Source organism: Plecotus auritus (genome assembly GCF_963455305.1).
Source record: "Plecotus auritus genome assembly, chromosome: 6".
In the NCBI taxonomy this organism is placed as follows: Eukaryota; Metazoa; Chordata; class Mammalia; order Chiroptera; family Vespertilionidae; genus Plecotus; species Plecotus auritus.
Window position 1 is genome coordinate 40,402,876 of NC_137773.1, and position 112,786 is coordinate 40,515,661.

The window sequence follows — 112,786 nt, forward strand, 5'->3', positions numbered from 1 at the left end:
ACGGGGTGTGTCTGTGCCCTCACTGGGTCTGGGTGGTGGTTCAGGCTGAGCATCTGTTGGGGGGAAGGGAGAGTCTAACTGCAGACTCCCCCTGCAGAGCTGACGATTAGCAATTAACTGGGAGGAATCTCAGGGGTGAGGTTAATCGGGGAACAGAGGGAGGGCACCTAGGGTTCTAGGGACTTTGCCCTTGACCCAAGGGTATAAAGTGGAGGGTCCCAGCTTCTCTTTGGGTCTTTGGGACTTCCCTGAGCAGCTGAGCAGGAGCCGAAACACAGAATCCTAAGGTGAGCCCAGAGTCCCCTCGTCCCAACCTCATCTTCAACTCTTAGTAGAAACAGTTCATTACCCCAGTCCCCCTCTTTCTGCCCCCATAACATCTCAGTCCCAGCCCAGCCTGGCTCACTCCCAAAGTGAAAGGACTGTGCTCTTCCAGGACTGGGAAATCAGCTCAGCACACTCCCCCATCCCACAGCCAAGGCCCCTTGGGACAATGTTAGGGGTGGGAGTGAGGAGGTGTTGCTGAAGCAGCCTGGGGCACTTCCACCCCAACAGCCAAGAACTCTAGGGGCAGTTCGCAGGGGCAGCGGGGGGGGGGGGGGGGGGCGCTAAAACAAGCCTGGACTTCCCAGACTTGGGGACAGGGTGGGGGCCCTGCTTACCTAAACCAGTCCTGGTCTGAGCCTCATTCATGGGAGCAAGGTGGCGGGATTTGTTTCCTGTTGAGGAGGTGAGCAGTAGGAGAGGGGTGGTCTGCCGAGGCCAGTGGGCCCTCCCGAGTGCTTGCCCAGCTGGTCCCTTGATCCAGAACAGGTGTCCATGGTCCTCACTGCTCTCAAGACGGGCAAAACAGCTGTGCAGCCCATGCCCGGCCCCAGCCCACAGCTGCAGCCTCTGCACATGTTCCCTGGCCCCTCCAGCTGCAGGGTGTCCACAGCTTCTCCCTGCACATGGCCCTTGCACATGTGCCGTCCCCTTCTCCTCCTGGTAGTGCCTACTGACGGTTCCTCTCAGTGTGATCCCTCTTCCCTCCTCCAAGGGCCCACCCCACTGTGAGACTCTGGTGGCACCCATACCTGTCATTAGAACACTTGTTCCCATTGCCATTTTCTATCTATTTGAGGGATTATTTCATTGACAAATGTCTCCCCACCACCCTTTGAATTTCCTAGGGGCAGACATTGTGTCTGTATTTAGTCACCACTGTACCCCAGCATCTAGGATAGAGTCGATGCTCAATAAATACTTGCTGACTGACTGACTGAATGAATGAATGAATGAATGCCCGAATCTGTGCTGAGCACCTGAGTGTGCTTCCCTGGGCATGGGGGTAGGGGGGTAAGGGGGTAGAGGGGGGTATGTCTATGGGTGTGTGTTTGGGATCACACTTCATGAATGTTTGTGCAAGTGAGTGTGTGTGGGTGTGGGAGGTAGATGTGTGAGTGTGTGAGTGTCCAGGACATAGCAGTTGTCATTCGATGTTGTTGCAGACACCACTGCGTGTGCCCAGGATGATGTCCTACGGAGAGAGGCTGGGGGGCCCTGCTGTCTCTCCAATCCCGGTCCGCAGGGGGCCCATCATGCATGGGCCAGCCTTTGCCTATGTGCCCAGCCCTCAGGGTGAGTGTGTCCCCACTCCCGGGCCCTGCTTGCCCACAGTTGCCCACATCCCGGGTGAGACCTCCACCCCTCCACGCCACCTCCCTGCCCTCCCTGGGACCTGGGGCCTCTGGGAACTCCTGACCAGCCTCCCTTCCCAGTCCTGCACAGGATCCCAGGGACCACCGCCTATGCCTTCCCCAGCCTGGGCCCTGTGGCCCTCGCCGAGCACGGCTGCCCCTTTGGGGAGGTTCTGGAGCTCCATGACCCGCTGCCTGCCAAGCTGGCCCTGGAGGAGGAGCAGAAGCCAGGTGGGCTAAGTGGGGTGGCAGGAACACCAGCAGTCACTGCCCCAGCCCTCTGGCCGCTGTGCTCATGGTTGTCCCATCCCCAGAGCCCGGACTGGCCCAGAAGCTGCGCCAGGCTGGCGTGACACTCCTCAAGGTGCCACTGATGCTCACATTCCTCTACTTCTTTGTCTGCTCCCTGGACGTGCTCAGCTCAGCCTTCCAGCTGGCTGGAGGTAGGGCTAGGGGAGGGGCCTGGGGAAAGGCCCCTGAAGGGCCTCCAGCAATGGTGACTCATGCTCCCCAGGGAAGGTGGCTGGTGACATCTTCAAGGACAATGCCATCCTGTCCAACCCGGTGGCAGGGCTGGTGGTGGGCATCCTGGTGACCGTGCTGGTGCAGAGCTCCAGTACCTCCACCTCCATCATCGTCAGCATGGTCTCCTCTGGCTGTGAGTCGACCCACTAGGCCAGGGAGAGAGTGTGGGGAGCTGGGTGTGCTGCACAAGGGCGGGGGGAGGGGCCAGGCGTGGGAACAGGGCGCTGAGGGCTAAGGGCAGAGCTCTGGCAGCTCCCACTCTGTCCTCCAAGGCCTAGCCAGGAGCCTCAGTCTGGAGGGGTGCCCAGGAGCCTGAAAGGTAGCAAATGGGGGGCACAACCCCAGGAAGGCTCACCTCCAGAACATCACACAGTTCTTCATCCCATCAGCCAGGAAAACAGAAGCAGAGAAATGAGAGCCAGGGAAGCTGTGGGAGACAGATATATGGTTTATTGCAGGGAAGTGGTTGCAGGACGTTGGGAAGGGCAGGCTGGAGCTCAGCTGGGAGCCATGCGCATGCAGAGGTGGAATTTCTTCCTCCTCAGGGAAGCCTCCGTTGTGCGCTGAGGCCTTTTATCTCATTGGATGAGGGCCACCCAGATTAGTGAGGTTTATCTCCTTTGCTTAAGGTCAGCTGATGGTAGAGGTGAATCGCATCTGCAAAACCCCTTCACAGCAATGTTTAGATTAATGTTGGATTGAATAACTGGGTACCATAGCCTCGCCAAGCTGACACATGAAACTGACAGTCACACTCATATATACATGCCACGCCTAGTTGATTTGTAATGGCATGTACATATTTGCATACAGAACACATGCCCTCATATACACATGCCCCCACACATGTTCACATATGGGCACGTGCAGTGCATGTGCATGGTTTCACGTGCATTCACATTTATGTAAATATACAGCACATGCCCACATGTACCTGTGACACCGAGGCTGGGCGGAGTTAGCAGCATGGCAGGATGCCCACTAGTGGCCAGAACATGGGCAGTGGGTCTGGCAGGAGGTGCTGTGGGGACAGGAGCTGGGTGGACACGACCCTTTTAGTTACGAGGCCCCTTCTTCCCCCAGTGCTGGAGGTAAGCTCTGCCATCCCCATCATCATGGGCTCCAACATCGGCACCTCCGTCACCAACACCATTGTGGCCCTGATGCAGGCGGGGGACAGGACCGACTTCCGTAGGTGAGGGGGTAGAGTGGTGACGGGTCTGTGTTTGTGCGGGGAGGGTCGTCCCAGATGCCAGGAGCCCCAGAATGAGCAAATCCAGGCTCCGGCCTGCCTTGCAACGTGGCCTCCCTGCCCAGGGCCTTCGCGGGGGCCACTGTGCACGACTGCTTTAACTGGCTGTCAGTTCTGGTCCTGCTGCCCTTGGAGGTTGCCACTGGGTACCTGTACCATGTCACTCGACTCGTGGTGGCCTCCTTCAACATCCGCGGCGGCCAAGACGCCCCCGACCTGCTTAAGATCATTACGGAGCCCTTCACTAAGCTCATCATCCAGGTGGGGGCAGGGCTGGCCGGGGCGGAGGCTGGGTATCGTAAGGGCCCCTCACTCACTCCCCCTGCCCCCATCTTGCCCACAGCTGGACAAGTCTGTGATTACCAGCATTGCCATGGGCGATGAGTCCCTGAGGAACCACAGCCTCATCAGGATCTGGTGCCACCCAGACCCCATGAAGGTAAGTCCCAGGTCTGGCCCCAGGTGAGAAAACTCCCTTTTCAGACAGCTGACTGTTCATGTCATTATCTTTTTTAAATGCTCCAAGTAGACCTTACAGACCATTAGCCTAGAGAGGGAACGATGTGACACTTTGACCATGAGACTGTACCTATGGCAGATGTTGCTAATCTCTTCCAGTCTCATGCCAGCTTTAGGCAGCCATTACCAATCAATTAGAGTTGCCATGTAATCGATCTAGCCCAGTGGTTCTCAAAGTGTGGACCAGTGGCACCTGTACTACCTGGGAACCTGTTAGAGATGCAAAGGATTCAGCCCTTCCCCTCCACCTACTAAATCAGAAAAAATTCAGGGGTGGGGCCCAGCAGCCTAATTTCAACAATTTCTCTGGTCTGCTCCATGCTCAAGTTTAAGAACCACTGCTCTGGCTCAACCCTCTGGTTTCACAAATAGAGAAATAGGCTCCAATAAGCTAAGAAACTTGCTGGAGCTTGTCCTGCCATGTGAGAGCGCCGAGCCCAGGTCTCACCACCTAGGCCTCCTTCTTCTCCACTGGGGAATGGGGGTTTGGTGACTCAGCTCTGCGGATTTTGGGGGCACAGGTATGCGGGGAGAGGGCACGGCAAGAGTGCTATAAGGATCCCCAGGAAAGCAGGATAAACAGGATACTGGCCCAGGAGCAGGACAAGCGGGCCATGTACAGGCCTCACTGGAGACACAACAGCCCCTCGTGTCAACATCAGGGCTCCTCCCCTGGACACGCACACAGGCATGTGTCCGCTTGCCCTTCTGCACTATTTCTGCTGCTTCCTGGCTTCTACTGCCTGGGATGAAGATCTCTTTGGATGAGTTGGACACCCATGGACCGGCCACTACACCAGGCTAACAAGGAAGCAGCCATAAATGGGAAATGCTTCATCAAAAGCATAATCCTCAGTACCTGCTTCCCCTTGATTACATACAAGAAGTAACTCCACTTAGAACAAGATAGAAAGAAACTCAAAGCCCAAGCCTTTCCCCCTCATCATCTCCTCTTGCTACTTGAAGTCACAGAGCCTTTATCCCGGCATGAATAGAGAGCAACCTTTCCACGGGCCCTGCGAGGTTCCCTGGTCTGAATGGCACACAGCTCCAGCTCAGCCCTGCTGAGTCTCAGAGGCAGTTTGACATCAAAAAGCCCACGCAGGCAGCTTTTATGCTGCTTTGTGACCTCTCTAACAACCTCTACCTTCTCACCAGCTCGCAGGGGGCCCTCCCCAAGCTCTTCGACTCATCACAATCCTCTCTACTTCTTAGCAAAACCTGGAGGGAGAGGAATCACACACTTTGATCTTTACAATAAAATAAGCCAGCACTCTTCGCTGCTCTGAAACCCTGCATCCAGCAGGTCCCTTCCACTGAACGGAGCCCTCCCCATAACATCCTCACGCAGGGCGGGGGAGGTGGACAGGAGCATCCCACTTTCCACAAGAGGAACCTGAGGTTCATAGGCCTAAAGCAACCTGTGCGAGGTCTCTCGGCGGGGGCTGTGGTCACTGCTCCAGCTGCCACCTGCCTGAGCACTGGTTTCTCAGCCCAGCTCTCCCAGGAGACCCTTTAAGAGCAGTTTCCTTGGCTTGGAGAGTAAGTGGCAGGTGGGACGTGAGCTCCCTGTTCTCACTCTCTCCCTTACGCTCTCGGGAGGTGATGTGTATTAGCAGCTCCTCCTGCACTGAAGACTCGAGTTTTGCTTTGGCCACGGAGTCTCCCTGTGCTCCCTTCCAACCTGTCCCAGTTGCCTCCAGCTTTCACCAAGCTGGACCCGACTCGCCCAAACCAGTCTCCAGGAACCATGGCACCAAGGAGAGAATTGAGCGTCTGAGCTTGTCCAGATGGTGGGGGGCGGGGGGGAACCAGAAACAGGCAGTTGTAGTGTTTCAATACCTCTTGGCACTCTGGGGGCCTGACACTGTCCTGGGAATTACCTTCTTGTGTAGTCACACGTGGATTGTCAACCAGACCTGCCTAGTTCCAACAAGTGTTTTTTTTTTGAGGACTTGCAACCTGAGAAGCAGGGATTATTACATCCCTGTTTACAGGTGAGGAAACTGAGGCTCAGAGGGGTTTGTCCAAGTCCATGTGACTGAGGTAGGACTAAAATCCTGGTGGGATTTGGAGCCTGCGTCCCTGAATTTTCATCTTATAGCCTCTTCCAGATGCCAACCTGGTGTCCCACTATTCGTGCCCATTCCCCATTCTGCCCGTCATACCTAAAGGCACCAGGGGACCACTGCCACCCAGATAACCCTCCAGGGGTGATGTGCTGCTCTAAGGAATTCTCCTCTTCGCCACCAGATGGCGATGCTGGCATGGTGATCTCCCTCAGCTTTCAGAAACAAAGACACTCAGCTCCCCTTCCTAGAACGGAAACTGCTGGGCAGGCACACATCCTGGCGTTTCTCCCCAGGGAAAGGATTCTTGGATCCCAACATTCCTTTGTGAACTTAATCATCTCCTTCATTTCCCAGAGGTGCCTCCTTAATTTAGGATGGCTCTTCAGGCATTTAAATCCCAACTCTCTCTCCCAAGATTCCTCACAACTAGCTCCTGGGGAGAGGTGGGCCGCATAGCGGACCTCATGATGCAGAGGGGAAAATGGAGGCCCTGAGAGGTTATGTGTTTGGCTCAATGTCACACAGCTTGGAGTGGCTCAGCTGGGGTTTGAGCCCAGGGCTGTCTGAGTTCATCCATTCTGTTCTTCCCACAGAGTTCACCACCCCCACCATGTCCCCTTCCCACTCCACCACGCCCCGAGGCCAGGAGAGATGGCCACATCCTGGGGATATGCCCCAGACCAGGCATCCTCAAACTACGGCCCCGCGGCCACATGCGGCCCACCGAGGACATTTATCCGGCCCACCGGGTGCCGTTGCCTGTCCTGCTTAGCAGCTGACTCGTCCCAGGCCCGCAGTGCGCATAGGAATTTGTTCATAGTTTTTTTTTTAAACTATAGTCCGGCCCTCCAACCGTCTGAGGGACAGTGAACTGGCCCCCTGTTTAAAAAGTTTGAGGACCCCTGCCCCAGACCCTGGGCTTGCTAGCTCTTATCTAGGCTTCCACCTCCTCCCTCCTTCTCTTTACAGTCTCTGGACTCCCCCTGTGAGCGCAGCCAAGGCCACACAATCCTCAGCAGGAACCCCTGAGATCTTAGCCCTCACCCTTGTCCTAACTCAACACTGCAAGCCCCAACCGGACCCCAGAGAAGCTCTTCTCTTCCTCCAGCCTCCCAGGATCCCACAGGCCCTCCCCCACTCACCTCAGCAGTCATCTGTTTCCCAGGGCTCCAGGCTCCAGGCTGGGATTCCCAGGAAGGAAGATCCACAAAGTCCTCTCCACAAGGCCACGGTCCTCAGGCAGATATGCAGGAACCGTTGATCCTGACCTAGGAAGCACTCACACACACTCACACACACACTCTCACACTCACATACACATACTCTCACACACACACTCACACACTCTCACACACACACACTCACACACACACACACACACACTCACACACACTCACACTCACACACACTCACACACACACTGACACACACTCACACACACATACTCTCACACACTCACACACACACTCACACACACATACTCACACATACACACTCACACACACACACTCACACACACTCACACACACACTCACACACACACTCACACACACACTCACACACACACACACTCACACTCACACACACATACACACACACTCACACACACACACTCATACACACACTCTCACACTCACATACACATACTCTCACACACACACTCACACACTCTCACACACACACTCACACACTCTCACACACACACACTCATACACACACTCACACACACACACTCACACACACACTCTCACACTCACATACACATACTCTCACACACACACTCACACACACACTCACACACACTCACACACACACTCACACACACTCACACTCTCACACTCACATACACATACTCTCACACACACACTCACACACACACTCACACACACACACACTCACACACACTCACACACACTGACACACACTCACACACACACATACTCTCACACACTCACACACACACTCACACACACACACACACACTCACACACACTCACACACACTCACACACACACTCACACACACACTCACATACACACACTCACATACACACTCACACACACACTCTCACACACTCACACACACACACTCACACTCACACAGACACACTCACACACACTCACACACACTCACACACACACACACTCACACACACTCACACACACACTCACACAGACACACACACAATCACACACACACTCACATAGACACACTCTCACACACACACTCACACTCACATACACATACTCTCACACACACACACACACACACACACACACACTTACCCTTCCCATCCGATGGGTCCGGGAGTCAAGGGATTTGCCCTTATTTGAAGGTATTGTCATGAGCTAAGGCTTTAGGTGAGCGTTTCACACACATTTTCCCTTGTAACCTTTTAAACAGCTCTTTTATCGTCCTGCTTTAGAGAAAACAAACTCAGGGAGGTGGTATGACATGTCTAAGGTAGTTAATATAAGAATCAGGATTGGAACTCAGATCTGCCTAACAGCAAACACCAGGCTCTCTCCCTCACACCTGGCTCTCTCTCTCACACCTGGCTCTCTCTCACACACCTGGCTCTCCCTCTCACAACTGGCACTCTCACTCCTGGCTCTCTCTCTCACACCTGGCTCTCTCTCACACCTGGCTCTCTCTCACACACCTGGCTCTTTCACTTACACCTGGCTCTCTCCCTCACACCTGGCACTCTCTCTCACACCTGGCTCTCCCTCTCACGCCTGGCTCTCTCTCACACCTGGCTCTCTCTCATACCTGGCTCTCTCTCTCTCACACCTGGCTCTCTCTCACACCTGGCTCTCTCTCACACACCTGGCTCTGTCTCACACACCTGGCTCTCTCTCACACACCTGGCTCTCCCTCTCACACCTGGCTCTCTCTCACACCTGGCTCTCTCTCTCTCTCACACCTGGCTCTCTCGCTCACACCTGGTTCTCTCTCACACCTGGCTCTCTCTCACACCTGGCTCTCTCTCACAGCTGGCTCTCTCTCACACCTGGCTCTCTCTCTCACACCTGGCTCTCCCTCTCACGCCTGGCTCTCTCTCACACCTGGCTCTCTCTCACAACTGGCACTCTCTCACACCTGGCTCTCTCTCTCACACCTGGCTCTCTCTCACACACCTGGCTCTCTCTCACACCTGGCTCTCTCTCTCACCTGCATAGCAGTTCCTACCACTTGCTTGGATTTCTTAACTGAGCCCATCAGAGACTATTTCCTCCTGGTTCCTTGGCCTGCATTTGGGGCTGGGCTTGAGGGTACCCAACGGCTCTGGTGTGGCTAGCTGGCAACACAGTTTAGCATGTTGCCCCACACAAGGGAGCACATACCACTAACATAAACCCCGACCAAAAGCCAGGTGTCACGAATAGGTCTTATATTTATCATACATTTTTTAAATGACACGGTTTAGACTCAAGCCTAGTGGAGCTGTAACATCAAAGTGCCAGAACCCTGGCTGTGCCCCTACCCTCAGCACCACGGGAGGCCAGTGACTGTGGGATGCAGAGTTTCAGGGGGGAATGGAATTAGCACCCATATCAGCTCCGAAGACCAGAATGTGTTTGTGGGGAGAAGAGAGAAGTTGTGGCTCTTGCATTTTGCCTGGGGCCCTGGGAGTAATTGCCCCCTCCCGGCTCCATTCCCCTCTGTGAGATGGCAGGTTCCAGCCAGCCCAGCCCACTTTCTCCTTTCATGCTCAGGTCTGGGGGAAAGGGAAGGTGTAGCAAGTTGCATTAAAAAACAAAACAAAACAAAAGAAAAACTCCTGAGGCTACAAATTAGTGCTCCCTAGACCAGACCCGCCTTCACAGAATTGTACAGTATGTGTCTTCACAGAATTGTACAGTATGTCTTCACAGAATTGTACATAGCGGTTGTCAGCATTTACAAATTGGGAGGTTTAATTTAAAATTATAGAGCTGTGGCCTCTCGTCGAATGAGACCCTTCGCCATGCTAGGCTGTGTCCCTGGGTGGTGACAGTGGCCTGGAGCTGAGTGGCTACTACCCCTATAGGCCCAGCACATTGCCCCCACCACCACCAGCCTGAGCCCCTCACTTAGGCTACTTGCCTGGCCGGGGTCCTCTGAATTGAGGTGCCTCCTCAGGAACCCCCACACTTTACTGACAGTAACAAGGGGAGGAAAGCAATGTGGGGCCTGAATTCTGCCCAGCAGTGGTCCCCTGCCCCGCAACCTTCTCCAGATAAGGAATTGAGCAAGAGGAAAATAGAGCTTGGGTTAAGTGCCTCAGATGAGAGGCTGGAGCAAGGATGCCGGGGGAGAGGGGGCCCCAGGAGGGAATAAAACACGGGGAAAAGAGAGTTTTCAGAAGAGAACCATGGACAGCAGCATCATGCCAAGAAAAGGTGGCAGAAGCAAGGACAGGAAGCCACCAGATGAGGAGGCCCTGTGGGCCCAGAGAGAGCCAGTTCAGTGGATAATGGAGCAGAAATGCAGAGGGCTGACCGTGGCCAGATTCTTGCGTGGCAGGTATTTTCACCCCCATCTTTTTACCAGAGGAGACAGGCTCAGAAAGGGCAAGTAAACCCCCAAGAGCACATAGCCAGGAGACCCATTGCCGTCCTCCCATGCCCCATTGCTCCCTAATCTCCATCTTAGCCCCAACTCCAGGCTGCATTTTTCTAAAGTCCCTAAGTCACTCTCCTCTTAATCTAGGCTCCCACCCCCATGCCCAGGGCAGAGGCCAACATCAGCCAGACCCTCGGAAATGCCACCATGGAGAAATGTGAGTGAGTGCCTGCAGCATGGGAGAGGTCCGGCTGGCAGGGGCAGAGCCTGGCAGAGGTAGGGCTGTCCCCCAGGAAGGATGGCTGCCAACCAGCTCAGCTCCTGAGGTTTAAGGAGACTGGGGCCTTGGGCTCCAAGCCCAAGGGGGTGGCAAAGGTGGGGGGCTGGGAGCTGGATGGGGGGTCAGTTCTCAGCAGCTTGACACCCCTCCCAACAGGCAACCACATCTTCGTGGACACAGTGCTGCCTGACCTGGCGGTGGGGCTCATCCTGCTGGCTGGCTCCTTGGTGCTGCTGTGTACTTGCCTCATCCTCCTTGTCAAGACGCTCAACTCTCTGCTCAAGGGCCAGGTGGCCAAGGTCATTCAGAGCATTATCAACACTGGTGAGCACCAGGCGGTGGGTGAGCAGGCCCCAGAATGGGCCCTTCCAGATCCCGCTAACTCCTGCCTTGCTGTGCGATCTTGGTAAAGCCCTATCATATCTGAGCCTCCGTTTCCCCATGTGAACAAAGAAGAGGTTTACCTGGGTGGTTTCTGAGGCCCCTGAGATGCTGGCAGCTGGGGATCTGTGGCTGCCTCTGGCTATGGTTCCATTCCAGCAGGAGCTCTAAAAAGATTAACAGTGGCCTCTGCTTGACTGAATCAACAAATAATCATCTAGCCTTTACCATGGTCAAGCATGGTATAGTGTTGGGAGTAAAGAGGTGAGGCACACAGCCTAGAGCGGGAGATGGCAATGAAAACCAAATTATGGGGGAGGGGAGAATAAGCCAAGGAGAAAGCAAAACTGACAGCACAGTAGGGAATAGAAGAGGCTGCTTTGGTCAGCGGCCTCTGTGCACATGTGACATTTGAGCAAAGACCTAAATGAGAGGGAGTCAAGATGCGGATGGAGGGAACAGCAGTGCAAAGGCTTGAGGCAGGGACCAGTTGGGCAGGTTTGCGGCACAGAAAGGTAGCCAGCCGGCATCCTAGCATCCTGGCGGGAGCTCAATGAGGGAGGCGGAGAGGCAGGGAGAGGTCAGAGAGGTAAGGAGGAGCGGATCACAGGGCCACAGGCTGAGCTCAGAGCCTGGACTTCATTGAGAATAATGGGGGCAGTTGGGGGGTTGAGGACAGGGAAGTGACACCGTCTGATTTTTATTGGAAGCTTCATTCTGGCATAGGCAGAGGCTGCATGGCAAATACGGGAAAGGAGCTTGGAGGAGGGCGGAGGGTGGAACAAAGTCTGCCTGAGCACCGGGTCAGGAGGGCTTTCCGTGGGCAGCGATGTCCATCCTGAGCCTGAGGTGGACATTTAAGAGTGGGAGGGAGAGCCAGGCCGAGGGAACGAAAAGTGTGATAGAGCCAGGCTGAGAGGAGCCTTCAGCCCAAGATCAAAGGGCCAGAAGAGGCCCTCCCAGCTGAGCAGGGGACTGACAAAGGTCCCACTCGGAAACTGGCATCCAAGACCTCCTCCTCAAGGAGGGTTCCCCCTCCAGTCCCAACCCTCACCCTGACCCTGCTGGGATGGTTTCCCCCACAGACTTCCCCACCCCCTTCACCTGGGTCACCGGCTACTTTGCCATGGTGGTGGGTGCCGCCATGACATTCGTTGTCCAGAGCAGTTCTGTATTCACCTCGGCCATCACCCCACTCATCGGTGAGTGCTTATGCTGGGGGTAGGGGGACTGGGTGGCAGGGAAAGAGCTGAGGGGGGAGCTGGAAGACTACATCTTCCCCTCTTCCCCCCCCTCTAGGCCTGGGTGTGATCAGCATTGAGCGCGCCTACCCCCTCACGTTGGGCTCCAATATCGGCACCACCACCACAGCCATCCTGGCTGCCCTGGCCAGCCCCCGGGAGAAGCTGTCCAGTGCCTTCCAGGTGTGCCTGGGAGCATAGCCCTGCCAGAGAGAGGACCGTGCTGGGCCTGGGGTGTGGCGCTGACCCATGGTGGGACACTGAGTAACAAACTGTTGACTGCTAATAGGCCACCGGCTATGCCAGCGTCTGCGGCAACCATATGGGCAAAATAGAGCTGGTGCCACCCTCAGGACCTTGCTCTCTACCAGGAAGATGTGACTCAGAGTCACACCAGTAAACAGCGGGTGGGATGTGCACTCTGAGGGAGGGGTGCTGTAAGAGGGGGCCTGGCCAGTCTGGGGGATCAAGGATGAGCAGGGGGACACGGCAGAGGAGTGGCTGTTCTAGGAGAAGTAGTAACCACAAGCAGGGGCTCAGGTCAGGGTGGGGACCCATCAGGAGCCCAGAACTGCTGAGGCAGAAACTAGGAGAAATCGTTTATCTTCTGGATTTGGGCAGGATCTGCTGGGGGATTCCTAGGAGAAGGGTTCAAGGGGGAGATGTGGGGAGTTCAGGGCAGTGATTATTTGCCAACAGACCCAGAAGTGTTTCAGTATTTTACTGGGGGCACGTCGACCCTAGTGTGACTTTTCTGCTGCCCAGACCAGGCCGGGCCCCTATATCTGTTCCCACTGTCCTGGCTTGGGAGTGGGCCCGTGCCCACCTCAGCTCCTTTGCCCTCTTCTCTGCAGATCGCCCTCTGCCACTTCTTCTTCAACATCTCAGGCATCCTGCTGTGGTACCCAGTGCCCTGCACCCGCCTGCCCATCCGCATGGCCAAGGCCCTAGGCAAACGCACCGCCAAGTACCGCTGGTTTGCCGTCCTCTACCTCCTGCTGTGCTTTCTCTTGATGCCCTCGCTGGTGTTTGGCATCTCCATGGCAGGCTGGTGGGCCATGGTGGGTGTGGGTGCACCCTTCGCTGCCCTGCTGGCCTTCGTGGTGCTCATCAATGTCCTGCAGAGTCGCAGCCCCAGGCACCTGCCCAAGTGGCTGCAGACATGGGACTTCCTGCCCCGATGGATGCACTCCCTACAGCCCCTGGACCACCTCATCACCCGCGTCACCCTGTGCTGTGCCAAGCCCGAGCCCCGCTCACCCCCACTGCCCCCCAGGGTCTTCCTGGAGGAGCTGCCCCCTGCCACACCCTCTCCCCGCCTTGCCCTGCCTGCTCACCACAATGCTACCCGCCTCTAGGCTTCGGCCCAGACTGCCACCTGGGGCAGGGAAGGGCCTGTGTCTGGTGGCCGGGGTGGGAGGGCAGAGGGGTGTGTCTGTGTACATGCTCCTGTCCTTGTGCAGGCCCTCAGAAGTCCGGGCTGCGTGACTGAGTTGCTGTGTGAGCCTGTGTCAGCCTGCACGTGTCCCTCATGGAGCACCTGTGGGGGCTCTATGCAGGCTGCAGGGCCCTGTGACTTCCAGTCCTTTGCACATTGTTTGGAGGCTGGTGCTTGTGTACTTGTGTGCACAAAACTCCAAGGGGGCTGGGCAGGAATGAGGGTGGTCTGAGCCCCTGACTCCCAGCTGTTTGCTCATGCACAGGTGTCACTGGCTGAATTCTCACCCTCTCGCTTCCACCTCCCTTCCTCCATGCCATTCTCATCCCACGCAGCTTTCTGCATCACTGCTACAACCCCCTTTTCCAACACTGCCTGATTTTAAAAAAGAAAAAAGGAATTAAACTTTCACTATGCATTTGAAAATCTGTTCTCATTTTGGGGGAGGAGAGACCATAGCTAGGGGTTCAGCAGCACTATCTCCCCTCCCAAAGACAGCCTGCTGTGCCCTGGGAGAGCCAGCCAACAAGATCACCCCAACAATTTCCTGGCCCTGCTTTAATGAGTCCAATCCACAGCTCAGACTCCCTGAAAGCCCCCCAAGGTCTAGGGGCCACCCCCAAGGCCAATGTGGGCAGGGCTCTCTGCACCTCCATCCCCCAAACCACCAGGCTGACCTCTGGTTTCTCCTGGTCTCTGGACTCACCTACCTCACTGACTCCCTCCCTCCCTCTTTCTGGCATGAGATCAATTCTCCCCAAAGCAAGTGACATGTGGGGCTTATCAGGACCACTGTGGGAGCGGATCAGGAGGTTCGAAGTGCACAGGACAAGCCAGGATAACGGGGGGCAGGAATCAGCCACCCTCCCTCCTCCTACCTTTGTCCATCTTTGACAATAAGCCATGTCTCATTTAAACCTACCAACTTTTCAATTCTTCTCCCTCTGTAGCCTTTCCCCCACCCCAGCTGAGGCCTACAGGGGAGGGTCCGTGGGGAGAGGTGCCAAAGTTCCTCCCTCTAGTCCAGGGATATCTGTGGAGCCTTTGGACCCCAAGGGGACTGGAGGCTGTAGGGCCCAGACCTGGCTGTGATGATCTGGGACACATTCCTCCACCCCACCCTCTTTGAGGTATGTGGGGAAGATGCAAGAGACTGGGAGCCCCAGATACGCTCCCCAAGCTACCAGCCACACCCTGTCACCTATTCACAACCCCTGCCAGTGCTTCCTCTTGCCAAGTGGAACAGGCGAGAAGTCCACTGAGGTCCCACCTGGGGAGGGGTGTGGGATGGTGGGAGGAGACTCCCTTAGGGTTCATGCTGCAGGCTGTGGGGAAAGTTTTGTGGGAAAGGATGCTCAGGTCTGAGCTAGAGAGTTTGAGAAGGCTGCTGCCTGGGACTCTTGCTCAGCTTCGGTGTCCCTAGGACCCTAGGAGTCTCCAAGGCCCGGGCCCCTGACTCTGGCCTGGGGAGTCAGGTCAGAAGCCTCAGCAGGGCACTCAATGGGAGGGCACCCAATGGGAGTCATAATCCCCACTCCACCAGGTGGTGACCTTTCTGCGAGGACCTTCCAGGAAACGGTGCTCTTCAGCAACTCCTCCTGCCGCCCCCCCCCCCGTCCCCGCCCTCCACCCCACCCCCACCCCCACCCCCTGAACCGGAGGATGAGCCCGCCATTCCCAGGCCTGAGTTTATTTTGTCTCCGCTGCCACCTGGCTGTTCTGCTAGGTGCCCTGAGTGCGCAGCCAGTGGATCAGCTCGTGCACCTTCTTGTTGAGGATGCCCCCGTGCACGCCCCGCCGGCCCATGAGCAGGAGCAGCGCGCGCGGCGTGTGGCCCACGCAGATGGCGCGCCCATCCAGCCCCTTGGTGCGCGCGTCCAGCACGCCATCGCCCTCCGCCAGCAGGTGGTCTCTGATGACGCAGCAGCGGCGGCCTGCCACACTCAGGCCGGCCTGCAGGAAAGTGCACCGGTCCTGCCCCGTGAGCACACCCACCTCCTGCGGTGAGATGGCTGCCAGCAGTCCCCCGGGCCGCGATGCCCACACACAGCGATTGTCCGAGTGGCCCACGATGGCTACGTCGTCGATGCGCTGGTCCTGCAGCACCGCGCTGATGTAGGCTTTCCACTCGCCCATTCTGACTCAGAGTTGGTCCCTCGCCTTGCACTTCGGTGGGTTGCCAGGCTGCTCCTGTTAAAATGCTTGGGGCACTGTGACGGATGTGAGGGCGGGGTTATGACGCTAAGGCTGGTGGGATCACCGACCCGCTACCTCCCGCTGGAGAATGGGGGCGGGGTTGTATCTGTCACCTGGTGAAGTTCGAATTTAGCCTGAAGGAGGAGATTGCATGAGAGTCAAAATAATCCTTGAAAACCAATTTAGATGGCCCATCAAGCACAGTACACATGGGTTTAAAAACAAAAAGGTGCGCCTGGCAGGCGTGCCTCAGTGGTCCAGCGTTGATCTATGAACCAGGAGTTCAGGGTTTGATTCCTGGTCAGGGCACATGCCCCAGTGGGGGGCATTCAGGAGGCAGCGGATCAGTGATTCCCTCTCATCATTGATGTTTCTATCTCTCTCTCCCTCTCCCTCTCTGAAACCAATTAAAAAAATTTTTTTTTTAAAGATGCCACATCAGCCCTAACTGGTTTGGCTCAGTGGATAGAGCGGCGGCCTGAAGGGTCCCGGGTTTGATTGTGGTCAGGGGCACATCCCCAGAGTGGGGAGGTGTGCAGGAGGCAGCTGATCGATGTTTCTCTCTCATCGATGTTTCTGACTCTCTATCCCTCTCCCTTCCTCTCTGTAAAAAAAAAAAAAAAAAAAAAAAAAATCAAGAAAATATATCTTTTTTAAAAAATAAAAAGATGCCACATCTGGACAGTGGGACCTCTCTACCTGGTCCCCAGAACATGGTTCTCTAATGTTAGGAGCTCCAGAATTGCCTGGAAAGCTGTGATACAGACTGCTGGGTCCCAGTACAGAGTTTCTGATTCAGTAGTATGGCGTGTACCCTGAAACTGTGCATTTCTACAAATTCCCTGGCACCACCGCTGCTGCTGGTCCCAGGTTCGCACTCTGAGGCCCACTGCCCTAGCAGGGTTGGGTGGAAGTGAGGGACTCCACTCTGGTGGCCAGCCCTAAGGCTCCACACCAGTTTTAAGGTTAAGCATTTCTAACCCCGGTTCCCAACCCCGCCTGAACATGTCATCACCGGAGAACTTTTAAAACATACCACTGCCCATGCCCCACCCCTAGAGACATGGGATTTAATTGCTCTGCGGTGGATCTCGGGCATAGGTTCTGACGTACAGTCGAGGTTGAGAACTTCTCCGGAAATTTAAAATATTAATGTCTCATACGAGGAATAGAGCCACTCTGCACAGGACTCAGTACACCGGCTCAGTAAGCGTCAGCTGGACAAGAACCTAAATCTTGCCTAAGATCTCAATAGATCCTGTTCTCTAGGGGCTGTGGAGAAGCTGCGTCTCGGCATTTCCCAGCGGGACCCCCAAGAGCTGTGCCTCTCAAGCATTTCCAAAAGCACTTTATTGAGTGTTTACTCCGTGCCTGGAGCCGGACCCACGGCGCTGGGACACATCCTGTGGTCCAGGATCCGGTCCAGCCATCCTCCCATTCCAGAACCACCGAGGAGGAAAAGAGGAGTTCCTGGGCGGTCAGGAAGCCATGTGCTCCTGGATCCAAGCCAGGTAGTTGGCCACATCGGTGTACACACCCGGCTTGTTACGGTCGCCACAGCCTGAGCCCCAGCTGACGACGCCTCGCAGGATGAGCTGACGCTCTTTGTCTTCATCCTCACACACCAACGGACCCCCGGAGTCACCCTGGGTGGAGATACACAGCTCAGCGCCCTTGGCCTGGGGTCTGCACTTGACGGGGTGGGGGGAGGGCGCGAAGCGGGCCCAAAGGCTCACCTGGCACGCGTCGGTGCCACCCTCGGGGAAACCAGCGCAGAGCATGCCGGGGAAGAAGGCGGTGCCGTGCATATCCGGAGCGGAGCAGCGCTCGTGAGGGATCAGCGGCACCTGCGCCTCCTGCAGAAAGCTGGCATATTCCTCCGCCCCTGTGAGCGAAGAAAGTGTTCATCCCACCACTCCTGACTCGGCTCCCCGCCTGGACCGTGGAACTGGCTGCGCCAGGCTCTTCCAGATCCACTGATCACCTGCCTCCCTCGCAACAAGCCCGGGAGGGAGGCAGCTGCCGGTAACACATTTCAAAGACCAGAAAACAGGCCCGAGAGGAGCGGGAGGTGAATGGGCGGGGCGGAGCAGGACTTCCTCTTCCCAGCCAGCATCTCAGAACCTTAGCTACCCACCCTGTTCGAGCGCAGGGCCGGTGTCCTAGTTAGCCTTGCAGCCCAGTGCCCAGTGGGAACCAAGAGGAAGTGTGATTCTCCCTGTACTCCTCATGAGTTTGGGGGGCCCCCAACAGTGAATCCCAGGCCCTGGGAGGGGTGGCTGCAGAGACAAGGGCCCTGCACGTCCTCACAGCCCAGCAGGTCAGTGCCTCTTGTCCCTGGTGATACCAAAGCTGCGGGCTTTTCTTGCCTACCCCGGTGCCAGAGGTCTCCCTCCCGCCCCCAGCGGTTCTGCCTACCCTCGAATTGGTGGCCCCAGCCGGCTACCTCGCAGAGCGCGCCCTCGGGTTCGGTGGGGCGAGCGGCGCTGCTCGGCAGGCAAACGGGCCCCACGGAAGGCGACGGGCGCGCGCAGCTGCCGTCCTCGCTCTCCTGCAGGCGCAGCAACGCTAACCCGGGCGGGGAGGAGCGTGAGGCCCGTACGTCGGCCTCCGAGCCCTCCTCCCAATTCCCCCAATCCCCGCAGGGCGCCCCCACGCACCCAGGTCGTGCTGGTAGGTGATGGATGAGAAGGCCTCGTGCAGGTGGTAGGCGCGCACGGCCAGGGTCTGGCACTGCGCACAGCTCTGGTTGTGGCGGTCCTGGCCCAAAACCACAGTCAGCTCCTCGGGCGCCGGCCTGCGGGCAGGGTGGGAAGAGGATGCTCGTTCAGAGCCGGCCGCCGGCGGCCAGGAGGAGCCCCCTGCTCCTGAGCCCCTTCCTGGGTTTCAGCTTCCTCCTGGGGAGCTCTGGAGGGGGAAGTGGGGAGAGAGGGCATGGGTTCGGGTGTCGCGCGGGCCTGAGCCTACGCCGGGCAGGCGGTACTGGCCGGTTCTGCAGGCAGTGAGCTGCGGTCAGCACCCAGCAAGGGGCGATGAGGCTGCCGGCGCAGAAACTGTGGCCCCAGTACAGTGCGGCAATGTAGGGGTGCGCGCCGGGCAGAGCCACTAGGCCCCCGACGACGCGTTTCTGGGAGGACAGCCGTTTCCGGAGCCGCTGTCCGCAGTCGGCCAGGCCGGTCCCGAGCAAGGGAATCCGCTCCTCCGACGCCGCGTCCAAGAGCAAGAGGAGCTGCTCCGGCGTCACGTCCGAGGCTGTGGAGGAGCCCGGGCTGAGGACAGGGAAAGCCACGAGTGGCGAGAACGTAGCTCGCCCCGTGCCCTCTCTGTTTGGTCTTCCTGCCCCTTCCCAATTACCTGCGCCCTCTGATAGAGGCGGGGTCTGGGTTATGACCTGAAGCTCCTGCCTTACTGAAAGCGAGGGTAAGGGGAGCTCCTGGCGCCCAAGGGGTCCCCGTGGTGGATGCTGGGTCTGGGGCGCTGCTGGGGTTGGGGCTTGGCATCGTGCTAGGTCGCAATATTCCCAGATCAGCCGGTTGCCGCTCCACACGAAACACCACGGGTGGGTGTCATTGTCTGGGTTCCTGTAACCACAGGAGAGGGCCTTTTAGAGCTTGGGGAGCCCCAAAGGGCCCTGGAGAGGAGGGGAACGCCCTGCCCTGCTGACTCAGCGTACCGGCAGAAGGCATGGTGGCCCAGTCCCCGCTTCAGTGCTTGCTCTGCAGCCAGGTTCTGGTAAGTGGCCTCCGCCGACCACGGCTGACACCGCGCGCCTGAGATCGAGATCCCAGCAGTGCCTCGGTAGCCGAACCCACGGCCCTCATAGCAGTTGGCCTCTTTGTCTGGGGAGAGAGGAGGCTCCCTGCAGCCAGGGGCTGGTGTGGTCCCCCTCCCCTCCCCTCCCCGCCCTACCCCTACCCTACCCTCCCCTCCCCGCCCCTCCCCTTCCATTCTCACCCCTCCCCTTCCCTTCTCACCCCTCCCCTCCCCTTCCCTTCTCACCCCTCCCCTTCTTACCCCTCCCCTCCCGCCCCTCCTCTCCCCTCCCTTAACCTCCATTCCCCTCCCCTCCCCGCCCTTCCCCTCCCCTCCCCGCCCCACCCCTCCCCTCCCCTTCCCTTCTCACCCCTCCCCTCCCCTTCTTACCCCACCCCTCCCCTCCCCTACTCTGCCCTCCTCCCCCCCTCCCCCTCTCTCCCTCTCTGCGAGCCCTCCCCTTGTGGAGGCGGGCCTTCTGCCTCCAGCTAGACCAAACTCTCACCCAAGTCGCAGAAGCGTCCTGCGTAGCCCTTGGGACAACTGCACAGACGGTGACCCTCCGCCTCTAGGCAGCGGCCCCCGTGGAGGCATGGGTTGTTGCGGCAGACTGAGAGAAGGAGGCCCTGAGCCACCTCTGGGCCCAAAGACCCCATAGAGAGCTCTCCCCCTCCCAGAGGCACACCACCTGACCTTCTCCAGCTTCTCCTCCCTTCTCCCGACCTTTGACCTTGGGCTCTCCTCCCCACCGGTTCCCAACCGTTCACTCACCCTGGCTGGCCAGTGGCTTGCAGTGGGCTTGGGGACCTTGGCACTGGCACTTGGCCACACCTGCCGGCTCAAGCCTATGCCATGTTTCATTCTCATGGAAGAACTGGAGAAGCTGGGGCTCGAAGCACTTCTCTGGGGACAAAGTGGGGTGCTGGTCTCCGGACAGGCTGGGACCATGCCAGGTCTCTGAGGGTCCTGGGACCTCTTCAGGCAGAGGCTGCTCCTGTTCCCCAGCCCCCGCCCACCCCCACCCCAGCATCTCCTTACCTCTCTGGCAGTGCTTCCCCGTGAAGTGTTCTGGACAGATGCAGCGTGGGCCACCTGGCATGTTCACACAGGTGCCTCCCTGCTGGCAGGGGTTGTGTGTGCTGCAGTGGTCTGAGAGATGGACACAGTGGGAGGAAGAGGGGAACCCGAGTCAGACGATAGGAGCCAAGTCCTTACCTGAACCTACTTGTCTTGTCTTTTGGCCTTGTTTCCAGGCCTTCGTTTACCCCATGCAAAATGGGCTACCCCCTCCCAGAACTTCTCCCTCTGGAGGGAGGACCCAGAAACCCAGGTGTGTAGGGTCTGATGAGACTCAGAAAAGTAACGAGTGGGGAGGAGAGGGCCTGGGGCCACCCCAGAGGTTGTGTGTGGCACCTTGCACTTTCTGGGGCTTCAGGCAGTATGCCCATCGTTTGTCCTGGTCAAAGTTGGGGGTAGTAGCACACCTGGAGAAAGAGATAAGGCTCCCTGCTCTGCCCAGGGGGCTGGCCCACCCTCCCTATCACAGCCCCTCTCTCCAGCAGGGTTCCTTGGGTAGAAGCAGGGCAGAGTCCATCTCCCCAGGCCCCTGCTCCAACCCCTTCTGGGTCATCTTACCAGGGCCGGAGGCCAAGTTGGCCCCTGTGGGTGCACTTGTGATACAGCTGCCGTTGGTACTGGAAAGGGAAGTAGCAGGGCTCCCCGGTGACAGTGAGAACTGCAGAGAGAACACACTCTCTAATGACATTCCCTGTGCCAGTCTCCCAGGCACCACGCTCAGGGTCTAGGTGGAAAGAATAGACCCTCAAAAAGATCACTGTGCGTCCCTCCCGTGTGGCTCAGTTGAGCATAGACCCAGGAACCAGGTCACGGTTAGATTTCTGGTCAGGGCACATGCCCGGATTACAGGCTCAATCCCCAGCAGAGGGCCTGCAGGAGGCAGCCAACCAATGATTCTCTCTCATGATTGATATTTCTATCTCTCTCTCCCTCTCCCTTCCTCTCTCTGAAATCTGTGTGTTTTTTTTGTTTTGTTTTTAAATCGCTGTGCCTTCAAGCATCCTGCTTAAGAAGTTGGGTCCAAGAGTTAGACAGTTGGAGTGGTCTCAGACTCCAGGACCTACTAGGTGTATGACCTTGTGCAAGTCTGCAGCTGCCCCCGCCCCCTCTCTCACACACACACTTTATTTATTTATTTTTTAATATATATTTTATTGATTTTTTACAGAGAGGAAGGGAGAGGGATAGAAAGAGTTAGAAACATCGATGAGAGAGAAACATCGATCAGCTGCCTCCTGCACACCCCCTCCTGTGGATGTGCCCGCAACCAAGGTACATGCCCTTGACCGGAATCGAACCTGGGACCCTTCAGTCCGCAGGCCGACGCTCTACCCACTGAGCCAAACCGGTTAGGGCCACACACACACACTTTAGAAGAGTGCTTGCCACAAAGGAAGTGCTTTATCAATGCTTGTTGAATGTTGCCACAAAGGAAGTGCTTTATCAATGCTTGTTGAATGTTGAAGTCACTTGACCACTCTGAACCTCAGTTTCCTCATTTGTTAGATGGCAATAATAATGGTACAGTCAAAGCATTTTAGTTTTGCAAGATGAAGAGTTCTGGAGACAGGTGGTGGTGATGGTTGCACAATATGAATGTACTTAATACCACTGAATTGTACACTTAAAAATGGTTAAGATAGTAAATTTTATGTGTATTTTACAACAATAAAAAATGTAAATGATGATGTAGATATATTAGTACAGAAAGGTGTTCACAATTTTTTTTATTTATTTTTATTATTTTTTGATATATCTTTATTGATTTTAGAGAGGAAGGGAAAGGGAGAGATATAAACATCAATGATGAGAGAGAATCATTGATTGTCATGCCCTCCACTGGGGATTGAGCCCACAACCCTGGGCATGTGCCCTGACCAAGAATCGAACCATGACCTCCTGGTTCATAGGTCGATGCTCAACCACTGAGCCACGCTGGTCAGGCATTTTTATTATATTTTTAAATCCTTATCTGAGGACATGCTTAGAGAGAGGAAGAGAGAGGGAAGGAGAGAGAGAGAGAGAGAGAAACATTGATGTGAGAAACATCAATCAGTTGCTTTCCATATGCTTCCCAACTGGGGATTAAACCTGCAACCCAGGTATGTGCCTGTCCAGGAATCAAAAGGGCAACTTTTTGGTGCATGGAATGACACTCAACCAACTGAGCCACTCCATCTGGGAGGGTATTCTTATTTATTTTTTTTTTTAGGGTGTTCTTATTTAAATGAAGAATACCAAGTTACAAACAGCATGTTTGGTATGATTTTATTTTTGTACAAATACATTTATGCGTAAAAAAAATCTAGAAAGACATTCTCAAAATTTGCAAGAGTGATTTTTGTAGCTTGTGGCTTATGATGGACTTTTTTCTTCTTTTGTATTTTTGTACTTTCTGAAGTTTTGACAATAAAAAATATTGCTATTATAGTTTTTAAAAATAGTATAGCCAAGCCTTATCATTCACAGATTCTGTATTTGCAAATCTGCCTTCTTGCTAAAATTTATTTGTAAACCCCAAATCAGTTCTCAAGGGGCTTTCACAGTCATTCACAGACATGCACAGATGGTGAGAATTTGAATTATTGGAAGCCAGAAGTGCACATTCCCACCTGAGGTCAAACCAGGTGTGACACTGCTTCTTGCTTCAGCTCTCCTGTTGTAAGCAAGTGTCCTTTTCATAGTTGATTCAGTGCTACATGTTTCACATTCTGTGCTTTTGTTGATGAACACGGCCCCCACAGAGCTGAAGTGCTGTGTTCCAGTGTGCAAGTGGGCTATGCTGTGCCTCACGGAGAATACATGTATCTTAGGTAAGTTTCATCCAGGCATGAGTTAGTGCCATTGGCTGTGGGTTCAATGTTAATGAATCAACAATACATACTGAGCCAGGTGTTGTTGTTGTTGTTGTTGTTGTTGCTGTTTTTGTGTGTGCGTGTGTGTGTTTAATTCTTTATTGATTTCAGAGAGGAAGGGAGAAGGAGAGAGAGAGAGAAACATCAATGACGAGAGAGAATCATTGATTGGCTGCCTCCTGCATGCCCCCCACTGGGGATCGAGCCCGCAACCCAAGCATGTGCCCTTGGCCGGAATCGAACCTGAGACCCTTCAGTCCGCAGGCCGACGCTCTATCCACTGAGCAACACTGGCCAGGGCGACCCAGGTGTCTTTAAACAGAATCTCACATAAAACAAGGTTATATATTGACAGTTGGTGAGAACTTTGTGACCAGAGGCACACAGGAACCCAACTCTCTATTTCCTCTAGGACCAATGATTCGGTATGTGTGAATTCAGTGTTCACGGTGACTAACAAAACAAAAGAAGAATTGACTGAATCTATTTTAGAGGAACACTGTGAAGTTTAAATGAGATAGTGCCTGTAAAACACTTAGCACAGTCTGGCATGTAGTACCTGCTCAATAAGCATTAGCTGTTATTTTGTTGTTAAAGGCACAGTGGCACTTGCTGAAAACCAAACCAGCGACAGGACAGTAAAAGAAGAGAGAAGGGTCTGAGATGGACTTTTAAGAGGCAAATGGGATGAACAGAGAGAGGAGCACCCTAAGTAGGTGGTTAGGCAAGGGCAGATCACCTAGTTGGACTAGGCAAGAGGGTGCAGAGCAGTTGGATGGCTGTGCAGTGATGAGGAAAGGAGGCTGAGGCAGACAGGGCTGTATGTGCTAGTCCTCAGTGCCATGCTGAGGTGCTAGGCCTGACCCCACAGGCCAGGCTCACCAGGGCAGGGGCCATCAGTTCGCAACTCCAGGTGAGTATTTAGTGCCTGGAAGAATGGAGGCAATGGGGAGCTCTGGTTGAGTTTGAGGAGGGGGGAGATGGCAGACATCCCCACCTAAAAGAGAGCTTATTTAGAAAAGCTAATATATTTTAAGCACTGACCATGCACCTGACAGTGAGCTGAGTACTTTAACATGGATTTATGACTCATTTCTCCTTCCCAAGAACCCTAAAGTGTTCACTATAACCAGCCTGGTTTTACAGATGGGGAAACTGAAGTTTGGAGAGGCCGAGTCACTTGCTCAGAGGCATTTGGGCTCCAGACGCCTGCTTTTGAATCTTCCTCGCTTATCAAGGCCTCTGGCCTCTGTGTGGCATGACTGATGCCTGTGAGATGTATCGAGGAAAGGAAAAGAATGGGGGAGCATGAGGAAACAGAAACTGGCAGGTGCTGGCCTGGGCACTCAGAAACAGCCCTACACTCAAGGAGCATACAGCTAATAGCATTCTGGGCCCCCAATGCCCATCAGCATAGACTTGGCACACAGCAGGCACTCAGGTCTGAATGCCAGCCAGGTGACTCTGGGGACAAGAGTAACAGTTGTGCCCAGGATCCTGCCCCTGGTTCCAAGGGCCTGAGACAGACCCAATCACACTCATTCCCACCCAAAGGTCACTTAGGAGGCAGATCCAGGCTACTTACCCACTGTGTGTTCATCTGCTACGGGCTCAGACACCTTGAGGCCTTTCCAAGGTGGAGTCTACAGGAGGAAAGAAGAGGACAGGGAATTTTCCCAGAAAGTCATAGTCTGCCCCTGATCCCATGCTAGTCCCCAGCTTCTTCTCACCGCCCAGAGAAACAGAGCGTTCCTCACAAGACCCAGACCCCTTCTCCTCCTCCCTCCTCAAGGGCCATCTCCTCCAGAAATGCAGGTCATGCCCTCGTATCCACAGGCTCTGGTGTCTTTCTCCTCCTCTGGGCCTTCTGGCTGACCTCACCTTTCCACACAGGCCTTCGGTCACCTGGACCAAGAGGTCACAGGCAGAGGCCAAGCTTGTGACAGGGACCCCCAGGCCCAGCCCAGCACAATCCTCCTGGTTCCCACCGCCCTCACCAAAAGTGCTGATTCCAGGCTCACCAACAGGGACCCCAGGAGCAGCAGAGCCCTCATGGCGTCTGTCTGTTGGTCCACCCGCCTACGCAGGCAGGAGTCCAGATCAATAGAGTTGGCCAAAGGTCTCTGAGGCCTGGGAAGTGGAGATTCATTGAGCTGCCTGGTGGGGCACAGGCTGTTTGTGCAAAGCCAAAGGCAGGGAGCTGGCAGTGGGGGGATTGGGGTAGAACAAAGAAGACCTGATTTCCTTCTCTCTTTCCCAGATAGTGGTCCTGGAAGCAGGAAGAGAGACTTCTTGTGTTCTGGGGATGAAGAGGTTAAGGAGACCCAAGACAAGCTCCCTACTATAGGGATTGTACAGTCCATTGGGAAGTGTATTCCTTTTCTATTGCTGCTTATATGGAACCACAAACTTCACAACTTAAAACAGTATTCATTTATTCGTTCACAAATTCGTAGGTTGAAAGTCCAGAACTATGCAACTAGTTTTTTCTGCTCAGGGTCTCACAAAAGTGAGACCAAGGCTGAGTTCTCTGGAGGCTCTGGGGAAAAACCCACTTCCAAGCTATTCAGATTGTTGGCAGAATTCAGTTCCTTGCATTTGTCGGACTGAGGTCACTGTTTCTTTGCAGTCTGTAAGCCAGGGCCCACCCTTCGCTCCTAGAAGCTGCCTGAAATTCTGACCATAAGGTCCCCTCCACTTCCCAAGCCAGCAGCAAAGTCTCCCCGTGTTGACTCTCATAAGTTGAATCTCCTTTACCAGGAAGAATGCTGTTCCTCCTAAGGGCTCACCTGATTAGTATAATATCCCTATCTTAAAGTCAACTGATTTGGGACCTTAGTTACATTCGCAGCATTCTTCCACAGAAGCATCTAGATTAGGGTTTGATTGGATAACTGGGAGAAGGTGAGCATACACCTTGGGGGCCATCTTAGAATTCTACCAACCACAGAAATTTGAGCAATTGAAGCACAAAGGAGAGAGATGGGTGGACATATGTTGTTTTTCCTGCCTTGGTTTACTATGGCAACCTGATTTATTTTATTTTGGGGGGAACCACTCCTCCTTGATTCTCTCATGAGTCCCTAGTGCTGCCAACTCTACCCTCCATTCTAGGGCTGGGGGTGTGGCCTCGGTCTGACCAATAAGAACGTGGTATCTGGACCTCAGTGATTAGTTCAGGGAGAAGAGTAGACACAAGTTTGTCCCATCAGAGTCAACCTTGGGACTTTCTCACCAAAACTTTTGGGAAAGGGGCACTTTCTTCCCACTAGAGTCACTAAGAATGGGAGCCTGAAGATGTTGATGGCCATCTTTGTCTCAGTTTGGGGAAGGCCTGCCTGAGAATGAAGCCTACACATAGTTGAAAAGCAGAACAAACCGAGAAGGAATGAGCGGGTGCAATGTGGGAGGCAGTCTCCAAGATGGTCCCCAGTGATCACCTCCTGCAATCCATGCCCTCGTCATAGTCTTTTCCCACAGTGAGTCAGAGCTGTTCTGTGTGTCCAATAGAATATGGCAGAAGTGATGGTGTTTGACTTCCAAGCCCAGGTCATAAAAGATATTGCATCCTAACTGGTTTGGCTCAGTGGATAGAGCATCGGTCTGCGGACTGAAGGGTTCCAGGTTCGATTCCCATCAAGGGCATGTACCTTGGTTGCAAGCACATCCCCAGTAGGAGGTGTGCAGGAAGCAACTGATCTATGTTTCTCTCTCATCAATGTTTCTAACTCTCTATCCCTCTCCCTTCCTCTCTGTGAAAAATCAATAAAATATGTTTAATTTAAAAAAAAAAGAAGAAGACATTGCAGTTGCTGCCTTGGTCTCTTGGATCATTCAGTGTAGGAGAAGCCAGCTGCCACACTGGGAGGACACTCAAGCAGCCCTAGCGAGAGGCATGTGTGGGGAGAAAGCACCGATTTGACAGCCTTGTGAAGGGGCTATGTTGTAAGTGGATACTGCAGCCCCAGTCAACGTATTGCCTGAAGCCTCATGAGTGACCTCAAGCCAGGACCACCCAGTTAAGCTGCAGTTAAATTTTACATTTATTAAGGTACTAGAGGCCCTTAGGTACACGAAATTGGTGCACGGGGTGGGGGGTCGTCTCAGCCCAGCCTGCACCCTCTCCAATCCGGGACCCCTCGGGGGATGTCCAACTCCCTGGGATCAGGCCGAAACCGGCAGTTGGACATCCCTCTTACAATCTAGGACTGCTGGCTTTTAACTGCTCACCTGCCTGCCTTCCTGATCACCCCTAACTGCACCCCCGCCAGCCTGGCCGCCCTTCACTGCCCCTCCCCACCAGCCTGGTCGCCCCACGTAGCCTGCTGTTCAGTCATTTGATCGTCCCTCGCTAACTCCCCTGCCAGCCTGGTCGCCCCATGCAGCCTGCTGGTCAGTTGTTTGGTCATCCCTCACTAATCCCCCTGCCAGCCTTGTCGCCCCTCGCAGCCTGCTGTTCAGTTGTTACTGTGAGGGCATTGTGACCAATTTGCATATTATCCTTTTATTAGTATAGATAATTAACATTTTTGCTTCTGAATCCTTGAACTTCAGCAACTGTGAGGAATGATAATTGTTGTTTCACTCCATAAGTTTTAGGGTGATTTGTTACTCAGCATTTGACAACTAGTACAGATAGATCTATCCCTGATGACTTTGTTGGAGAACCTGCATGCTAAAACTAGAACCCTCAAGAATTCTAGGACCCTGGCCAGGTGGCTCAGTTGGTTGGAGTATCATGCCATACACCAAGTATAATAAAAACCAAAAGGTTTCAGGTTTGATTCAGGGCACATACCTAGGTTTCAGTTTCGATTCCTGGTTGGGACACATATGGGAGGCAACTGATCGATGTTTCTCTCTCCCCCATTCCTTTCTCTCTTTGTAAAACCAATAAACATATCTATGGGTGAGGATTTTTAAAAAAATTCTTGGTTACATGAACCAATAAAACCAATTTTAATTGATTTCTGTTACTTTTCAAAGGAGTCCTTACTGATACAATATAATCTGTGGGAAATGAAGTGGAGACAGAATGTAGCAGTTTTTTAGTTCTGCTGGAAGAGAAGCCATGGAAGACTTCCTGGAACAGAAACCCAGCAAGTGGAAGTCAGGAGTAGTAGAGGCACCTTGTCAGCAATTATTTTAAAAGGTAACATAAAGTAATAAGTGTTAAGACTGTTAAGACGATGAAAGAAAAACTAGGTTTAGAAAAACTCATTAAAGTGAAAGCATCTTAGTTCCTGATTGCACCTGAAGACAGACCACAACCCAGGGCCAGTTCCATATTGTCTCCTTCTCCCTCAGAATGGACAGACCTTTGGAACAGGACTTCACAATGAGTAAGGGTTTGGAAGCCAGGAGGAGGCTTCCAGGCAGACTGAGTAATACTTCACAGGAGCCTGGATGCAGCATGTCAGATGGGGAATGTGCTGAGCACAGGGTGCTTTGTAGGGAATGTGAGATGGGGTATGAAGTCCTTTGAGACTGAAGATGGACATTTGTAGGGATTTGGATGCTCAACATCTATTCCCCCTTCCTCTTCCTCTTGTCTCCTACTTTCTATTGAGGGGGTCACCTCTCCCCCACTGTGTGGTAAAAACATTTCTCCTGACCATCTCCCATTGTGCAAGCCTAATGGACCAGAGCATCCTGTCCTTACCACAGCAAATCAGAGGGACTATTGAAACAAACAAGCAAACAAAACAACAGCCATAAGCCCAAAGTGATGTTGCTTATGCTAAAATAAAAGCCCATGATATCAAATAGATTTAATATCTGATCTAATTGCAGCGTCAACCAGTCTGGAATTTTCTGGTCAAGCACCAGAAAAGTTACCTGTTGCATAGGACCTTACCATCCCTCAGAAAAAGAAGATGCACTCTCCACAACAAAAACCCTTAGCTTTTCTTCCCCCAAAGAAAAGATGCCCAGGCTCAAAAATAATTCTTTCTTGCCCTAGCTGGTTTGGCTTAGTGGGTAGAGTGTCAGCCTATGGACTGAAGGGTCCCAGGTTTGATTCCAGTCAAGGGTATATGCCTGGGCTGTGGGCTTGGTCCCCAGTAGGGGGCGTGCAAGAGGCAGCCATTCAATGATTCTCTCTCATCATTGATGTTTCTATCTCCCTCTCCTTCTTCTCTGAATTCAATATATATATATATATATATATATATATATATATATATATATATATATATATATATATTTTAAAGGAGCTTAGTGCCTATGTTTAAAATTTTTGTTTTTCTTTCACTGATAGCTCCCTTGCCCTGAACTCCTTCCTATAAAATTCTTCTATTTTGTACAACCCCTTGGAGCATACTTCTAGTTGCTAGATGGGATGCTGTTCAATTCATAAATTGCTTAATAAAGCTAATTAGATCTTCAAATTAATTCAATTTAATTTTGTTTTTTATTTTTTTTAAATAGACCTAAACTTGGCCAGTGGGTGCTGCTATCTCCCAGAACTCTGAACCCTGAGCAGGCCACGTGGGATGATGAGAAGAGTTGCAGGCTGAGCACTGTACCGCCTGTGCCCTGGCTACATTGTCCCTGCTACAAGGCATGTCAGAGTGCCTGTGAAAAGCCAACTTAAGTAAGCAGTGAGGCAACTCAAATTCCCCATTTCACATCACAGGAGAGCTAGAGTAGAGGGGCTCCAGGAACACTGCTTTCAGTGGTTTCACAATGTCATCAAGAACCCAAGATCTAACTATCTTTCTTTTTTCTTTCTTTCTTCCTTTCTTCCTTCCTTCCTTCCTTCCTTCCTTCCTTCCTTCCTTCCTTCCTTCCTTCTTTCTTTCTTTCTTTCTTTCTTTCTTTCTTTCTTTCTTTCTTTCTTTCTTTCTTTCTTTCTTTCTGTTAGTTCTCACCCAAGGATATTTTTTCCCACTGATTTTTAGAAAGAGTGGAAGGAAATGGGGGGGGGGGGAGAGAGAAACATTGATGTGAGAGAGACACATCAGTTGGTTGCCTCCCTCACGTGTCCTGACCTGGGCTAGGGATCAAATCTGCAGCCCAGGTACATGCCCTTGACCCAGAATCGAACCCTTGACCCTTCAGTGCATGGGCTGATGCTCTAACCACTGTGCAACAACAGCCAGGGCTCTTCTTTTTTCCTTTTCTATGGCCGTTGGTGTACAGAAACCGTGTAAGAAGGAACTTCCTTTCCAGTAAATCCTTAAAAAATGAGAAAACCTTCCTCACAAAAATCCCAAGCAGGCCTCCCCTCGTGGCTCACTGGCCAGAACTGGGCCACCTGACACCCCTAAATTAATCTCTGGTAAGGGTAGGAGGTCTTCATAATTGGCTTAGACCAGCCATGTCCACCTTTTCCATCTCATGATGCACATAAACTAATCACTAATATTCTGTGGTACACCAAAAAATGTATTTGTTGCCAATGTGACAAAAAAAATAGGTATAATTTTGATTCATTCACACCAGATAGCTATTGTTGTGCTAGCTGTTGTCTTTTTTTTTTTTTTTTTTTTTGACAATCTAAGGGAAAAGAGGTCAGTGCCCTATAAACAAACAGGTATTGCATGCTTTAAAAATTCTTGCAGCACACAGGTTGCAAATCGCTGACTCGTTAAACATGACTATGTCATGAAGCCTCCATAAGAACCCCAGAGGACAGCTCATTGGCCCTTTTCAGAACTGCCATGTGGTGGAACCACACTCTGTGCGGACAGACGCTCCCTGTTCCGGACTTCACCTGGCTGTTGATTTGTGCCCTCTAATATCCTTTGTAATGAATTGGTAATCGAGTGAGTAAGTGAGTTTTCCTGCGTTCTGTGAGCCATTCTAGCAAACTAGTCAGACCTAAGGAGAGGAACCTCTGATTTATTTATAGCCCGTTGGTCAGAAGCGCCGATAATCATCTGGACTGTGACTGGCAGTTGAAGTGGAGGGCAGTCCTTTGGGGCTGAGCCCTTTGCTTGTGGAATCTGGTGTCTGGTCACTGCTCGGTGTGGGGAAGCCTCCCTACACACACATTGGAATTGAGTCCAGGAGCCCTTTTAGCCTCTCAGTGTTCCTTTGGGGAAGCACCCATCTCCTTCCCCTCCTCCTCGATGTGGATACAATAAAAGACTATCCCAGCCTCAGCTGAGGATGGAGTGGGCTCGTGATCCAGACCTAGCCAATCAGAACACTGCCTCTCTCTGTCCTCGGTGATTGGTTCTAAATGAACACCTGACTCAAAGCAAACCACTGAGAGGCAACGCCTGGGTTTTTGCTGGAATCATCAAGATAGAGGCTTTCTCTTTTTGTGTAAGTTGCCACATTGGTAAGAAGTGAGCTTGGTGCTGCTGGCAGCCGTTTTTAACACCTCAGAGGGAAAACCTGGCTAACAATACAGACAACACAGGTTAAAGCAGAGTCAGAGTATGGGAAAGACACCATTGAGACCTGGGATCCCAAAACCCTGTACGTCAGAACTACTTCCTATACTTTTCAGTTCTTGAACCAAGAAATTTCCCTTTTTTTACCTAAGCCAATATTAATTGCAACCCAAAGTCCTGATGCAAGAACTTACACATTTTTACCAGGAAGTTCCTAAAACAAACAAACAAACAAAAAACCTCATGAGCTCTGTAAGTCAGTAGCTTAAAGAATATGGAAATAATGACCTTGGAAGCAGGAACTGGGGGCGGAGAAACAGCAATAAAGTTGAATCTTCACATCCTATCTTGGCCACTGACCTCCAGCATGACCAGGGGCTCAGCCTCCTTGAACCTTGCCACGCCTCTTTAGGAGGGACAGGCACTCACCCTGGCAGAATTGTTGAGATGTTTGAATGGGAATGCATGTGAAAGTGCAGAACCTGGCATACGGTTGGGGCTCAGTCTATAGAAGTTCACAAGGAAACATATGAATGCATTCCTCCTCCTCAGCAATTTCTACACATCTGCCCCAGTCCTCCCTGTCTATCTGGGCCTCTTTCATCAATTGGCTTGGACCAGAGTAGAAAGGCACCATCTCTTTGCCCAGGCTTCTGTCTTCTACAGCTGGATGTTGATCTATGGGATGAGAAGTGGGAAACCATCAGGTTCCTGCTCCCAGTGCCTGGACACACACACACACACACACACACACACACACACACACACACACACATCCCAGTCCTCGCTAGCAGAGACCTGGGGCACAGTTTTCAAAAGGTGGCAGAACTGCCTGTTGAAAGACACGTTTAGAAGATAAGAAGGTACCCGTCCCTCCATCCTTCATCCTTCCTCTGCTGGTGGCACCATTTTTCTCTCAGTCATTCAGGCTGTCACCATGGAACCTTTATGCAAATGAAAGCCACTTCTCGCCCTAACTGGTTTAGCTCAGTGGATAGAGCGTCGGCCTGTGAACTGGGTGGTCCCAGGTTCGATTCTGGTCAAGGGCATGTACCTTGGTAGCGGGCACATCCCCAGTGGGGAGTGTGCAGGAGGCAGCTGATCGATGTTTCTCTCTCATCGATGTTTCTAACTCTCTATCCCTCTCCCTTCCTCTTTCTAAAAAAAAAAAAAAAAATCAATAAAATATATTTAAAAAAAAAAAAAAAGAAAGCCACTCCTTCCTGCAGACCAGTGCTGTCTGACAGAACTTTCTGTGATGATGGAAATATTCTCTGTGTTGTCCAACATGGTAGCCACTAGTCACGCATGGCTACTGAGCACCTAAAATGCGGCTAGTGTGACTGAGGAACTGAATGTTCTTTTTATTTCATTTTAACTAAAATAGCGGCATGTGGCTAGTGGCTACTGTATTGGACAGTGCGGCTCCAGGTGGGTGCAGCAAGAAGGCCAGTGAGTGGCTGACCTTCTCACAGAATGACAAGAGGGAGAGGTGTGTGAGAGAAAGTTGGGGAGAGCTATGTGGGCCCAGATCAAGTTGGGCCCTGATAGGGGAGGAGTTTGGGTTTTATTTTTAAGTGTAACAGGAAGTATATAAGTTATCTATTGCTGTTAATAAGAAATAACAAAGTGTCCCAAAATTAAACAGCCTAAAAAACGTTATTGTATCACAGTTTTTGTGAGTTAAGAACCTGGGCACTGATGCCCTGGCTGGTGTGCTCACTGGTTAGAGCATAGCCTGTGCACTGAAGGGTCTCAGGTTCGATCTCCCACCACAAGGCAACTAGTAGATGTGTCTCTCACACATCGATGTTTCTCTCTCTTGTCCTCTTTCTCCCTCCCGCCTTCCCTCCCTTCTACTCTCTCTAAAAATCAATGGAAAAAATACCCTTGGGTGAGGTTTAAAAAAAAAAAAAGAAGAACCTGGGCCCTGTTTAACTGGGTGCCTCTAGATTAATCTCTCACGAGGCTGCAGTCATCTCAGCTGGGGCAGGATCCACTTCCGAGTTCATTCACAAGGCTGGGGCCTCAGGTCATTCTTGGTTGTTGGCTGGAGACCTTAGTTTCCTGCCATGGAGGCCTCTCCATAGGGCAGGTCACAACATAGAAGCTGGCTTCCCTCAGAGTGAGCCAGCCAGGGGTGAGAGTGGGCACTGAAAAACAGAAGCCATGCTTCTAGGAGTTTCGCACTTGCAGACACCGACCGGCTGTGCAGTTGGGATGCCGCGTGGAAGCCGAAGCCGCACCTCTCGCATGGCCCCTCCGGCCAGCCGGGCACCTCAGATGAGAGCTGCACCCAGGCCAGCACCAGCAGCTCAGTCGCCAGCACCAGCTGCACCATCTGCAATTGGCGCACCTGCTGCTGCACCCCGACAGCCAGGTCTGATGGCCCAAATGGCAACCACTGCAGCTGGTGTGGCTGTGGGCTCTGCTGTAGGCCACACGCTGGGTCATGCCATCACTGGGGGCTTCAGTGGAGGAAGTAATGCTGAGCCCTCAAGGCCTGACATCACTTACCAGGAGCCCCAGGGAACACAGGCATACCAGGAGCAGCAGCAGCAGTTTGGCCCATGCCACTATGAGATGAAACAGTTTTTGGACTGTGCCCAGAACCAGGGTGACCTTAAGCTTTGTGAAGGTTTCAGCGAGGTGCTGAAACAGTGCAAATTTGCAAATGGATCCAGGGGTCCTCAAACTTTTTAAACAGGGGGCCAGTTCACTGTCCCTCAGACCGTTGGAGGGCCGGACTATAGTTTAAAAATAAAACTATGAACAAATTCCTATGCGCACTGCGGGCCCGGGACGAGTCGGCTGCTAAGCAGGACAGGCAGCGGCACCCGGTGGGCCGGATAAATGTCCTTGGCGGGCCGCATGTGGCCCGCGGGCCGTAGTTTGAGGACGCTTGGATTAGCCTAATCAAGAAGGTTGCGTTGAAGAAATGGGAAATCATCTCTCATGTCCAAGTTAACTTAGTATAAAAATATAATTGATAGTGAAAATGTAAAACTACTAGTTAACTCTCCTATATCAATAATAGTTTCTTCACTTCAGAACTGCAGTGGAAGAGAGTGTACTTACTGTGTAGAAGTTCATTAAGATGATAATTCAGTTTGGGGCTGAACAGATGTTTGTGTGGCCTCCTTAAACCAGCTTTTGTGATGTTTGTAAATCAGTTACAATAAACTGATTTTTCTTCCAAAAAAAAAAGAAAAACAGAAGCCATGGCCTTCTAGTAACCTAATCTTAGAGGTGACATTCCAGCACGTTTTGCTACATTTTTTTTGTTAGAAGTGAGTCATTGGGTCCAGCCCATGCTCAAAGGACAGGAATCACATCAGAAGAGAATACCAAGAAGGGGGGTCATTAGGACCACCTTAGAGGCTGCCCACTGGAGGGTTCTGAATAGGAGAGTGATAAGATCAGGTTGATTATTTTTAAAATAAGCAATACAGTCTTGTGATACAAGATTAAAAGTCCAAAAGGATGTATGATGTAAAGCCTCCCTCCTACTTCTGTCCCTGGCCACTTAATTCCCCTTCCTAGAAGCAACCAGTGTTCCTGGGCCTCACATGTCCTTCCAGAGGAAGTCCATGTGTATGGAAGCAAATCTGTCTGTGGTAGTTGTTAGTGTTGTATGTGCCGCGCCAGCACGGCCAGGTTTGGTGAGCCTGAGGAGGGGCAGTGAAGGATTAAAGAAGACAGACAAGAGAATACAGTTGGGGCTCGGTGGGACGCTGCTTCTGTGATGGAGAGACAGTACCACGGCCTGCAAGCCAAGTCTTTATCTTATAGTCAGAGCACACAAAGCAAAACAAAAGAAGTGGTCAACATGTTTACAATGTTCTTGTGAGTTTCACCTTGTTTTGGCAGCACTTACTGCACCGTACGGCCCATTAGCTACCTAGGAAGGAGCAAGGGAGGACTATAAGGTCAAGCTTAATTATGCTAAGAGGGCTCTGCCCTCCAAGCTGGGACTTGTTTGTGGCCCTGCCACAGGTCAGTCTGAGGCTTGACCCTATAGCCACTCCCTACAGTTGTCCACCAAATATTACCAACTAGTGGCCCGGTGCATGAAATTCATGCACAGGCAGGGGGTATTCCTCAGCCCGGCCTGCACCCTCTCCAATCTGGGACCCCTCGAAGGATGTCCTACTGCCGGTTTACAGGGATCCAGCCTAAACCGGCAGTCAGACATCCCTCTCACAATCTGGGACTGCTGGCTCCAGCCACTCACCTGTCTGCCTGCCTGCCTGATTGCCCCTAACCACTCTGTCTGCCGGCCTGCTCGCCCCCAACTGCCCCCCCTGCTGGCCTGCTAACCCCCACCTTCCCTTCCCACTGGCCTGCTCACCCAAACTGCACCCCCTGCTGGCCTGCTCACTCCCAGCTGCCCCCCGCTCCCGCTGTCCTGCTCACCCCCAACTGGCCCCCCTGCTGGTCTGCTTACCTCCAACGGCCCCTGCCGTCCCATCCTCGCCTGATCACCCCCCGGCGACCCAAGGTCCCAGCCCCTCCTTTTTTTCTTTTTCTTTTTTTTTTTCAGCACCTCCTTAAGCGGAGGCCAGGGCCAGCAGGAAGCAAGTATCTAGGATTTATTTATCTTCTATAATTCAAACTTTGTGGCCTTGAGTGGAGGCCAGGGCCAGCCAGGGCGGGCGGGAAGCTTGGCTTCCTCCATTGCCAGGGCAACCCAAGCCTCCTGCTTGCTCCAGCTCCATGGCTGGCGCCATCTTGGTTGCATTAATTTGCATACTTGCTACTGATTGGCTGGTGGGCATGGGTTGGTGTAGCAGAGTGATGGTTATTTTGCATGTTTCTCTTTTATTAGTGTAGATAATATTCTCCTTCCAGACATACAGTTGTTATTCCAGAAAACTATTTCTGTGTAAAAACAAAGCAAAACAAACAAACAAAACCACTCCCAACTTAGTGGCATAAAATTACTATTTTATTATGCGCATGGATTTTGCAGGTCCAGAATTAGGCAAGACACAGCAGGGATAGCTTTGTGTCTCTGCCACAAATGCCAGGGCCCTCCGCTGGGGAAACTGGAATGGCTGAAGCTGATTCCAATGGCCAGGAGCTGGAATTGCCTGGAGGCTCCCTCACTCATGCCTGTGGTGCTGTGGTGGGACTGTCCATGGGAGCAGAGCACCTACCCATGGCCTTTCCATTCCCTCTGGGCTTCTCACAGAATGGCCGCTGATTCTGAGGGAACATCCCGAGAGAAGCTTTGGGAGAGTGAGCATTGTCAGAGAACCAGGCTGCCTGGCCTTTTCTGGCCTGGCTTCAGACCTTATGGGCATCAGTACCATTAGATTCTACTGATGACAGAATCATTAGGGACAGGGAAATTACAGCCCACCTCTTGATGTGGGGATGGCAAGGTCACATTGCAGAAGTGCCTGTGGGATGAGAGTTTATTGCTACGCCCATCTTTGGAAAATACAATCTTCCCCTGTAGTGTAGTACGGCACACCCCTTTCAAGTCAGTTGTGGCCACGTGGTTTGCCTTGACTAATGAAATGTGAGCAGAAGGGACTTGCTTCACTTCCAGCTGCAAGCTTTAAGGGCTACACGGAATTCACATTTCCTTTCACCAGCTGCTACTGTGGAAGCACAAACTGAGATGGAGCCCCTGTCACCATCGGTCCCTGAGTGATGACTCTGAGTGGATCCTGCCCACCTCCCAACAACCTGCATCAGACATGTGGTGAACCTGAGAAATAAACTTGTTTTAAGTCACTGAGATTTAGAGATTGTTTGTTACTGCAGCATACCTAGCCTACCCTGATCTTTTTTTAAAAAAAATGGTAGCAAACCTTACACACTGCTCTGCGCTTTCCTTTTTTATTTAACAATGTATCTTGGAGATTGTTTATATCAGTGCAGGGAGAGCACCTGCACTTTTTTTTTAACAGCTACATAGTATTCCTGTACCAGAAAGGACCAAATTTTACCTAATCAGTCCCTGTTAAGGGTAGTTAGTGCAGGACAGTCTTGGCTGAGAGTTGTCCCGGTTTCCTGCTTCAACAGTGCTTGGGCAGACCCAGCACTCATCTCCCATCCCTATGGGCTGCATAGATCCAGCCCTCCTTCACTCCTCTTGGCGTCCTCAGATGCCTCAAGGCCCCTGCCACCCACCCAGAAAATTGTGTCTCCCTCTCAGTTGCGCCAGAACTATCACCAGGACTTGGAGGCCACCATCAACCACCAATCTATGCCTTCTACATCTACCTATCCATGTCTTACTACTTTGACCGTGATGATGTGGCTTTAAAGAACTTGGTCAAATATGTTCTTCAACAATCTCATGAGGAGAAGGAACATGCTGAGAAATTGATGAAGTTGTAGAACCAACGAGGTGGTGGAATCTTCCTTCAGGATATCAAGAAAACAGACTATGATAACTGGGAGAATCAGATGAATGCAATGGAGTGTGCATCACACTTGGAAAAAGGTGTGACTCAGTCACTATTGGAATTGCACAAACTGGCCACTGACAAAAATGACCCCCATTTGTGTGACTTCATTGAGACTCATTACCTGAATGAGCAGGTGAAATCCATCAAAGAATTGGGTGACCACGTAACCAGCTTGTACAAGGTGGGGGCTCCTGGATCTGGCAGGACAGAGTATCTCTTTGACAAGTACACCGTGGGAGACAGCGATGAGAGCTAAGCCTTAGGCTGCTTCCCATAGCCATGGCTGACTTCCTGGTCACCAAAGCAGTACATGAACACTGGGGTCACCTTTATCTATTCTATAAGTTGTACCAAATCAGCTACTTATGTTCTTTCACTTCTACCATTCCTTCAAATAAAGTAATCTGGTACCCAAGGATAATTAGCATAGTTCATCTTTTCAGACAATGCTGCAAGGAATAACCTTGAAAATTCATTTCTTATTTTGCTTGCGTGCAATTATGTTTGTAGGATAAATTCCTAGAAATGCATATCTCAGATGGTGGGTGGCAACTTCCCCTTTTAAAAAAAATCACTTTGGCTGTAGGTAGAGAATGGGTTGAAGAGCAAGAACCTAAGAGTTCTGCATGACACTGTCCCCTCTTCACCCCTATCCACCACCAAGTCCTACTTATACCGGCTCCATGATTGCTCTCAATCTGGCCACTTGTTTGTGGCACCTCCTGCTCACTACCCCAGCACAGACCACCCTCATTCCTCTTTCTAACGGTTTATCCTGAAAGGCCTCCTGCCCTGGCCAGTGGTGCTAAGTGGTTAGAGTCTCGGCCCGTGCATGGAAGGGTCGGGGTCTTGGGTTCAATTCCCGGTCAAGGGCACATACCTGTGTTGTAGGTTCAATCCCCAGCCCTGGTCTGGGCCTGTGCAGGAGGCATCCAATCAATGTGTCTCTCTCACATCCATGTTTTCCTCTCTCTCTCTCTCTCTCTCTCTCTCTCTCTCTCTCTCTCCCTGTCCCCTTCCCCCTTTTCCATGCTCTAAAAATCTATGGAAAAAATATCCTCTGGTGAGGATTAACAACTAAAAGGCCTCCCGCCTGTCTTACTCAGGATACTTGGCTGCAAACAAGGAAGACTATTCTGGGTAACAGGCAGACAAGGAACTGATTGGATGTTCCTGGGTCCTTACTGAGTCCCCATGCCCCAGAAAGAGCCTGCTTGACTACCTGCCCCTCCCTTCCCACTTCCTCCATAATGAATCCTAAATGGTCCCTCTGATGTCTTACGTTAATCACTTGAATTGGATACAAATACTGATTTGGAAGTATTGGAAACATGTGCCAGCTATGAAAAGCCTTAAAGAGGAGATTCTGCCTCCCCTTTGATTTCCATAGTGGAATGCAGGGCCTGTCTTTGTATTTCATAGGTTTCCTCCTAAAGAAGAGGGGTGTTCGGATGCCAGGCACCAAAACAACAGGTGCTCACAAGGCAGCTGAGCCCCTCTCTCCCAACCCTTGATCCCTACTCCTAGCAGGTCCTCCACCATGTGGCACAGAGTAAGCAAATCTGATCACACTTCTCCCTGGCTTACAACATTCTTGACAGCTCCTGCTACCCTCAAAGTGAAGCACAAACTCTACGAGGCTTCCAAAGACCTCTGTGATCCAGGCCCCTCCAAAGCCTGGACTCAGTTCTTGGCCCCCATGCCCAGTACAACGTGCACATGAAACTCCAGCCCAGTGCTCGGCCCTCAGGGGCCAAATGCATGAGCCCTTACTGTCTACCTCCACAGAGCTTTGAATATGTGCTGGCCCTTGGTCCAGAAGGCTCTTTCCCTCCCCACTCCAGTTACCAGTCACCTCTGAAACCTGCACATTCTCACTCAACTCTCAGGTCTCACTTGGACACAACAGCCTTCACTGGATGAGGTACTTGCCCTTTGTCCTACTAGATGGGTTTCCCTCCTTCAGGGTACTTACCTATACTTCCAAATGTGTCCTAGGTCCATGTACTTTTCTCCATATCAGCAATTTTCAACCAGTGTGCCACAAGAATGTTTGAAACATGAAGTACCTATTTAGTCAGGGGCACTGACCTCTTTTCCCTTAGATTGACAACAGCCAATGCAACAATAGCCATCGGTGTGAATGAATAAAAATTATACCTATTTTTTGTCAAAAGGCAAAAAAATGTAATTTCTGGTGTGCCACAGAATTTTAGGAATTAGTTTATGTGTGCCATGAGATGAAAAAGGTTGAACACTGCTGCTACATATCTACTGCCATCCTCTTGGTCCAAGCTGCCATCCTCTCCCTACTGGAATTCTGTAGCCTCCCAACTGCTCTCTCTGCTTCCACTCTTGCCTCCTTAATGTCCACTAGCTAGAGTGATCTTTTAAAATATAAATCATCCGCCCTAGCTGGTTTGGCTCAGTGGATAGAGCGTCGGCCTGTGGAATAAAGGGTCCCAGGTTCGATTCCGGCCAAGGGCACATACTGGGGTTGTGGGCTCGATCCCCCCAGTAGGGGGCGTGCAGGAGGCAGCCAATCAATGATTCTCTCTCATCACTGATGTTTCTATCTCTCTATCCCTCTCCCTTCCTCTCTGAAATCAATAAAAATATATTTAAAAAATATATATATATATCATCCTTCACATTTCACGTAAGAAAAACAAATGCCTGGCCATGTTCCTTCATCTCATGCCAGACCCCTGGGCCCTGAAACGACACAGGCCTTCCTGTTCCCTGAACACGTCCAACTGGCTCTAGGCTCAGAACCCTTGCACTTGCTCGTTATCTCTGCTTGGAACTCTGTTGCCCCAGATCTTTGTGTGATTGGATCTGCTCAAATGTCATATACGCTGAGACCATTTCCCTTCACTCACTCTTTTTTGTCTTGTTGTCCTAAAAAATAAAACAGCCAGTTATTCTTACTGACAAAGGGGGTTTATTCGGGAATAGCAGAGATTTGCAATTCCAGACAAGCATGCTATAGCAAAACCATAGGCAAGTTCAAAAAGTAAAGGAGAGGAACATTATTTCATAGAGAAAAAGAAGGAAATTGAGAGAAGTTGTTTTAAAAGTCCACGCCCAGCCAGCATGGCTCAGGGGTTGAGCGTTGACCTATGAACCAGGAGGTCATGGTTTGATTCCCAGTCAGGGTACATGCCTGGGGTTGTGGGCTCCATCCCCAGTGTGGGGCATGGAGGAGGCAGCTGATCAATGATTCTCTCTCACCGTGGATGTTTCTGTTTCTCCCTCTCCCTCTCTGAAATCAATAAAAATTTATTTAAGAAAAAAAAAAGAGCATTTACTTAAAAATAAATAAATAAAAACAGTCCGCTTTCTTTTAAAGAGAGAAAAGGGAGAGTTCGGGTTAAGAAAGGAAATCTTCCTGCTGGAGTAGTAAAGTGGTATCAACTGGCAAGGTGTGTCTCTCCCTGTTGAAGTTTCTAATTGTCTTCATTTTGGGGTCTGTAATTAACCTCTAGTGGTAGTGCAAGAGGGCTCCCCCTTCTGGATTCCATTTCAAATGAAGGTTTTTATTAATTTTTCAGTCTTAATAGCACTTACCACTCTCTGAGACCATCCTACTTATTTATTTATTGGATTTTCATCTTTATCCTCTTTCTAGCAGGTAAGCAGGGAGCTTGGCTATCTTGCTGACACCACTGTATGCCCCAGCACCTGGCTCGGTGCCGGACACAAAGCGGATGCTCTACGTTTTGGGATGAATGAATGGATAGGTAACAGAAGCCCAGTTGAATCTGGTTCTCCCTTACTCGCTGAGTTTGGGCAAGCCTCCGTTTCCTGATGTGTGAAGTGGGGGTGGAGGGAGTAGGATGTTGAACTAGACAGTGTTGAATAGCTGTAAAGTTTCGGCCTTTCTTTCTCACTAATCTTGCGCCGGGAGCCAGCCACTGGACCTGTGGCGCCTCAGCTCCCCACCTGTAAAATGGGTGTGAGCTCATCCCAACGTCTCGGGTGGTAGCGCTGCCTTATAAGGCGGCAGAGGCCGAGGGCGGGCGAGGCCGTGTGGGTGGAGAGAAATCACAACATCCTGCAGCGGGGGCGGGGCGGGGGTGCCCGCGGCGCCGAGCCCGAGGCCGGGGAGCCGCTGGGGAGGCCTGCAGCCTCCTCTGGGCCTCTCCTCGCTTCCTATGTGCGCCTTCCAGGATGGGCCGACCCAAAGGAATACGACCGGACTACAGCCCAACGCGGCTCGCGGCCGGGGAGGCCCAGAATACCGTGTGTAACCCCTACAAACCCTGGCAAAGCCTAGGCTGGCCGCGCGACCCGGGCCACACCCCCACCTGCTGGCCCAATCAGAGTGCGTGGCTGAGAACAACTGAACATCCGGCCTCCGGGGCGTGACCCAGAGGACCCACCGCCGTTGTCCCAGCGGAGGCTCGGCCCTAATTGGCAGTTCGGTAACCTACGAAAGCGCAGAAATTCGAACCTAGGGGCCGAACCCCACCGCAAACCACTGAGGAAGGGGTGACGTATAAATCCCGCCTCCTGCTCCTTTAAGCGAATCCCTGGCTCGGGGGCGGGGGAAGATGCAGAGGTTGTCTAATGGAGAGACGGCGCGGGGAGCGCCCTCCCGGTTATTGGCCGAGTAAAGTAAACAGAGGGTGGGGCGGGGCGGGGCGGGCCAGCGCCGGGGTGGCCCCCGGAGGGGGCGGAGAGTGCGCGGCGGGCGGCGGCGGCCGGGGAGGCCCGGGAGGCCGCGGTGCGGTCACTGCGAGCCGAGCCGAGCCGAGCCGCGCCGATCGCCATCCGGCCCCGGCTCCCGCTCGCGATCCCGGCCGGTGGCGCGGGCCGGCGGCGCCGCAGCCCATGGAGCTCGAAAACATCGTAGCGAACACGGTGCTACTCAAGGCCCGGGAAGGTGAGGCGGCCGGGCGGGCGGCCGGGTGCGAAGAACGCGGGCGCGCGGTCTCTGAGCTCGGTGGGGCGATCCCGCCACCCCATCTCATAGGGCAGCGCGCTTCGCGCCCCTCACCCCGCGCAGACATGAGTCTTTCCGGCCCCGCGTCCTCCTCCTCCGCACCTGCCCCGGGGAGCTCGGGCCCAGGAAGGGGCGGGGGGCAGGCCACCGCCCTCGCGGCGGGGGGAAAATGAGGGGTGAATGAGCCGGTCTGGTGTACCAAGCGGAAGGAAGAGGGAAGGGTGGGACCTCAGACCCAGGAGAGCTTCTCTGAGGCCTCTCCCAGGTGAGAGATGAGAATATGCCCCAGGAAGGGGCAGCCTACCCCCACGTGCCCAGGGCTCAGGTTCTGCGCACAGTCTGGACCGGCACAAAGTTGATGCAGGGTAAACCGGTTTGGAGAATGAATGAACGGCCATTGGACTTGGGGAAGCTGCTAGTCACGTATGCTACCAATATGACTGCCACTTGTTCAGCACCTAATGACACTGGGGACAGAGGTGAATGGGTCACGATTTTTGCCTTCAGGAAGCACACAGGCTACTGGGGCAAACAAGCACAGAAATCAGTGGGAGGCAGCTTTGAAAGAAGAGAGCATACTGGGCTGGCAGGACTGTAAGAGCAAGGCCTGGCAGAGGGAGTTGGTCTGGTGAACCTAGTGTGTGCTGAGCTCCTCATGGCTCCCACCCAAGATGTTAGCTCTTGCTCTAGAGGGTCCTGGGAGAGACAGAAGGACCAAACCTGACCCCCACTGCCTGGTGCTCAGTCTGCCCCTCCTCTGCTATTGTCCACCTTGGTAACATAATCACCAAACACCGCCCTTTGTGCTGTGTCCTGTCCAGGGTGCTGGCAACCAGCACTGTACAAGACCCTTCTTTTTGGAACTCTAGGACAGGGAGGTCATGACAGTTTTTCCACTCTTCGCTGAGCTTCCAGGCTGAAAGTGTCCTGAAAGAGTAGTCTGCTTCACCTCTGTGCCCCTTTTGCAGCGACTATCCTCCAGGTTATATAGTAAGACTATGGTTGACCCAGGCTTAGGATACAGGATGCCCCCAATACAGTTTGTAGGAAGCCCAGAGGAGCCCCAGCTGGCACAGCATCTGGTACCTTCTGCCTGCCCAATGGGTATTGACCCCAGGGAGGTGCTGCCTGGAAATAGGCATGGCAGGCTGGGTCCTTAATGCCCAGAGCCTTCCTTATCTCCTGTCCCTTATCGAGTCCGGGGCTGGGCCTTCCTCCCAGCCTCTGGGGGCATCTGCCGATTCTGTTCTGCCTCGTCATCCAGCAAGCCAGGGGGGAGGAGTGAGGAGAGCCTGGCCTGGCCTCCCTCCTATTGCTGTAGCCAGTTCAGGCCTCAGGCTGCTGAGAACACTGTCTTGCCTGGCCAGAGAGTATGTGCATCATCAGATAGGCTTCTTCAGGCAGTGGGTGAGATGTAGGGATTTGGCCAGACCCGGGACCCCATGCCTCCACTGGGGAACCCTCACCCCACCTGGCTTTGTCTCTCCCACCTACCTGGCTCTAGACAAGTCTCTTCTCTCTGAACTTTAGTAACCTTTTTTGTGGAATGGTTGGGAACAGGACATGAAAACTAAAGGAAATCCCAATTGTCTCTGAGTCCTGAACCCTGGCCTGTGGACTGGCTGCATCAGAATCCCTTCATGAGCTGGCTGACAGTTTGGGGCTGGGTCTTTGCCAGCTTCTCAAGTAGTTTGGGAGCCCTCGGTGTATATATTCAGTTGACACCTAGTAAATATCTGACATATTTGGGGTGGGAAAGGAACTTGGGTTGTGACCCCAAGGATATGGGTTCCAATCCTGCCTCTGGTACCTCTAGGTGTTGTGATCTTGAACACAATGGTTCACTTCAGGGTCTTGGTTTTCTTATGAAATTGGGCCAGGTCTCGCAGAGCTGCTGAGAGGATTAAGTGGGACAGCTCTGGGGATGTGAGGCCTTGCTTAGTCCTTCCTTTTCCAGGTGCCCAGAGACACAGTGAGGTGACCAAGCTGGGGCGGGGAGGAGCCCCACTGACTGGTGGCAGTTCCAGGACAGGATATTTGTGTGTTACACTGTGCTGCTGCCTTAATGTGGCTGGGAGGAGGGGAGGGAGGAGGAAGTAACTGATGGGGAGGCAGGCAGATGGAGGGTTGGGTGAGGGACCTGCGGGGGTGGGGGAGGAGTTCCCCTTCTAGGGAGGCCTTGCCTGGGTTGGGGTGGGGGGGGTCTGTTGCTTACTCACAATGGAGCAATGACTGGGATATACTGGGTGTGGCTGCAGGAGGGCTTCTAGTGGGTTTCCCAATGGGTGCCCTGCAACACTTCCTTCTCTGGTCAGCTTGGGTCAGGGAGCACATTGAGGGACCCAGCCCTGCTTCCTCCCTAGAAGGCAGCCCCTTCTACTTGCACCACCTGCCTTCAGCAAGGCCAGATGGAGATAAGACTGGGTAAACCAGGGGGGAAACTGAGGCCAGGCAAGGGAAAGTGGTAGCTTGAGATTGCCATTGACTTGGAGCTGGGGTCCACCTCTTGTCACAGCCCTACTGGTGTTGGACATAGAATCTCCCAGTCACCCTCACAACACCTCCGGAAGTGGCTTAGGACCCAAAGTACACATGGAGAAATTGAGGTTAATAGTGGGCAAGTGATGGGTCTAAAGTGTGAACTGGAGATTCCAACCAAGGTCTCCAAGACTCAGGCCCCTTCCACTATTCTCAACCTCATGGCCCACAGGCCACATCTGGCTAGCTCTCTTAACATGTTTTATTTGGCTGAAGTAGTATTTAAAAAAATAGGAACCAATCCTAATATATAAAAAGCCAGGGGCTGTCACAACCGAAACAACTGGATGGACAACAGAACAGCAGGCTGTGTGGGGCGACCAGGCCGGCAGGGGGGTTAGTGAGGGACGACGAAAAGACTGAACAGCGTGCTGCATGGGGCGACCAGGCCGGCAGGGGGCGGGAAATTGGGGGTGACCAGGCTGGTGGGGGGCAGTTGGGAGCAACCAGGCCGGTGGGAGGGGCAATTGGGGGCAACCAGGCTGGCAGGGGGGCAGTTGGAGGTGACCAGGCCGACGGAGGGGTGGGGGGCAGTGAGGGGTGACCAGGCAGGCAGGCAGGTGAGCAGTTAGGAGCCAGCAGTCCCGGATTGTGAGATGGATGTCCGACTGCCGGAACCCCCAAGGGTTCCCGGGTTGGAGAGGGTGCAGGCTGGGCTGAGGGGACCCCTCCCCCACCCCCATGCACGAATTTTTGCACTGGGCCTGTAGTATTTCATATAACAATCTGGATTCCCAGAGCTGGCCACACTGAGCCAGCATTCCTGCCTAGCAGAAACCAAGCAACAGCTGGAGTTGTGCTGCAGCTGCCTCTATTAGAAGAGGCACGACTAGGCCAGTTCACCATACTCTCCACCACTCCCTGTTGTCTCCCATCTGGTCCACATTCACCATATCTGTCTAGCTTTGTAGACATTTGAGCTGCTACCTTGGTCTCCACAGCTGCAGTTGGGAGGTCACCTAGGTGAAATGAGGCAGGTATCAGGGCCAGGGAAGCCCTTGTGTGCAGGGGTGGGCATCCTGAGTGCCAGCCCTCCTGCTGCCACCTTATTTGAGTCTCTTATAGCCCTGATACAGGGCCCGGTGACTCAGGCTGCCTCTGGCTCTGGCAACTCTCAGGCATATTTCCTAGAATCTCCCCGTTTTGGGTGTTGACTTACATGGTTCCCGCCATTGTCAAGTTCTTTTCTGTTTTCTTCACCTGAGAAACTACCTGGTAGGTAGCAGCTGAGACTTGCCAAGTCTGCCCAGAAACCCCACCCTTCCCCAGCATCCTAGTCTTACTGCCATCTTGGCTCTTCCAGCCCAGGAGCCCTAGCAGGAGGACGGATGGGACCATGTATATTCGGGAACCCAGTGAGGATATGTTGGAGTTGTAGAAGGAAGGCCTCTACAAGCCTCCTTTAGTGAGCTGTGCCTAGGCTGGGCCCTGAAGGCCTCTGGACCACACTGAGAGTGGAGGGGAGACATGGTGGTGGCCAGACTCAGCACCTGTTCGCTCCCACAGGTGGTGGCGGGAATCGCAAAGGCAAAAGCAAGAAATGGCGACAGATGCTGCAGTTCCCCCACATCAGCCAGTGCGAAGAGCTGCGGCTCAGCCTCGGTGAGGCCTGGGTGGAGACCGGGGTGCTGAGGCAAGGGTGCCCTGCTGGTGTCAGGGAGCCTCCCCTGAGACCTTACCCTGGGGCAGACGGCAAGGTTGGGGGGGGTCCAGGGAGCAGATTTAGGCTACACCACCCACCTCAGTTTCAGTTCCTGGGCTTGTGATGGGTGAGGGCAGAGAACAAACAGAACAGCAGGGGGCCGGTGGGGTGAGTGTGGGGAGTAGGGCAGGGTCAGATTTGGGGCAGTATGAGAAAAGCAGAGGAAGAAAGGGCTGGGCCCAGGGGGAGCAGAGCTCAGGGCACAGAGGGTATAGTAGAGGCTGGAGCCAGCCCACAGATTGACTTTGTTGGGAGCCTTACCCAGTCTGGTCCTAGGGGGCTCAGCAAAGTCTTGACCAGAAGGGCCCAGAACCCCAGTTCCTGCTTATCTTGGCTGAGGCCCCAGGTCTGAGCAGCACTCCAGGTTGCCCAGGCCCCCACTGACAACCTACATGTGGGCAAGGAGTATATTGTAGCTGCTTCCACTGCCTGGGAAGGAGATCTAGCCTGGAGCTCAACGGAAGCCACAGCTTCCTCCTGTACTTTCGCCAGGCAGGCTGCAGGTGTGGGCCCAGCTTGGGCCTGGCCGGAACCTCAGACCACACCCAACCCCAGCACTGTGACAAATGCGGGGTGGTGTGAACCAGGAGACAATGGGGGAGGTGAGGGCCCCGGTTCTAGAGCCACACTCCTGGCTGTGTGACCTTGGACTAATCACTTAGCCTTTCTGGGCCTCAGAGTCCCAAGCTATGATATAGTAGAGGTTCTAAAGGAGAAAATGGGTGCTATACTTGAGGGCTGGAAGCTGTCAATGGGACCCAGGGCCTGGTGGTGTGGACAGGAATGCCCCACTGGCCAGCTCCAGGTCCAGAACCCAGCAGCTCCCACCTCTGCCTGCAGAGCGTGACTACCACAGCCTTTGCGAGCGGCAGCCCATTGGGCGCCTGCTGTTCCGAGAGTTCTGCACCACGAGGCCTGAGCTGACCCGCTGCATTGCCTTCCTGGATGAGGTGGTGAGTGCTGCTTAGCCCAAAGCCCAGCCCAACACCCAGGGTAGACAGAGGTCCCAGGCCCTGTGTGCTCTAGTGCCCACGCCTGTTACTTTCCCCAGACTTCAAGCCTCTCCACCTTCCACCCTGCAGGCTGAGTATGAAGTGACTCCTGATGAGAAGAGGAAGGCATGTGGGCAGAGGCTAATGCAGAATTTTCTGAGCCACACGGTGAGTGAGCAGTGATGGAGGGATGACGGCAGCGGGCAGAGCTCAGTGATGGGGAGAGGAGTGGTCACCACCTGGGCAGAGATGCCCTGGAGCTGCTCCAGGCTCACCAGGCAGCACCGTGGGCACAGAGCCTAGGAGGGGGGACAAACAGCCTGCCAGCAGCTCTGCTTCCCCTTGCCTCTAATGTAGAAGCAGGAACTGAGTTCAGTAGTCAGACAGGCTAGGACACCACCAGCTTGCAGCTACTCCTAGCACTGGCCCGAGATATCTGCCATCTCTGCCCTAGGAGTGAGCAGCTGGCCAAGGGGGTCCGTTCACTGACCTGTCTGTGGCCTGTCCTCAGGGTCCTGACCTCATTCCTGAGGTCCCCCAGCAACTGGTGACTAACTGTGCCCAGCAGCTGGAGAAGGGGCCCTGCAAAGACCTCTTCCAGGAGCTAACCCGGTAAGCCTCTCCCTCCCACAGGCCTAAAATTTTGTCCTGAGGAGGGACTTCTGTAGGTCTGGAAGACTGTGAACAGCTCGGCTGCTCAGTCTCTCATCCCAGCCTTGCCATGCTGTGTGACTTGGGGCAGGTTGCCTCCCCTCTCTGTAGCATCCTCAACTTCAGCACGGGTGTGTCTCTGTTCTAGTGGGTTAGTAGGAGGGTTGGCTGAGGATGCTGCCTTTTAGGCTGAGCATGCATGTAACAGGAGGACTGGTCCATCAAACTGAGAACCTGGGGTGTCGGGCTGACCAGTGGGCTGGGCCTTCTCAATAGGCTGACCCATGAGTACCTGAGTGTGGCCCCTTTTGCCGACTACCTCGACAGCATCTACTTCAACCGTTTCCTGCAATGGAAGTGGCTGGAAAGGTGAGCGCCTCGAAGGCGGGGCCGGGGCAGGCCAGGTTGTTGGGGCTGTCATGGGCCTTGGACCCCTGCTCAGTCATTTGTTCCCCAAATCCTTTCCTACAGGCAGCCAGTGACCAAAAACACCTTCAGGCAGTACCGAGTCCTGGGCAAAGGTGGCTTTGGGGAGGTGAGTGGCCAAGCCAGAACCATGTAGTGGTGGGGTAGGGTGGGTCCTGGACAAGCCCTCCTCCCCGCCCCCCAAACCTCTGTACCCCCAGCAAGAGCACAGCTTGTTCCCATTTGCTTCGTCTACCCTGGCTATTAGGTGTGCGCCTGCCAGGTACGGGCAACGGGCAAGATGTACGCCTGCAAGAAGCTGGAGAAGAAGCGCATCAAGAAGCGGAAAGGGGAGGCCATGGCACTCAATGAGAAGCAGATCCTGGAGAAAGTGAACAGTAGGTTTGTAGTAAGTACAGACAGGAGACCCAGCCCTGCCCCCTGGCCATGTGCTTGCCCTCCCCACTCACCAGGCTGATCTTTTCCCCTCACCCCACCCCTCATTCCCTCCAGGCACTGCCTCCCATTCTTGGAGATGCCTGGGAAGGGCAGGTTTTGGGGTGTTGATACCAGGCCTGGGAAGGAGGCTGGGCCCCCAGGAGTGGCACTGAGGATATTTTGGGCGGCTGGCACCAGCCCTGCCACCAGGTGGCCTGTGTCTCCTGCCTGAGGGCTTGGGTCCCTTGGGCCACAGGTGAGCTTGGCCTATGCCTATGAGACCAAGGATGCGCTGTGCCTGGTGCTGACACTGATGAACGGAGGTGACCTCAAGTTCCACATCTACCACATGGGCCAGGCTGGCTTCCCAGAGGCACGGGCCGTCTTCTACGCTGCTGAGATCTGCTGTGGACTGGAGGACCTGCATCGGGAGCGCATTGTGTACAGGTACGGAGCTTTGCCTCCCTACCAGGGGCTGTGGCTGGGCATGAGTGAAGGTGGTGGGAAGATGTGGGTGTCTGAGTCCAGGGAAGCACTGGCCGGAGGCTCTGCACTTGCCCACATTAGGTGGACTTGAAAGGCTCAGAACCCAGGCTCTGGGATCTGGTTGCCACGGTGGTGAATCCGACATTGTCACCCTTCTCAGTGACTTTGGGCCAGTCTGCTTCCTGTGCCTAACACCGTTTCCTTTCCTGGAAAGCAGAGGCTATATAATTCCTGCCTGGTGGGTTGTTATGGGGCCAAATGAAATGATTTGGTAAAATACACAGGGCTTGGCAGTGAGGGCTCTACCTATTACTGTTATTGGTGATTATTTCCTTGGAGTCTCCCAATAGCCCCAGAGGAAAAGAATGAGCAGCCCTATTTTACAGGAAAGGTAGAGTCAGCCACCAAAGGGCTGGGGGAGGGTGAAGGGGGGGCCTCGACCCTGGGTGAGCAAGGCTACTGATGACATCTAGGGAGCTTCCCTAGGTGAGAGGTGCCTTCCACATGCCTAGTGAGTCCCAGGAGTCCTGGCTCCATAAACCCTTTATCTGCTCCCTTGAGTTGGGGTTGATATGGGTGGAGAGCAAGGCTCTCTTGTCACCCTGGCAACAAATGGCTCCTACACCTGCTGCACATCACATCCCAGGAGTTGACCCAACAGGGAGGGGGTAGCCCTGCCTGGCTGCCTGGCACACTGAGCAGCATCTGATCCTGCCCTTCTCTCCCCACAGGGACCTGAAGCCAGAGAACATCCTACTGGATGACCATGGTGGGTGGGGGGGGCCACAGAGGTAGGGTGGTGTGGGGTGGGGTCCAGCCCACCTGCTTCATGGGCTCCTCACTTTTTCACCCACATTCAGGTCACATCCGAATCTCTGACCTGGGGCTGGCTGTGCATGTGCCCGAGGGCCAGACCATCAAAGGCCGTGTGGGCACCGTGGGCTACATGGGTAAGTCCTCTCACTGTCCTGGGCCCGACACTCCCCCTCCCCAACTTCTGTGGAATCTCCTGTGTCTCAGGGAATAGAAAGAGCTATTGTCCCTCTCTCATAGATCAGGAGTCAAGACTCAGCCAGGGCCCCACATACGTGTGAACCCACTTCATTTATTAAATACTTACTGAGCTCCTATTGGCTGGGCTTGCAGGTGGCAACCAGTGAAGGGACTTAAATCCATGTCCATGGTCCCAGCCCTCCACTCCCCTGACCTGCCTATACTCAGAGCCAGAGTGCCCATCTGGGGAGGGGCCAAGATGAGGTCCTGGGTTCCCCTCTGGGACCACATGACACAGTAGACAGAGCCCGAACTACAGGTGTTCTCTTACCCGCCCCTTGCTTATTGTGTGTCCTTGGGCCAGCCACTTCCAGCTGGCCGTGATCCTCATACCACCTGCCAGAGTTGCCTCGAAGATGAAGAGGCAGTAGAGGCAACTCACCCTGCCCTGTAGGCAGTGTAGGCATCCAGCTAGTGACTTTCCTCCTTTCCTTGGTCTAATACTAAATCCATAGGTTGCAAACTGGTAGCCACACGGGCTTCATTTGGCCTACGTTTGTGTGTTTCAATCAAATTATGTTTAAAACAATTGGAATTGGTTGCCAACATTGAATGAGCCAGACAGCCTCACATTAAAAATACGGATTTCTGACTTCTTTGAAGTTAGAAACCTGCCCTCTGCAGATGCTCTCCTACTCACCATGGTCCCCATCAGGCCATTGGCAGTGTTCGAGCTGATCCCCTGCCTTGACATGTGCTGGGCTTCCTGGGGTACCCCTAACTCATTCTTACCCCTAACTCCTATGCCACCCACCCAGCTCCAGAGGTGGTGAAGAATGAACGGTACACGTTCAGCCCAGACTGGTGGGCGCTAGGCTGCCTTCTGTACGAGATGATTGCAGGCCAATCGCCCTTCCAGCAAAGGAAAAAGAAGATTAAGCGGGAGGAGGTGGAGCGGCTGGTGAAGGAGGTGACTGAAGAGTACTCTGATCAATTTTCCCTTCAGGCCCGCTCACTCTGCTCCCAGGTGTGGCAGCCAGCGGGAGGCCTGGGCTGGGGCTGGGCACCTCTCCCAAGGCCACCCTGACCACCCCTCCCCTGCTACAGCTCCTTTGCAAGGACCCTGCCGAGCGTCTGGGGTGTCGTGGAGGTGGTGCCTGTGAGGTGAAGGAACACCCCATCTTCAAAAAACTGAACTTCAAGCGTCTGGGAGCGGGCATACTGGAGCCACCCTTCAAGCCTGATGTGAGTGCCACCTATATGAAGGCAGGACCCAGCCAGGGTGGGGGGTGGCGGCTCTTGGAGTCAGGTTACTCTCCATTTGAATGTAAGAAAACCTAACTCAAATGGCTTAGCCAACAAAACAGATAATTCCCTGGGCTCACAAAAATGAAAAGCCCCATCTTGGGTTCCAACTGTGTTGTAGGAATTGTCTCTCTTCCTCTCCCTCCCCGCGAACTGGTCAAGGTGCAGTCTTTACTCGCAGGTAGCTCTCCCAGGGCATGGCAGTGGTGGACTCAGCAGCTCGAACCCACATCCTACCAGCTCAGCCACTCCAGTAGATAAAGAGCACCTCTTACCCAATAATTTAAAAAGTCCTAAAAGGGAGGATAAAAGGCCTAAGGCTGACGCTAATAGCCTTTGATTCCTCAGAGGCCCCTTAGTGGCCACACCGGATCATATGCCTACCTGAAGCACTGCTAATGGAGGAGACCAGTTCCCCAAAGAAAAACCAAGATGCTGTTAACAGCAGGGGGAAGGGCTGTTAGGGTTGGCATAACACTTGGTGCCCACCACACGTGGCAGTGCTCACCTTCCATCTGTGGGCAGAACCCTCCCTCTTGTAGAATCTCACCCATTTGCTGACATCTCAGTGAGTCAGGCATCCTGCAGGCAAGAATAGTCTTGAGTTATCAGACTCCAAGCGGCAAAACCCCAACTAGACTTACTTATGCCCAACATGGAGTTTGTTGGTTCATTTGGCCAGAAAGTCCCAGAGTGGGACCCACATCAGGGTTTTATGTTGTGTTGTCAGGACTCCATCTCTTGGCTCTGCTTCATTCTGTTGACTGCCCTCCCACTAAATTCAGGCTTCTCTGTATGAAGTCACAGGGAAGGTTCTGATTGGCCAAAATTAGGTCATGTGCTTACCCCCTTCCATGTGTGAGAGGCCTGTGTCCTGTGTTCACCAGGAACACTGGGGAGGCAGGAAGGTGATGGGCAGACCAGGTTGATGCATGATTGTTTATTCATTCAACAAATATTTGAGTGCCCAGATGTGCCAGACCTTGGAGATAATGAGGTCAACAGGACCCAGTCCTGCATTCATGTTCTAGTGGGAGAACACACCAGTATAAACCAGTAAGTGAAAACATTTTAGGTAATGTGAGGTGCAGCGGCAAAGAATAAAGCAGGCTAAAAAGAAGATAAGGAAGATGGGGGGCGTATTTTTAGACAGGATGGTCTCTGAGGAGTTGACAGTTAAGCAGAAGCCTAAAATATGTGAAGGAGAGAACCCTGCCAAGATTTATAGTGTGAGCATTCCAGGGAAAAGGACTGAGCCAGGCAATGAGGTCCTGGGGCAGGGACCAGCTTCAAGAACTAATACAGCAATGAGGGGCTAGTGTGACAGATGCGTCTACCTCTGAATGTGATGGGAGCCTTTGGGGAACATTGAGGCAGGAATGTGAGGTGTTGGGGTGGACCATAGAGGAGGTGAGTGGAAGTGAGGGACCCACTAGTGGGCTGCTGCCTCTGAAGGACTGTGTCATGTAGGCCTCACTGACACCCCATGATGTGGGCATTGCTGGGGGTGGCTGAGCCTGACGTCAGCAGCTGCCTCCAGGCTGCACTGCCACTCCTGCTTCCCAGGCACATCGTCTAATTTAACCTTGAAACCACCCACTGCTCCCAGTCTTTTATTCTAAGTTAGAAAATCAGCCCAGCCGGTGTGGCTCAGCGGTTGAACATCAACCTATGAAGCAGGAGGTCATGGTTTGAGTCCCGATCAGGGCACATGCCCAGGTTGTGGGCTCGATCCGCAGTGTAGGGCGTGCAGGAAGCAGCCAATCAATGATTCTCTCTCATCATTGATGTTTCTATCTCTCTCTTCCTCTCCTTTCCTCTCTGAAATCAATAAAAATATATACATTTTTTTTAAAGTTAGAAAATCAGTGCCTTGGACTTTAGCTTTTTAGAAGCAGCAGGTGAAAAGCAATGTTGTTTTTAACAGCTTTATTGGAGTTAATTCATATACTATGTAATCCACTCATTTTAAAGTACATAATTAAATGGTTTTTAGCATATTCAGAATTGTACAAGCATCATCACAATTTTAGAACATTTTCATCCCCCCCCCAAAAAAAAGCCTCGTATCCATTAGCAGTCATTCCCCATTCTCCCCTTCCCCTGGCAACCACTAATCTTTCTTCACTATAGAAAGGGTGTGCTAAAAAAATGTATACATACTTAATAGCTGATAGCTCAATTGATTTTTTTTTTCTTTTCAGATTTAACCCATTGGAATGAATAATTATTCAAAGTGTGTATACAGTTTTTGGAGACACCTTATATTTGCCTAATCTGGACATTTTATATAAATGAAATTATACACTATGTGGTCCTTTGTTAATGGCATCTTTCCCTTTGCATGTTTTTAAACTTCATCAGTATTATAGCACATTTCAGTTCTTTTCTATGACTGAACAATATTCCAGTGTATGAATAGTCCACATTTTGTTTGTCTTCATCAGTTTCTAGACATCAGGGTTGTTTCCACTTTTTGGCTATCATGAATAATGCTGCCACGAACATGCACATACACGTTTTTGTGGGGACACAGGTTTCCTTTTCTCTTGGCTGTGTACCTAGGAATGGAGTTGCTGGCTCATCTGGTAATGCTGTTTAACCTTTGAGGAATTGCCAGACTGTTTTCCAAAGTAGCTGCACTATTTTATATGATGATGTTTTAATTGATATCCTTAATAGTAGGGGATGGAGCAAGCTGTTGAACATCCCAAGACGCAGACCCTTCAGCACTGGGCCCTGCATGCAGGTGCCCTGCAGAAGGTGCCTGCTGAGATTCAGCTTCTGCTCACCTCACCAGTTGCACGCGCAGAGAGCTGTGTGCAGATGGAGGGGGCACCTGTTAGTGGTTCCACCCCGCACTGTGGAGGCTACTGGCTGTGGTGGGTCAGCTACCAGCAACTGGTCAGGGATGGGGAATGATCCCATTTACAGAGGGGAACTGAGCTCAGAGGGAAGAGAATGCCATGCTTAGGAAGTACATGGGTTGCTGGTTTCTGACTCCAAACCAGAGAGCACAACCAGGCTAAGACTGGAGTGGTTCTCAGGGCTGAGCTGCCCACCCATGCATGGGTGGTGCTCCTATTGACCACTGCCTTTGTCCCCTCAGCCCCAGGCCATTTATTGCAAGGATGTCCTGGACATCGAACAGTTCTCCACAGTTAAGGGTGTGGAGCTGGAACCCGCGGACCAGGACTTCTACCAGAAGTTTGCTACGGGCAGCGTGTCTATCCCCTGGCAGAATGAGGTGGGACCTGCCCAGCTGTTGTGGGGGGGAGGGCACTCCAGAAGTTGGCCCTGGGGGCAGTTCTCACAGCTGCCTGTCCTGTGGCAGATGGTGGAGACGGAGTGCTTCCAGGAGCTGAATGTCTTCGGGCTGGATGGCTCAGTTCCCCCAGACCTGGACTGGAAGGGCCAGCCCCCTGCACCCCCCAAGAAGGGACTGCTGCAGAGACTCTTCAGTCGCCAGGTAACCCCAGTAGTGTCCTCCCTGGGCCCCAGCCTTGCTCCAGGGGATGGTGGGTGGGAGGCTGGGCCAGTGCCCGCATGTGCTGTGAGTGGGCCTTCTCCAGCCATGCCAGTGGTGCCCAGGGTCTCTGGCCTCATTCCCTCCCGTCCCCCACCTCTGGCTGGGCTCACGGCCTCTTTTCTCTTTCCAGAGGTGAGCAGTGTAGGCTCCCCGTGGGTTGGCTTTGCTGCCTGGCCTCGGGGAGCCACGGGCAGTCCTTCCATGGCAGAGGCGAGATGTGGGAGAAAGAAGTCCGGTGCCCACTCCCCACCTTACCCTCCCCACTGCTTTTGTTCCCTGCACCCCAGCACCTTCAAGCTGCTAGCCTTGCTTAGCCATCTGTTTCCCCATGCTCTGCCTTCAGCTGCCCCAGGGAAGAGTGGCTGGATGGGGCCCTGCCCTGGCAAAGCCTGGGTTCCACCTGGTCCCCCTTACTTCAGCCTGTAGTTGGCAGCCCCTGTACCAATGTGTGGCCTGAGCTGCTGCTCCAGGCCCCTCGTGGGATGTCCCCTCCCCAGAGCATGGCCCACTCAATGATGGCACTGGTGGCTAACAGCGCTTGCTCTGCCTCTTTCCCTCCGTGTCTTCTCCGCCCTCCAGGATTGCTGTGGGAACTGCAGCGACAGTGAAGAAGAGCTCCCCACCCGCCTCTAGCCCCCAGTCTGAGGCCCCGACCGGCGGTTGGCGGTAGCAGCTACTTCGAGTGCTGTTTACAATTTTGCACAGTGGTCCTCCCCATTGTCCACTCAAGTTGTGGCCTGGGGAACACAGCCGGAGCTGTCCCCAGTGTTCTCTGCCCCTCAGCCCGTAGTCTGGCTGAGTTTGGCAAGGCCTAGGCTGTCCTTGGGACAAAGGTGCGTCCCTTCAGCTCTTGTCCGTGGAGCTCGGGGCTTTCTGTATTTATGTATTTGTACGAATGTATATAGTGACTAGAGCATTCTGAAGACCCACGCTGGAGCTGGCAGAGGGGCCACTGCCAAACTCAAGGCTCCTCAGGCCCCTGAGCCCCCAGCACTGTGCTCACCACCGCCGACCTCCGAGTGAGACTCGTGCCTGCCTCTGCTGCCCTGGGCTCAGGCCACCACCTCGGGCCCAATGCTGTCCCTTCTCAGCACTTGTCAGAGCTGGATCTGGGGCATGTGCCAAAGTATGAACAGAGATTGGGCTGATTCTGGGACCCATCAGTCCACTGCCCAGGCTGTCCCAGATGGGTGTGCCTCTGCCTTCCAGCTCCCAGGGCACCTTGTCCCTCATGCTGGGCCCTGTCCTGAAGACACCTCTTGCAGAAATGCCCCATCCCAGGCGGGGAAAGGGGGTGTCCCTGGCCAACCCTCAAACATTCCAGACTTCTCTCATAACAATAGACACATGTGCCCAGCAATAATCCACCCCTCCCTCTGTGTGTGTGTGTGTGTGTGTGTGTGTGTGTGTGTGTGTGTGTGTGTATGTGAAGGGGGCAGGCTGAGGCTGTGTGCCTATACGCCAGGCCCCACTCAGCCCTTCCCAGACTGGATAGCCATCCTGGTCCCAGTGTTGGTGTAGCATGGGATTACAGGACCCTGGTTTTTCCATATTTAAAGCCAATTTTTATTACTCATTTTGTCCAATGTAAGCCGCCACGTGTCTATGTGAATACAGTCTCAGCACAAAGCTGGCCAGCTGCCCCTGCCTGCCTCTTTCTTGTTCCTGGTGCTCGGCCGGTCGTCCTTCTTCCCTGGATCTGCTGGAAATGGGAAGGGATTAGAGGTGGGCCTGGTGGGGGCTGCCCTTCTAGCAAGGGCCAGGAGTTCCCAGGGTGACCTTGGGGCAGCCTCTCCAAACACTCAGGCCTTGGTGGCCTTTGGGCTCACCCTTTGGGTTTCTTAGCTTCCTAAATGGGATGAGGCCTGAGGGAATTGGGTCCTCACCAAGGTGTGGGTCTGGCTTTGCCTGATCTTGAGAGGCAGGCTCAGCTGGCAATATCCCCTCCAAGGCCAAGGTGGCCTGGCCCTCAATTGTGGACTTGGAACAGCCTGGGGAGGGAGGTGGAGCTGCTGTTAGAAACACCTGCCCAGTCTGTCTTACCTGGACACTTGCTGTGTGCCTGGCCCAGGGCCAGTGCACATGCAGTAGAACCATCCCTCTGCTTTGCCCTTGAAGTAGGGAATGTGGCCAGGCAAAGATGAGACAATGGCAGTACTGGGCATTAGGCTGTAGCAGAGGCATGTGGGCATCAGGAAGTGTCTTCTGAAGAAAGAAGTTGAGCCAGGCCTTGAGACATTCAGCTGGGGACAGATGAATTAGGAGAGCATTCCATCCTGTAGCATTCAAAGTGCAAAGACTTGGGAGGACGGGGGGAGGCGCAAAAGCCTGTTAACCACAAGTCTGTCCCAGTCTTTAACAAACCTGTTTGATAAAATCCCAGTGACCTCAGCCACACACATACCCATGCCCTGTGCCACCATAAGATTTTGTTCATTGCCTCTGGGCTGGGTACCCCATTGCCACAGAGACCACATGAGCTTTGCTGTTGGTTCTGGATTCAAGTCCCAGCCTGGTCACTTTGCCAAGTGGAAAGATGAGTGTGATACCTATTGACTCACAAGGCAGCTATGAGAAGTAGCCAGTCACCCCTCCCCTTGAGCCCCTAGGTCACTAATAGGTCTTGCCTGCCATGGAAGTGTATGCTGGGTACCAAGCTAACAGTTATCTCGGGCAGTCAGAAAACTCCAAGCAACAACTTAGAAGATGGGGCCTCTTGGGCTGTCTCAGGTCTTGATGGGGAGTGGAGTGTGCGTTACCTCTTCTATTAACTTGAGGGGAACGGTAAGGAAAGGGCCTTGCCAGGCTCTTCCAGCTGGTGAGTGGCTGTTGCAGGGCAAAGGAAGGCAACTGAAGGTGAAGCTGGATCCTGCCCATGAGGTTAGGGGCCAAGGTACACTTTCCTCTGCTCCAGGCTCTGGGAGGAAGGGCAGTTAGGAGGTATCAGCATGCAGAGGCTGAAGCCCAGCCCTCGGCAAGTGTGAGTGGGTACCAGATGGAAAGGAAGGACCCTGTGGCACACTACCTGCAATGGGTCCAGATCTCCCACCAACCTTCCCTTTGGGATAGGGAAGCATCCAGGAAACTTCTTGGCTAGGGTTCAGCTTACCTTACTGCTCACAGTGCACCATTGGCAGAGGAAACTCGGAATCACTTCCCAACAAATCTTCCCAAGCGCACCTGCTCTGAGAGGGGGCTGGGGACTCGAAGATAAGGCCCTGCCAGCTTGGAGCTCAGTCTGGTAAGGAGGCAGACATGGGAATAGTGGGACCCAGTGTGAGCAAGTGGCAGAGATCATTCAAGAGCTGGCAGGGCTGGGACTAGGGAGGGAAGGCCATTTGGCCACAGAGGTGTCAGAGTTGGTGCCCTCCAGAACACAGGACCAGATGTATCTGGATAGTCTAGGGCCTCTAGTGGTTTAAGATGGCTAAACATGAGGTGGGGTGGGTGAGGTGTGGAAGAAGGGAGTGACTGGAGCTGACAGTGAGATACAGCCATGTATGGCTTTGAAAGCAGCGTTAACGTGGGGTCTCATCTGGAAGGCAGTGGAAGAGTGCCTGCCCAGCATGTACAAAAGCACCCCAAGTTTCCTTTGGGAAACTCTCCACTCAGTCCATGTGGTTTAGATGGGGCCAGGTTTGCACCCACTGCACACACACCTAGAGCTGTGTGACTCAGGTGGGGCTGTGGGAGTCTTTGGTTGCAAGTTAGAAAGTGTTTTTGTTTTTTAAAGAAAGGATGGGCGGGGGGGGGGGGAGGAGGAGGCTGATTGACAGGAAGAACCAGACTGGGGCGGCTCCAGGGTCTTAATCGCAGACCCGATTCTCATCAGGGCACAACTCCCAGAAGGAAGATGCTACAATCATGTTCATGTCTGCATTGCTGACATAAACCCAAGGAATCTGAATAACCAGACTGGAAACCTGCCCACTGTGTATCCGGAGAGTAGGGCACTTGGGTTAATAAATCCACCATGATGACATCCCTGGGATACAATAACCACCGCCCCCCTCCCAAACAGAGAATCTAAGAGTCATAAACAGCCAGGTTCTGGCTCAGCCTAAACAGTGAGGCCCTCACTAGGGCTCAATTCTGTTGCTGGGGATGAGCAGGGTCCATGGAATCCAGCGCTATGGATCAAGAACTAGGTTCTCCTCCTGCTATTTCTAAGTAGGCATGTGGTGATGTAGGCTTGCTGGAGACACAGTGGGAGTGGCCTTGAGGCCGTGAATTCATGATTGGCGCCACACTGGGGTACCTGCCTGCTCCAGCCCCTGCCTACTGCAAGCGTGAAGTGCCTGTCAGTATATGGCCAGGGCCTGGACGTACGTCGGGTTTTCGAGCTGAGGTAGGGGTGTGTGTGTGTGTGTGTGTGTGTGTGTGTGTGTGGTGTCTAGACCTCAGCTGCTTGGCTGAGCATTCCGTGTGCTCTGCTGATTGTGTGCACTGGGTTTGCCTGCATATGCCAGGCCCAGACAGCCTGTTGCTAGGTGTGCGGCGTGGCGAGCGCATCCCCTGTGACAGGAGAGCCCGGCTCGACAGGTGGGTGAGGGTCCTCCGCCTTTGGCTCCCGGGACTGTCTCCTCCGCTGCGAGGTGTGGGGGGCAGGGGCTCTCGGCTGGCGACCGCGTGCGCGCACGCCGGGCTCAGGACGCGCCGTGTACGCGTCCGTGCGCGCGCCCCGCGGCTCCAGCCCCTCGCTCGGAGCCGCCTTCGCTGCCACAGTCAGCTTCCTGGGGCTGCTGTCGCCTCCCCCCGGCCGGAGGCTCCGTCCGCGGGGCCCGCGCCGCTCTCCCAGAGCCAGGAAGACGAGCTCGAGGAGGATGCCTGGGCCCGTGAGTACCGCGGCGGCGGCAGCGAGCCGGTGGGCATGGAGTGTGGACGGAAGACATTCCCGGGGCCAGCCCCCTTCCCGCGGACGGCTCCGTTCCGGGGCCCGGGTCGCCGCCTTGGACCCCGGCCCCGGCCAGCCCCTCTCCCAGCCCCCACTGCAGAGAGGGAGGGAAGGAGAGGGAGGGCGCCAGTGAGCGAGGGAGCCGGAGCGGGGCGCGAGCAGCCACTGGTTCGCTTGGAAACGGTTGTCACAGCAACGGGGTTTCGCTCCTCGGTAACGCGACTGTGGGGCGGCGACACCCTCTCCCAGCCCTCCCCCACCCCATGCGGGGCCTCTGCCCCCAGGCACAGTGGGAGAGGGGATGCGGGGACTACCCCTCTCACGGTTGAGGCGGGGGATTTCGCCCCTCTCGTCCGTTTGGGTGTGCCTGCCTCCACAACCCGTCGAGGGTGGGGGTGGGGAGGTGAGCGCACCTTGGAGCAAAATTTGGCTCGCACGTGGCTGCAGTCGTCGCAGCGGGGCTCCTGGGGTGGCAAAGGTAGGGGAACCCTGGCAGGAAGAGGCATGGAAGCTGGATCCGGATCCCGCCACCCCCACCGCCACTACCACCACCTGCCTTTGAAATGGCCCAACCCGAGCTGGGTACCCCATAGATGATGTTCCTTACCAGGGGAGAGGAAAGAAGCTCGGATCTCTCGTCCTGGTGGCCAGGGCATGTGCTGGGCCGGTGGTGGGTCTGTACTACTCATTCCAAGCCACCATTCTGCAGGGAGGGGTGGGAGCCCCGTGTGCAGGGGCAGAGGAAAGGACTTTGCTGACCCCGGCCAGAAGGGAGCACCCCAGCCCATTGTCTGGATCACAAGTGTCCCTTCCTTGCCTGAGCTCAAAGCCCAAACTGTGCTGGGTGGCATGCAGGTTGGCCGCAGGCTGGCCAGTGCCACATGGAGATGCCCTGACCCAGGGAGCTCCTCTGGAAGGAGAATGGCAGCAGAGTCGGAGGAAATGACCTCTGGCTCCCTTCCCAACCTCCCCTCGGTTTCAATGTACTGGGGAGAGAAATGCTCTCCAGCCAGCTCTCCTGGGTCTGACTCAGCAGATGCCATCCCCTACTGACCACAGGCCTCGACCACAACCGCCACCCCTGGCTTTCCCTTCCCATCCAGGGTGGTGTCCTGGGCACCAGAAGTGACCATTACCCTGAGCATTTGAGATGTTGGCATAGATGTCCATGGATGAGTGGTACCCTGAGTCAGGCCCAAGTCTCCTTCCCACAGACAGTAGGCCTTTGGAATTATTCACAGGCCCTTTTCATTCTTTCTGCTCGGGGGTGAGGCTCTGCATCCATTATTCCTAATCCTTACAACAGTTGTGCAAGGTAAGTTTATTACCCCCGTTGTAGCATTGAAGATGCCTGAGGCTCAGGGAGGTAGTGACTTGCCCAAGGTCACACAACCAGTCAGAGTGGAGCTGGGTTTCCAGGGCTGGTTCTGCTGGCGTCGCCCCTCTGCATGCTACACATCTCTTGTGAGCCAGGCAGGAAAGAACTGTGGCGCTTTCTAGAGGAACATTCTTAACCTTCTTTCCATTCCTCCAGTGAGCAAATGCGGTCTTTCCTGCCTTGGTACACCTTTCCTTCTTCCAGAAATAGCCAGATTTGGCTCCCTTAGATGCTCCATAGGACTGTTCTGCGGCCAGGCTGGCTCCCACCCACCGTCCCTCCATTTTCTCTCTCTGAGGACGACCAAGCAGTGAGGTCTGCCTCAGTATCCTGGGAAACTCCCAAGGTTCTAGTTCTTTGTTTTTGTCCTGATCACATAGCAGCTGTGGGAGAAGGAATTTAGCAAAGAATGGCCTATGGAGTGCTGGCCCTTGTGGGTGCTCAGTCTAGCTCAGTGGTTGGAGACCCGAATGCCTTGAGGGCCCAGAGTGAGGAGTGCCAGGGAGCTACTCAGCTGCAGTCAACGTCACCATGTGAGAATGTGGAGTAGGTATGACCAGATTGTCCAATTTTAAAGATGAGGCAAAAATCCAGACTTTCATGTAAAAACTCCAATTAAATTTTTTTTTTTAAATTGATTGTGGACCAGCAAAACACATCCATGAACCTTGTTCAGCCTGAGAGTCACGAGCTGAGACCTCTGGCCCACAGTAAAGTGATGGCACTTTTTGCCAGACCATGCCAGGCTTGTGTAGATGTAGCACCATGGTGTGGTTTCCACATATGAGCCTTTTGAGGCTGCAAGATGCTGGCATTTGGTTTGTCACATGCAGCTATGTACTATGGTCTTGAAGCATTTTCACCTCCCTCATCAGTTGTGTTCCTCCATTGTGCTGCCAGGCAGGCTTCATTATCCCTGTCTTACAGGTGAAGAGTCTTCAGCTCAGGCATGAGAATAGCTGGGATCGGGTCACACAGACCCAGCAGGGCAGGGCAGGGCAGGGAAGAAGCAGGATTTGAACTCAGGGCTCCCCCATCAGTGCTCTGTGTGTTACACCAGGCCGCCCCTCAGAAGAGCGCATCCTCATTCCCCCCTTCACCCCCAATTTGTACTCAACTCCCTTGGAGGGACAGATCTGAGTATAGTAGATACTGACCTAAGTAAGGCCTCTGTGGCCACAAGCCGCCTGGGGCTCCTGTCTCTGTTGTCCTATTTGCAGTTCCCCAAGCCTGGGGTTCATAGCCCAGGACTATGGTTGGATCACAGAGATGCTACCTACAGGTACTGGTGCCACGCTAGTACCTTGGCCTAGCTGGAAAGGAGGTTGTGGCCAGCTCCATGCCTGGCTGACTTTGGCAGCTGGGACAATTCCCATCATTTCTCTCTGGCCTGAGTTCATCTGTCTTGGTGTGGGAGGAGTGTAAAAATGTCACCAGTGCCTTCCTGAAATGCCCTTCTTGCCAGGACAGTGGACTTTGCAGTCACCTGGGCTTCACAGTGTGGGCCTAAGGTGGCCCCAGCTTCTTGTCTGTAGAATGGGGATGGCAGCAGCCACCTTCTGGGTGTCACTGAGATACTGAAGATAAAGAGGCTAGCAGTGAGCCTGGCATGTGCAAGGGCACGCAGGACAGGTTAGCAGCCACTTTCTTTCTTCTTTTTTCTTTCTTTTTTTTCTTTTTGCTATAAAGCATTTTTAACTTTCTTTTTTATTGAATTATTGGCGTTACATTAGTTAATAAAATTATATAGGTTTCCAATGTACAATTCTATAATACATCATCTGTATATTATGTGTTCACCATCCAAAGTCTGGTCTCCTTCCATCACCTTTTATCCCCCGTTTACCCTCTTCTACCGGCCACTACCCCCTGCAGCCACCCACTTCCACCCCATCCTCACTCCTCACACACACTCTGCTCTCTCTCCCCTCTGTCCCCTGGTCTGAGTCCCTGTCCCTTCACTTGATTGGTACCTTTGGCCTCACATGCAAGGAACCTCATGACCCAGAACCCCAACTGCCTGGGGTTTCCTCTACCCACACCAGAGACCCTGACAAATTCTTAGGACATAGATATATGGTCCTCAGCTTGCTTATAAAACAACCTGCAAGGACCAAGAGCTGGGTTATGGCCTCTCTGTGACATTTTGATGAATGGCTGACATTCCCCAGGAATGGATTGGATGCAGACCCAGCTCTTGAGGCATTCCTTGTCCCTACAGCTAAAAGACCAAATAGGTAACTGGACACCTCCAGTCACTCCTTCAGCAAGTGATTTTTTAGCTACTATGTACCAGGTGATTAAGACAGATACAGCCTCTGGTGTTGGACACAGGCCACTATAGAATACTGTAATATCATAGGGCTTCTTATCCAGCCTGGGGGTGAGGTGGCTCAGGGCTGACTTGTCCAGGGAAGTGACAAGTGAGGCCGTGAAGCTGAGTAGTGAGTGCTGGGGCAAGAACAGCGAGGATGTATTACAGGCCCCTTGGAGAGAGAAAGCAGAGCTGTAGGCAGTGCAGAATGGAGCCCTGAGAGGTAAGGCTGAAGAGATTTTGGCAGGAGCTCATCTCAGAGGCCATGATCTAGGTTAGTGGTTCTCAAAGTGTGCTCCCTGGACCAGCAACACCAGCACTTGTTGGGAATTTGTTAGAAATGCAAATTCTTAGGCCCCATCCCAGACCTGGGGGCGAAGCCCAGTACTCTGCTTTAACAAGCCCTCCATGTGGTTCTGATGATTACTTACCCCAGTTTGAGAGGTTCCCATCTAAGTGTGTTAAAGAGCTGGACTGTCTCCTGAGACAGTGGGGAGTTGTTGGAGGGTTCAGGCTAGAGAGTGCCCTGGGAAAATGGACAATGTGGAGAGTGGGTAGGCTGGGCAGGAACACAGCACAGAAGTAGAGACAGTGGTGGCAACCATGGTAATAGGGGCCTACGTGGGAGATGCTGGTAGCCTGGCCAAGGCAGTGGCAGGGGAACCAAAGGAAGTGGACAGGTGAGGACACACTACACTGAGGGTAAGAACAGCAGGATTTAGTGGATAGAGTAACTGGTGGGCCCTTTGCTGAGATAAAGGACCCAGTAGCAGATCTTTGGGGTCTGAAGTTGGGAGCTGGGATTCTTCAACCTACAGGGCTACAGTAGGTCCAGAATGAGACATCTAGGTGACCTTGGGTGTCATTTAATCTCTTTGAGCCACGTATTCTAGTCAAATGGGGAAAGTGCTAACAGTTCTCAGGATGACTGCGAGAACGACCTGTGGTATCCAGCCCGTGGCAGGAACACCTTGGGGACACTCACATCTCTGCATCCCCAGCTCAGAGCCTTGAAAAGCACCAACATTTGTTGAGTGTCTCCAAGCCCTTTGCACAGATTAGCTCCATCTTCACCAGGGTCATTGAGGAGGACACCAAGGCAACATGGAGTTTCAGAACTCACTGCCCTGGGTCTCTCTTTTACCTCCTGCTGTGCTGCCAGTGAGCATGTGGCCTCAGAAAACTGTACAATCCAATGTGCTTACAAACTCTACAAATAAATCAAGATGGAATCCTAAAAGATGTTCAAATAACCCACAAGAAAGGTAAGAAAAGAGAAAGAGGAAACAAAACAAATCATAAAATGACAAACTTAAGGATGAGTCCATCTGAACGCACTACTCCTAGCACAGCCAGAGTCAGACACAGAGAAGGGATTTGGTATGAACAGTCTGGAGAGGCTGGGGAAGGGTAATGGCTGTGTACAAGAGGCTACAGCAGGGTCTGCCAGAAGCATGACAGAGGCCCAAGGAGCAAAGGGACAGCTTGGGGAGCCTTGGAGCAGCTTGGCCTGGTCAGGAAGTGAATTTGGAAAGGCCTGCAAGAATGTCCTGATGATGATGGATTGAGCACCTTCTATGGGTGAGATGAGATGGACTGAGAAGATACTGGGCAGGAGGCAGGCCTCAGGCAGGGTCTCACGCACTAAAACTGAGCATTGGTGCCAGAGGGTCAGCTCAGCTGTAAGACTTCCTCTCATGGACACACAGTGGCCTAAAATGCAGCCATGGTTCCTGCCTCCTAGCTGAGGGGCCACAATGGCACTCAGCTGGTCTTGGGTGTGGCCTGCCCCAGTCTGTTCTAGTGCTGCACTGGGCTCCTGAGGGCAGGGTCTCTGTCCTTTGTTCCTGGTTAACCCTGGAGCTGCCATCAATTTCTCCTCCACCATGTAGCCTTTTCCCACTCTTGAGCTGAGGGCTGAGGGCCAAAAGGGCCAGGGCCTTGATAGGAAGGAACAAGAAGGCATATTTTGGCTCCAAGCTGGCCAGTGTCCCTGTGGCTGCCAAGTCCTCATGTACAGGTGCACACGCACCAGGCTTTTCGTGTACATTTCAGTTGTCATGTAGGCGAAGGTGTTTTGACACAGACTTTGGATTCAGACTCAGGCTAAATCTTAGCTCCCCCCTTATTAGCTTTGTGACTTGAGACAAGTTCATTTCCTTGTCTGAGCTGGTCTCATCTATCGAATGGACCCCCACCCCCATGAGAAAGTGCTGGTGAAGATCACACAAGATTCTGCATGAAAAGAGCCTAGAACAAGGCCTGACACACAGTATACAGGCCTTGGTAACTATTTCTATTTCTGAATTCAGCTAAACATCACCTCCAGGCTTTTCTGACCCAGAGCTGTTCTTGCTCTGCAGGCCAAGGGGCCCCCTAGTTAGTACCAACTTCCTCAGAGCATTCCTGAAAATTCCTGTGGGCTCAGGAAAAGGAGAACAACGGATTTATTTAACTCCCAGTGACTGGCAGCACCGTGTTTTTATCAGGGCTGCGTCGCCATGGCAGCCTCATGGCAGGGTTGTGGAGGGGGTGGGTGGAACTATTGTTCCTGCCATTGTCTGTTCTGGAATGCAGGCCCAGGATAACGGGACTGGCACAGGCACCAAGTGGCACATGGCACAGGCAGCTGTTTAGTCTGACGAGAGCCCTCTTGGGGTGGCCTGTGCCCTGGCTTCCCCCCAGCTTACTGCCAGACCGGTCTGAGATGGCTTGATTGGAGCCCCCAGGTTGGGGCTCAGGCCCACCCTGGCCCCCAAAGCTGAATGTGTTCATTGGACATGTTGAGGATAGGGGTGTCCATGGGGCTTCTGGAAGAGGTCTCACAACATAGCTCAGGCAGCACTCTTCCACCCCAGGCTAGGGTGTTGTAGCCAGGCTTGGATTTAAATTACCGCAGGGCCACCTGCTATCTGTACAGCTAATTGCTTCCCCCTTCCTTATCTTTAAAATAGGAATAATTAGTTACCCCAAAGGGTGGTATATGAAAGCCCCTGGGTAAAAGGCATTCAAGAAGGGCTCATTTCTGTTCTGCGGGGGTGATGAACAGTCGCCTGCCATCTGTCACTCTACCGTCAGGGTCCCCTCCTACATACCTCTTAGGATGCAAGGTTCCCCTCTTAACCCTGGCTTTGGAGAGGAGTTGGGAGGAGAGGGGCCCATCTGGAGTGATGCGGGACCAGGTGGTACTAACGACTTTTCCTCCCCTCTGCGGAAAGGGAAAGGAATTGAGGGGAAGAGATCCAGTGTCCTGGAGCTAGAAGGGCAGGGCCAAGTGGGACTAAGCAGGAGTAGGAGGTGAAGAAACTGGGATCTGTCGGGTGGAGGCACATAGAGGAAAGGAAGAGGGAACAGCTCATGGTGGGAGGGTATTCGGCGCGGACAAAGGCAGATGCAGTGGGAACTACCCGCCTCCGAGCTCCCGCTACAAGAACGGCGACAATCGGGGAGGTCGCGGTGCGGGCTGGAATGTTCCACGCTTTGGGCAGCCAGGGGTGGGAGCGGGTACAAGACCTAGAGCTCCTGGGGCTGCTAGACATATGTATAGGGCTGAAGATAGGCGCCTGTGGTTGGTTGTGTGGCTCTAGAAGGTGGGCCACCCTTTCCCCGCCGCCAAGCAACCAAGCGGTGCCCAGGGGATCCGGTTGGCGAATCTCCCTTGCGCAAAGGCCGAGTCTGGCCTTCGCGCGCCCCCTGCTGGCCTGCCTGGAGTTCCCTCAGCTCAGCCGCAGCGGCCGAGTCTCAGACCCGGGAAAACCCTACCCGGGAAACCTCGAGGTGTGACGTCACCCTCCTCGGTGACGTCACAGCCCCCGGGGAGTGTGGGGGTTCCGGCAAAGGAGGCATCCCCGGGACTGCACAGGGCACCGGCAGGGAAGTCGTCGGGGGCTGCAGCGCGCCTTCACCGCGCCTTATGTCTGTCCCATAGGTCCCGCGCGGCCCCGGGTGAGGCCTGCCCGCTCGCCCGCCGGCACCATGGGAAGGAGCGGGCACCGATACTGCTGCCCCCCGCCGGCGCGCGCAGGACTTGAGCCTCGCCGCAGGCAGCCCCCGGCCGCAGGTCCCCAAGTGATGCTGGCGGCTCCTGGGAGCGTGGCGCGGGCCCGGGGCCACGTAGAGGAGCCCAGTGTCCAGTGAAGCTGCCGAGGACCCGCCGCCCGCGCCGCCGCCATGGTTATGTCCCAGGGCACCTACACGTTCCTAACGTGCTTCGCTGGTTTCTGGCTTATCTGGGGGCTCATCGTCCTACTGTGCTGCTTCTGCAGCTTCCTGCGCCGCCGCCTCAAACGGCGCCAGGAGGAGCGACTGCGTGAGCAGAACCTGCGCGTCCTCGAGTTGGAGCCCCTCGAGCTCGAGGGCAGCCTGGCCGGGAGCCCCCCGGGCCTCGCGCCTCCGCCACCACCGCACCGCGGCCGCCTTGAAGCGCCGGCGCACGCGCACCAACACGTGCACGTGCACCCGCTGCTGCATCACGGGCCAGCACAGCCACACGCGCATCCGCACGCACACCACCACGCACTGCCGCACCCACAGCCGCCGCACCTCTCCGTGCCGCCCCGGCCCTGGAGCTACCCGCGCCAAGGTAAGTGCCGACCTACGCCGGAGGCGATCGGGATGGGCGGGGCCTCGGACGCGGGCTGACTCTTGGTCTTCACTGGACGGGTTGCCCCAACCTAGGAGGGCGCGGGCTGGGCCTGGCGTTGGCTAAGGTTTGTGCGGGAGGCTGGAGACTTGGCTAAGGTTTCTGCGGGAGGCTGGAGACGGGTAGTCTCACACCTTCGGACCGCTTCCCACTCCACAGCGGAATCGGACATGTCCAAGCCTCCGTGCTACGAAGAGGCGGTGCTGATGGCCGAGCCGCCGCCGCCCTACAGTGAGGTGCTCACCGACACCCGCGGCCTCTACCGCAAGATCGTCACGCCCTTTCTGAGCCGCCGCGACAGCGCAGAGAAACAGGAGCAGCCGCCGCCTAGTTATAAGCCGCTGTTCCTGGACCGAGGCTACACGTCGGCGCTGCACCTACCTAGCGCCCCGCGGCCCGCGGCGCCCTGCCCTGCACTCTGCCTACAGGCGGACCGAGGCCGCCGGGTCTTCCCCAGCTGGACCGACTCGGAGCTCAGCAGCCGTGAGCCGCTGGAGCCCGGAGCTTGGCGCCTGCCGGTCTCCATCCCCTTGTTCGGGAGGACTACAGCCGTATAGAGGGGTGCCCGGCGACCCGAGCCCCAACAGTAGACTCCTGGCCTGACTGTGAGGCTTTTTAAATACTTCCCTTGGACTGCGGGGGGTGGGAGGGATTTCTTACCCCATTTGTTACATTTTGAGGATAATAAAGGTGTGTGATCTGGTTTGGTACAAGCGGAGGGGACACCCACTGCTTGCGTCCAAAGTCCTGGTGGCCAGGTGTGCCTGGGCCTTGGCAGGAGGAAAGCTGAGTGCGCTTTTCAGCTAAGTGGCTGGAGGATGCAGAACTAAACCTGAGGTCAGCCTGCTTCCCCCAAGAGCCTCAGACGCCATCTTCCCTGCCCATGAAATCACGGTTAGGTTCCCCTGTGGCCTTAGAGGTGGGGAAAGTTGGGAAAAGGGGTCAAGGGCAGGCGGCCCAGCAGCAGGCCCAAAGGGATCTGGATTTCTTTATTAACAGACATGAGCACGACCCGTTACAGAAGTTTGTGCTTTCCAAAAAACAGTTACTGAATGTGAAAAAGGGACCCAAGCAAAGAAGGGAGTGGGGAGGGGCCACCCAAGCTCTGGGCCCCACCCATAGCCCTAACCTGAATGGGCCTAAGGCCTCCAGCCTGGGACCCGCCCAGCAGGAGGGGGCAGGAAAGGGCTGGGAAGCTGAGCTGCCCCAGCTGGGCCTGCTACTTCCTTAGGGCCAGGTGGGTAGAGGTCAAGAGACGGGCAGGGAGGGGTTCCCAGGGAGCCAGAGCCCGCGAGCCATTTATTGCCATGTTTTCAAATTCGTGCAAAATATCTGAAGCCCTGGACAAAGAATACAAAGTGGTATTTTTCCAAGAAACATAAAACTAGGAAAAGAAGTGGGGGACCTTTTCCCACCAGAGCTCCCCCCTCACCAGGCCCCAATCGGGGTGAGGCCTCCACCCTGGCCAGCCGAGTGAGCAGGGAGGGCTAAGCGCTACAATCTGGACCGGGTGGGGAGGGGATGGAATTTGCAACAACATCTCAACTACCAACGGGAGGAAAACCAGTCAACTGTACAAGTCTCCTATCAACTTTTTTTTAAAAAAGGAAAGAAAAGCTGTAAAAGTCAGGCCCTGTGGGCAGGGAAGCGGCCAAGTCCCCGGACAGGGCCAGAATCTGGAGTGGGTGCCAGGCGGAGCGTCTTCGAGTACAGGCGCGGCAGGCCATCTGGGAAGAGGCCAGCGCAGGTGGGTGGTCTTGGCAAGGACAGCATGAGGGTGGGCAGCACTGCTAATCGCCGCCCTCGAAGCCCTCCTCCTCTTCCGGGACTGGGTCTGCATCCCAGCAGGTGATGTCAATTTCTATGGTGTTGGGAAAAGAGGGCAGTTAAGGAAATGGCCAGCAGATCCGCGGCTGTATCCCCCTGGGAACTGTGCCTTGCCCACACTTAAACCCAGCATCCCCACCCTAATTCTGACCCATCATCCATACCCACACTACACTACCTGGAGGCTTATTGTAGAACACAGGAGGCGGAGCCTTTGCACACAGATCTTCTGATTGGGCGAACTCCTCCTCCTGTGATTGGCTGAAGTACCCCTCACTGGCCTGCAAAGAGGAAAGCACCAGGTTACTGTGGCCCCACCCTGCAAGACTAGGGCTGACCTACCAAGCCTGAGGCAGTTTCTCCAGCAACCAGCGATTCCACCCGCGGTTGCCAAGAAAACAGACACCTGACTTAGGAACAAAAGCAGAGCTGGCCCAGGGAAGGGAAATGGAATACAGCTTCCCCCTAATAATGTGGGTCACAGAGAAAGGGGGTACTGCTGCAAGCCTAAAACACTCAGGGTCAGCCCCCTTCTCAAGCCCTGACTTCCAACCCTATCACCAGGCTGCCCTGCCCTACCTGAGTCCCCTCCTTCTGGGTGGTCTCGCCATTGGTCAGCAGGTGGGGCTCCGGCTCCGGCTCCAGTTCCGGCTCCTGATCCAGCTCCTCTAGAGCAGAGGGTGGAGTAGGGGCCTGGGGGGCAGCCAGGGGCTCCCCTTCTACTTCCTCCTCTGGGTCACAGAAGGTGGCTGGTGGCTCAGGCAGCTCATCAAAATTGAGGAGACTGGCACAGACTTCACCTGCTGGTGGCAGTGGCTCCTGGGCCCCCTCATCCAGCAGGGACACCTCCGCCAGAGTGACCTCAGCACCTGAGGGCGCTGTCGGAGCCCTAGGCTCAGCCTGGGGTGCGGAGGCGCCATCCCCGTTGTCAGGCCATAGGTCAATGAGGCTGGCAGTGGCAGGGGCGACAGTGTTGGCAACAGTGGTGTCAGCAGCAGCAACGTCATCGGTTTCAATGGCAGCAGCTGCCAGGGTGTCGGCTGTGGTGGTGTTGGCTACGACAGGCTCTAGAGGGGCAGCCAGGACAGCCTGCTCAGGAGCCACCATGAACATAAAGTCCTCTATGGGGCTGCCTTGCCCCTGGGGAGGCTCCCGTGCCTGCGGGGACTCCTCCACGGGGCCAGCCCAGGCCTCAGGGGCTGCAGCTCTGGCCTCCTTGCTGGTCCCTTCGCCCTCCAGGCCAGGGCCAGGCTCCTGGGTCTCTGTTACAGAAGAGATGGAGGAGACAGATGTGACCAGCTCCACCAGCAAAGGCCATGGACAGGCACACTACCTACCCTGTCATGCACTGAAAATCTGACGACCTCCTGGAAATAAGGCCTCAATTAACAGCTCCATGCAGAGTACCCTCCAGCACCCACTGGGCCCTGCTGCCCCTTTACCTAGTGTCTGCAAGCCACTCAGCAGCCTTGGGAGGAAGGCCTGAGTCCTACTCCATGGAGAGACACTGAGACTCAGAGGGTAGATCTGACTGCCACACCAGGGCAGTACAGTTTGGGTGATGGGTGGCCCAGGTGCCTGGGGAGTTGTTACCATGGCCGCCTGGGATTTTCAGCACAGGGACTGGTGAGAGGCCCAGTACAGCTAGGGCCCCTCACTTACCTTGGGTTTGTGGAGGTGGTGGTGGTGGTGGTGGAGGCTGAGAGGACGTGACCTCATCCAGGGCCCGCTCGATCTGCTCAGAGACAGGGGTGGAGGCTGTGCTGGAGTCAGATGGGCTCCGGGTGGGGATGGGGGTGGGTGCCATCCTCCGGTGACTGTCCAGGTGGCTGCCTGTGGAACAAACCCCCACGGTTAATGAGGGCCAAGAAGCCAGGTGGGACCAGGATTGTACACCTCAGGGCCTGGCCAGCATCTCTTCTCTGGAGTCTGGGTCGGGGCTGGGAGCTCCCCAGGGTCCAGACCACAACTCCAGACCCTGTAAGCCAGGCCCCTGGGGGTCAGTGCCCCTTCAGGGTTAGGGAAAAGAGGCAGGCAGTACCTGCTCTGGGGACAAACACCAGAGATCAGTGGTCAGGCTGGGGAGTAAGGGCAGGGGTGCTGCTGGGAAGTGGGGCCCTTCTTACCCCCCTGCCGAGGCCTGGGGCTGCTACCTACATGGGAGGGAGGAAGAGAGGTTTGGGGTGCGGTGACAGGTGATATAGGGAAAGGGAGTCCGTGGAGGGGAGGAGGAGGAAGAGGAGGAGGAGGAAGGCCCACTGTCCGATGCCTTTATGAAAGGGCAGTACGGACGACCTGCCGAGAGAGACAGACAGAGAGAGAGACAGAGGACAAGAGAGGGTCAGTCTCCCCCACCCCCGCCCCAAGGCCTCACCCACCCCCAGAGCTGGCCCTGGCTATCCAAGCTGCCTTTGGCCAGGGCGCACATTCAGCCAAGCTGGGCTACAGCCTCAAGCACCAGCCACAAAAAGCAAGGAGCCTGCCCAACACAGCCAGCCTCTGCAAAACACACAGCCATGGACAGCCTGTCCCACCCCTGAAACCCCTGCACAGGCCAAGCACACACAGGGGCAAACACCCAGACCAGCAGACAGGGAGCAGAAGGGTGCTTCTGGGGAGGCAGAAGTTACAATGAGAACCCTGACAGGGAACCTGGGTGCAGGCTCCAGGGCTGCCTCATGCACCACAGCCCTCAGGCAGGAGCTGGTTCAACCCCAGCAGCACCTGGTTTAACTCCAGCAGGGCCGCTCCCTACGGCCAGGGGCATGCCTTAGCCCATGCCAGAGCTGCCTAGATGGCCTCTAGCACTGCCCACTGCTCAGCCAAAGCCCAACAGTAACCATCACCTCCCCAGCCTTCTCAGTCCTGCCACCTGGGAGGCAGTGGGCGGGAGCACGCTTGATGAACCACCTTGCCTTCTCCAAGGGTCCTTGGGCAAGGCTTCTCTTCCAAAACATAGTGTCAAAGAGGCTCAGGGCCAAAACCCGAGTGGGGGTCAGGTGGGGGTGGGACCTGGGACTACCTGGTCTATGATTGAAGGGCGAGGGCACATCGCAGCTGCCCACAGAGGCCGATGCGACTCGTTCCTGCTGCTTGAAGAACTCCCGTGGGTTGTCAGGCCGCTGGGCAATAATGGCCGCTGCCTCCTGGAGCACAAGAAAAGGATCAGAATCAGGCTGGCCAGGCTGAGGCAGTCCCTGTTGGACTCAGCTGCCCTGACCCCCCAACTCTCACCTCTACCTCCGATTCTGACTTCTTCATCTGGGTCTCTTCCTCTTCATCCCTCCGGTCACCCTGGGGAAAAAAGCGACAGTGTCCTGGGCAGTCCCACCAGGAGCTCTTGCTTCTTATAGCCCCATGTTTCCTCCATAATCTGGCAGGAAGAGGCTCGTAGGTGGCATCTCTGCTCCCTTTACCACCATCACACAGCTCCTTCTCTCCAACCACAAGGCCCTCAGCCACCTCATCTCCAGCCTGGACAGGTGCCTGGGCACCCAGCTCAGCTCCTCCTGCTCCTTCACCCCAGATCCCCAGTCTTCCAGGCGCACTCCCTGCTTTGCAGCCAACTTTTTTTAAACCTCCTAACCCCAGTATCTATTCAATAGCGCTCTGAATTTCAGCATCATAACTGAGTTTTCCTCATTAACCTCCCTCCACCCCCAACTTGGCCCACATTCCCCTCCTGCTGCCTGACCTCACCCCTGTCACCTCCCCAACAGACCCCTTCTACCCTGACTTGGCCACACACCTGGAGAGGTAGATCTAAAGTTATCAGCATGACATAATAGTTTTCATCCCTGGAACATGCATGCCATTTACCACTTGGTATGGGAGATGAACCTCTCTCCTCAAACGCCCAACCCCCACCCCAGCTCCAACTCTTCCTGCTTCTGGCCTCAGCTTGGGCACTGCCTCCTGGGGAAGAGGTCCCTGGCCCATTCAGGTCCTTTCCTTCTTTGGGTCCCCACAAGGTGTTCTAAGCACACACCACAGGTTACACTGTGTCAGAAATCTCCTGTTTCTGGGGTCAAGTCTCCTACCCTTTGCGGGTGACACAGGATGAGAACTCAGGTCTCTATGTGTGGCCAGCATGAGGTTGAGTTGGCACATGTTTGCTCAGTTGAATTCACTACACCAAAGCCTCTTAATAGTGTCCCCTGCTGCTCCCGCGGCAAATGGGGCAGGAGGGACTGAGGGGGGACAAAAAGCTGCAGGTATGGCGGTAAAGTAACTGGGCTCCTGTTTTTGAACACATGCATCACCTATAGGGTGCATTAGGAGAATGCCCTTCAAAGTGTCCCCCTTCAAGAGGGTTGTCACTGCAACAACTTCGTGTCTTCCAGAATGAAGTCTAGACTCCTCTGACCTTGCTCTATCTTCCCAAATTCCCCTGCTCCTCAGCCCACTGGGCTCCAGTCAGTCTCCTTGCCTTCCCATAATGGATATCCAACCAGCTTTTTCAGAGTCTCTGTCCCTGCCTAGTATAACCTCCCTAGGTTCCTCTACTTCATTTAGAAAAAAAATAATAATAATAAGACCAGAGTGGGTTTACCACCTACCAACGATGTGAAAAACACTGAAACAAGTTAGGACTGTGGGTAGGAAAAAGATGCTGCTGTGCCTGAGCATCTGCAGATATACAGGAGCTCCCTGGCAGCCCAGGTATAAAGGGAACTCAGACAAGAAATGCAAGTCTTATCAGAAGAGAGGAAGCATTTTATAGTTCTAAATTCCAAAGTTTCTCACATGGGATCTTCCTTAGAGGACCTGAACTTGTAAGGCCACTACAATGACCTGTTAGAACATCCACTGTCACTATCGAATGAGCCACACATGAAGGGTCAGATGGGACTATAAAGTAATGGTGCAAGTTCCTTAAGATTTTGCCTGAAATGTTGATAATTAGTGCAAGATAAGTGATCAGCTCAGAGGGTACACTATACTATTCTTCCTACTTTGTGTGTGTGAAATTTCCTATAAAAAGAAGCTTTTTCAAAAAAGCCCTTGCTCTGAATGGACAAACTAATGTGGTATATAGATACAGTGGAATAGTATTAGCCTTAAAAAGGAAGGAGACATTCTGACACATGGATGAACCTTGAAGAAATTATATTGAGTGAAGTAAGCCAGTCACCAAAAGAAGAATTCTGTATGATTCCACTCATGTGAGATACCTAGAAAAGTCAAATTCATAGAGACAAAGTAGATTGCTAGGGGCTAGGGGGAGGGGAGAATGGGGAGTTAGTGTTTAATGAGTACAGAGTTTAAGTATGGGAAGATGAAAAAAGTTCTGGAGATAAACTGTAGTGATGCTTGTACAACGTGAATGTATTTAATGCCACTAAACTGTATATTTGAAAATGGCTAAGATGTTACATGTCATGTTATGTGTATTTTGACACAATTGAAAATAAAATCTTCGGTTCATTTCATCTTGTTCATCTTCTTCACCACCATATTTTTAACACCTGGTGGTGGTAAGGGTTTGTTGAATGAATGAGGCTGGAGCTTACCAACTACACATTATCTCCACCCATCCAGAGGCTGGTGGGATTGGTAACATATGATAGCCACTGAATGCCCATGTTGTCCTGCCCCCTCCCTCCTAGTCTCCTGTGGATGTGGCCCTGAAGCTCCTTTGGGTCCCCAAGGCCCAACATCTGCCCATCATAGTCCCAATCCAGACAAGTACCACCCACCTCCCGTCCTGAACTATATCTCACCACTGAATGACCTTAATTCAAAGCATGAGGCTTTTCAAAGGGCAGATCCACAGGCCCTATGGGACACCCCAATGTTTGAAGGTTCAGACAGCATCCCTGGAACAAGGGGCTACTCTGAAGGAGACACCACACACACAGTGCATTAGATGCTCAGAGCACCAGCCAGATTCATTTGTGTGGCTCTTCAGCACTAGTGTTGTGGGGACCAGGTCTGCAGCCCAAAGTGCAGAAAGTATGTCTAATCCATCTGAGCCCCTCAAGCCTTGCTGGGAGGGGACAAGGGAGCCTGGTCAGTGAGGGTCTGGGTCAAGATAGATTTTCCTCTTTCAGTCTAAAGTAGAAGCTTCTCCAAGCTTTACATAGCCAGGGGCCAGACCCCACGTGATTGAGTGGCAGACCTGACACTTCATGGCACCCCATGGAGCAGTACCCAGAATACCCAGCACTGTCTCCAAGCCACTCATCTCCCCAAGAGGCCCAGGAGCACAGGGACCACCCTCATTTCCCTGACCAGGAGACTGGAAGCCCTGGTTAAGAACTTACAAAGATAGACTGCTCATTTAACCGCCTCTTGGCCTCCTCAGCTTCTAGAGTCTGCTGTTTCCTCCTGAAATGATAAGTGAGCATAAGTGGGCATGCACCGTGACGGAGGGCCCACATGGACCTGCCTGTGGCAGGGCGGGGCCTGCGGCAGGGCGGGGCTGGGCACACCTGTGCTCTTCAATCTGCTGTTCCCTCTCTCTGTAGCGCCGTTCCCGCTCCTCCTGCTCTTGTCGTTCCTGCTCCATCCGCTCTTGCTCAAACCTGAGTCTCTCATCCAGGGCCTTCTTCCGCTCCTCCTCCTTCCGCAGCTCTTCCTCCTTCTGCAACCACCCGTGCAAGGCAGTGTAGACCCTGAGCCTGGAAGCCCCCCTGTCCCACCAGGCCATCCCTAACCAAGGGCTGGTGAGGTATGGGTTCTGAGAAAACGTGAGTCCTCTGGACATAAGTCTCACTCTTTCAGCTGGGGGAGCACACGGGATGGGACACACTATTGATGGGGGACCTGAGGAGAGAATCCCAGGGCTACTCCATGGGGTCAGGTCAGCTCAGCCTGCAGGCTGGGGTCGGGGTCCACACCTTAGCCTGCTCCCAGAACTGCTCACGGTTAATCCGCTTCATCTCCACAGCTGCGTCCGTCTTCTGGTAGGTGGTGCCCTGCAGAGTCAAATGGCCTGGTATGAGCTCCTAGAGCAGGCTGAGTGCTCCTGGAGTTCCTTCCAGAAAAGGCTGAGGACTGAGAGGGCGGGAGTAGGAGAGCCCTGGGCAGGGCCAGCTGGCCTCAGGCACACTGACCACCGGCTCAGCATTTTCATCCTCACGCAGCCGCAGCCGGTGCAGCACAGGGCTGGAGAGCCGTGCCAGACCGTTGGAAAGCCGCTGCCCAATGGCACCCGCATCTATGTCTTCCACGCTGCTGGCATTCACAATCACATCGACACCCTGCAGCAAGAAGGTGTGTTCAGGCAGTATGGATCCCTCCCATCACCACCATCAGCATACAGACCCTGGGTGGCTGGTCCCACCCCCACTCGCACCTGGAAGAATTCAGCCACCTTAGCCACATGGCTGGCACAAGCACATTTTCGGGCATCAGGCACATCTTCACCAACCTGCAAAGTACCCAACAAAGAGGGGGTTGAGAAAGGACAAGAAAGGATAAGAAGGGCCTGGGCTCTCTTCCCAGGGGTATAGTGGGGGTTCTCTCCAGAGGTGTCAGAGGGTGGAGGGTAACTGTTCTGGGTCTCAGCTCCCTTCCCAGCCCACAGCTGCATACCCAGTTGATGAGCACGTATTTTGGCAGCGCAGCCTGGGAGTCCTTGACGCTGCAGAAGCCGTACATCACCTTCTGGTTTTCAAAGTGGCCTGAGAGTTCCTGCAAGCCCCCGTCTGGAGGAATTAGGAGGCATCAGGACTCCCATCTCCTAACCCTTACCCCACAGAGGGCCTGGAACCCAAAGGAAAGACTCCATTTGTGGGCTCTGCAGGCACTGCCCCTCCCCCACACTTCCCCCCAAGACCTGAGGTTCTGTGTTGGTGTGAGAAAAAGTGGCAGGCAGGCACTAGCTTTGCCTTTGAATCCTCAGGGCCTGATTTGGGGTAGGACTGAGGAAATGCTTGTTCTTCACACATCCTCATGACATACTAGTGCCCAGTGAGGTCAAAGAAAGCCTTTGGGCTCTAGAGAAAGTGAGGGAGATCTGGGCCATCCCTACAGGTCCCCTCCGCAGAGCGGTGTGACTTCGGGCTGTGTGACTCTTCCTTCTGAGGCTGTCTTCTCATTATCAAATAGGAAACAAGGCTACCTCCCTCCCACCCTAGGGAGCTTAGGGATGATCAGGAAGGACACCTGCCAGACAAGTGTGGGTCTGCTGGATGCAGGCAAGGAGGTGGTCAGGAGCCAGGTGACCTACAGCCAAGCGGGTGGGGAAGAAAACAACCAGAGGAGCGGGGAGGAAGGGCCGAGAGAAGAAGGCAAAGGAATGGCTGGAATTCTTACCTCCTGATGCTGCAAGCTTGAGGTCATCCGAGCCATCCTCATATGTGTACAGAGCCCTGGGGAGAGGGAGTGGTGGTTCTTAGAACTGTCAAGGCCCAGGCTGCCAATTTTGGGTGGGGACAGCTCTAGGGAGGAGGAGGAGGGACACAGAGGGGGCAGGACAGGAAGGGGGTTCTGCCCCAGCACTCACTGCCTGACAATAGGGCTAGGAACCATTTCTGGATCGGGGAAGCCCTGAGACCTGGTAGAGGGGCACCTGGGTTAGGTGGGGAATAAACAATGGGAGTCGGGTAGAAATCACTGTCCATGTGTCACGTCCTGGGAGCTCTGGTTCTGGCAGCCTACAACTCAGCCAGCGGGTGTGACTTAGAGATTCCAAGGCGATGGTTCCTTGGTTACTGTTCCCTGGCTACCATGCTCCTCATCCCCCATTGGCTGTTGCCAGGCGTGTGTCTTGGTACCCATCGCCCCTCCCCTCACAGCAGGGGAAGGGGAGGAGAAAGAACCTGGTGCTCACTCTGATCAGGGCATCCCCTGGTAACCATGGCAACCCAGCGACTGGCACATGACTGGCCCACTCCAACTGCAGTCTCCTGAACACAAAGGACCCCAGGGACACACCCTCAGCCTTAATCTATGTCTCACTGAAATGTGGATGAGGTAACCCAGGTCACTCTTGCCCAGACTGTGGCCCCTAAGTGATTTTACTCTCCTGGTCTTCCAGCCCCTAGGCCACCTCTGCCGCAGCTGAGGCCCTGGCCTCCTGGGACTGCCAGCCTTTCTTTAGCCTTAGCTTCACCAGAAAGCTGACTTAGCAGCCTTCTTAGCTTTTTTCCTCCTTCCTAGCTTTTTCGCCCCAAGTGGCAGTGGCACAGCATCCATTTCACAGAAGGGAAGGCAGAGATGTCTGCTCCTGAGGACCCCCTTTGGGAGAACAGGCCTGGGGCAAGGAAGGAGGGCCTTGTTCCAGAGGCTCCAGAGGGCTCAGTCCCTTCCCCATTTCCCTATTGCCAAGACTAGGAGGGGTGGTGGGAGCACAAGGGATCCGGACAAGAGAAAGGGAGAGTCAGTGGGAAAAACAGGGAGAGACGGAAGAAAGAGAAGACAAAAAGAAAGGGATAAAGAGGAAATGAAGGAGAGAGGAAGGGAAGGGAAAGAAAAAGAAGGGAGAGAGGGAGGAAGCAGGAGAGCAAAAAGGAGGGCCTGGCCTAGCTCCATGAGGTCAGCACAAGTCACAGCTAAGGACACACACACACACACACACACACCAATTCCCAGGATCCCTCCCTCATGAAAGGGACACAGGTGGGCTGTGAGGCGGGGAGCTCTTGGTCCAACTGTTGCCCGGGCCCCATTGCTGGCAGCTGCTTCCCAGCACAGCTGTCCCACCACCTGTCCGGCTGCCCTAACCCACCACTGGGAACAAAGAGCCCTCAGAGAAGCAGGATCTGTCCTTCCCAATTCCACAGATGAGAAACTGAGGCAGAACTCTGAGACCCTGGTTCCCAGACACTGCCTTAGGCAGCATACTTCCCAGGGATGAATCTCAGCCTCTCGAAGGCTGGGCCCTTGCTACTCCCAGGAACGCCTGCCCTGCCCTTTCCATCTTCAATCCTTGCCTGCCTACTTCCCGGCATCTTTCTGACTCCCGCCACAGCCCTGACCAGGCAGAAACCATAGCTAACTTCAAAGGCTTCAACAGGCCTTCGGTCCTGAGCTCTACCCACCTGCCTTTCCAGCTGGACCTCTGTATCCACACCACACACTTGGGTTAACCTGGATGGCTCCCTGATGCCGAACACAGTTTTGAGTATTTCCCACTCTTGAGACTTTGTGTATGTGGTTCCCTTTGCAGAAAAGCTAGGCCTGTTTCTCCACCCCACGCCCACCCTTGGCAGAAATCCCTCAGGGTCCTGATGCCAGATCTCCAAGAAGCTGTGCGCCTCCCCATACCACTTACCACATCCCAGCAGGGAAGGGAAGAGGCATCTGAGCCCACCCCGGATTTCACTGAACCAGTGCTTCTCTAATACTTCAGAGGCAGCCTGGGCCTGGACAGCACAAGAAAGCAGGAGTGGGGGAACTGGGACTCTACATATGTCACCAGCTCCAAACCCTTGTGACAGACATTGCCTTGAACCTAAGCTTCGTGAAGGCGGATATCTGACTCAGTCAGCCAACACACTTCACTCTCTGGGTTCAGGATCCAGCACACAATAGCACCAGTAGGTATTTGTAATATTGACACAAACTCCGAGAAACCATCTGGGCCAGAGAAACTGTAATGAGGTAGGAGCTGGAATATAGCAGCTCCAAGGAGATGCTGGAGTCAGCTGAGGCAAGAGGCTGAGGGCAGGAAGGGCCCTCCTGACAATCGCACTCTCAGATGTTAGGTATGGTTGAGCCCAATGCCCTCTTCTTCTTTTCTTTTGTTTCTTCTTATTATTATTTTTAAAGTTTTTATTGATTTGAGAGCGAGAGTAAGGGAGAGGGAGAGAAACATTGATGAGAGAGTGGAACATTGATCAGCTGCCTCCTGCACGCCCCCTACTGGGGATGGTGCCTGCAATGGGGCATGTACCCCAATGGGGAATCGGTGCATGGGAAGACATTCAACCAACTCAGCCACACTAGCCAGGGGCCCCTCTTCTTATTTTCAAGAAGACCAGAGAGGAATGAATTCTTGTGTGGTCACACCGAGTCATGTCACATCCAGAGCAACACTGGCTCTTCCTGGGTCCCCTGTCCCTGTGACTGGGCAGTGGTCCATTTCAAAAGAAGTGAGCTCGCCCCACCACCCTCACCACTCAGAGGCAAGGTAAGGGAGAATAATGACAAGCCCCCTTTACCCAGGCAGCAATTTTATCCAAGACACCTTCCTCTGGCCTCTGAGTACAGGGTCTGCTCCTGAGTTCTGAGACCCCACTGTAACCCTAGCTCAATGCCAGCAGCTGGGGGCATTCATGCCCCCCACTGTAGGATGTCATCTTCACCCCTTTTTACAAAATGCTATCTAGGCTCTTGGGAGTGAACAAATGTGTGCACATGCAAGGGTACATGTGTGCATCTGTGTCCCACACAAAACCCAGATGGGAAGTGACGCATGCCAGTGATGAATAACTGGTTTTGGCCACATGGATACTGCTCGGTGATGGGAGCCCAGGGCTCTACTGAGCAGGAGGTGGGCCAGCAGTGGTTGTGTGGTCCTGCACTGGCCTCCAGAGTTCTGCTTTTGGGAAGTTAGGGGCAATGATATAGTGGTAGACAGTACCCCTAGACTGAGGGTGAGGGGGGCATTCTGAGATGGACCACGCCCCTCCCCAGGCAGGGCCCATAATATCCCAAGGCCACCTCCTCCACCAGGCTAAGCTGGCCACTTGCCCTGAACTCCTCCCATGATCTCAGCCCCCAGGAGCAGGGCTGGGACAACGGGCTGGCCGTCTACCCACTTAGCCTATGCTGACCTCTCCTATGACTGACCTGCGGAACATGGGAGCTTGTCTCCCGAGTCCATCTCTCCAGGCAGGCCTGGCTACCCGCCAGTGCTGCAGTATTGTGGCATGGACGCCTGGCCATTGGTCCCCTCCTCCAGCCCTCAGGTCAGTATTCCTACTGGAATGCCCTCCCTACTTGGGTAAGGCCAGCCAAGTGAGGTCCCTCGGGCCTGCCCTCACTCCGTGCCTTGGTATCCTGCCTGCCAGCGGGAGTAGAGGTCTGGGAATAGAATAAGCACCTCACCCAAGAGTATCTTGGGGGTGAGTGATTCCTGAATGGGGCAGTGTGGAACCCCTTGGCTTTCTCGCCACCCTGAGGAGTCCAGCCCCAGAGCAGGTGGTCCACCCCTCCCAGCCCAAGGGGAGACAATAGCTGTGGAAGGGAAAGAGGGCACTCCTGCTCCTCCCCCACCAGGGAGCTGAGAGCCCCTTGCACTGGCGATGGAGCCAAGGGTTCAGAAGATCTGCTCAGCTCCTCATCCCTTCCTGGGGGTTCCCTCCAGGCTTGTGCGCCTGAGGGCTTCCTCCCAGGGTCCCCAGATGGCCCTCTAGGCAGGCAGTTCGGGCCCCCTTGGCATCTCCCAGTCCAGCTGCCCAGTCCCTGAAATCCCCTTCACCCTTGCTTTCTCCGCGGCCCCGGAGAAGAACAGGAGTCACCGGGCTGTTGCCATGTGGCAATGAACATCTTTCCATCACACCCCAACTCCGAGAGCCCCCCCCCCGGTGGGCGGGGCACCCGGCCCCTAGCCCTCTCTGCTCCTCCCCCGCCCCAGCGTTCCTTTGTGCTGCGGCCATCCATCCGGGCTGGGCCAGGCAGGCTGAGCTGGCTCCGCTAGCTGGGTCCCCGCCCCGTCCCCGCCCGGTCCGTGCCCGCTCGAAGGTAGCGAAGGTGCCCTTGGCCGGCCTGTGCACACCTGTCCCCCGGGCCCGGGCCGGGGGATGGGCTCCTGCAGGGCCACGAGCCCGGGCCACACGTCCGGACCCTGCGTCTATCCGGCCCGCGTCCGGCCACCTCTCCCACATCGCTCCGGGGGCGGCCTCGGGCGCTCCGGGCCGGCAGCGCCCAGTCGGGACCACCCGGCCCCTCCCCCGGCGCGCACAAAGGCAGCCCCTTTCGGTCCTCCCGGGCCGCTGCACCATTTCGGGGTCGCCCCCACCTTTCCCGCAGCCGAGTGGCGGGCAGATGGAAACAAAGGCGCGGCGGCACGGGGACAAAGGGGCCGGGGCGGGGGCGGGGGGCTCACCAGTCGGCTGTGCTCTCCTCCCGGATCACCTCCTCGTACGCCGCCAGCAGCTCCAGGCGGTGGCCGCTGAAGCTGACGCCGGCCATGCTGCGGGGCGGACTGAGGCCGAACGACAGATGCACAGACGGACAGACAGAGGAGGAGGGAGGGGAGGAGGGAGTCACCGCCGTCGCCGCCTCGGAGCCTCTGCAGCGCTGCGAGCGGAGAGAGCCAGCGGCCGGGGGAAGGGAGCCGGCCGGCGGGGGGCGGGGGGCGCTGGCTCCGCCCGGCTCGTCCCTCCGCCTCGGTCCTAGCGCCGCCCCAGCCCGGCCCAGGGGGAGGTCCGCCCCCCCTTCCCGGCCTGCCTCGGGCGCCCCCGCGCCCCTCAGCCAGCGCCCTTTCGCCGGCGCAGATCCATCCCTCGGCTCTCAAGGCCTGTCCCACCCGCGTCCCAAACCCTCACCTACCGTGGCCCCAGCCTAGGTGCTCACCCTCTTCCTCTACCCCAAACCCAGTCCCATCCCCAACCTCACCAACTCAGTTTCATTCTTCTTATCAGCTCCCAGTCCAATCCCAAATCCACTTCACTTCAATCCGGCCCAGCCCCATTCCTTGCTTAATTTATCTCTATCCGGGCTTCAGCCCCATCCCTGGTCCATCCCTACCCCCCAGCCCCAAGCCACAAAGCACACACCCCCATCTGCCGCCCATTCCCACCTCTGAAAGGCCCATTCCTAGTCCATCAGGGTCACTGACCATTGCCATCTGCATCCCAACCCCAAATTCAGCTGCATTTCTTTCCCATCTCAGCAGCTCCAGCCTCACTCCCAACTCCATGCTTAACATGCACCCCCCGCACAATTCATGAAACCCCATCCCTAGCTGCACCCTCCTCAGTCCAGTCTATCCTGTTCCCATTCTGATCCCAGTTCCCAAACATACCCCTCCATCCCTGCCTCCTTGACCATTCCCAGCCCCAACTCACATCATTACCCCAGCATAGCCGTCCTCTTCCACCACCTCTTCCCCACCCCTAGGCTGAGCCCCCCTCCCTACCAGCTGCCTCCAGAAACAGCCAAGGAAATCCTTTGCCTTGTCCCTAAGCCTCAAGCCTCCCAGAGTAGACTTCCTTCTGGAAGTAGCATCTGAGTTCTGAGTTGGCCAAGACAAATAAGAGAGTAAGTAGTGTGTGTATTGATCTCCAGCAGCAGTTCCCAGTGCTTTAGAGAAGGACAGCCCTCTTAAAATTCAGAACATTTTCCCAGACCCCTGCCTGGGAAACTCTGTGCCCAATATGCCCATGGACCCCTGGCCCTGGCAGTTTCTCCACAGCCCACACTTGGAACAAGGTCAGAGGATTTGGGAGAGGGAGGAGACCCCACAGCAGGGCTAAAGGGACCTGGGACAAGTAGGTAGAGGGATGTTGGGCCTCAGCCTAAGGCACACAGCTGTTGAGTGATAAAGTCTGCAAGAGAACCCACGTCACTACAGCACACCACATACCCTCCTCACTTCCCCTTCAACACGTAGCGGCTAGCCTGGCCTGGAATGTAGTCAGATGTAGTTCCCCAGGCTATAGCCAGCTAGAGGGTGTAGGGCAGGAGTCAGGGAGTAGGTGTCCTGGACAAGGAGGAAGTGTATCCAGTGCAGTAGCATCCGTGGTCAGGCATCCTTGTTACATAAAATCCCTTAAGGCTGAGAGACTAAAGAAAAAGGCTGACAACTCTACATTATATCAAGAGTTTATTAAGGGAACTTACAGATGAGATGCATCTTGGGCGGTGGCAAGAATAGGTGGCTACCCTGTGTGCCGAGTGGCAGACACTAAGGGGTTACTTATATAGGAAAGGGCAGGATGGATGGGGATGTTAGGGTGTGACCCTCCCCAGATAAAAGGAAAATGCTTGCTTGTAGGCAATGGCCTATTCCAGGAACGAGGACAAAGTGAAGCATAGAGGAGGCGTTGATCAGTCTCTGAGGAGACTTATGGGAAGTGACCTCTGTTCTGGCCCTGATCTAGCTGGCTCCAGCCTGAGGGCCCAGCAGCAGTCACCTCATTGAACAGTCAGTCTCTACCACAATCCCTCCTGTTTTTCTGGCTGATTTTTCCACTATAGGCTCCAGAGGGGAGCATATAATCCAGGACGGTGGGTCAGACCTAGTGACCGCTTCAGGGATGGACACGTGATCCACATCAGTCCAATGGGCACCAGCCCCCCAGGACTTTTGCTGGAATCATTAAGAAAGGCTCCACTGGGGCTGCTGAGCTGGCAGGATGTGGGCCTGGAGCTGGCAGAGGGGTGTCTTTGCCAATGATGGGGAGAGCCTCCTGAGAAAAAAGCCAGCACTGAGGAAAGCTGTGCAGAGATGAACAGAAACTCCTGATAACACCCAAGGTACCAGATCCCACCAATCTGAAGCCATTAACCTTTTCAGTTAAATGAGATAAATTCTCCGTTTCTAATGAAACTAGTTCGAATTGCAGTTGAAAGAGTCCTTCCTGATCTACTTAGTCCCCAAGTAATGGTCACTTTTGTCAGTGGCAAGGTGAGTTGACCTTCTAGTCCCCCAGGCTTTGATTGGCACCCAGGCTAGTCCTGGTGCCCTCCCTGAGCACTGTAGTGACCCCACTGCAGGCTCCCCCCTGCACAATGCCCCCACCTCCCAAGTTCTCCTCAGGCTCCCAGCAAGCTTCTGCTTGTCACCTCAGCGCCCCTGGAACTCTAGCCCCCCCACCAATTGGGGAGGAGCCCCACCTCCACTCTCAGGGTTGGCTTTGGACTCAATGTGGCTACTGCTCCCTTTGTGCCGTGGGGCTCGCCTCTAAGCCCATGGCCTCAGCTCCCTTCCCGTAGCATGGCCGCATGGAGGGGTCCGCAGGGTTGTGTGCATTTTGTGTGTGTACCAAGGCCACACAGCACTGAAGAGGCAGCACCAGAATCATCAGTTCCTGCCTCTGTTCTCTGTACCCTGGTGAAACAGTTGCTTGCCCTCTACTGCCTCTTCCTGCTGACTTCAAATGAGCTCCAGCCTCTCTGAGCTGGAAAAAGCCTCTCTCTTGCTGGCTGTCTTTCTAGTTGCCCACTCAGACCCCTGCCATGGGCTCTGCCCCCTCAGCTGGGGAGAGTGAACTCTCCAAGGGTGCTAATGGCCCCCCTGCCTGACACCAGGACATTTCCCAGTCACCATCCCCCCAGCCTCACAGCCTGCATCCAGCTTTGGAACACTATGATCCCTGCAGTTCTGTGGTGGGGACAGCCTGAGGTGCAGTGAGGAGCAGACCCTTTGATCCTTGGTGTTGCAGACCTGGGCCATTCTGGCTGGTGGCTTTGGACAGGCCACTTTCCTTCTCTGAGCCTCCGGTCCCTTATCTGAAACACGACATTAATGAGATTTCTCTTAAGTGCATTGTGAGGATTAGATGAAATTAAGTGATTGCTCTATGGGTGCTGGCAGAGGTGACCATTCAGAACAGGTACCCCATGCTCGTTTTTACTTCCTTCCATCTAGGCGAGCCCTCTTTCTGAGATTCAGTCCCTAGCTCTCTGCTCTTCACTTTCCCCTTACATTCTCCCACCTTCCCTTGGCAGACACCTTCCCAGTGTCCTCCCTCCACCCCTCTTGGCACGTAGCCGAGTGAGTGGCTGCGAGTGGTCCTCCTGGCCACCACAGCCTAGCCTTCTAAGAGAGCTGTCTGCACTCTCCTTCTACATCCTCCCCCCTCCCCCTTGTTCCTCTAACCCAGGCAGTGGCCCAGCTCTCAGCTAAACTGATCTGGCTAAATGTTACCTTGTTGCGAAATGCCTCTGGACGCCTGGCCTTATCTGCCTGCTTGACACTGTTGGCAGTTTCTGGAAACACTCTTGCCCAGCCCCAGCCACCGCACCAGAGCCACCAGGAATACAGGCCCACAGCTCTTGTCTTTGGCGGCTCCTGCTTCCTCTGTCCAGAGCTGTGATGCTGGTGCTTCTTGGGCTCTATCTCTTATCTATGCTGGGGCCCTGGCTGACCTCACACTGCATTTGGCCCACATTTATTATTTTTTTAAATAGGATTTTAAGAAGAAATCTTAGTTGCCAACATTAAAAACCAGATTTCACATAAAGGTCTGAATCTCTGGGTGCTGTTAATCAACTGTCAGATCTGGCCACAGCTCGGCATTACCACGTGGCAGCCCTGGGTTGAGGCTGAGGGTGGCTGCCTGGGAGAAGCCTCTCCCCAGAGGACTCCCAGTAGCACTCACCATCCACCCCTGTGATCTTACTCGCTTGTATCCATGGAAACCAAGTGTGGACTGAGGGCTTTATGGCTCAAGAGAAACGGTAGAGAATACATGTCACTGTGGAAGTGGGAGATACTGTTTAATATGCTACGGATGTCTATGTTGAAAGAAAACCATATCCCTCCTGCTTTTCTCTTGGTAGACCTGCCTGGGTCCAGCTCCCAGCCATCCATAGGCATCAATCAGAATCATCTGTGATGACTGTCCCAAACTCATTCCAGAATTGAATCCGAGGTGAATCCAGACTTGAATCTTCAGCTGCTCCCTGAATGTCTCCTAAATGTTTCATAGGCACCTCATTCAGTCTCTCAACAAACATTTTTTGGCCTTCCACTATGCGCCAGGCACTGACATCACGAAAATAACACAGGAAGCCCTGTAATCATTGCCCAGGGTCCTCAAGAGAACAGACCCTTATCTACTCTTAAAGGGGAGGGGCCAAGTTTTTGAGAACACCAACTTCAGATATTCATGCCAAGGAGCCTGAAGGACAGGTGGTCATGGATATGCTCCATTGTCCTGGCCTAGTTTGGGCCCTCTCTCCAGTCCCTTTCCAGTCCAGGCTTAGGACTGGAGCAATGACAATCCCCCTAGGGTGGAGGAGGGCACCAGTAAGAAGCAAGAGCCCCCACATAGGTAAGGCCAACACCAGAATCTCCAGGTGCCAAGGTACCAGGCAGAAGTAAGCCTCCCATTTCAACTCTTCTCTGACCTCCACACCAGGCTGGAGCAGGTTCCCGCCTCCCCCTCTGTGGGTACCTTGGCCTAGCACATGGAATTCCTCTCCTCCGGCTGACCAAGAGCCCTCCTTGTCCCCATCACAAGGACCACTAGGATGGTTAGCCCTAAGAAAACCAGCTTAATCTCTACCCTGATATGTGCCTCAAATCCCACCATTCCTCATGCACAGGGAGGAAGCGCACACAGCACACAACTGGATACAGGTTTATTGTGGCACTGGATGTGAACAGGGCCGGTGTGGCCAGCACCGTGTGCAATGGTGGTGGAGGGAGTGAGGGAGATAAAGGAAGTGAGGCAGGGCCCAGGGAACCCCAGGCTCGGGCCAGGGGTCGGGGTTGGGGTGACCTTTGCCAACCCTACCCAGAAATCTGGTGGATGACTCCAGAAACAGTGACCCCTTCAGCTGGGCAGGGAGAGGCAGCAGTGGGCTGGAAGGGCTCACACGTGGGAGAAGGCATGGCTCTTGCAAAGGGGTTTGTCCTTCTTGGAGTAGAAAGTCTTTCCTTCCAGGTTGATCTGACATATCTGGGGACAGCCAGAGTCTAGTCATTTGGGGTTAGGGGTAGCCAGAGAAGCCCTTTCCCAACCTCTCATGAATCCCAGAGGCAGGCAGTGGAGGAAAGCTGGTGAAGACCACAGGGTGCTGGGGGTGGAACCCAAGACTGAGGGGGCACTCACCGCACACACAAAGCACGTGTCATGCCAGCTGAAGCCCAGGGCCTCCAGGAAGCGGTCCCCAGCGTCGATCTTGAAGTCACAGCCTCGGCATTTTGTGCCAAACATCTTCTCATAGTCTGGGAGGGATGGAGGCAGAGAGGAAGGAGGAGCTGGGTTCTCACCTGCACTGGCCACTCCCCTTTCACCAGGCCCTGCCCCTTGTTTCTTTTTTAAAAAATGTTTTTATTGATTTTATTGACTTATTTATTTAAATACTAGAAGCCTGGTGCACGGAATTTGTCCTCTCAGCCCAGCCTGCACCCTCTCCAATCCGGGACCCCTTGGGGGATGTCTGACTGCTGGTTTAGGCCCAGTCGGACATCCCTCTCACAATCCTGGACTGCTGGCTCCCAATTGCTCACCTGCCTGCCTGCTGGTTGCCTCTAACTGTCCCTCCCTGCCAGCCTGATCGCCCCTCACTGCCTCTGTGTGCCGGCCTGATCACTCTAACTGCCCCCCCCCACGCCAGCCTGGTCGCCGCTAACTGCCCCCCACTGCAAGCCAGGTTGCCCCCAACTGCCCCCTCCCTGCCAGCCTGGTCGCCCCCAACTGCCCCCCTGCCAGCCTAATCGCCCCCAACTGCCCCCCCCCCGCCGGCCTGGTCACCCCTCACTGCCCCCCCACACTGGCCTGATCACTTCTTACTGCCCCCCCTACCGGCCTGGTCACCCCCAACTGCCCCCCTCTGCCAGCCTGGTCGCCCCTAACTGCCCTCCTCTGCTGGCCTGGTAGCCCCCAACTGCCCTCCTCTGCTGGCCTGGTAGCCCCCAACTGCCCCCCCGCCAGCCTGGTCGCCCCTCACGGCCCCCCCTGCCAGCCTGGTCGCCCCACGCAGCCTGCTGTTCAGTCATTTGGTCGTCCCTCACTAACCTCCCTGCCGGCCTGGTCGTAGGCAGCCATCTTTGTGAGGGTGTGAGGGTTAATTTGCATATCACCTCTTTATTATATAGGATATTTTTATTGATTTCAGAGAGGAAGGGAGAGGGAGAGAGAGATAGAAACATCAATGACATGAGAGAATCATCGATCGGCTGCCTCCTGCACACCCCCTACTGGGGATTGAGCCTGCAACCCGGGCATGTGCCCTTGACCAGAATCGAACCTGGGACCCTTCAGTCTGCAAGTCAACGCTCTATCCCTGAGCCAAACCAGCAAGGGCTATTTTTATTGATTTTAGAGAGAGAAGGGAGAGGGATAGAAACACCGACAAGAAACATCACATCTATTGGCTACCTCCTGCACGCCCCCTACCGGGGATCAAACTGGCAACCCCGGGCATGTGCCCTAACTGGGAATCGAACCTGGGATTTCTTGGTTCATGGGTCAATGCTCAACCACTGAGCAACACCAGCTGGGCAGCCCTCCCTATTTCTTACCTCGCTCACAGTAGGGCACCCCTTCTTCCATGTAGAAGGCCCTGTTCCGAATGGGTGTCTTGCAGGCTGCGCAGGTGAAGCAATGCACGTGCCAAGTCATCTTCAGGGCATGCATGATTTCCTGGGAGGAGGTAACAGTCAACTGGCAGCTCAGCCCACTCCTTCCCACGGTAAATGTGACATCTCCCTCCCACTCCCTATCTCCTACCCTGAGGTCTCCTGGTGATGTCCACTATGCCTCTGACTTGGCATCTGATTTGATCTCGGCTCCCAATCTCCATACCCCTAATCTGCTCCTCCCACAGCTGTCCTCACTTCCATTTTTGGCAACTTCATCCTTCCACCTACACAGGCCAAATTGCCCTCTCACACCCTATATCAGGTCCACTAGGGAATCCTGTTGGGCCCACCTTCATGATGCATCCAGATCCTGACCACTGCTCACAGCCTCCCTGATGCAGGGTGTGAGCCTTGGACATCTCTGGCGAGGTACCCCATAAAACCAGCCTCCGCACTTCTCCCTCTGTTCCTACAGACTGATGTTAACCTGAGCCAGGCCACATCCCCTGCTAGAATCCCTGCCTGCTCCACGTTTCTCTGAGCAAAAGCCAGAGCCCTGTGATGGGCCCAGAGGCCAGCAGGCCTAGCCCCTGTCCCTCTGCTGCCTCTGCACAGACTCTCGCCTGTGGGCAATGCACCACACACCATCTTGGGGCTTCACACCAGCTGCCCCCTCTGCCTGGATTGCTCTGCCACCATATCTGCAAGGTTCAGCCCTCGTATCTTTCAAGTTTCTGCTCAAATGTCGCCTTCTCCATGAGGCCCACTCTGATAACATGGGTTCATACATTTATTTAAAAATGAAAGAGTGGCCTAGCTGGTTGGTTCAGTGGATAGAGCGTCGGCCTGCAGACCAAAGGGTCCTAGGTTCGATTCCAGTCAAGGACATGTATCTTTTTTATTTTTAATATATATTTTTTACTGATTTCAGAGAGGAAGGGAAAGAGATAGTTAGAAAAATCAATGATGAGAGAAAATAATTGATTGGCTGTCTCCTGCACGTCCCCTACTGGGGGGGATTGAGCCGGCAACCCAGGCATGTGCCCTTGGCTGGAATCGAACCTGGGACCCTTTAGTCTGCAGGCCAACACTCTACTGAGCCAAACCGGCTAGGGCAAGGGCATATATCTTGGTTGCAGGCTTCCCCCTGCCTCCCCCCAACCCCACCCCCCCCTCCCACCCTGGCCCGGGCCCTGATCAGGGCTCATGTAAGGAGGCAACCAATCAATGTTTCTCTCATATCGATATTTCTGTCTTTCCCCCTCTCTTCCACGCTCTCTAAAAATCAACGGAAAAATATCCTCAGATGAGGATTTAAAAAAATAATAAAATAAAAATGGAAGAGTGTGGACCAAGCTATATCTGAGTGTGGCCAGCGTCTAGGTCTCAGATATACCATCTCTGCCCTCCACAATGTCTATGTCACATCTTACATCACATCACAAGCACCCCGGGCAGGACTCACTGCCCAGAGAAAGCAACATGCCCCCAAAAGACGGCAGAAATGGGTTTTGTGCCCATCTGGTTGACTCCAAAGCTGGCTCTTCCCACTGCCTAGGATAGGACAGGGACTCCAGCAGGATGTGGGGGCCCACAGCTGGGCCCAGTGGGTACATGGCAGGAAGGCAGGCTTCTGCTGGTATTCACAAGGACCTGTGAGCAGTACTGTCTATTTTACCCCTAGTTTCCTAAATCTGCTTCTCCCACCCACAAGCCCCTGACCCCAGCAGCCTCAGTCCCCCCCGACCCCCCATCTAGGTGTCTCTCCCTGCCTGGGAGGCTTGCTGAGGCACACCTGACCTCACCAGCACCCCCAGCTCCAAACTCTTAACACAGCCCCTGCCACCTCTTCCACCTCAACTCACACTTTCCCGGGTGTCGCCTTGTAACACAAGCTATTCCTTCTGCCTGCAGCACTGTCCCTGATCCTTCCCTAAGCTAATTCCTACCCATTTTTAAAAAATATATTTTTATATTTATTTATTGATTTCAGAGAGAGGAAGGGAGAGGCAGAGAAACATTAATGAGAATCGCTGATCAGCTGCCTCCTGCACACCCTGGCTGGGGATCAAGCCAGCAATCCAGGCAAGTACTCTGACCGAGAACCTCCTGGTTCATGGGTTGACACTCAACCACTAAGCAACACTGGCTGAACTAAAACCTACACATTTTAAGTTCAAGTTAGAGGCCACTCCTTCAAGTGTTTACTGACCACCTCCTACATAAGGGCACAGTATAAAGCGTGAACAGCCCAGCTGGTGTTGAGCATCAACTTATGAAGTAGGAAGTTGTGGTTCAGTTCCCCGTCAGGGCACATGCCCAGGTTGCAAGCTGGATCCCAAGTGTGGGGCGTATAGGAGGCAGCCGATCAATGATTCAGTCATCATTGATGTTTCTGTCTCTCCCTCTCCATTCCTCTCTGAAATAAAAATATATTAAAAAATTTAAAAATACAGCATGAATAAAACAGCCCAGTCCCAGCCCATGTTCATACCTGGGGAAGACATGTTACAAAAGGACTGGGGGTAGTGAGTAAATTGTGCAGTGTCTAGCCTGGTGGGAAGGGTGGGCATCAAGAAAGGTGTTCCTGAGAAAATCATGAGTCCCAGATGAGAATGAGGTAGAGAATGCTCGTGTTCCTGCCAGAGGACACCTGTTCAAAGGCCCTGAAGGGGAGGGGGGTGGGAGAGACAAGCACCTGTGGCCGGATTACCACAGGGTAATCCAGGGAGGCTGGTCGTGAGTGGTGAGCCTCGAGAGCATGGGGTCCCAGATCAGAATGGGTTCTTTCTAATGTGTCCCCCCCATCCTCCAGAGCTTCCCTCCAACTCCTCTGGAACAATTTAATTGCCCTGTGCCTCTCCCCATTCTCCACACTGAGCTCTGAGGACAGGAAGTCTCCAGCACTGGGCGCAGGCAGGGTACACAGCCCATGGCAGGTTGGGGAGGTCAGCCTCCTATCCCATCGAAGGTGAGGGTGCTCCCTAGGGTCTATCAGGCCCTGAAATCCCTAGAAGAGGGGAAGCTGAGGCTGCAGGGCCACTCTGTGGAACCACCAGCCTGGGCCAGGGCAGGAGCAGAGTTTGCCATCAAAGCTCACTCCAGAACCCAAGATTCAGCCTGTTCTGTGAGCCTCAGCTCCTCATCTGTGGCCTGGGTGATAAACCTGCCCACCTAGGACTTGGAGGGAGGGGGCAGGAGGAGAGTGCAGTGCAATGCCAGCAGAAAATCCAGATGCCCAGCTCAAGAGATCCTGGGATCCAGCCCATTTTCCAGAAGAGTCAAATGGAGGTGGCCTATTCTGGCAGGGAAATGGCTGTGATCTTGGACAAAATTCCCTCATCTATCAGAAAGAAATAACCAAACTGACTTTATATGATTGTGAAGCTGGATGCCTACACACAGTAAGTGCCACATGAACTGTCACTATGATGACGACGATTGTGATAATGTCCATTCTCCCATCTAATGATGGAACCTCTTTTTGCTGGTCACATGGCTGCCCCACATGGACTGTTGCCTCCCTTGAAGCTCAGTGGGGTCATATGACTGAGTTCTGGCCAATAGGATGGAAGCAGAGGGCTGAGTGGCAGCATCTTCTAAAGACAGCTGACATGGGCCTTCCATCCCTCCCTCCCTTCCAATGTCATGCTGGCTGGAACATGAAGATTTTGGCTGAGGCCCAAAGCCATGGGCTGTAAGTGGTAAGTAAACCTGTGCAGACAATGGCTGAGTAACAAGATCTAGGAGCCTGGATCCTTCTACCAGTCCTGGGCTGCCCACCTCTGGACTTGAAAAAAAAATATGCTTTTAATTATTTCAGAGAGAAGAAAGGAGAGGGAGAGATAGAAACATCAATGATAAGAGAATCACTGATCTACTATCTCTTACACACCCCCCATTGGGGATCAAGCCTGCAACCTGGGCATGTGCCCCGACCGGGAATCGAACCGGGACCTCCTGGTTCATAGGTCGACACTCAACCACAGAGCCACACCAGCCAGGCTGGACTTTTTTAGGTGAGAAATAAGCTGCTATCATTTTGAATTTTCTAACACTTGCAGGTAACATAATATGAGTATCACCACAGAGCTCTCTGGCTACCTGTGGCAGCTCTGCCTCTGGACCCAGAAATAAGAAGCATGAGTGACAAGAAGAGCCCAAGCTGGAGTCAGCTGGCCCTGAGGCTGTTCCCAACTCGTTACCCCACTTTGTGAAGCCTCTTGTTCCTTTCTGGACTTCAGTAACCCCCTCAGCTTGTCATCTCTGCTTGTTCTGTACCCTTTTCCCTGGCTCTGCCTTCAGCCTGATACCCTCCACATTCCCTTTCCCAGTGTGAACTCCTGTCTCTTCACAAGGTGTCCCCAGCATGGGGCTCACTGCCACACTTAACAAAGAGAACTAATGGGGGAAGTCAGGCAGCCCATCACCCTTAGCCATGACATGTGCTGACCTAAGTCCCAAGCCAGCTCCAGTGGCAGCTCGGTTGCCCTGCAGGAAACCTGGCCAGGCTATGCTGTGTGTGTAGTCTCAGTGGTAAGACTAAGATTTTGAATCACAAGTTTTTGAGTGTGAGTTTCTGGCTTTGCCACTCAATAGTCCTGTGTCCTTCAAGCACACCAAGTCATCTCTCAGAGGCTTCATTTTCTCATACATTAGGGGTGCAGACACTCTAGAACAGCCCCTCAAAAGACTGTCACAAATAACCCCCTTCTCTTTTGTCTTCCACTCTTATGGGTTTGCTCTGTGGCCCAGGTGCCCAGCTCTAACTACTGAGATAAAGATGCACATTCCTGGTTTTTCTTCCAGAGTTAAAAGGCAAAACTTCATTAAAAAAAAAATACCATTTGCGCCCTGACCGGTTTGGCTCAGTGGATAGAGCGTCAGCCTGCAGACTGAAGGGTCCCAGGTTCGATTCCGGTCAAGGGCATGTACCTTGGTTGCGGGCACATCCCCAGTAGGAGGTGTGCAAGAGGCAGCTGATTGATGTTTCTCTCCCATCGATGTTTCTAACTCTCTATCCCTCTCCCTTCCTCTCTGTAAAAAATCAATAAAATATATTTTTTAAAAAATACCATTTGCCCTTCTGCCTCCTTCCTGTCTGCAGCAAGAATATAAGGCCAGGGCCGAAACTGGTTTGGCTCAGTGGATAGAGCGTCGGCCTGCAGACTGAGGGGTCCCGGGTTTGATTCCGGTCAAGGGCATGTACCTTGGTTGCGGGCACATCCCCAGTGGGAGGTGTGCAGGAGGCAGCTGATCGATGTTTCTCTCTCATCGATGTTTCTAGCTCTCTATCCCTCTCCCTTCCTCTCTGTAAAATATCAATAAAATATATTTAAAAAAAAAAAAAAGAATATAAGGCCAGGGCCTTGCAGTCACCTAGCAACCATGATAGGATAAGTTTGGGGACAAACGTCTATAGGCTAAGGATTTTGGAGCAAAAAGGCAGGAAAAGCCTAAAGGCATCCTTAAGCCGCTATTCCAGCCCTGCAATTTTTATGATTAAATATAACCCCTTCTGCCTAAATCTCTGCAGTGGGCTTTTCTGTCATTGCAGCCAAGTGCAATGCCAAAGCCACAGCTTGTTTCAACCTGACCCACATGTACTTCCCTTCTTCGGGGAACATTATGCTAGTTTTAATTCAGGGAACCAGTCTTCCCCCATTCTCAGCCAACTCCCGCTCCAGGACCCGTGTCACCAGACCAGGCCAATCAGAGACACAGGGCTTGGGTCAGAGATGGGCATGTGATGCAAGCCAGGCCGATGAGCAGCAGCACTGGCACTCTTGATGCATCAACTGGCCCAGAAGTGAAGCTGACGTTCATTCTGCAGTGCTAAGCTGGAGATGTAACCTGGAGCTGCTGTGGCTCCATTTTTGCTGCCTTCTAGGGAACAGCAAGCTGGGAATGAAGCCAACAGTGAAAATAGAGGCAAGTAGTAGGAAGAGTCCTGATGACCTCGGGACCTGCCATCAACTGGGCCTGAAATTTAGCACCCCTTGGGCTTGCCAGTTATTTGAGCCAATACACTTTTTTTTGTTTTGTTAATCCTCACCAGAGGATATTTTTTTCCATTGATTTTTAGGAAGAGGGAAAGGGAGAGAGAGAGAAACATCCATTGTTTGCCTCCTGCACACATCCAACTGGGGACCAGGGATCAAACCTGCAACCCAGGTAGGTGCCCTTGCCCTTGATCAGGAATCGAACCCACAACCCTTTGGTGCATGGGGCGGTGCTCTAACCACTGAACACACCTGCCAGGGCTGAGCCAATACACTCTTGCTCAAGCCCTTTTGAGTAGGATTCTGGTCACTGTTAAAAGGAATGCAAAGTGAAACCAACAGAGCAACCCATTTATTAAGCTACTAAGGATCGAAAGGGCTCATGCAGGTAGAGCCCCTCAATGCCAACAGGGTCAGACGCACCTTCCCACCCACCTGCCAACCCCACTCACGCCTGTGATCTTTTTCTTGCACTTGGCACAGCTGGGTGCGTAGCGCATGTCATAGCAGGGTGGGCAGAAGATGGCACCCTTCTCCTCGAAGAAGCCGCCCTCTTCAAGGACCATCCCACACTGGCTGCACACAAACTCCTCAGGGTGGTACGCGTGACCCAGTGCCACCAGGTAACGGCCCCTGAGGGGGAGGTGAGGGCAGTGAGAGGGAGACATACAAATGAGGTGGGAGCTCCTGGCCCAAGCCCAAGCGGGTTTACTGAAAACCTATTCTGAAGCCTGGAAGGGTAAGTTCATTCTCTGCATTTCCCAAGGAAGGGAGAAAATAGGCTTGGGAGATGACTTGCCCACGGTCACACAGGGAGAATAATGAAGCTGTATCACTTTATGACATGAGTGGGGCAGTGCTGGAATAGGGAGGAGGGTTACACTGGGTGGGGCTGCTGGCTTGGGCCCAATGAGATGAGCCTGAGGAACTGGGGCCCTGCAGGGCAGAAGGCCCAGAGTGTCCCTGAGTCCTGAAGACCAGTGGGTACCTGAGCTGATGCTATTCTGCTTGCCTGTTCTATCTGGCCTGGGGAGAGGTCCACAGGTCCCATGTTCTGCAGAGCATCAGAGCTGACAGGAGTCAAGAGCAGGGGTGGAGCCGAGAACTAGAAAGCCTCTAGAATCTGGTACTTTGATTCTGGGGGGAGGTTTGGGATCCTGTTGGACCCCAGAGAGCAGTGCAGAGAAGGAGGGGCCCCGGGCCTGTCTGCAGAGCAGAGGCTAAGTAGAGACCAAGCAAATAGGAGGGAGAGAGGCAGAGGGGCTGGGAGGGGCAGGCCCTTCTCTGCCTGAGAACAGCCAGTCTATGGGTGAGCTCTGATGCATCGCTGGCACTTGCTTCCATTTCACTGGGGCAGACGCTGATAAAGACTGATGTGGGGAGGGGAAAAGTGATGCAAGATTCAGAATCTGAGGACCCAGGTCAGGTTCCTACCCCCACTCCAAATGGGAACTGAATCTGTATCCTGTGCAATGGCAACTGAAATGAGTGGAGAGACAGATGGGGGAGCAGCGGTCAGAAAGACACTAGGACAAGGCATCAGGACAGGAAAGGAACAGGGCACCCACCGGATGACCTTGTGGCACTGGTGGCACACAGGAGTCTTGCCATTGCTGCCACCGCCCCCTCCTGTGCCCCCTCCAGCAGCCGCCTGCACGATGGAGGTGCGGTTCTGCAGAGGCGTGGGTGTGGCGGGCTGGCTGTGCCGGGTCAGCACTGTGCTTGTCTTGTCCGGGGCGTAGCGCTCAGCAAAAGCAGGGTCCACAGCCCAGGGTGGGCGGCTGGTAGGGCTGGGGGTGGTAGGGCCTGCCAGGGCCAAGGAAAGTGGCTCCGGGGGGTGCCCAGTGACCCCAAATGACAGGGATAGAACCCAAGGCAGCTTGGAGGAACCCACCACCCCCATAACCTGGAGGCCACCCACCCTTCCCCAGGTCCAAGCCCACTCTCTCTCACCAGGCCAAGGTTCCTGGGATGTAGCTGAGGCTGGGACTGGGGCTTCTGTCCTGGGCACCTGGCTGCAAGATCTGCCATTCAAGGCACTGCACGGCTGGGTCTCCTAACAAGACCCCACCCCCCAACCTCAGTCCTGTTGGGCCCATGGGAGATGCCTGGGTACATGCGAGCTGCTGGGCTGGACTCCAGGTCCCACTGGGTAGGGATGGGTCAGGCAGCTTCTCCCAGCCAGGTTTCAGCAGGCCTATCTGTTGTACGGGGCTGGGAGGTGGAGCAAGGATCTTGCTTCCAGGGCAGCTCTTGGGACTTCCTCATCCCCAAAATTCAGCTCTGAAGGCAGGACCCTCTTTGTCAGGTACCACCTCCCACCAAGACCCAGACTGGCAGGGCCCACACTGGGTCTAAACAATCTAATAACCCACACCCAAAATACAAACCAAGCCCACAAAGACAGAGGCAGAGAAAGGAGGAATGAGTGTTTATTTCCATGCCCAAGCCAGCACAGACCTGGTAGACAGTAGTACCAGAGGGCAAAGAGGGAAGGCAGTGGCAGATGAAGCCAGGCCCTATGCCAGGCGGGCAGCCAGGGCCAGGCCAGCAGGAGGCTCAGTACAGGAGCAGAAAAGAGGTGGGCCAGGTAGGCAAAAGCTGGAGGCACCAGGGGTGCCCTGGGCAGGAGGAAGAGAGAGAGAGGCAGAGAGGACAGCTGGCCAGCCAGCGCCGGGCTACGACTGCACGTTGAGCACGTGGGCAGAGCGCTGGTGGTGCGAGTCCCGGAGGCGGGTGTAGCGTGGGCTCTGCAGCTCCAGGACATACTTTTCCCTGAGGGGCAGAGAGAGAAGGAGGAGGAAGTCGAAGGAAGGAGAGATGGAAGGGAGAAAAAAAAGGAGGAAGGAAGGAAGGAAGGAAAGGAGAATGGAGAGCCCTGGCTGGGGATCCCCAGGAGCAGACACAGGGTGGTGGCTGGAATGGGAGAGGCAGCAGATGAGAAAGAGGGACTGGTGCCTGTCCTTTTACCTTGACTTCTTCAGGTGCTCCTCATCCGGGTCTTGCACTGAGAAAGCAGAGGCAGGCATTGACCAAGAGAAGACAGAGGGCCATCCCAGCCCTGAGCCCTGGCAAAGGATCACAGGGTGCCTAGCCAGGTCTGACTGAGCTGGGGGCCAGGAAGAGAGTTTGCCCTGCCCTGGGCTGCCACTTACTGAACTCGGTGCCCGTGAGGTGGGCAAGGATGCGGAAGGAACGGGATTGGCCCGTCCCGGGCCGTGGCCGCCAGTCTTCCGTGTCCTCCATCAGCCGCTGCTTGCTGGCGTCTGGGACCAGCGGTCGGAGCGGCTGTCTGTGGGGAGGGTGTGGCTCAGAACCTCATGCCAGGAGTGACCAGACGGGTAGCCCCTCCCGGAATTTGTGCATGTGGGCTATAGTGATGGGAGAGTGGGTAAGGGCAAGGCCAGGACCTTGCTGGGTGAATGAGGGGGTAGGGTAGATAAGTGAGAGGGAGCCAGGGTAGGAAGGGGCCACCACCCAGAATGCCAACAGGAAGGAAGAGAGGGACAAGCAGAGGGGGCTCACTGACTTGTCAGGGGTCTGCACCTGTGAAGGAAATAGACAGATGGGACAGGTAAAGGAAAAAAGGGACAGATACATGGGAAGAAGAAAGATAGCATGGGGTCAGAGTGGCCAGGGGCAAGGCTGCACTGAGTGTCTAAGTCTCAGTGGGCCCAACACCACACCCCAACCCCGGGGTGCCAGCAGGGGGCGCTGCCTGGCTTAGCACTCCCGTATGGGCAGTGCCTGGGCAGCAGCCATATAACCCTAAGAGGGACCCTAAACCTGCAGTCCCGCCCCGGCCGCCAGGGGTCACTGCTGCACAGTGCCAGTGGGGCTAGGGTGCAGAGCAGAGAGAGCAGCAATGGGTGGGCTTAGCAGGTAGACTTAGCGTGGGTGGTGGGGTGGGTGGTGGGCCGGCAAGACTGACATACCCATTCTGCTGTGGGGTGCTGTCAGCCAGCAGGGGCGCCCCGAAGGGCCGCGCTGTCTTGTTGAGGGAAGTGCTGGGTGCAAAGGTGTACCGCGGGGGGTCCGAGGCAGGGGCCAGGGCCTGGGCGGAGGGGGGAATGGGAGGGGACCTGGGCCAGAGCTGCGGAAGCGGTGCCCCCCAACCCGGTACAGAGAGGACAGTGGTGCTCCAGCCCTGCCCCTACACATCTGGATGAGGCTTTAGTGGAAGGGGTGACTCAGGTTCCAAGGGGCCCATTTGGGAGCAATGATTTCAGCCCACCCGTGCGGCTAGCAGCACAAGCTGGTAGAGGTATTGTGGACAGACAGGCAGAGAGGCATGGGGTAGCCCTGACCCAACTCCCAGTTCCCCACACTCTCCCAGGCTCCAGCTTCTGCCCCTTATCCTTGGAAGGGGGTACCGAGGCGGCTGTGCAAGGAAAGCAGGCCAGCCGGGAGTCCAATCCCACCCCACCCCACCCCAGATGGCCCAGGCCCTGTCGCCTACCTTCCGAGGTTTGCTCTGAGCCGGCTGGGCCCTGGAGGAGAACAGGAAAGGGTGACAGAGAGCCATGACCAAAGGCAACTCACCTGCCAGGTGGGTCAGAGCCCTTATACCTGCTGAGACCCAGGCTGAGGTGCTCCCCACAGGCTCGGATCTTGTTTTGGGCTTCAATGTGCGTAAGGCCTCCAGCATTCTCGCCATCGATACTCAGCACCCAGTCGCCAACAGCTACCCCAGCCTGTGCAGCTTTGCCTCCAGGCGTGAGCTATGGAGAGAGAGGAGGGTCACCAGAGCATAAGACTGCCAACCAAACTGAGGCCAATAGTGGTCAGCCTGCCTAAGCTGCCCGCTTCCAGAACCCAGAGGCCTCTTCATTCAGCTGCTGGATACTAGAGATCTGGGAGGAGTGGGGCTCACCTGAGCTTCACAATCACCCAGTTTAGTTATTCACCTCCATGACCCTCCCCAGTCTAGAGATTGCCATGATGTCAACAAGCTGCCACCCTCAGGTTAAACCCCAAACTTCTCAGCTCCAATTGGCTTCTTGCCCAGACTGTTCCACCTACCAGACATGTCCTTTGGCTTATGCATGTAGCAAGTTCCTCCCTGATGCCCCTGGGTGCTCTCACTGACGTCTTGTGCACACAGGGTGCTGGGGCCACCACCAGGGATCTGCCAGGCTCCCCTGAGAGCCAGGAATAGGCTCCATAGTCTTCAGGTTCCCAGTGAACAATGCATGCCTGAGGGGGCCCATGGTGTCAGCTGGGGCTTCTTGGCTATAAATGTGCCACCTCAAGCCCTTCAATTGCCACTCACCCTCTCCCTAATCCTTTGGGGTCTGGTTGGGGATCCCTGGTTACTGTGGCAAATGAGGAGCAATAATAGGATGGAAGGGTCACCCAGCATGGGCTGAGACCATCAGGGATGACTTGTGAGAAATGGTGGGTCTTGGTGACAGGAGTGGTGTGTTCTAGCCAGGGGGTGAGAGTCCACTTATGAAGGCCTCCAAGGTGGGGGGAAGGAACCAGGACTGGGCCTTGAGGTTAGGAGGTTCCATTAGCAGTTTGAAGGCCTAGGGTATGGTTATTTCTCAGGTCTCTGATAGAAGTGGCCCTGACAAACCCCACTGGGCCCTCCCAGCCTTCTAGTCCAGCAGCAGCAACCCAGACAGGTGCAGTGCTGCTGTTCATGGGTCTAAGCTCCCAGGATGCCTGGCCAGCTGCCAAAGGGCCTAACATAGACCAGGCTTCTGAGGGGAATAACTAGAAGGGAGAGTCATACTTCACGGCTGGGGGTTGGAGGGCTTGGAAAGTACAGGCTGCCCAAAGCCCCAGGAGGCTCCTCAGGTGTGCAGGTACATAAACTGAGTTGAAGCAGAGAAAGGGGAGGCAAAGAGACCAGATGCAGAGACTGACAACATTGGAATAAGGGAGAGATGGTTTGATGGTTCTGTTTCATGCTTGGGAGGTTTGAAGGGTAAGACATGGGTAACTCCTTCTTCACCTAAGTGGTAAGAATACAGCTTACATTTATTGAGCACCTAATATTGCCACATACTGACACTGAATCCTCCAACAACCCTGTGAAAAGAGTCTGAGATTATACCCATTTCATACATGGGAAAACAGAGAGGTTAAGTAACTTGCCTCAGGTTGCCCAGCTAGCAGGAGGTAGGGCCCAGACCCTACTCTAAGGCTCCCCTACACCAGGCCAACTCTGGTGAGTGTTGGGGCCCAACTCAGAGGTCAGCCTACCTGGAAAAACTCCCTGATTCCTTGGCTGGGTTTGGAGCCTGGATTCCTTGTCACCTTTAGTTCAATCTAGCCCCTTACAATGGGCACAGGGAAGTAACACCCTGAAGGGAAGTGACTTACTCAAGGTCATGGTGAGTCAGTAGAAGGGAAACCTGGCCCAGCCACTCCCTACCCACAGGGCTGGCTCCTGGGAGGTTTGGACTGAGCCTGAGGTGGGGGTCTTGGAGTGGGCAGGAGCAGCTGGCTCCCAGAGTTGGGACAACTTCCTTCCTAACAGTGGGAGTGAGGACAGGAAGCACATGAGGGATAGGGGCGGGGTCAGAGAGGTGGCGAGAAAAGCCTGAGAGCTGGGAGGGCAGGAAGGGGGCGGGGGATGGCTGGAAAGAGAAGCAAGGATGCCAGAGGGACCAAGGAGGGGAAAAGAGCCAGAGGGGCTGGACACTGCATGGGGTAAGGGGTGAGTCAGCCTGAGGGCTCCACTGAGCAGCCCAACCCCCCAGTCCCAGACATTACCTCATCTCCCAGGCCTGGGCCCACAGCCAGCCCTAGCCCCTCCCTCTTCCCTCCATGCTGGGGTCAGGGGAGAGGGAGAGGGCTGCCCAGCTCATAAAAGACCACCCACCCACCTACCCACCCACTCACTGGGGCCCAGGTCCAATATGGGGCTGGGATTAACTGGTGGCCTCATCCACATGCTAGGGCTGCTGACAAAGGAGCCAAGAGCACCCCCAACAGGCCACATCTGAAAGTCCAACCCCCAGGCTACTATGCTACCCATCCTCACCAATGAAAAAACTAAGACCCAAGGCTCCTCAGCCACAGTGGCCAGCACTTTTCCAGGGAGGGGATGTAGGGCAGGCTTTCATGGCTGCAAGGCTTGAGGATTGTATAGGGGTGGGTGTATGATAGGAGGCCCACTGCCCTTAGCTACCCTACTGGCAGGGCAGTTTTCAGGGGAAACCGAGGAAAGGTTTGTGGGAAAAACAGTGACCACCTCCCTGCCCTGGCCATCAAGCCCAACACCCACAGACAGACTCCACCTTCGGCCCCTCTCAGGCTGGGCAGTGCCTGGACAACGTTCTGACCCCCTCTGGGCAGTGCTTGTCCTGGGCTTCCTGCCAACAGCTGCCTGTCCACCGGGTGCCTGGGTGGGCCTCTCTGGGCAGGCGGATTGGGCACAGAAATTCCCCACCCCCTCATAACCCCTAGACCACAGTCAGAGACACCAGCCCAAGGGCTGGCCTCACTGTCCCTGGGCAGGAAGTTTGTTCTCTGTACACCACAATTGACCCTACAACTGGAGCCATGGCCTGGTGGTCACTAGCTGAGGCCGCCACCCATGTGGTTCAGGGGTCCAGACCCAGGCCAGCCATTTTTGGCTCTGCAGAGGCCTGCCACCAGTTGTTCATCCCAGTGTGGGGCTGCATTCTTGGGCTTATAAGGCAATCCCCCTGCCGCAGGGAGGAGCCAGCCTGAAACCCCGCCCCTACCAGGGCAGGCTCTCAGGAGCTGAAGTTAGAACCCTAGAACCCATTCCACACCTACTTGGGGTCAAAGGCCACTGCAGCCTGAATGGGACCAGTGGATGGGAATGGAAGTCCTCAGATAGGCTGAAGAAACAACCCCACCCACCCACCCACAAAAACTGCAGCCATCCCAGGGCCTGAATTCTAATCCCTGCTTGGCCAAGGAATCTCCAAAGGAGCCCTCCCAATTCAGCCCTGAGGTCCCTCACTTGAAAAACAGGTGATAATGGCTATTTCCTGGGTGGCAATGAGGCTGTAGTGAGATCTTGCAGTCAATACCCTGCCTGGGGCCTGGCAACAAGTATTGTATTGCTCCCTCAAGCAGCTTACACACTTCCTAGAGACCTCAGGCTCCCCTCCTGCAGAATGGGCCTCAGAGGTGGCCCAGGAGCTTTGTGGAATGGCACCAGGTAGTGCAATGCTGGGGAAGCCTCTTCTAGTAGCCACCCAGTTAGTAGTCCTTGTAACAAGTGCCCCCCCTCTGGACCTGGACACCTCCTGGTTTTTGGCCCTGGCTCCAATTCCTTCCATCAACCACAGGAGACCTGAACACCCAAAGACTCCTGGGATAGCCCTCCCCCAACCTAGGCTCACCCGGGAGATGGAGAGGGGCACATTGAAGTCCTTGCCCCCTTGCAGCCGAAAGCCCCAAGGGGCTGGTCCCTCCAGCACCACCTTGAAGGAATCCATGGTGCCTGCCCCTGAAAGAAGAGAAAGGTCAGTAGCCCGCATGGTAGGGCAGGTAGGCACAGCTCAGGACACCAGCCTTGGACTGGTGCCAGGCAGGCAGGGACAGACGCGGAGCACACCCAGGTCACCAGTAGGCAAGCACCTAGTCAGATTTGGCTGTGCTGCTGGAAAGACAGGGGCAAGCCCCCTCCTCCAGGGACTGGGAGGGTGAGGAGAGCCAGCATCCAGGCTTGAAGTTCTTTGCATCCAGAGCTAGTGGCACGACCTTCCCCCAAGCCAACTTGGAGTCTCGGACAGTGGGGTGAGTCAGGGGCCGGCGTTCCTCTCCCCCGCCCCCAGGTCCCGGCAGGCAGGCCGCGGCTGAAGCCTGGTCGGGCTATATAAGGCGTGTAAGCTGACACTGTGCAGAGCCAGCGGAGGGAGCACCCGGGGGCTCGGGACTCAAGGGGAGGGGTGGGAAGGGAGGCGGCTGGAGCGGGTCCTAGTCATTTCGGGACTAGTCGAGGCTCCTGGGAGCCATGATGGGACATCTCTAGGCGCTAAGGAGGGAGGGGGAGGCGGCGGGGGCGCCATCTCGGCGGAGATTGGTGGGGGTTGGGACCCCAAAGCGTGGCCAGTAAGGGAATTCATCCCGGAGCGCAGTGGAGGTGGTACCTTCCATAATGGCCTGCTACCATCCAGATGTGACTCAGTTTCCCCCTAGCCTCCCGCCCAAGTCCTATGCTGCGACCGAGTCCCAGGGGCAGGAATCAGCGCAGGCGCCGATCTGCCTAGCCGCAGCCGGCTTCGCCGCAGGAAGGCGGGGGCGGGGGCGGGGGCAGGGGCAGGAGCCCGGGCCCGCGGGAGGAAGCTCAGCGCTGGCCACGACCACTAAAGCCCTCTGTGGTCCCTAGAAGCCCCCTGGTCCCTGCCTCACCCAGCCCCAGCTGCCCCTGCAGCCGCCTGTACCTGTTCTGCCCCACCGGGGCACTGCTCGACGGCGGGCTCCAAAGAGCCGCCTTGGGATCGGCCGCCGTGTTCTGGCCCCGCCCCCGCAGCCGCCTCCCGCTTTGAGGCCACGGAAAGGGGCGGTGTCTGAGGCCACGCCCAAGTAGAGCCACTCCCACAGGCGGCCTCTCCCGCCACGGGAAGCCCCACCCAATCCTTTCGCCTCGCCCAATCACGAAGTCCGATCACGCTTTGAGCTGGAAAGCACGGCCCGCCCAAGTCCCCTCCGTGGGGTGGGGCCTTGGCTTCGCGAAGCCGCTCGCCCAGCAGCGTGCGCCTCCCGCTGGCCGAGTGAAAAAAAAGCAACCTTCGGAGACAATTGTCTCTGAACATTAATTTCCTCCTCGGAAAAATGGGACAATAATACCCGCTTCGCAGGGCCGCAGTGAGGACAGGTATTGTTGGGGTAAGGCTCAGACATCGGCGGCTCCAGAATTTCTAAATCGGAGGGACTTGGTGGGGGGCAGATATCGTAGCGGAGTTATGAGGGGGGAACAAGGGAACTTGAAGCTAGTTTGGAGAACATTGACTCTACGAAGGCAGAAAATAATGGCAGGAGCGGATGGAAACGGAGGGGATCCTTGGCTGGACGCTGAGCCTGACCTGTGCCCCTGCCCTCACTCACACCCCCTAACCCCGGGGCAGTGAGCAGCCCGCTGCCCTGCGACCACGGCTCAGTGTGGACACGGTACTGTTGAGATGGGCTGTATCCTGGTACCAAGAACAGGCGGCACCTCCACTGGGAGTGTGTCCGAGTCCCTACTTTGCCGCCCTCCCCCCACACACCTCCCAGCGCAGGTGTAGGGGTAATTAAGCAGGGACAGGAGTGTGCGGGTGAATGAACAGGCGTCCACCCTTAGCTACTTCTAGGACATGGCCGCTGCTGTTCTCCCTCCTCCACCATCATCACATTCCCCTCTTCTGCATCATTCCCCTCACTGCACAAACTGCTGTAAAATCCTCTCTTGACCCCACCTCCCTCTCCAGCTATGGCTCTTTTATTCTCTCCTTGAGAGTGAAATTCCTTGAAGGAGTTATCTGTGGCCCTGTCTCTACTTGTTTTCCTTCCGTTCTCTCTTGAACCCACTCCAGTCAGGCTCTTGTCCCTCCAGTCCACTGAATGAATTCCCTCTTCTCAAGGTCACCAATGACCTAGGGTTATCCAATCAATGGCTTTCTCAGCGTTCCTCTACCTCTGCCTAGGAGCACTCCAGGCGCACTGCCTCTTGCCCTACTGCTGTTCCTTCTCCACTTCCTTTGGTGGCTCCTCATCTGCCTCCCAACCTGGCCATCAGATCTTTCCCCTCTACACTAACTCTCTAAGACCCCATCCTGTCCTGTGGCTTTCAATAACACCTACATGCCAAGGACTCCCAAGTTTTATGTCCAGCCCTGACTTCCCCCCATGAACTCCAGACTCTACTACCCAACTACCTGTCTAATCTCTACTTGGATGTCTCCTAGATATCTCAAATCATGTCCCAATTTAAACTAGTGATTTTCTCACCTCCCTAACTCCTTCCCCATCTCAGTAAATGGCACCAGCATTCATCTGCCCGACCCAATAAAAACTACAAAGTTATTCTTCCTTTCCCTTCTCTGGTATACTCCAGCTGCAGAATGTGTTCCACATCTAGTCACTACTGCCACTAGTGTCATTGCCACATGTCTCGTGTCTGGAAACCTTAATAGTCTCCTAACAGATCTCTCTGCTTCTACCCTTGCTCACTCCAGAATTTTCTCCCTACAGCAGCCAAAGTGATATTTTTAAAGCAGAAATTATACCACATCACACTCTGCTTTTAGCATTCCTAAAACATTGCACCTAAAATAAAACTAAAATCCTTAAATTGTATATGACACTAATAAACTGGTTCCACCTCCCACTACTTTTTTCCTTGCTCACTCCACTCCAGCCAGGGTGGCCTCCTCATTGTTCCTCTAACATGTCAAGCATATTCCTGCCTGAGGGCCTTCTGCTTGGAACACTTTTCCCCAGATATCTAAACAACAGGCTCTCTTACTTTGTTCAGGTCTCTCTGCTCAAATGTTGCCTTGCGGAACCTTCCCTGATCACATTGTCTAAAACAGCACCCCCTGACACCTCCCCTGCATCACACACTAGTCCCTTATCCTGCTTTATTTCCCTCCATGGCACTTACTACCAGCCGACATTATATTAAGTGTTTTTTCATTGCCCTTTGTTCCCATTCGAATGTCATTCCAGTGAGAGCAGGGGCTCGTCTGTCTTGTCCACCATTTCCCCAGTGCCTGTACACAGTGTGAACGAAGGAAGGATTGAGAGAGTGAAACCGCAAATAAGCAAAAGAAGAAAGGGCAGCCCGGGGTCCTAGCTTTCCTCCAGCAGAGAGGACACTGGCACCAGTTCCTTGGACCTCTTGTGCAAGCTCAGGCCTAAATAAAGCCATCAGAGCTCCTGGCATAGGCAGCCCCTGGGTAGGAACAGGCCCTTGGCTAGGACACAGTGCCCCCTAGTGACCAGGACACTTGCAACTCCAAGGCAAGGCCCCTAAAATCCTGGTTTCCAAAGACTTTCTGTTCCAATCTGGTTGAAACCTCAGAGTAATTGCCATGAAACAAAGAGGCTTAGATTTAAAAAAAATTAAAAAAAATTGTATTTTTATTGATTTCAGAGATGGAGAGAGAGAGAAACATCAATGATGAGAGAGAATCATTGATTGGCTCCCTCCTGCACGCCTCCACTGGGGATAGAGCCTGCAACACAGGCATGTGCCTTGACTGGGAATCGAACCAGGACCTGGTTCATAGGTTGACGCTCAACCACTGAGCTACGCAGGCCGGGCTCGAGATGCATTTTAGATGCCCAGAGTCTAGCATCCATTTGCACTCTTTTTGTTTGTTTGTTTGTTTTTGTTAATCCTCACCTGAGGATATTTTTCCCATTGCCTTTTAGAGAAAGTAAGAGAGACACATCAATTGGTTGCCACCCGCATTCGCCCTGACCAGGGCTGGGATCAAATCTGCACACAGATATGTGCCCTTGACCAGAAATTGAACCCACAACCCCTCAGTCAGGGCCAGTTGCACTCTTAAATCCTGAGTTTGTGGGAGAGGTCTGTGGTGAGGATGTGTAGTTAGTCTGTGAGATGTAGAGACAGAATTGGCTCACTTAGGGCTGTGGTTCCTAATACTGGATGCACATTGCAGTCACCTGGGGAATTGACGAAACCAACCTGCTGGACTGAAGCCCCAGCCCGTGGGTGTGGGCCAGGCATGGGCATTTTTTAAAGGCTCCCAGGTGATTCTGTATGCACCCAGGGTTGAGCTACACTGTGTCTGAGGTCAGAGCCCAAGCAGAACTCAGGCAGAGGAGGAGGGAAACCAAGAGAAGGAGGGCTGTCAACTACTGCTGAGAAGTTGGGAGAGTCCAGGTCACAAAGGGAGTCCAGGTTGCTTTTGTATGGGGGAACAAGGTGGTTGGTAACCCAGATAAAAGCGATGTAATGGAGTAGTGGGCACCACTGGGAGATGAGTTGGTGGAAGGGAGAATGGGAGGTGAGAAAATGGAGATGAGAGGACTCAACAACTCTTTTGAGGACTTTCTCTGTGAAGAGGAACAGAGAAGTGGGGAGACGCTGAAGGAGAATTCGAGTTCAAGGGAAACTTTCTTTTATAGATGTGAAATTATAGAGCATGTTGGTGTGACTGGAAATGATAATGATCACGACGATGGAATTAATGGGTAGAAGAGAGAGGGGACAGCTCCATTTGCTGAGCTGTGAGGTGAAAGGAGCTGGGTCGGAACACAGATGTCTTGGGAATAGGGTACTTCTGTCATAGGTCATGAAGGAGACGGTGCAGATGCTGGTGCACTTGTAGTGGGAGGTGGAGGGTATTCACCTATTTTTTTAAAATATTCTAAATAGACATTTTATTTTGTTAATTATTTTTTATTTTTCAATTGCAGTTGACATTCAGTATTATATTAGCTTCAGGTGTGTGAATGGACAGGGATGAAGGGGAGATGTGAAGGTCTTGAGGAGAAAAGCAGCTACTCGGGGATGCAGGATCTCTGAGCAGCATGGAGAGCCTGCCTGTGTGAGGTTTGAGATCACTCTGGTAAAAACGATGCAATCAGCCTGGTTGCATGAATTTCTCTGGCTGTGGGCAGCTGCCAGGCACAGAAGAATGTTGGGCCACCCAAGGCTGGGCTTTGCTGGACAAAGATGGAAGGAGAGAGGAGTGGGTGGGGGTGACTCGATTGGTGGAGCACAGAATCTAAGTGGGACAAGGATAGAGTAGTGGACAGCAGCCATGCAGGTAGTCAGCGAAGGTCACTGTAGCTCCGGGCAGTGGGGAGGAGCCGTGTGTGCCACGCTAGAGGAAGTGGGCCGGAAGGAGAGAAGGAGGTGGCCAGAGGCAGATGCTTGGAAATAAGATTGTGTCACTGTGACGTGACAATGGAGAGTTACTGGCATGAAGACAAAGCTTTCGATGTGCCAAGGGTGTTGGCAGCTGAGGCAGAGTTGTGGTCAAGGGGCCGAGAGGCCAGGTCCTCAGGGTCCTGATGCTTATGTACATGAGGCCCCAGGGACAGTGACAGGAAGTAGCATGAGGGGAGGACAATAAGGAAGGCACTAAAGTCTTTAGGAGACTTGCTTAAATCCCTCTGGTTCGAGGCTCCTTGAACACAGCAATGTTCCCAGTGCCTGGCACAGAGTAGGCATGTGGTAAAACACGCAGCAAAGAATTAATGAATGTATGCCTAATGTGTAATTTTATCTTCAGCCTTGACAGTTGAGGAAACTGAGGCCAGGGTTTGCTAGAGTGTCTGAGCACTTTTGCTTCTCAGCAGGAGCAGGGTTTTTGGGTGTGCATACATGATGAAGTCCCTTCCACCCACCCCTCCTGCCACCCCCATCACCTTCTCCCCAGCTCAGACTTCCCAGTCTCCAGTTGGGCTCCCTCAAATTTGGCCTCCACACTGCTCCTTCCATAGTCCGATTATTCCTTCACTGAGAATGAGACCAAGATCATTGCAGGGTGGTCAGGCTTCTCAGCCACTTACTCCCTCTTTGCCCCTTAAGCCTCTTTATACACACTTTTCCCTTCCTCTCTGTGCCCACTTTGCCCGTCCTTGGCCTGGAAGCCCTGGGGCTCCCTACCCGCCTGGTGCAGCCCTGCCTGCCCTTCACACTCCATCCAGAGGACGCCTTACTTCTCTGCCCGACTGCACATGGAGCCATAATTACCTGCACCCTGCCCACCTGCTGGATTGGACTTGAGACCACTGGTAGCAGAGGTCAGGTCCAAGTCATCCATGTCCCTAGAACCCAGCAGAGGGCACTGGTTGTTCGAAACCGATCATTGTCCCACTAGCAGAAAGGTGTGGACAAGGAACCCGGAAAGCTGGTTAACCTTGGAAGCTCTGAAAGGTCAGAGCTAATCATTCACTGTTTAGTTGAGACATTGGTAGCTGAAGCAGCCTCCACCTGTTAGTCTTATGTAAATCCTTGCTGATTGGCTATTTTTGGAATTGCCTGCCTAAAGGCTATGGGTGTGTTCCATAATCTTAATAAAAGGGATAGCAAGGCCAGAGCGGGGTG

The 112,786-nt window shown here is 54.3% G+C and overlaps 8 protein-coding genes and 1 pseudogene across 50 annotated transcripts; 5 read left to right on the plus strand and 4 right to left on the minus strand.

The window, feature by feature from the left end:
* Positions 1-231: 231 nt before the first annotated feature.
* Positions 232-14,357, plus strand: SLC34A1 (solute carrier family 34 member 1). Of its 3 annotated transcripts, none has more exons than XM_080672746.1 (13): positions 232-287; positions 1,491-1,620; positions 1,761-1,910; positions 1,994-2,122; positions 2,194-2,337; positions 3,288-3,399; positions 3,522-3,717; positions 3,800-3,895; positions 10,743-10,812; positions 11,032-11,199; positions 12,342-12,458; positions 12,556-12,680; positions 13,352-14,357. In XM_080672746.1, exons 2-13 carry the CDS (start codon positions 1,512-1,514, stop codon positions 13,853-13,855), a joined length of 1,920 nt encoding a protein of 639 aa, XP_080528872.1. In that variant the 5' UTR covers positions 232-287; positions 1,491-1,511; the 3' UTR covers positions 13,856-14,357. The 3 variants fall into 3 exon arrangements, with proteins under 3 accessions (XP_080528872.1, XP_080528873.1, XP_080528874.1); XM_080672747.1 differs by having other exon boundaries at positions 2,251-2,337; XM_080672748.1 differs by lacking the exon at positions 1,761-1,910.
* Positions 14,358-15,657: 1,300 nt separating this feature from the next.
* PFN3 (profilin 3) lies at positions 15,658-16,071 on the minus strand (the record flags this gene model as incomplete). The annotated part of the gene is made up of 1 exon (XM_080674398.1): positions 15,658-16,071. The coding sequence occupies one exon, from the start codon at positions 16,069-16,071 to the stop codon at positions 15,658-15,660; it is 414 nt and encodes a 137-aa protein (XP_080530524.1).
* A 1,388-nt stretch (positions 16,072-17,459) lies between these two features.
* F12 (coagulation factor XII) lies at positions 17,460-27,521 on the minus strand. Of its 19 annotated transcripts, none has more exons than XR_013960797.1 (14): positions 25,838-27,521; positions 25,402-25,459; positions 21,520-21,619; positions 21,298-21,368; positions 20,923-21,033; positions 20,656-20,787; positions 20,390-20,494; positions 19,805-19,970; positions 19,486-19,712; positions 19,119-19,383; positions 18,792-18,928; positions 18,578-18,699; positions 17,868-18,016; positions 17,460-17,777 (listed from the first exon to the last, which is right to left on the minus strand). XR_013960797.1 is itself a non-coding variant. In XM_080672063.1 (14 exons), the coding sequence occupies exons 1-14, from the start codon at positions 26,177-26,179 to the stop codon at positions 17,610-17,612; spliced, it is 2,112 nt and encodes a 703-aa protein (XP_080528189.1). In that variant the 5' UTR covers positions 26,180-27,521; the 3' UTR covers positions 17,460-17,609. The 19 variants fall into 19 exon arrangements, 17 of the variants coding, with proteins under 17 accessions (XP_080528189.1, XP_080528188.1, XP_080528181.1 ...); XR_013960798.1 differs by having other exon boundaries at positions 25,814-27,521; XM_080672063.1 differs by having other exon boundaries at positions 18,550-18,699; positions 19,805-19,901.
* Positions 17,948-35,427, plus strand: LOC308249939 (coiled-coil-helix-coiled-coil-helix domain-containing protein 2). 9 transcript variants are annotated; one of them, XM_080672072.1, is made up of 5 exons: positions 17,948-18,202; positions 27,660-28,208; positions 28,803-28,968; positions 30,246-30,411; positions 31,382-35,427. In XM_080672072.1, the coding sequence occupies exon 5, from the start codon at positions 34,331-34,333 to the stop codon at positions 34,862-34,864; it is 534 nt and encodes a 177-aa protein (XP_080528198.1). In that variant the 5' UTR covers positions 17,948-18,202; positions 27,660-28,208; positions 28,803-28,968; positions 30,246-30,411; positions 31,382-34,330; the 3' UTR covers positions 34,865-35,427. The 9 variants fall into 9 exon arrangements, with proteins under 9 accessions (XP_080528198.1, XP_080528196.1, XP_080528199.1 ...); XM_080672070.1 differs by having other exon boundaries at positions 17,948-18,156; XM_080672066.1 differs by lacking the exon at positions 17,948-18,202 and adding an exon at positions 18,687-18,804 and having other exon boundaries at positions 27,611-28,208.
* A 2,113-nt stretch (positions 35,428-37,540) lies between these two features.
* Positions 37,541-38,963, plus strand: LOC308250743 (ferritin heavy chain-like; annotated as a pseudogene). Its single transcript has 2 exons — positions 37,541-37,548; positions 38,105-38,963. The product of its transcript is annotated as a ferritin heavy chain-like (transcript).
* Positions 38,964-43,272: 4,309 nt separating this feature from the next.
* GRK6 (G protein-coupled receptor kinase 6) lies at positions 43,273-58,216 on the plus strand. Of its 2 annotated transcripts, XM_080673797.1 has the most exons (16): positions 43,273-43,474; positions 47,579-47,674; positions 48,615-48,727; positions 48,857-48,934; positions 49,278-49,378; positions 49,694-49,786; positions 49,889-49,952; positions 50,091-50,231; positions 50,517-50,707; positions 51,478-51,515; positions 51,607-51,696; positions 52,558-52,766; positions 52,847-52,984; positions 56,154-56,291; positions 56,379-56,513; positions 57,153-58,216. In XM_080673797.1, exons 1-16 carry the CDS (start codon positions 43,423-43,425, stop codon positions 57,204-57,206), a joined length of 1,731 nt encoding a protein of 576 aa, XP_080529923.1. In that variant the 5' UTR covers positions 43,273-43,422; the 3' UTR covers positions 57,207-58,216. The 2 variants fall into 2 exon arrangements, with proteins under 2 accessions (XP_080529923.1, XP_080529924.1); XM_080673798.1 differs by lacking the exons at positions 43,273-43,474; positions 47,579-47,674; positions 48,615-48,727; ... (2 more) ...; positions 49,694-49,786; positions 49,889-49,952 and having other exon boundaries at positions 50,107-50,224.
* Positions 58,217-60,849: 2,633 nt separating this feature from the next.
* On the plus strand, positions 60,850-70,510 carry PRR7 (proline rich 7, synaptic). Of its 3 annotated transcripts, none has more exons than XM_080673395.1 (3): positions 60,850-60,921; positions 69,088-69,741; positions 69,961-70,510. In XM_080673395.1, exons 2-3 carry the CDS (start codon positions 69,330-69,332, stop codon positions 70,356-70,358), a joined length of 810 nt encoding a protein of 269 aa, XP_080529521.1. In that variant the 5' UTR covers positions 60,850-60,921; positions 69,088-69,329; the 3' UTR covers positions 70,359-70,510. The 3 variants fall into 3 exon arrangements, with proteins under 3 accessions (XP_080529521.1, XP_080529522.1, XP_080529520.1); XM_080673396.1 differs by lacking the exon at positions 60,850-60,921 and adding an exon at positions 61,005-61,115; XM_080673394.1 differs by lacking the exon at positions 60,850-60,921 and adding an exon at positions 61,268-61,408.
* Positions 70,511-70,774: 264 nt separating this feature from the next.
* Positions 70,775-85,159, minus strand: DBN1 (drebrin 1). 3 transcript variants are annotated; one of them, XM_080672901.1, is made up of 16 exons: positions 85,141-85,159; positions 84,629-84,727; positions 79,891-79,946; positions 79,168-79,280; positions 78,929-79,003; positions 78,687-78,833; positions 78,471-78,548; positions 78,063-78,214; positions 77,895-77,958; positions 74,863-74,922; positions 74,651-74,774; positions 73,786-73,923; positions 73,291-73,461; positions 72,208-72,890; positions 71,807-71,909; positions 70,775-71,662 (listed from the first exon to the last, which is right to left on the minus strand). In XM_080672901.1, the coding sequence occupies exons 1-16, from the start codon at positions 85,152-85,154 to the stop codon at positions 71,592-71,594; spliced, it is 2,148 nt and encodes a 715-aa protein (XP_080529027.1). In that variant the 5' UTR covers positions 85,155-85,159; the 3' UTR covers positions 70,775-71,591. The 3 variants fall into 3 exon arrangements, with proteins under 3 accessions (XP_080529027.1, XP_080529028.1, XP_080529029.1); XM_080672902.1 differs by lacking the exon at positions 73,786-73,923 and having other exon boundaries at positions 85,141-85,158; XM_080672903.1 differs by lacking the exons at positions 73,786-73,923; positions 85,141-85,159 and having other exon boundaries at positions 84,629-84,924.
* A 4,659-nt stretch (positions 85,160-89,818) lies between these two features.
* On the minus strand, positions 89,819-107,261 carry PDLIM7 (PDZ and LIM domain 7). Of its 9 annotated transcripts, none has more exons than XM_080673845.1 (13): positions 107,160-107,261; positions 106,116-106,222; positions 102,355-102,506; positions 102,245-102,275; positions 101,721-101,839; positions 100,941-101,077; positions 100,756-100,792; positions 99,739-99,800; positions 99,354-99,591; positions 98,238-98,418; positions 91,724-91,844; positions 90,309-90,424; positions 89,819-90,155 (listed from the first exon to the last, which is right to left on the minus strand). In XM_080673845.1, exons 2-13 carry the CDS (start codon positions 106,209-106,211, stop codon positions 90,069-90,071), a joined length of 1,377 nt encoding a protein of 458 aa, XP_080529971.1. In that variant the 5' UTR covers positions 106,212-106,222; positions 107,160-107,261; the 3' UTR covers positions 89,819-90,068. The 9 variants fall into 9 exon arrangements, with proteins under 9 accessions (XP_080529971.1, XP_080529972.1, XP_080529970.1 ...); XM_080673846.1 differs by lacking the exons at positions 101,721-101,839; positions 107,160-107,261 and adding exons at positions 101,315-101,331; positions 106,866-106,943; XM_080673844.1 differs by lacking the exon at positions 107,160-107,261 and adding an exon at positions 106,866-106,943.
* Positions 107,262-112,786: the final 5,525 nt, after the last annotated feature.

What these genes read in the sequence shown, in the direction of transcription:
- SLC34A1 (XM_080672746.1), top strand. Translation starts at nt 1,512, where the DNA reads ATGATGTCCTACGGAGAGAGGCTGGGGGGCCCTGCTGTCTCTCCAATC. An exon ending in CTATGTGCCCAGCCCTCAGG is followed by an intron (nt 1,621 to 1,760) that starts GTGAGTGTGTCC and finishes CTCCCTTCCCAG; the next exon opens with TCCTGCACAGGATCCCAGGG. An exon ending in AGCTGTCCAGTGCCTTCCAG is followed by an intron (nt 12,681 to 13,351) that starts GTGTGCCTGGGA and finishes TCTTCTCTGCAG; the next exon opens with ATCGCCCTCTGCCACTTCTT.
- F12 (XM_080672048.1), bottom strand. Translation starts at nt 26,179, where the DNA reads ATGGACTGTACAATCCCTATAGTAGGGAGCTTGTCTTGGGTCTCCTTA. An exon ending in AGCAGATGAACACACAGTGG is followed by an intron (nt 21,620 to 25,401) that starts GTAAGTAGCCTG and finishes TTCTCTCTGCAG; the next exon opens with TTCTCACTGTCACCGGGGAG. An exon ending in GGGGAAGCACTGCCAGAGAG is followed by an intron (nt 20,788 to 20,922) that starts GTAAGGAGATGC and finishes CTTTGTCCCCAG; the next exon opens with AGAAGTGCTTCGAGCCCCAG.
- LOC308249939 (XM_080672072.1), top strand. Translation starts at nt 34,331, where the DNA reads ATGCTTCTAGGAGTTTCGCACTTGCAGACACCGACCGGCTGTGCAGTT.
- GRK6 (XM_080673797.1), top strand. Translation starts at nt 43,423, where the DNA reads ATGGAGCTCGAAAACATCGTAGCGAACACGGTGCTACTCAAGGCCCGG. An exon ending in GCAAAGGTGGCTTTGGGGAG is followed by an intron (nt 49,953 to 50,090) that starts GTGAGTGGCCAA and finishes CCTGGCTATTAG; the next exon opens with GTGTGCGCCTGCCAGGTACG. An exon ending in CGGGAGCGCATTGTGTACAG is followed by an intron (nt 50,708 to 51,477) that starts GTACGGAGCTTT and finishes CTCTCCCCACAG; the next exon opens with GGACCTGAAGCCAGAGAACA.
- PRR7 (XM_080673395.1), top strand. Translation starts at nt 69,330, where the DNA reads ATGGTTATGTCCCAGGGCACCTACACGTTCCTAACGTGCTTCGCTGGT. An exon ending in CTGGAGCTACCCGCGCCAAG is followed by an intron (nt 69,742 to 69,960) that starts GTAAGTGCCGAC and finishes CCCACTCCACAG; the next exon opens with CGGAATCGGACATGTCCAAG.
- DBN1 (XM_080672901.1), bottom strand. An exon ending in GCCCTTCAATCATAGACCAG is followed by an intron (nt 73,924 to 74,650) that starts GTAGTCCCAGGT and finishes CTCTCTCGGCAG; the next exon opens with GTCGTCCGTACTGCCCTTTC. An exon ending in CCCAGAAGGAGGGGACTCAG is followed by an intron (nt 71,910 to 72,207) that starts GTAGGGCAGGGC and finishes TCCTCTTTGCAG; the next exon opens with GCCAGTGAGGGGTACTTCAG.
- PDLIM7 (XM_080673844.1), bottom strand. An exon ending in CTCAGCCTGGGTCTCAGCAG is followed by an intron (nt 102,276 to 102,354) that starts GTATAAGGGCTC and finishes GTTCTCCTCCAG; the next exon opens with GGCCCAGCCGGCTCAGAGCA. An exon ending in AGCACCCCACAGCAGAATGG is followed by an intron (nt 101,078 to 101,720) that starts GTATGTCAGTCT and finishes CCCTCCCCACAG; the next exon opens with ACAGCCGCTCCGACCGCTGG.